The following is a 129,846-nucleotide window of genomic DNA, read 5'->3' on the forward strand; positions in this document are numbered from 1 at the left end:
ACAGAAACAGACTCATAAATAGAACAAACTAGTAGTTGCCAGAGGAGGGATAGGTAAATTAGGTGAAAGGGATTAAGAGGTACAAACTTTCAGTTATAAAATAAAAAGCCTTGGGGGTGACAAGTACAGCACAGGGAATATAGTCAAGAGGATTGTAATAACTTTGTATGGTGACAGATGGTAACTATGCTTACTGTGGTGAACGTTTGATAATGCATATAATTGTGGAATTGCTATGTTATACATCAGAAACTAATATAACATTATATGTCAACTATACTTCAATTAAAAACAAATACATAAAAGGGAGAAATTTGCTGGTTGGAAAAAAAAGCCTTGGTCAGACCCCTAGGTTTGAGTGCCTGACCCACCACTACTGCTACCCGTGGGCAAGTGTGTAAATTCGTGCTGTTGCCTCCCTTTTCTCATGACTGGTTATAACCGTACCTACTTCACTGAGTGGTTGTGAGGATTGACTGAGATTATGCATCTAACATATTTAGAAGAAAGCCTGACACATGTTAAGGGCTCTAGAATGTTATCAGTAGGTTCCAGATTTGATCTCTTTTAAATGAAATACTCTACATATCTAAGTGGAGCTTCATTACATCAGAGATAATCTAAGGGATGATAATTTTATACTCTTCCTGCTACGGGTCTCTGTTACTGCATTCAAATGTTAATTTGTGTTAGGGGGGAGGGGAAGCTGAACTTCAGGTGTTAGAAGTTAAAGATAACTGGAGATCAGAGATACATACCTTGTCTCCCTAACAGTACAGATCTAGGAATTTGGGGAGTGCAATCACGGTGGCCTCTTTGAACTAGTATAATTAAATTGGGGCTGGGGGGGTGGGGGAAGGTTAACAGAGCTGCAGATGAACTTTATGAACCAAGAGAGTTAAAGCCTTGCACACTCTGACGATTTCTTTCTCCCTTGTTTCTGGCTTTACTCTTTCACTTCTCTGTTGACTGGCTCTCTGCTTCCGAGGCCATATGGTCAGAAATACTACTCCCAACAATTCTAAGTTTCTATGTTAGTGCTTCAGTCATTAGCGCAACAGAATGAATCAATTCTGATTCCAGTTCCAGTTCTACCCATCCCCCCAGATCCATAGATTGAATTAACTCATGTGACCCTCTTTGGTGAGTATTCTTCCCACCCTGGTCCCATCAGCTGTGACTCTCTAGTAAAAGTGTCCCCTGGGAATGCTCCACACAATGTGTGCTTGCAGGGAAGTGAGAAGGCCCAGAAAGGAGGGGCTAGGAGTTAACCCAGAGGGTGTCCACTAAATGTTGGTTTATAAATCTCTGTTGGGACAGAGAAACTAGAAGTGCTAGAAACTGCAGGTAATAAAGCCAGTTCAGAGGAAATGACGAGAACTCTGAAATAACAATATAACCAAAATGTTGTTAAGTTAGGACTGATAACTTTATACCTTAATTCTGTCCACAAAACTGATGTGGATAGATAAATGGCTTGATTTACAGAATTTTATTTTATCAAATAATTTTTTGGGGGGATACACCCATTAGTAAAGAAAAATGGCATGCATAGCTGTGGTTTATGTCAAATCACATTCACATTCGACTGTTCTTAAAATCAGTATTTATGAATTATTAATATAGCATTTAAAACTGAATCTTTCAAGAGACTATACTCCTTGTAGCTGATATTCAGCAAATTATTTTTTTAATAGATTTAATTTATCCTACAACCACTGACTGTGGGATTTAGAAAACCTAAAATAAGATGTATGTTTACCACAGTCAAAGATGAATGTCTATTCTCATCATATAAGATCTAAAATAAATATAAAGTTCCCTGTCCCGGTAATCAGATTAAATAACAAAGTATGTTCCCCGCCCCCCCCAAACTCCCCTTCTCACTCCCTGCTTCTCCCTCTGCCAACCCATAGGTACCCAATGTTCTCTTGTGCCTCCTGGGGGCTGTTGGGATTTCCTAGAAAACCAGTTTACAGAGTTGTTGTTGAAAATATATGTTTCCTTCATTTTCAAAAGTTAGGTTTTATTTCAAATCACAGAAAAATAGAAATTAACAAAAGCCACTTATTTATTCACCACTTACATTTAACAAGCATTAACGTTTTACAGTTTTGCTTGAGAATTTTATTTTCTAAACTGATATAAAATTTACATGCAGAGAAATGCACATATCTGAAGCCTAACGTTGAATGAGGTTTGGTAAATACTTATTTCCATCAAAGCCACACTGCTATGAAGAGACAGTGTTTTCCCATTACTCTAGAAAGATCTGTTATGCCCCTTCCTAATTAATGACTGTCCTAGACCCCCAGAGGTAATTCTGATTTCTATCAGTGTCATTAGTTGTTCTAGAATTCTGTATAGTTGAAATCTTACTATAAGGATTCTATGGCTTAGAATAATGTTTTTGTGATTCTTCCATATTTGTCATGCATTAATAGAATATTCCTTAAACAAATTGCAAGTAGTATTTCATTGTAGAAATATTCCAATGTTTGTTTGTTTGCTTATATTTTATTGGAGGGAGGGAGAAAGACAGAATGAAAGATGAGAGACCAGAGAGAAAGAATCTTTTTTTTTTTTGAATTTTTAACGTTTATTTATTATTGAGAGACAGAGAAAGACAGAACATGAGCATGGGAGAGGCAGAGAGGGGGAGACACAGCATCTGAAGCAGGCTCCAGGCTCCGAGCTGTCAGCACAGAGCCCGACACGGGGCTCAAACTCAAACTGTGAGATCATGACCTGAGCCGAAGTCAGATGCTCAACTGACTGAGCCACCCAGGCACCCCCAAAGAGAGAGAGAATATTAAGCAGGCTCCATACTCAGAATGGAGCCCTATGTGAGGCTCAATTCCATGACTCTGGGATCACTATTTGTGCCGAAATCACGAGTTGGACACTCAACCGATTTAGCCACCCAGGCGCGCCTCCCAGAGTTTGTTTATTCATTCTCCTATTGGTGAACATTTAGGTTGTTTTAGTTTTTAGCAATTATGAATAAAGCTACCATGAACATTCTTGTACGTTACTTTTTGTGGGCATGTTCTTTCATTTCTCTGGGTAGAATTCCTAGAAAAATGTCTGGATTATATATTTGTAACATGATAGGAAACTCATAGTTTCCATCCATAGTTGATGAACTGGTTTATAATCTGACCAGTAATATGCGAGAGCTCGAGTTGTTTTGCATCTCCACCAAGGTAAGGTGGCTATCGATTTTTAAACCTTTACAATTGTAGCCTTTCAGTGTATGTATAATGGAATCTCACTATGGTTTTCATTTGGATTTCCCTAATGTGTTATTTTGAGTAACTTTTCATGTGCTTATTGGCATTTTTACATCTTCCTTTGTGAAGGTTTATTCCTGTCTTTGCCCATTTTTTTGGATTGTTACCATTTGTTTATTTTTGTGTATTTATTTATTTTATTTAAGTATAATTAACATATGATGTTACATTAGTTTTAGGTGTACTATATAATGATTCAGTAATTCTATACATTACTCAGTGCTCATCACGATAATGTACTCTTAATTCCCTTTATCTATTTTACTCATCCTCACCCGCCTCCCCTGTGGCAACGACCAGTTGGTTCTCTGCATTTATGAGTCTGGTTTTTTTTGTTGTTATTTTGTCTCTTTTTTGTTTGTTTATTTTGTTTCTTAAACTCCACATATGAGTGAAATCATATGGTATTTGTCTTTCTCTGACTTATTTCACTTAACATTTTACCATCTAGGCCCATCCATGTTGTCTCAAATGGCAAGAATGAATTGTTTTTATAACTGAATAATATTACATTATATATATGTACATATATATATATATATATATTTATTTATACACACACACACACACACACACACACATATAGTATGCTTTCTTATCCATTCATCTATTGGGTTGCTTCCCTGTCTTGACTGTTTTAAATAATGCTGCAATAAGCATCAGTTCATATATCTTTTCAAATTAGTGTTTTTGTTTTCTTAGGGTAAATGCCCACTAGTGGAATTACTGGGTCATATGGTAATTCTGTTTTTAACTTTTTGAGGAATCTCCATACTGTTTTCCACAGTGGCTGCACCAGTTTGCATTCCCACTAACAGTGCACAAGTGTTCCTTTTTCTCCACATCCTTGCAGCACTTGTTATTTCTTGTCATTTTGATTCTAGCCATTTTGACTGGTGTGAGATGGTATCTCATTGTGGCTTTGATTTGCATTTCCCTGATGATCAGTGATGTTGAGCATCTTTTCATGTGTTTGTTGGCTACCTGCATGTTTTCTTTGGAAAAATGTCTCTTCAGGTCCTCTGCCCATTTTTTAATTGGACTATTTGCTTGTTTGCTTGTTTGTTTTTTGGTGTTGAGTTGTATGCATTGTTTATACATTTTGGATATTAACCCCTTATAGATCTATCATTTGAAAATATCTTTTTCCCATTCTGTAGGTTGCCTTTTCATTTTGTTGATGCTTTCCTTTGATGTGCAGAAGATTTTTAGTTTGGTGTAATACCAATAGTTTAATTTTTTCTTTTGTTTCCCTTGCCTGAAAAGACATCTAGAAAAATGTTTCTATGGCTCATGTCAAAGAAATTACTGTCTGTTTCCTTTTGGCATTTTATGACTTCAGGTCTCACATTAGGTCTTGAGTCCATTTTGAGTTTATTTTTGTATTTGGTGTAAGAAAGGGGTCCAGTTTCATTCTTCCACATGTAGCTGTCCAGTTTTACCAGCACCATTTGTTGAAGTGATTGTCTTTTCTCCATTGTATTTTCTTGCCTCCTTTTTCATAGTAATTGACCATAAAATCATGGGCTTATTTCTAGGCTCTCTATTCTGTTGATCTATGTGTCTATTTCTGTACCAATACCATATCATTTTGATTACCACAGCTTTGTAGTATATTTTGAATGTAGGATTGTGATATCTCCAGCTTTGTTCTTTCTAAAGATTGCTTTGGCTCTTTGAGGTTTTTTTATGGTTCTGTAAAAGTTTTAGTGTCATTTTTCCTAGTCCTTTGAAAAAGTTGGTATTTTGATAGGGATTGTATTAAATCTGTAGATTGCTTTGGGTAGTATCACATTTTAACAATATCGATTCTTGCAATCCATAAGCCCATTTACTTTTAATTGCATTGTTCTCTTTTTAATATTGAATTATAGCTGCTATGTATTTATTTTTATATTCTGGAAACCAGAATTTTTTTTTAATTTTTTTTTCAACGTTTTTATTTATTTTTGGGACAGAGAGAGACAGAGCATAAACGGGGAAGAGGCAGAGAGAGAGGGAGACACAGAATCGGAAACAGGCTCCAGGCTCCAATCCATCCGCCCAGAGCCTGACGCAGGGCTTGAACTCACGGACTGAGAGATCGTGACCTGGCTGAAGTCGGACGCTTAACTGACTGCGCCACCCAGGCGCCCCCAGAATTTTGTAATATAAAGATAGGAAGGAAAAAGCAAAAGCGTTTCTGTTTTCAGATGATAGAATTATTTACGTAGAAATTCTTGTAGCAACACTGGAAATTATGCAGTCTAAATTTTTGATATTTTTATTTTTCAGGATTTTTTTTTGATGTTGCTAGGTTCTTTGCATTTCCACATGAGTTTTTTTAATTTAATTTTTAAAATTATTTATTTATTTTGAGATAGAGAGGGAGAGGGGCAGAAAGAGAGGGGAGGAGAGAACTCCAAGCAGGCTCTGCACTGTTAGTGCCTGTTAGTGTGGAACTCCATGTGGGGTTTGATCTCACAAACCATGAGACTATGACCCAAGCTCAAATCAAGAGTTGGACGCTTAACTGACTGAGCTACCCAGGCACCCCTCCAAGTTTTAGAGTCAGCTTGTCAGTTTCCTCAAAAAAGCCTGCTGGGATTTTAATTGCTACTGCATTGATTTTACAAATTAATTTAAAAAGAATTTATATCTTAATAAGTAATAGTGATTTTTCCAATTCACAAATATTATATATCTCTTCATATAGTTGATCTTTAAAGTTTCTCTCAGTAATATTTTGCAGTTTTCAATATAAAGATCTTGTACATCTTTCATTAAATTTATCTCCAGTATTTTACTTTTTTTGATGCTATTATCAATCATAGTTTGTAGATTTCATTTTCTATTTGTTTGTTGCTTGTAAATAGAAATGCAATCAAATTTTATAATTGACATTGTATCCTGTGATCTTGTTGAATTCATCTATTAATTCTCATAGTTGTTTTCCTAAATTCCCTGCAAACTACTATGTGAACAATTGTATCATCTGAAAATAGAAAGAGTTTTAATTCTTCCTTTCTGATCTTTATATATTTTATTTTATTTTTTTGCCTTATTGCATTGTTTGTGTCCAACATAATGTTGAATGAAGTGATGAACTCAGACATCCTTGCTTTGCACCTTATCTTAGGGAGAAATGATTTATCGTTAAGTATGATGTTAAATGTAGGTTTTTTTATAAATGTCTTTTATTACTTTGAGGAAGTTTCCTTGTATTCCTACTTTAATGAGAGTTTCTATCAAAAGCAGGTTTTGAATTGTGTTTAATTCTTTTTTCTGCATATGTTGATATGATCATGTACATTTTCTTTTGCTTCTTTTGTATGTTAATTTGGTGACTTAGATTGGTTAATTAATAGTATTGCTTCACCAACACCTATTTTCATGGGATAAACTTGATTTTGTCATCATATGTTGTCCTTCTTATGTATTTCTGTGTTTGCAAATTTTTAAAAGGATTTTTATATCTATATTATGAGGGTTATTTATACTGATCTTCAACTTCCTTTCATGTTATTCTTCAGTTTTTATATTGGTTTAGACTGGTTGGTTTGGTAAAAATTTTGGGGGTATGTCCTGTCATCATGTATTTTTTTAAGTTAATGTAAGATTGGTTCTATTTCTTCCTGAAATATTTAAAAGCGTTCACCAGTGAAGGCACCTGAACCTCAAGTTTTCTTTCTAGGAATGATTTAAACTATAAACTCAATTTCTTTAATGTATGGGGAGATACTTGGATTTTATATTTCTTCTTACATCAGTCTTGATAATATCCTTCAAGAATCTTACTCATTTTATTTAAGTTGTCACATTTATTGATATCATGTTCATAATATCTCCTGACTATTTTTTCAATGTCTAGAGGCTGTGTAGTAAGTTTGTTCATCATTCATGATATGGATAATCTGTGTATTCTTTGTGTTAAAAATTTGTGTTTTGATCATTTGGATTAGGCTTTTATTAATTTTATTAGTCTTTTTAAATAATTTGCTTTAGATTGTACTGTTTTTCTCTATTGTTTGTTTTCTATTATTGATTTCTGCTCTATTCTTTATTTTTTTCTATTTACTTGGGATTTAGTTTACTCTTCATTATTATTTTTAGCTTTTTATGGTTATAGTTTAGAACATTATTTGTTACCTTTTTTATTTCCTAATATTAGCATTTAAACCATAAAATTTTCTCTAAAGCTCTCCTTTAGTTAAGTTCCAAGCGTTTTGACATGATCAGATAACTTTATTTCTTCCCATGGTGTAGTCTGAGCTCTATGGGAAGAGAGACCCTGTCTTACTTAGTATATCCTCAGCACCTACTGCAGCACGTGATAGTAATACTCAATAACTCTTATAATAACTCTTATAATAAGAATATTTCTTTGCCGCTTACTTACCTTATTCTCTGCTAACAGGATCCTTCTGATAGTTGCTTTGCCAAGGAGCCATTTTATTCTTCAGTAGCATATAAAGTCCTCTGTATGCACTGAAAGCCTAGGTTACTTCTAGCTCATGTCCTGTCAGTTATTCAGGACATTCTCATTCTACCTTTGCACTGTTAATCATAGCAGATAAGATACCCAAGATCCCTTTCTAATCTTTGATAAAAAAAAAAAAAAAACAAAACATAAGAAAACACCCAGAACTGTATAAATTAAAAATAAAAGGCAAATCTGAATTTAAACAGGTTTATCTCATTGATGTTTTTTTCCCTCAAAACCTATGCCTTTTGTTCCTACTTCAGAGTACTCATTAAACCACCTCCTCATGATATAAACATTTGTCCACCATAGTTAACACACTTATTTCCACACTGCAGGACACGACTTACCTCTCTGAAAAAGTGGAGCCAAGAAATACATTACTCTTCTTTGGGATTTGTTTGCCTTAAGAACAATCGATAGAAACAATGGAATCTCAACATTACGTGACTAATGTTTTAACATTTTCTGAAGTCTCATGTTGCCTTACTTTGTAATCTGTTGCTTTAGACAAGTTCAACTTTATCATGCTAGATCATGAACTACATAGAAATGTGTATACAACAGGTTTCTTATTTTCTAGAGATACATGAGACATCTGTGGCCTCCTAAGCATCAGCAAACAAAGGCGCCATGGCAGTTTTATTATGAGGACCCCAAACAGATCCTCTTGTTTTCCATTTAAGTCAATTGCACATTTTCCTGTCAGAACTGCTAGACATAACAGGCTTGGCAAGTTTATCTAAAAACCCATTTAAACTAATTTGTGATGGAGATTGGAGACACTTCCGTTGCCTGACAGCTGCTCTGTAGTCAATCATGATGGCAGAAGTAAATTAATCCCATGGCTTTCTCTCTAGAGAAACCTTTATGCAAACAATCTTGTCAAAGAGAAATGTGACGGCTCTCAGTAATATTAAAGAGAGGTTGAAGCAGGTTTTCTTTAAGGTACACAAAACTAGCTTTGATTTCTACATTTGACTGCCAGCCTCGCCCTCAGAAGCCCTTCTTGAATTGCTGAATCATGTAGCTCTTAACAGGATGGAATCTGGAACATGTCCTCATACAGTACTTGGGGGAAGATAATGCCAATGGTTTATGAAAGACGCTCTTGAAGATTTGTGTGCAAAACATAATTTTGGGAAACGTAGGCAACTGAGGTTTAAAATTGTTTAAACCAAGTGATTCTGTTATATGAATGAACATGTTTGATGATGCACTGGTTCTCCCGGAGAATAGGAGAGAGCTCAAAATATACATGTCAGGCCATCCTGATACGGAAAGAGTTTCTTCTCCTCCTTTACCTCCTCCACCTCCTCCTCCTCCTTCTTTTATGGATAGCTTTCCACTGTTCTGTGACAGCTTTTGGAAGATCTTTTGGAGGTAGAAAAAATAAAAGCTAGAGTAGTTTACAAATGTACTGAGTTTTCACTAAGTAAAAGAAATAATCAATTCTGAAAATGACACAGAAACCTTTGGTTCTTTTTTTTTTTTTAAGATTTTATTTTTAAGTAATTTCTACACCCAACAGGAGGCTTGAATTTACAACCCCCCATGATCAAGAGTTGCATGCTCCACTGACCAAGCCAGTTAGGCACCCCCCAACGTCTTTGGTTCTTAAAGAACACTTTAAAAAAAATAATCCCTGTCTTTTTCCTTCTGGTAGGTTTTATGTGAAGATAGAAGAAATTTCAGATTCAGTGCACCATGGTCTGAATTCCAGGGATATAGCTTAATGAGCTCCAAACTGAAATATTTCTTCCTGTGATCCTAATTACAAACAGAAAATGAAATAGAGGTGTTTAAATGCTTCACCCTGCAGGATAATAATAGCGTATGTTTGCAGTTTTCTCATGTTATTCTTGCCCCAACCTGTGAGGTAGGCAAGGCAGGAATTAGCATCCCCAGTTTTCTTTGGAGGGCATGGTAAGGTGAGTTGCTTAAAGTCATATGATTAATGAGTGACAAAAGCAACAGTCTCACCGAGAGTTGTGTATTTTATCTCTCCTGAACTTCAGTTATTTCTTTCTCTACACCTTCGCCCCACCCCTCCCCGCTCCAGACATTTCCTTTTTTCCTCCTAGGAAATGAACAGGTCCACATGTTCACTGAAGATGTTATAAAACATCTGGACTAAATGGATTATATATGGATATAATATGTGAATAATTGGGAATTATTACATTACCAAAAAGTGATCATAAAACGTTTGCAACTATTGTTACTAATAAGCTGTGTTCGCACATGAGAATACTTACAGTTTAACTGGTTTAAAATGAGATTATCCAGCTAATTTATTAAAAATTGACGTATGAAAATATGAGGGCACTATGCTAAGTGAAATAGGTCATAGAAAGACAAATACTCTATGATCTCCTTTACATGTGGAATTTAAAATAAAAATTTCAAACAGAAAAAGAGATCAGACTGGGATACAGGGGGAGAGGGAATTGGAGGAAAGTGGTCAAAGATACAAACCTCCAGTTATAAGTTAAATAAGTGCTGGGGATGTAGTGTACAACACAATGACTATAGTTAACACAGCTGTATGGTATATTTGAAAGTTCTCATCACAAGGGTAACATCCTAAGAGTTCTCATCATGAGGGAAAAAACATTTCTTTTTTTGTATGTGTGTTTATATGAGATGATGGATGTTATCTACACTTATGGTAATCATTTCACAATATATGTAAGTCATTATGCTGTGTACCTTAAACTTATACAGTGCTGTATGTCAATTATATCTCAATAAAATTAGAGAAAAATTTAAAAAATGATATATGCAAGGCAAGAGGTTTGAGAATTTTAAAAATAGATAATTACTGTTGAGTTTCCCATTTTGAAATTTGTAGACATGTTGATAATATCACGATAGCTACTTTCTAAGAATATATTTTAATATAGGTGGGTATGTTAGGCTAAATAATGCTCTCCCCTTCACCAGAAAGATATCTAGGTCTTAATCCATGGCACCTGTGAGGATATTACCTTCCATGGAAAAAAGGATATTGCAAATGTGATTAAGCTAAGGATCTTGAGATGGGGAGTTTATTTTGGAATATCCAAGCTGGCCCAATGTAATCACAAGGGTCCTTATAAAAGGTAGGCAATCGGGTCACAGTTAGTGAGATGTGATGGGAGAAGTGAGAGGTTTGAGCCCCTTGAGGAAGAGCCATGAGGTAAGCCAGGGGAGGAATGTAGGTGGCATTTGGAAGTTGAAAGAGGGAAGGAAACAGATTCTCCCTTAAAACCTCTAGAAGGAACATAGACCTGTAGACACCTTAATTTTAGACTTCTGATCTCTAGTACTATAAGATCATTGTTTCGTATTGTTATAAGCCTCTAACTCCAGGGTAATTTGTTACAGCAGCAACAGGAAAGTAAAACAGTGGGAATTTATCTTAGTGTTTTCTCCTTTGATTTAGAGCATCTTAGCCAAGCAAAAGAATATCTATTTTAGGGGCACCTGGGTGGCTCAGTTGGTTAAGCCTCCAACTCTTGGGTTTGGTTTAGGTCATGATCTCACAGTTGGTGGGATTGAGCCCTGTGTTGGGCTCTGTGCTGAGAGCACGAAGCCTGCTTAGCATTCTCTTTCTTCCTCTCTCTCTGTCCCTCCCCAGCTCATGCTGTCTCTCTCTCTATCTCTGAAAATAAATAAATAAACTTTACAAAAGGATATCTATTTTATTAAAGACAACATACTCTTTAATTAGATTGTTTCATATAGATTTGTAACATCTGAATTACATGCTCATTTTCAATTTTTGTTTAATTGAAATGAATCTTTTCAAAGGAACATTTCATTTTCATTGGAGGAAAGTAGGCCCCCTGAGCAAACATTATTCAGAAGTGGATTTATTTTTTTAAAGGAAATGATTTATTATGTTTTCTTGTTATGAAAATAATATTTATGCTGTGAACACTCCAGGAAATAAAAAGGTATAAATAAGAAAGTTAAAGTTGTCTGCAATCCTGCCATAGCTTTGAGATGTTCTGATGTCAATGTGATTATCTCGTGGAATTTTCCCTGAAAGGCATATGTGTTTGTCCAGTTGTTCATCAGAATATGAGGGCTCCAGAAGTGTGCTCTGGACCAGAGGGCAAGTTTGGGAAATGAGAAAAGTAACATTAATGAATGTCAAGGATCTGTGTGATGTTTAGCCTGGTAGAAAAGCCTCAAGTTGTCCTCGTGAGCCATGGGCTCAGACAGAGGACTCTGACAAGGAGCCCTGAGGATACAGCTAGGCTTATGCCCTCTCTGTGTAGCCACAGATAATGCTGCTCAGAAACACTGCCCTTTCCTCCCTTTGCCCCAGATCCTTCCATAAAGTTTAGGTGAAATGTATGGGCTGGTCTCTGTTTTAGGGAATTAATTGAAATTCTGCCCTTGGGATGGAGTCATAGAGGTAAGCACATTTTTCATCTCCCCAGAAGTTTGGGTGTTACTAGCAGTCCAAGGAAGAGTCACTAGTGTTCAGTGGCTTCTAATGCTGTGAAATTCTCTCTTGCTGCTGCAGAAGCACCAAGTTCCCTCACCAACGAAGCACCAGTGAAGCACTGTAAAGTCTCTCCTTACACATACTTACCTGCCAGGGGAACAGTCCCCAGAGTCCTCTTGATATGAACTTCAGGGACTGTCCAGCATTAGAAAGGCCCCCTGTTTGCTCAACATAAGATCACAGAGGCGAATACAATAAGGGAATGACTGGATGCCACCTGGACCCCAGTATCCAAATTAGAGACCCAAATTACATCCTTTCTTGAATTTTCTGCTGTGACATTACACAAGACTATCTCTTTCCTCTGCTCCTTCACCCAGGAGACAGAGGCAGAAGGGAGTCTGATAAATACCTTGTCTTCCATCTCATCAGGGGAGCAGTGCATGTGTGGTAGGTGGTCCAGAGATACTTGCCAGCCCCCCAGGTGTACCCTGTCTAACCCATACTTGTGGTGGCCAGAAGCTGAGGAGGCAGCAGCAAAGTGATCCAGTGAAGCTGGAGGTGAAGAACATGAGGCACCTGTTTCTAGAACATGTGAGACAGCATCGTGAAGGTTTAGAAGTAGCTGGAGTTCATGGTGAGTGGGGATGAACTTCTGACAGGTTGGTAGTAGCTCGAGCACATTCATTTGGCACCGTGTGTATGTGATAGAATCTGGAAGTTGGGGAGCTCGCTTTTGATACGAGCTGTCATCCAAAAGAGTTGTCATCCAAAAGAGCAGCAGTGGGAAATCCTTGTGTCATGTACAGCTCAAAGTTTAGAGGCAGCAAGAAGAAACCTTCTGGGATAACGTGTGTAGCTGTCTAGGGTTCACTCTGCACCATATCAGTCTTTCATGTACATGATATTCCCTGGAGCCTTACAGTGCAGCTGCCCTGTCATCTGACTTCTGTGTATTCAGGTATTTGAAGTTCAGTGTTGTATAATAATTAATTTGCTTAGGGTTGTCTGACATTAGCTGTCACATACTTCAGTATTAAAACCCTCAGGTGTTTGCCATAGTCTTAAAAGACGTTTGATGTCAATCTGTTTAAAGTTGAGTCATCTGTGGAAGTGTGTGTGTGTGTGTGTGTGTGTGTGTGTGTGTGTGTGTTACAGCACGATTAGCTGTGTTTGAGGGAAGTTCTGTTTCCTAGGATTCAAACAAAGATAAAAGGATAATAAATGCATGTATAATCTGCAGGGTTGTCTCAATCCTCTTGCCTTCAACAAGGACCAGGCCCAAAAGTTAACAATCAGAATGTGCTAACTATGGCTCTTTTGGGGATGAGTGCAATAAGTGGTTTTATGACCCCAATTTTTGTTAGAAAATTAAAGCATGACTTTTAAATATTTCTTTTGGAAAATACACATTGGGTTTTCGTGACTATTAAAGTTTTTGGATGTAGATAACATCTTGCATTTTACATTTTGCACTCAATCATTGATTTAGAAAGGACTGATAGTACAAATCATCCAAAATGTAAGCTATTTCAAAATAGGCTTATATTTGGTGATGGAATGCAAAGTAGCAGCTCTGTGTACTTGTTCTAAGACAGTAAGTTAACTCATTCAGAAGCTGGGCTGTGAAGACCTGCAGGTGTCGGACATAATCTGCTTTCCTCCTTTTCACCAAATGCCTCGTGCTGTGTTGCACCTGGTAGAGAATGGGCAACACCGACTCTTCATGGGATGGAGAACATCGTATTGATGAGAAAGGCCAAACCACCACGGCCTAGTTTTGGGTCTAAGAATGGCCATTCTTTGTCAGCCTAAGTTATTTCTGCCATAAGTTACTCCCCAAAGCAATGCAAATAACTAGTTGAGTTAAAAAAGAAGTGGACACAGCTTCATCTTGGCTCCCTGGTTCTCCAACAATATCCACCTAAAGTTTCTTCCATGTGACTCACGTAGAATGGGGAAGTCTCCAAGTCAGAGCAGCTCAGAGCAGGAGCATACTGCTTTTATAGCAGGAGGCTGAGGATGTCTCATCATGGCATTTATGCATCTACCTACTACCGTGTGAAAGATTCCTGGCTGGGCACTAGTCCTGAATTCTTAGTCTTATTGATTGTGTCTATTAAAAAGATAATTCCAGTGGTTCTGTCTCTACCCTTTTGGGCACAGGATTTATCTGCAAGTCTTCACTGCTTGCTGTTGTTTTTTTTTTCTTTTTTATTGAGGTATAGTTGACATACAGTATGTTAGTTTCAGGTGTAAAACACAATGATTCAATATTTTTATGTATTGCACATTGATCAGCACAATAAGTCTGGTTAACATCTGTCACCCTGCATAGTTACAGAATTTTTTCTTTAGGATGACAACTTTTAAGATCTATTCTCTTAGTAACTTTGAAATACACAATTCTGTATTATTTACTACAGTGGCTCCATTGTCTCTTATTTTGGACTCTATTTAACACAAGTGAAAACTATTTCCAATCAGCCTGCAAAGCAATACAAGCTAAACTCAGTATTGTTTGCCACTAACTCTTTGCTCCAGATTGTGGTTATCCTCCGTATCTATTTTTCCCTTCTTTCTGAGATATGGCTGACTAACTTCAGCCTTGTGACTGGGTGTAGTTATGTAAGTTCTCACTAATAGGATATGAGCCTCACCAAAGACTCAGGTACCCAAGAATCTGGACCCTTGATAATGTAACTGAGCCAGTATTCCAATCAATCTGGTAGGGGTCTTGGTCTCCTGCTGTGTTGAAGAGAATACAGGGCCTCACTGCTGGAGCAGTTGGAACAAGGATTACTTGCAGCTGGAAGCATGCAAATGAATACTGAGGCCAACTAGTTCATCTCCCAGCTTCTTGTCAGGATGTCCCCCGGAGGAAAAGTGACTGATTTATACCTTCTCAGGACTTACAAGATTAACTCTTTTGCCAAGTGTATTTTTAATTTAGCCTGTCTCCTTCCTGCTGTTGTTTAAGCACATATTTTATTGTCCTGTCAGTGGAGAAAAACTCCAGGTGATATACTGAGTATTGTTTGGCAAATCTTCCCAGCCACTTCTATTCCAGTATTAATTAATCTCTAGAACTTTAAGGCTTTCTTGATAGAGCTTATTTTACAACCCCTTAAATTGGATCCAAAGCAGCTAATTACATTCTAGACTAATTGATCTCTTTTTCTTTCTTAAATTGTTTTATACTTTAAAACTTTGAGCATAAGCTTCAAAAACTTGAGAGTGAATAGTTATTCTAATATGTCTTCTCAAATCTACACCTGCCCTAAGTTAGGAAAGTCCCTTCCAGCTCTTAGAAGCAACCCTCTGGAGACACTTCCAGCTTCTACCTTCTACCTGGTCGCAAAGCCAATGTCACATGTCTTAGATTTTTGTCACTTCTAGGGAACGAATACTGTTGTGTTACTGGTTTCTGAGTAACAAATGATATACAGCTTATTGGCTTAAAAAAACAATAATTCATTTGACTCACAAATCTCTGATGTGGGCATAGTTTGGTAGGACTAGCTGACCTGTGCTGTAAGTGCTAAGTGGTATAGGTGAGTATCTCAATTTTTAAGATAACTTACTCATCTCATCTGCCACATTGGTGCTGGCTAATGACTGGCAGCGCAGCCAATGATGGTGGCTGGGGGTGATTCCTTTCTAGAATGGCTTTTCCCTGTAGCTACTTGAGCTCTTGCACAGTGTGGTAGCAGTATTCCAAGAACAAGTGCTCTAAGAGAGAAGAGGAAGCTATCAATCTCTTAAACACAGCATTACTTCTACTGTATTCTATTGATCAAGCAGGTACAGTTTGTCCAATTCAAAAGGGCCAGATGCAACAGAAGCAACAAAGAACTCACAACCATTATTACCAAGGAGAGGGTATTAGTTTTATCTAGATTTTAAAAACAAGAAAATAGGAACACATGAAAGTCAATTTCTTTAAATTCAAATGGCTTGTAAGTGGTGTATCTATAAGATTTTAATGTAGGCAGTATGGTTACACAGTACTAGCTCTTTACAAGTATACGTTTATGAGAAAATTTGACAAAGGAAAGCCTTTTACAACTGACCACTATGACTAAGTTGACCAATCAAGGGCTGAAGGGAACCAAGTCTCAGTGTACAAATATAGGAAAGCACTCCAATTAATCAGTAAAGACTTTCAGTCTGGTGTTATAACAGATTTTAACAATTTAAATTTTCATAATTATTAAACAAATTTTGCTTTAATAAATTTAAAATTTAACAAATTTTAACGAACTTTAAATTCCCATTATTTTTATTTTGCTTGAACCTGGTAAGAGAGAAAAAGTTAACTTTTCAGTCAACATAATTTCTGACAGGCTATTCTGCTGGGTTAGCCAAAGTACTGAAGCCAGTTTACCATGGACATTTTCTAATTTAGCAAAATTAATTTCTAAACCAAATGAATAGTTTAAACTACCAAATACTTTTTTTGGCTTAAATACTTTTTTTTTCAATTGAAAAATCAAAGAGGAAATCTATTTGCATGAATGAGACAAATAAAAGGCAAAGCATCTGATATAAATAAAAGAGGAAAATGGTAAGAATTTCTAACCAGTTGAATGGAACAGGATGCTGTTTGGAGGTAGTGTGGTGAGCTTGAGAAGGATAAAGGAGAAAGGGAAGATTTGAGATGATTTCCAGAGAAAATAGAAAAGGGAAGTTATATAGCAGTTCTAGTTTAGAAGGTCCTACCCATCCCTATTTTTAACATGAAGTCTTCTAGAAAGTATACATATGTATGCATGCAAATGTATATGTACATGCATTTATTATGTTATGATATATTCAAAATGATAAATAATTTTGTGTTCACTGTGGTAAATATTAAAAGATGGTCCACTTTTATTTTCTTCTAGATATGTATCCAGTTGTATCAGTATGATTGATTAAACAATTCATCATTTTCTCATTTAATTGAAATATCATATGGACCATCTGCTACTTCTCATGTAAAAACAAAAACCCTGCAGGCCAAGTGCACCCCACACGCAGGCCTGACTCTGTGCCTGGAGTCTGCAATCTCTGGTGTACACCTTGGATGTTTGCCTACTAAATGCTCATGTTTTCAGCTAGTTGAGCACGGTCCCAGGCTCCACAGCTTGACTGTGCCCTCACCACTTTGCACTTTGGTCTGGATGCCATAAGCCTTTTAAGGATTGTGCCACAGCTACACAGAGCCTAGCAGAAGCTCTGAAGTACCCCATTAATCCAGGAAAGACCTACTGTTTAAAATGGAGTGTTCTTGTTTGTAGACTCTTGGTTAGGTGTCTAGGATGAGGTGAGAGTTTGAAGGTGGATTTCGTTATTCCCCTTGCTCTTGAATAGGCAGGTTTGGGTATGTGGGCATCCTTTGGAGTAGTCCTGACTAATGGATAGGAGTGGTTGGAGTCCATAGGAAATGATTAAAGGAAGAGAGCTGCTTTTATTTTATGAGATCACGATAACAGAGATCATGACTGGTACATGGAGGAAGTCTTTGTATTTCCGTTATCTTGGGCAAATATCAATTTTAATCGACCTGACTTAAGAGAATTATGCTTTTTGTTGTTGCTGTTATTTATTACTTTTTCTACTCTCTGCTGAAAGTGGAAAAAATCACAAATTTTGAACCCTTTTGGTATTACCAATTTATAAGAAATGAGAATTCCATCAATTTCCTTTATTTTTGACATCAAATAACATTTTGGCAGAGATGCATTTTTTACTTTGTCTAGGGCAATCTGTTTCCTAAGAAGTTTATCAGTGAATCTTGGGCCCAACTGGGAAGGATTTACTACTATTTCTTATTGGAATTTGACAGTTGAAAAGTGTTAGTTATTTTAAAGGACACTATGAACCAAGAAATGTAAGTATAATCTTAGTATGTGCTTATCGTTGCTTGGTGTCAGAACAAGGATGGTTTGACATCATTTTGCATGTTGTTTTCAGTTGTAGGCATTTTATCTGAAGAAGAATGATGGAGAATGTTGGAGTAAAATGACTGGTATGATAGAAAGTTTGTAAACTTCAAATCTTTTTGTACAAAAGATTTGTAAGCCTAAAGAGAAGTGAATTTTATTTGAAGAACAATGATAGAATTTGGGGGTGTTTTCCTTGAAAAAGAGTTGTGGAATAATGTGAGGGCTTTCTTTAAACATTTAAAAATAAACAATATAGAAAAAGAATAATGCTTATTCTCCGTAGTTCCAGAAGAGAGTCTCACACTTAAACATTTTTAGGCGGCATATTTCAACTCAATAAACATACATGAGGCATAGTCCAGTGGCTAGGAAGATGGACTCTGGAAGCTGACTGTTGGGGTTTACATGCCTGCTGTATCACCTGAGTCCCAATTATTATGACTTTTAAAGTGACATGATGTTACTTACCTCATTAAACCTTTATTCAAATAAAATAGTTATGCATGCTAAACTCTTAGTACAGTTCATACAGTAAATTCAAAATAGATATTATCTTTAATAATAACTGCCTTTTTTAACACTTTTTGTATCACCCAATTTGTATTGGTCTATCATGTATTTCATTTATGTAGAGAAATTTCCTCTGTGTCCTACTTGCCAAAAACCTCAACAGAACAATCCATAAAATGTCTCCATGTCCTGACCTCCAATTTTTCCTTCCACCAACTGGTGTTCCCACTACTCCACTGACCCTGCTCTGACCAATGTCAAACTACCAAGTATAATAAACTCCAGTTTTCAATATTACAATATTTTGTATTACAAAATATAAGTTATTGCCTTATAACACTCCTTTGACAAGTTCTTTTCTTCTTCTTGACTATATCTCTCTCTCCTTGTTCTCTCATTTCTATATAAACAGTATCCTTTGTAGACTCATCTTCATCTTTCTACTCATTAAATATTGGTGTTTCTTAGTGTTGGCCCTTTGCATCTTATCCAGGTGAGAGCTGATGGCTTACAAATTTGAATCCACAGTTTAAAAGTAGATACATCTTCTTCCTGAGTATCTCTACTTGGATGTCTTAGAGTTGTCTGAAACTCAACAATTGACCCCAAATCTCAACTTTATTCTGCATTACCACTTTTAGTAAATGGCAATTAAGCTAGCTCCTGGGAATTATTTTCCATTTATTTCTTCATCCAATGGTTAACAAAGTACTATCAATCCAATTTCATTAATATGAAGAGAAATCTTCATACATCTTGGAGAAATCTTCTCACGTCTACTACTCCTTCCTTCATTCAGCTTTCATTTTGTTTTTTTCTGGACCAATGCAGTAGTCTTCGACCTGGTCTTCAATCCACTGCTTGCATGGCTGCCAGAGTGGCCAGTTGCCTGTCCATACAGTCAGGTAGAAAGACAATGGAACCTGGCCTCTAAAAGGGATGACCATAGGGGACATGGTGCTAAGGAAATCACGATGGGAATTTGAGGGTGCATTAAGTAGGACATGTCAAATCCCATCAAAAGAATTCCTTTGCAGGTTTTGAAGGTGATAAATTGGCAAGAAGATATCCCCATGTGCTCCACTGAAATGGCCACCTGGGTCCATAAAATGAGTAGACCTGGGGGCAGTGCAGCAATGCAGAGATGGGCTAAGTCTAGACATGTTAAACATGTATCCTCTGAGGCACACAATGCCATTAAGAGCTATTCCATCTGCCTTATTTGTCTCAAAAGAGACAGAAACTGCAGATGGCTATGTGGCAGATTCCCTGGTGGGAAACCCCTAAACAGAGCCGGCAAGTGAGACTGATGCTGGTATCCCTGGGGGTCTACAAATGGGTCCTGAAAGGGATAGACACTGACTCTAGACTAGGTTTTACTACCTGGTGGGTAGATGCACGTGCTTAGAGTACTTTTAAAAAACCAGAACAGAAGATACTCCACCAATTTGGATGGTTGACTATCATTTCTTCAGAAAGAATTCATTTTATAGCCAATAACATCCAATAATGGACAGACCGATATCATCCTCACCCTACTAGATTGATAGAGAATTAGAATAGTGATTAAAAAATTGGTTGTGTAAAGCAGGAGTGATGATAAAAGCATGAAAGGCTGGCTTACACGACTTCACAAGTGTGTGCTCACATGCAGCATGAACATGAATGGGACTAAAGGAGTGTCCCCATGATATAGAGTTCTTGCTTTTTCTGGTGGATCTGGGGAAGAGGGAGTGAGAAAGGTGCTGGTATTCTTTTTTTGTCTATGTTATCTCATGTTTTTTTCTTTCTTGGTGCAGTGGTCAAGATTAGGTTTGTAAGTGCAAGGACTGGAATCGGGGATGATTCCCAAACGAGAAACTCTATGTTTTTGACCTTTATGTATGACAGAATTCCTAAGGGGCTGATGGACAAGGTCTCCAGCTGAAGCAAGGTGGAGGGTGAGCACAAGGATGGCATCTACCAGTTTCCATGCCCAGATAGCACCATAGCAGCCCCTTAGTATGTGTCAAATCAGATGCTTATCCTTAGAGCCAAGGCTCCAAGATAAGTAAATGGGCCTCTCCCAAGTCTGGCACCCTTGGATCATCTGCTTATGCTCTGGGACCTACAAAAGGTGAGTCTGAGGGTACAAGCCCTTTAAGAGTTATTTCTCAGGTCTCTGTAGTCTTGTGGATCTCGTGGCCAGGAACCCCATTGTTTTTCAAAGCTGAATGTTTTGGGGGGCTTATTTCTCAGGTTCATTTCTAAAGGGGGGGATGCCTGATGAGGGGTTTGAACCCTTCAGTTTCCAGGGAGAAGTTCTGGGTTTTGAGTTCTGTCTCTGTCACTGGGCCAGGGGTGGGGTTTTTGGTGAGACTGATTGTGCACCAGCTTGTCCTACTGACTTCAGTATGGACCTTCATTTAGCCTCAGTACACTAAAGCCATTTAACCTCTTTTTAATATTTTTTTCAGAGGGAATTGTTTTGTGTGTAGCCCTACACTTCGTGTGTTCCTGGGAAGTGAATTCACTTTTTATGTCACCATCTTGAACAGGAACCTAACCATAGTTTTGTGGCTGTGTGTGTGATTAGAACCAGTGTGTTTTAGAAATTCTTACTGTGTTAAGCTGTTGAGACCTAGTGATATTTATTCCTTTATTACAAATGTTTATCAACTATCTACTGTAGGCTAGGGAGTTCTCTAGCTGCTGTAGGGACAGGGAACCATGTACATTAACCAATGGAATTTACATTCTAAAGGGGAAAGAGTCAATAAACATATTTTCAAGTAGTGGCAGGTACATGTTTCCAAGAGACATAAGGCAAGGCAATAGAAAAGAGAGTGATAGGGTGTTGTTTTCCATTGGGAGACCAGGGCATTCTTTGAGGAAGTGGCATGTGAAAAGAAACTTGAACAAAGGAGAAGGAAACGGGAGAAAAACCAAAGAGGAGGCAGTTGCCATGGCCCTGGTAGAAAAACCAAGGACACTGCTGGTGTGTTGGCAGATGCATTGTTGTGAGGACAGAGAGGACTTCAAGACAGGTTTACAGCGAGGCAAAAAAAAGTACTTATAAATATTCTACTGGTAGCATTTACCTCAATTTTCTCATTTCATGCCAACTGCAAATTTCACAAGGGGCAGAGATGGGAAGAATTTTACAAGCAAATCACAGAATTTAAAATGAAAAACACATCTTCAACATAGTAGGAAAAACCAAATCCCTAGGGCTCTAAGGACTGCTGAAAAAGAAACTGTCAAATTTCCAGACATCCCCAACAAATGGAGGCAGTCTGTCACGTCATCATCAAAACACTTAATGAGGAAGAACTGTGTAAAAGATGGAGACGCTTCCAGCCATGTAAACTGCCTCTACTAATGGTTACATTAATTATTTAGTAGAAGAATATAGCTTGCAGTTACCTTACAATTTGTGATATGAACTATGTAAGAAAAAAAAAAAAGATAGGGTAATAGACTTTATGGTGCTAACCCCAGCAAACGATAGCAGAGTTCTCAAAATTTTTTTGCAATAATTACACATTTTACTCAGAGTATTGCTTTATATATATCAGGCTTGCATATAAATTCCTGTGATGTTAAAATCCTGTGTGTCCAAAAGGACCCCATACCATTTTCTTTACCCCCTGCTTAATGTAATGAATAACTGAGAGCCTATACATGCTCGCACATAAACAGCTTAGACATTTTCAAGGAATGGTGAAACGTAATGAAAATGTTTAATGAGTTTAGTTCATTACCTACCAGGATAGAAGGACACATGAAACTCAATCGGTGCCCAAATAGTAATCAGGGTTTTGCTGTGGTTTTTTTTTTTTTTTGTTTGTTTGTTTGTTCGTTTAATTCTCCAATTCTAGACTATATATATAAATGTGAGATACAAAAGAGGTAGCTAGCAACAGGACAAACCTTTGAAAAGCCATAAAGCAAATACTTCAAAGAAAATATGTTTTCCCTGCAACACTGCACAGAGCTTAGCTGGCATGTTGTCAGCAAACAAAAAGAAATTCAGTGTTATCATTTATGACAGAGCACACCACATAATAAAGAGGATTTGGTCTGAATAAAGAGATGGTCCTAAAATGCTTAAGACCATTTGCAGCATCACTCAAGGTCCTGAGCTGCCTTGTGGGCGGTTCTTCTCCAGCAACTATCTGTTGCCAGCCCCTGAGATAAGAGACAAGGCCTACTGGTGTTATTAAAAGCTGAGTGAATGAAGGAAAAATAGGAAATCTCATTAAATGCTGCCAGCGGCTTCAACTCATTCTGAACATCCCTATATAACAGCCAATAATCCAATAATGATACTGTTTCCAATAATATACTTAAATATATCTCACTACAAATAATTGTGTCCTGAGACTCCATAAATGTGTTGCATGGTGAAATCTTTTTTAGTTCAAACATCTTCATTTTAATGATATTTCATAAAACTTGACTATTAGGTAAAATAAACCAGTACTGTAAGCAACTGTGCATAACCACACAAAATACCTACAATGGTCATTTTTCTTTTTTAAAATCTATCAACTGTCCTCTTATAGCTACTGTCACTGTTGGTAAACTAAGCTTTACTTACTTGTCCTGACTCACCTGGGTTTACCTTGTCCCTCACAAAGTTTTCTTTGAGATTTGCTTTCTTGGCCTCATTCTTCTCCTAAACACCCCCAATACTTACATGTCAGTTTTTGAATTTGGTGTTTTGCTGGTTAGAACTATTATATCAAATAAGCTTAGACTCTTTGGTCCCATTTATTTATTATATTATTTTTAAAAAGTTATTTATTTTTAAAATTTATTTATTTATTTTGAGGGAGAGAGAGAAAGCTCTAGCAGATGAGAGGCAGAGGGAGAGTGAGAGAGAGAATCCCAAACAGTCTCTACACTGACAGTGAGCCTGATGTGGGGTTTGAACCCCCAAACCACGAGATCATGACCTGAGCTGAAGTCAGATGCTTAACTGAGTGAGACACCCAGGTACCTCTTTATTTTTTTTATTTTAGAAAGAGAGAGACCTCAAGTAGGTAAGAGGAATGGCGTGGGGTAGGGTGGAGGAAAGAGAGAGAGAGAGAGAGGGAGGGAGAGAAAGAGAGAGAGAGAGAATCCCAAGCAGGTTCTAGGCTCAGTGCAGAGCCTAATGTGGACCTCAATCCCACAACCCTGGGATCATGACCTGAGTGAAAATCAAGGGTTGGATGCTCAACTGACTGAGCCATCCAGGTCTTCCTCTTCGACCCCTGTAATGCTCTCCCAACACCCACTGTCTAAAATATGTTTCCACTTTTTTCTTCTTAATTTCTCAGAGAGACATCTTGCAAGAAAATGTTAACACAGTGAAAAATGTAAATGATGTCAACTGTGAACAATAGTAACCAGCAATCCATGTAATGGGCTGTCAGTATTTGAATTGAGCTTATAATGCAAGCCCAATGTTGGGTTATACCAATCAGGGGAGAAGTATATGAAAAATCCAGATGTTAGCCCCACATATAAAGAGATAAAAATTTTGATCATGTAACACATGATGAGGAAAGGATAGGCAGTTCTATTGGTAGGAAAACTTACCATCTTATAATAAGGGAGAAATTTAGGGTGAACAGTATGTTGTGAGAGATTCTGCTCTACCATGAAGCAGAATGATTACATCTAGACAAAAGTGATTCACAAAGCAAAAAATGTCTTTGTCCACAGGGGGCCTGTAATTAAGGCATAGTTTCTGATGAGAACAATGACTGAGATCATATGGGAAGGAAAATGTTATGTATATCAAAAGGAAATCTTTGAGCCCATGAGCTCAAGGGCAACTGCCAGGTCCTGCCTGTCGACTCTCCCACAAACCTGACCTACCAAAGCTAAGGTAAATCAAGTTTGTGTAGCTCCCTGATGCTCCCCAGAGTGCTCTTCTGCCATCAATACACAAAGAAACCCTATAGGAGCAAGTGCCAGAGCATCTACGTGTGATCATATTTTGCTCTTTTATAAGTAGATCGACAATGTTATTTATTACTCACAAGAGGACATTTTTAAGAGTGAGAGGGGGAATTAGGATGATAGCAGGCCATAAATTGTACAAACCAGAACATTTGTTAACCTGATATTTGAGACCCTAGAATTTCTGGTTTCTAAAATCCCATTTTTTCTAGGTCCTTATACATGTTATCCATAAAAAAATTTACCAATAATATGATGGTACAAGTTTAGACATATTTTCAAAGTCATAAAATTGTGTACCTTAGTTGCATGCATTAATTATGTGCAGTGTTTTGCCAATCGTAAGTTTTACCCATGGCTTCTGGGGGCTCCATGCTAGTGTGGGTTGCTAAGGAGAAGCTAGGCATCCTACCTTTCACAGGAGGGTTAAAATGGGTGAGGAGTGCTACAGGTTGGTAGCTATCAATCATGACTGCCCCAATTACCCAGGGAACTTTTGAAAACTTTCCAGCCCAACAAAATCAGAATGTCTGTGGTTGAGGTGCCAGCCTAACCACCCCACGTGATTGGGAAGCACATATTGAGGGTTGAGAAGCAATTCATTGACCTTGCTATTAAGGTGTGGTCCATAGACCAGAAGCATCAACATCACCTGGGAGCTGACGGAAATGTAGAATCTCATTGTCTTGGACCTACTGAATGTGATTTTGCATTTTAACAAGATTCCCAGGAGATTACTATGTACTGTAAAGTTTGAGGAGCTCTGAACTAAAAAACAATTTAATTGGTAAGCCTTAATAAGATGTTTTGATTTTATCCTGATGGCAATAGGGAGAAAACAAAACAAAACAAAACAAAACAAAACAAAAAACAAAATTAAGCCAGTATATGCTAAACAAATATAGGGTAAATCTATGTTGATCCTCAAATCTTTAATTATAGCCTATAGCCAGTGTTACTGAAAGTGTGGTCCCTGTTGAAAGACAAACTGTTATAGGTTCATGACAATATAAGTAAAGAAACTGAGAGTAAGAAGTTAGAAATTTTCTAACTTCTAATTGACAGAGTCATTTTATTTTTATTTGGGTTTGTATTTTGTATGCTTTTTTTTAACTTTTCCTACTTACTCATTTTTTCATGTTTCCTAGTTATTTATTTTTTTTTGTTCATGATGGAATGGAAATTTAAAAAACTTTGTCACAGACAGTCTAAGAAGCACTGGTCAAGAGCTGTTCTTCCTATAGTTTCAAGGAATCTTCAAATTGGACATCAATGGAGTATTACTCAGCCATAAAAAGAATGAAATCTTGCCATTTGCGACTACATGGATGGAGCTAGAGAGTATGATGCTAAGCAAAATAAGTCAGAGAAAGACACATATTATATGATTTCATTCATATGTGGAATTTAAGAATAAAATAAATGAGTAAAAGGTAGAAGAGAGAGAGGGGCAAACCAAGAAACAGACTCTTTACTATCGAAAACAAACTGATGGTTACCAGGTGAGTGGGGGGATGGGTGAAATAGGTGATGGGAATTAAGGGGTGCACTTGTTGTGATGAGCACCAGGTGATGTATGGAAGTGTTGTATCACTATACTGTATACTAAAACTGATACTACACTATAAAGTAACTAACTGGAATTTAAATAAAAACTTAAAACAAAACAACAAATTGGACATCAAAATGGAACTTGTTATGTACAGACCTGAATGGGTCCATCCTCTTGAGTTATTGCCCAGTTTAGAGTACCTGCCAACCACACAATCTCCTAAACGAAAAACCCAGATGCCCACAGTGATTCCTCCCCTCCTCTATCTTCTCCCTCATACTCAATCTACCTAAAAAATTCTCCATTCTCCCCACCTTTCCTTGCATGGTCTCACTTCATGCCCTCACATTCTCCCTCCTGAATCATTGCTATGGACTGCTTGTTGGATACCTGCCTCTAGCTCTTACTCCATCCCCCCAAATCCATTTCTCAAAGTTCAGCAGGTCAAGTGTGTGATTCCAGAATTGGCTGTGTCATTGCACTTTTTATTTTTTTTTTTATTTAAATTCAAGTTAGTTAGAATATAGTGTAGCAAAACTAGAATTTAGTGATTATCACTTACATATAACACCCAGTACTCAACAAAAGTGCCCTCCTTAATGCCCTTCACCCATTTAGCCCATCCCTCCACCCACCTCCCCACCAGCAACCCTGTTCTCTGCTTTAAGAGTCCCTCATGGGGCGCCTTATGACTCATGGCTCAGTCAGTTAAGTGTCTGACTTTGGCTCAGGTCATAAACTCGCTATTTGTGAGTTTGAGCCCCGCATCAGGCTCTGTGCTGACAGCTTGGAGCCTGCTTCAGATTCTATGTCTCCCTCTCTCTCTGCCCCTCCCCTGCTCATGCTCTGTCTCTCTCTGTCTCTCAAAAATAAATAAATGTTAAAAAAAAAACTAAAAAAAAAGAGCTTCTCATGGTTTGCCTCCCTCTCTGTTTTTATCTTATTTTATTTTTTCTTCCTTTTCCATATGTTCATCTATTTTGTTTTTTATAGTCCATATAAGTGAAATCATTTGGTATTTGTTTTCCACTGACTGTTTTATTTCACTTAGCCTAACATACTCTAGTATCATCCACGTTGTTGCAAATGACAAGATTTCATTCTTTTTGATCACTGAATAATATACCAAATATTCTTTATCCATTCATCAGTTATGGATATTTGGCATCTTTCCATAATTTGGCTATTATAGATAGAGCTTCTATAAACATTGGGGTGCATGTGCCCCTCAGAATCAGCATTGTTTCCTTTGGATAAACACCTAGTAGTGCAATTGCGTGTTGTAGGGTAGTTCTATTTTTAACTTTTTGGGGAAACTCAACACTGTTTTCCAGAGTGGCTATAGCAGTTTGCATTCCCACCAACAGTGCAAAAGTGTTCTCCTTTCTCCACATCCTTGCCAACATCTCTTGTTTCCTAGGTTGTTAATTTTAGCCAATCTGATAGATATGAGGTGGTGTCTCATTGTGGTTTTGATTTGCATTTCCCTGATGATGAGTGATATTGAGCATCATTTCATGTGTCTCTTAGCCACATGACTTCTTTGGAAAAGCATCTATTCATGTTCATGTCTTTTGCCCATTTCTTCACTGGGTTATATTTTGGGGTGGGGGTTGAGTTTGGTAAGTTCCGTATAGATTTTAGATACTAACCTTTTATCCACTATGTCATTTGCAAATGTCTTCTTCCATTCTGCCTTTTAGATTTGTTGATTGTTTCCTTCACTGTGCAGAAGACTTTTGTCTTGATGAAATCCCAATAATTCATTTTTGCTTTTGTTTCCCTTGCCTCCAGAGACATGTCTAGTAAGAAGTTGCTGCAGCCAAAGTCAAAGAGGTTGCTTCCTGTTTTCTCCTCTAGGATTTTGGTGGTTTCCTGTCTTATATTTAGGTCATTCATCTATTTTTAATTTTGTATATGGTGTAAGAAAGTGGTTCATTCTTCTGCATGTCACTGTCCAGTTTTCCTAGCACCATTTGTTGAAGAGACTGCCTTTTTTCCATTGGATATTCTTACCTGCTTTGCCAAAGATTAGTTGGCCAAACATTTTGGGGTCCATTTCTGGGTTCTCTATTCTGTTCCATTGATCTATGTGTCTGTATTTGTGCCCTTACAATCACTGTCTTGATCATTATAGCTTTGTAGTACAGTTTGAAGTCCAGAATTGTGATGCCTCCAGATTTTGTTTTCTTCTTCAATATTACTTTGGCTATTGGGGGGTCTTTCTGGTTCCATATAAATTTTACAATTGTTTGTTATAGCTCTGTGAAAAATACTGATATTATTTTGAGGGCAATTGCATTGAATGTTTAGATTCCTTTGGATAGTATCGACATTTTAACAATATTTGTTCTTCCAATCCATGAGCATTGAATGTTTTCCATTTCTTTGTCTCTTCTTCAGGTTCTTTTATAAGCGTTCTATAATTTTCATTGCACAGATCTTTTACCTCTTTGATTAGGTTTATTCCTACGTATTTTATAGTTTTTGGCACAAATGTAAATGGGATAAATTTCTTGATTTCTCTTTCTACTGCTTCATCATTGGTGTATAGAAATGCAACTGATTTCTGTACATTGATTTTATATTCTGCGACTTTGCTGAGTTAATGTATCAGTTCTGGAAATTTTTTGGTGGAGTCTTTTGGGTTGTCCACATAGAGTATCATGTTGTCTGCAAAGAGTGGAAGTTTGACTTTTTCCTTGCCAATTTGAATGCCTTTTATTTCTTTCTCTCTTTCTTTCATTCTTTTTTCGTCTGATTGCTGAAGCTGGGAGTTCCAGTATAATGTTAAATAATAATGGTGAAAGTGGACATCCCTGTTGTCTTCCTGACAGTAGAGGGAAAGTTTTCAGTTTTTCCCTATATTAACTATGGGGCTTGCATGTATGGCCCTTATAATGTTGAGATATGTTCCTTCTATCCCTACTTTCTTGAGGGTTTTTATCAAGAAAGGATGCTGTATTTTGTCAAATGCTTTTTCTTCATTTACTGAGAGGATCATGTGGTTCTTAGGCTTTCTTTTATTAGTGCGGTGTATCATGTTGATTGATTTGCAGGTATTGAACCACCCTGCATCCCAGGAATAAGTTCCACTTGAGCACAGTGAATAATGCTTTTAATGTATTGTTGGATTCGATTTGCTAGTATCTACTTGAGAATTTTCACATACAATTTCATTAGGGGAATTGGTCTATAATTGTCCTTTTAGGGGTCTTTGACTGGTTTTGGAATCAAGGTAATGCTAGCCTCATAGAATGAGTTTGGAAGTTTGACTTTCCCTTCTAAAATCCACAATTCAGAGATCCCCAAGGCTCAGACCCATGCTGATCCTCTGGGAGAAGGGTCTCGACAAGCAATGGCCAAGTGCCAATTTTCCCCAAAAAACACTTGTGTGACCACACAGAGACAGAGACTCAGAGTTTATGGTAAATCACAGCACACAGCAGGTGCCAGGGTTTGCTTGCCCTCAGTCGATATCTTTGTTCCTATACCAGTAAACTTGGCAGCTCTCTGTGGCCCACTGGGGCTTTTGCCTTGGGAGAGGTCATATTGTCTCTATCAAATACACTCCAAGCAGGAATACCTCTTCTCCCCTTGCCGCACAGGAGCCTCTCAGACAGCGCTGCTGCCCACTCCCGGGGATTGGGGATTCGTCCTTCTTCCTTACTGGAGCACTGCCAGGCACTGAGCTCTGAAACTCAGACTCTGCCTTCTGCTGTTTATTATAAAAAACTGGCAGAGGGGCACCTGGGTGGCTCAGTTGGTTGAGCGTCTGACTTCAGCTCGGGTCATGATCTCACAGTCTGTGAGTTCGAGCCCTACGTCGGGCTCTGTGCTGGCAGCTCAGGGCCCGGGGCCTGTTTCAGATTCTGTGTCTCCCTCTCTCTCTGACCCTCCCCCGTTCATGCTTTCTCTCTGTCTCAAAAATAAATAAACGTTAAAAAAATTAAAAAAAAAAACTGGTGGTATTGAAACCCTTTCCTTTTCCCCCCTCTATGGTTTTGGGGAACAGATTTCTTGTCTAGTCACCTGTGAGTGTTTTCACTCCTTCTCTCTTTCTTTCGCTCCAGCTACTTTCAGGGGGAGTATTTTCTTGCATGATCCCAACACTCTGCACTCTCTCCCCCTTTGTCTTTCTCTCTCCATCCTCTCTCCACGGAAACAACTCCCTACCCTCCCTGGCACCGTGGCTTTTCTCTCCCCCAATTCACCTTTCTGCACTGTATACCTGCCAAGATATCTCAGTCAAATTGTGCAGATTGTTGTGTTAATCCTCAGATCAATTTCCAAGGTGTTCAATAGGGTTTGATTTTGATCTAGCTGTGTTTCGGGGATGAGATAAGCTCAGAGTCTCCACATACTCCAATATCTTAACTCCTTCATGTACTCTTGAAATGGCTTTGGTGAACACCCAGCCTTATGTTACAGAAGCCAAGTTCCATAATGTGATACAGAAGCCCCTGTACACACATCAATGCTTTAGCCTCTGCTTACTTCATTCTTTGCTTAACCAGTGGACAGTACGAAACTGCAGACACTCTTGTGTGTGAGACTTTTACTTTTCCTGGGCCTCTGGCTGACCTCATCTCATCTCTTCATATCTTAAGATGCACCTCTAAATATGGGAGTGCTATTATGTGTTTGAGATCCTGGTTTCAATTCTTTTGGATAAATGCACAGAAGTGGGATTGAAGGATCATAGGTAGTTCTATTTTTTAACTTTTTGTGGAACTTCCGTATTGTTTTCCTTAGTAGTTGCACCATTTTACAACCCTACAGGCAGTGTGCAAATGTTTCAGTTTATCCACATTCTCACCAACACCTGCTGCCTCCCTTTTCTATATTAATTATCCTGACAGATATGAGGTGATATCTCATTATAGTTTTGATTTGAATTTCCCTAATGATTAGTGACAGTGAGCATTTTTTCCCCACATACTTGTTTGCCATTTGTAGTATCATTCACAACAGCCACGTGGAAACAAATAATGTCCATAGATAGATGAATGGATAGAGAAAAGGTGATTCATACATACCTTGGAATTCAGCCTTTTAATAAAAGGAAATTTTTGCAATATGTGACAACATTAGTGAACGTTGAAGACATGCCAAGTGAAATGAGCCAGTCATAGAAAGACAAATACTGCATGATTCCACTTATATGAGCTATGTATTCCTTTTCTTCACTCTGGAAAGGTGGGTGGTGATTTTTCTTTAAATGCCCCCCCCCCCAAATATAATGATTGTTTATATGTATGTATGTATGTGTGTGTGTGTGTGTATATATACATATATATACACACACATATATATATACATTAAAAAAATTTTTTTAACGTTTTATTTATTTTTGAGACAGAGAGAGACAGAGCATGAACGGGGGAGGGGCAGAGAGAGAGGAAGACACAGAATCGGAAGCAGGCTCCAGGCTCTGAGCCATCAGCCCAGAGCCCGACGCGGGGCTCAAACTCACGGACCGCAAGATCGTGACCTGAGCTGAAGTCGGACACTTAACCGACTGAGCCACCCAGGCGCCCCTATATATGCATTTTTTAAAGCATGTGTAAAGGCTGAGCCATTTTATGGCTTCCTGTGTGTTCTAGTAGAATATATGTGTTTCTATTTATCTATTTTATATTTCTAAGAAAGAAACCAAATGTCTCTTCCTTGTTTTGTTTAGAAAGGCACAAAAAGTCAGGGTGGGGTACAAGGTTCAGTGAGAAGGAAATCTCCACGCAGTTTCCACACAAGACAGGGAATTTTGTCAGATAAGGTCTAAACTAGAAGTTCTTCTTTCTGTCAATTGTATTGTCAAAATTCACAGATAAAGCGAGAGTCACTAAATCTGAGATTCAAGGCACAAAGCATGAGCAGAAGCTACTTGGCTGCATCCACCTCCTAACCGAAGGGCATGATATTAATAGAAGATTGACTACTAGATTCGACACCTGAAAGTTAATAGGATAGAGAAAGGGAAGTGTTACTTGTGATGAAAGGGTGCAGCACAACATGCCCATGAGTTCTTGGGCCATCATTCAAGACATGTGAGCTTCCTCACTTAGGAAGAGTATGCTTTCCGGCTCTCCTCTCCTTTCTTATTTATAAAAGGATAACTGCTGTTTACTGACTATGTCAATAGAAGGAAAGTGAAATGAACTAGGGATTCAACAAGTAAACTTAGCTGTCATCAAGGAGTCTGCAGGGAGATGGGAAACCACAGGAACACTTGCGAATTAGAGGCGCAGGGTTAGGAGAGGCAGAAAAAATGCAGATTAAAAGAGTCAAATCAGGTATTTCATCCCATGTAATTTTTCTAAAGATCAATTCTTTGTTTGAAAATGTAGCTTTCAATTCAATAAGTATATTTTTAGTGCCAAAGCCTGCTAAATCCATGTGTAATACTGAAGAAATGTAGCACCGTATAACTGCAATCAAAGGAGCTTACAGCAACATTTCTCTTGTATGTGATCAGTGCTGTTCAAAAGTTATACAATAAATATTACCTGTGGATGCTGGAGAGGGCAAAGAAACCACTAGTGTTAAGAGCTTTAGTTGGTAAAATATTTGTGAAGCAAGACTAACAGTAGATGTTGAAAGCTTGAAAAATTTGTGTTTTTCTGTGTTTTCTGTTTCCTGCTCAACATCGCCAATGATTAGGACAGTGCAAGTGAGTGCACATAAAGACCACAATGAGATACTACCTCACACCCACTAGGTTGGCTGTGGTCTCTGCCTGCTAGGGCTGCTGTAACAAAATACTACATGCTAGGTGGTTAAACAACAGAAATATATTTCTCACCATTCTGAAGGCTAGAAATTCAAGACAAGGTGTTGGCCATTTGGTTTCTTCTTAGGCCTTTCTCCTTTGCTTGCAGATGGTTGCTTTCTTAGTGTGTCTTCACATGGCCTTTCCTCTGTGTGTGCATGGAAATAGAAAGATCTCTGTACTTTCTCCTCTTCTTTCAAGGACATTAGTCCTACAGGATTAGGACTCTACCCTCATGACCTCCTTAGTTATAACTTTAGTTATATCCTTCAAGTCCCCCCCACACACTTCAAAACAGTCACATTGGGAGGTAAGTCTTTAATATATGAATTTGTTGGAGGTGAGGGGTGACACATAATTCAATTTATAACAATCTCATTGTTTACAATAGCTGCACATTAGAAATAATCCAAATACCCACCAATAGGAATTTGATAGGTCCTATTTAATTTGATCCCAAAGTTAATAGGAAATTAACTAAATACATTCCTATATGTTCATACAATGGAATGTCTATGTATATATATACGTGTATATATATACATGTATATATCTACATACATATATATTAACAAGGAAAGATACCATGATATAGTGAGATGAAAAAAGACATGTTTCAATGCAACATATATAGTATGATCTCATTTTATAAATAAAGAAAAATGCGTACACAAATACATTTTTAAATTTCTTTCCCTTTCTCTGTACCTATATATGATCATCCTGAAACACCATAAAGTAAAGCTAGGGATAAATTTACTGTATGGTGGACTATGATTGATTTATCATTTTTATCTTAAATTATGTTACTGCCTACGTATTTATATACGAACGTATTTTATTCACATATTCCCCCCCAAAAGTTTTCATTTTTTAAAAAAATACTACCGGGGCGCCTGGGTGGCGCAGTCGGTTAAGTGTCCGACTTCAGCCAGGTCACGATCTCGCGGTCCGTGAGTTCGAGCCCCGCGTCGGGCTCTGGGCTGATGGCTCAGAGCCTGGAGCCTGTTTCCGATTCTGTGTCTCCCTCTCTCTCTGCCCCTCCCCCGTTCATGCTCTGTCTCTCTCTGTCCCAAAAATAAATAAACGTTGAAAAAAAAAATTTAAAAAAAAAATAAAAAAATACTACCATTGAAACTGTGATTTCCAAAGAAATTACAATCTTCAAGGCTTAAAAGGTAATCCAAAATAAAGAGTCTAAGGAATCTACTGGTTATTTTCCAGTAACCTCTTAGGTTGGTACCAAAACCCAGAGGCTATGAATTTTGACTCAGTTCCTACCACTGAGTTTTCTACACATACATGTTTCCTGCATTTTTTTTAATGCAGGAGGTATTCTTCAGAAAATCTTACCCTTAATGCTGAGAAAATGATTACTCTTGTGCCTGCTGTTAGATAAATGGCACAATCCTGACCCTGCAGTAAACTGGCATTCTGTGGGCTTCCCCAGCTCCTTGAAAATCTGGCATGCTGTAGAACAGCTCTTTTTGCGTCCAAGTAGTGCTGGAACAGATTGTCTCCTCCCTCGTAAAGCCAGCTGACATGTGATTCCCTGCTGGCAGCCACCCAGTCCTACCTGCCAGCAGGTGGCACTGAATGGAGGACTTCTGAAGGCCTCTTAGTCCCCAGGGCTGAAAGATTTAACCTAAAAGCAGAGTGGGAGCCAGCTTTCAAAGGACAGTGTGGTGGGAGGAGTGAGGGATTGCTTGGAATGGTGTCTTCAGGATCCTGTCCACAGCTCCACCCCAAGATCTAAGTCAGTGTTCTGCCTCTGGCTGCCTTGTTCCTGGCTGTGTGTCCCACTGGCCTGGTTCTCTGGCCTTCCAGAGGTTCTGTGAGCTACCTAAGAGCCTATAACATGTCCCTTTCTGCCTGAACTTGAGGGAAACAATTCTGTGATCTGGCACTAAAAATCCTGACTGAATCAATGTTCTTTGCTCATCTTTGAGTAATTCACTGGGTGTGAAATTCTGGGTTCGAGTATATTTTCCCTCAGACTTTTATTTTTATTATTCCATTTTCTTCTTGCAACTTCTATCTCTGCTTCTCATTCCCTGGTAAATCTGTTTCTTTTCTCTGGAAGTTTTGTGAGTTTTTTCCTTATCCTAAGTGTTCTGAAGTGTGTCTTTCATTTATAGGTATGAATTGATGTTGTTTTTCCCTGTGTCCTATTGAGTACTCATACTGAGCCCATTCAGTGTGATATTTACTGCAGAGAAATTCTTCTCTGTAGTCCACTGTATATTGCCTTCCATCCATTCCCTCTGGTGTCTTCTCGATCTCCTATGTGACTGATACCATAACTTCTTGACCTATCCCACATATTTTAAGAAGTTCTTTCATTCTCTTTATGACTTTATTTAGTAACCACATATGAAGCCCTATCTCTGTGCCTCTCAAACTTCCATGTGCATAGAAGTCACCTGGGGATCTTAGTGTAAATGAAGATTCTGGTTCATATTGTGCGGTGGTGCCTGAGCATCTGTATTGCTAACGGGTTCCTGGAGGTGCTGGTGCAGCTGGTCTGCAGCCCGTACCTTGTAGAGCAACGTCTGCGGCCACATGCCAGGCATTGCAGGTACAGAAATGTGCACTGAGATAGGGACTGGACAGTCAGCCGGCGTGGGGAGCTTCCTCCTTCACTCACTAGCCAAATGACCTTGGGAAGGCTCAGCTAATCTCTTTGAGAATGGTTTTCCCTCTACAAAATAAAGATCTTTGTCCCCATGTGTCAGATTTCCTGCAGTGATTAAGTGTGATAGTTAGCCTGCACACACCACAGGGGGCATGAGGTGGAAAAAGGACACCCGTGGGCTTCTGCTGTCAGGGGTGGGCTTTAATGATGCCAGACAGAAAGTGCCCTGGTAGCTAGGTGTTTGCCCAGTGGGGAGGGATCTATTCTCAGCTTGACCTCAGCCATGAAGTTGGTTCTTTGAGTTGAAGGGATTAGAACTAAACACCCACACCTGTTTCACCCCCACACAGCTACAATCCCCACCCATTGGATAGAAACAAGCACACTCAATTTCAATAAAGACAACCTTCTGGGTCAGCCACACAGATATAGCAAATCATTCTGTGATTTATGGAGTATATTGAAAGAACAGATTTCTGTTAAAAACATAAAGGCAATATTTCAAGTGGAAATTGTGAAAAGTCATGAGCAGAGAGTGAGGCTAAGACCCTGGTATAGGGAACAAACCTTGCCCTAAAACCATTGACAGGTATGGTAGCTCTGAGCAGAGGGAATGAAAAAGGAAGAAAGGAAATCAACCTTGACTGAATAGCTATTTCATGCCAGGAATTCTGCAAATATTATCCTGGGGTCCACTGTGATAATACGGGGTCCACCATGGCTGGAAATGAAAAGAACTGAGTAAACCACACAGAGGATAAATAGCCACAAGGCATCAAAATGTGAGGATAAATTGGCCCACAGAAATGTTAAAAATTTTCCCCAATATTGAAAATACGGATTTGTGTTTGGTTAGAATCTTGCTGTTTATACAAGCAACATTTAGTTACAATTTTGGTGTTAAGAGGCCAATTTAATTATCCGGCTAAAGACTTAGTAATGACATTTTTAAAAACAGTTTGAATAAACTTTGTTAACCAAATACAAAAAGGAAAAGAAATGCCCAAAATCACTAGAATCTTGAAAGTAGAAAAGTGAACTCCACTCGATTGTGCATAATTTTCTATAAAACAAAAGAACTTTCCCGCAAGAATTGCTATGTCATTTCTCCTGGTGGGTAGGCTACAAGAAAGAGACCCCTTTCTATTTCTTTCAAGGCTCAACTTTTCTAAGTAGATTGTGATATTGTGATTTATAATAAGAAATATTTATTTGGTCTTAGTCCAAGTTTCCTGGCTCACAGCTCCTAAAAGCCTTGGAATTTCCTGGGATGGAGAGCAACACAGGTGTCTTTCATTATGTTAATGAGGTGAGTTTTGGACCCCACCTAAGGGTAGGTGTTGTTTGCTAGGAGAACCAACCATGTGATTGGTCCCACCCCCTGATTCTGGGGGCATGGGGAGGGGCTGGAGACTGAGTTCAGTCCTCAATGGTCAAAGGTTTAATCAATCATGCCTGTGTAACAAAACCTCCATAAAAACCGAAAACGAGGGTTTTAGGAAAGCTTTGGTGATCTCGCGCGTGTGCTGGAGCATGATGTCCTGGAGATGGCATGGAAATGAAATTCCGTGCCCTTTTCCCATGCCTTGCCCCATGCAAATCAGCGGTTTCTGAGCTTTATCTTTTTTTTTTTTTTTTAAATTTTTTTTAACGTTTTTATTTATTTTTGGGACAGAGAGAGACAGAGCATGAACGAGGGAGGGGCAGAGAGAGAGGGAGACACAGAATCGGAAGCAGGCTCCAGGCTCTGAGCCATCAGCCCAGAGCCCGACGCGGGGCTCGAACTCCCGGACCGCGAGATCGTGACCTGGCTGAAGTCGGACGCTTAACCGACTGCGCCACCCAGGCGCCCCTGTCCTTTTATAATACATCCGTAATTGAGTAAGTAAAATGTTTCTCTGAGTTCTCTGAGCTGCTCTAGCAAATTAATCGAAACTAAGGAGTGGGTTGTGAGCTCTTTGATTTATAGCCGGTCTGGTCAGAAGTAAAGATCAGGGCCTGGATTTGGGACTCGCATCTGAAGTCCAAGAAATGACATTTGGGAACCTCCAATTTGTAGCAAGTTGGTCAGAAGCTCGGGTAACAACACGGGTTGTGACTAGCGTCTGAAGTGGGGGATGGGTATTATTGCAGGACTGAATCCTTAAGCTGTGGAACCTGATGTTACCTCCGGGTAGAGAGTGTCAGAATTGAGTTGAATTGTAGGACACCCAGCTGGTGTCCAGAACATTGCTTGTTGACATGGTGAATCTTTCTCAGATCCACCCCTGAGATTGGGTCCAGGAATCCAAAGTAATATTCTTACCATATGGGTCTCTCCTTTAATGCTCTGGCATTCCCTGTCACCTGTATTCTACTTTATTTTCTCCATGGCAATTTTTGCCAACCATTGTATTATATTTCCTTATTTTTGTTTTTATTGTCTCTCTCCCCTCATTTGGATGTATGATCAGTGAGGGCAAGTTTTGTCTTTTTTTTTTTTTTTTTTTTTGCCACTTCCTACCATTCAGAGCCTAGAATGGTGCTCAGTACACGGTGTTTCCCATAATTTTCACTGAATTGGTAGAGAAATACTTATCACTGCCTGTATTTGGGGAATACTTGTATCACCTCTTCTTCTGTTTGAGAGGTTTTGGATTGCTCACTAACCAAGTGCCCTTCTCAGGCTATCAGCGTTGTCTGTAATTTCCTCTTGATGTAGTATATAAATATAGTTTGCCAGCAGTTATATTACCTAAGCAATTGGGGGATGCTAGGACTAAGTCTTCCCATTTGGCAAAATAATAGTCTCATTACACCTGCCTTTGGATTGACCACTGACGTTTTGTTCCAGTGTTTTCAAATTTTTCTAACAAGCTTAGGGTGGAAGATAAAAGCTTCTCATGTGTTTTTTTGTTTTTGTTCTTCACAGCCTTCTAATACAGTGTTTCAGAAGATGTATAGTGATAATCCAATTAGATAAACATTTGTTCCAATATTTTTACCCAGAGGCCTCTGAAACACATTTTCCCCCCTCACTATCTACTTTATTAGCTTCAACAATTGAGGCTGAATATCTAATCAGAAAGACAACGATCAGTTCTCTGTGCTTCCTAGTTGGTGTTTGATGTTTTCCGAAGGCCAGATGAGCCGCACACATTTTGCTCATTATCTGGTAAGCACCCACCACTGCAGACAGAAACGGGGCTGCTTTTTCCAGCTGCAGAAACCTTTCTTTTCAGTCCATTAAACTTAACTTGTTTAGCAATAGCTAAAACAAGATAATTCTTATTTGTTATTTCTTTGGCATTTCCAAAGTTAAGTCTTACATTAACAACAATGAGCCAAAGGGTTTCAAAGTTTTTTGTCTTTATTTTTTTAATTTTGGAGGATAGGGGGTTTTAGGCAGGAAAAAAGATTGATTCCGAATGACCACTATTTAGAATTATTTTTTCTTTTATTTATACTGAAGGGCTCTTGTTCACAATTGCTTTTTAAAATATTTATTATTCGTTTAAAAAGTTCAGTATACTTACCATATGTTATATTAGTTTCGAGTGTACAATACAGTGGTTCAACAATTCTTCACATTACTCAGTGCTCATGACAAATGTACTCTTTGTCCCATTTGCCTGTTTCACCCATCACCTCCACTCTCCTTCCCTCCCCTCTGGTAACTATCTGTTCTCTTTAGTGAAGAGCCTGTTTTTGGTTGGTCTGTAACTGATTTTTAAGTTGGCTTTACAAATGCATGATTAAGAGGAAATGAGGTTCATACTGTACTCAAAAATCTTGACTCTCAATTTTCAATCATTTGTAACATTTAAAATAAATGGCTTGATCAAAACCACACTGATATATCACCTCACGCCAGTTAGAGTGGCTAAAATGAACAAATCAGGAGACTATAGATGCTGGAGAGGAGGTGGAGAAACGGGAACCCTCTTGCACTGTTGGTGGGAATGCAAAGTGGTGCAGCCCCTCTGGAAAACAGTGTGGAGGTTCCTCAAAAAATTAAAAATAGATATACCCTAGGGCCCAGCAATAGCACTGATAGGAATTTACCCAAAGGATACAGGAGCGCTGATGCATAGGGGCACTTGTATCCCAATGTTTATAGCAGCACTCTCAACAATAGCCAAATTATAGAAAGAGCCTAAATGTCCATCAACTGATGAATGGATAAAGAAGTTGTGGTTTATATACACAATGGAATACTACTTGGCAATGAGAAAGAATGAAATATGGCCCTTTGTAGCAACGTGGATGGAACTGGAGAGTGTGATGCTAAGTGAAATAAGTCATACAGAGAAAGACAGATACCATATGTTTTCACTCTTATGTGGATCCTGAGAAACTCAACAGAAGACCATGGGGGAGGGGAAGGGAAGAAAAACAGCTAGAGAGGGAGGGAGCCAAACCATAAGAGACTCTTAAAAACAGAATAAACTGAGGGTTGATGGGGGGTGGGAGGGAGGGGAGAGTGGGTGATGGGCATTGAGGAGGGCACTGGGTGTTGTATGGAAACCAATTTGACAAGAAATTTCATATTAAAAAAAATAAAGTAAATATCAAAAAAATTAAATGGCTTGAAGACCATTTTTAAACCATAATTAAGAAATATTTTGTGAATATGTGTGTGTACTGTGATTTCTCACTAATTTTTGCCATTACTGAGTTGTGAAAAATTAAAGACAGCAATGAGAAAATCATACAAGGGTGCCTGGGTGGCTCAGTTGGTTAAGTGTCCAACTCTTGATTTCGGCTTAGGTCATGATGTCACAGTTGATGATTTCAAGCCCTGCATAGTGCTCTGAGTTGACAGTGTGGATCCTGCTTGGGATTCTCTTTCTCCTTCTGTCTGTCTGCCTCTCCCTTGCTCATGCCCTTTCTCTCTCTTTCTCTCAAAATTAAATGAACAAACATTTAAAAAAAATCATAAAGACACAATCTTGCATAGTGTCTTGTGTTACATATGCACCATTACTTAAACTTTCATTATTTATATTCTTTGTCATTGCTTCCATGTTTTTAACTACAAATGTGCTAAATATCCTTATATCCTTGCACACATGCTTTATATCTTTTTGCACATGCACTATACATTTTCTGTCTCCCTCTATCCTCTCTGTCTGTAGACTTGACGATTATTTCTCAGAAGTTGACATACTGGGTCAAAGGATATGTTTATTTTTAATTAAAAAGATAGTGTCTCCATTGCCCTTCAGTGACTAGAATCAATTAATATTTTCCTAAGATTAAAAAAAAAATCTTTTTTTTTTCCTCATATTTAATAAGATTATGTATTGCCAAACTTTATTTTCTCCATCTTTGGGTCATTGTTTTAAGTGGCATATCTTTGACTATGAATGTTGATGGGAATCTTTTTGCTAAGTTCAAAAGTCATTTATTTTCCTTCTCTGTTCCAGCCCTGCTCATTTGTCCTACCAGAAAGTAAAATGGAACCTTTAACCAAGGCTTTTGATCCTTCCTTAGTAAAAGAGATCCTGTAGTAAAACAGATCCTATGAAATATGCAGGAACTGATTATTATCAGTGGTAGGAACTCTTCTTAATACTTACATACCCAAAGGACTGTGCTGATGCATGGCATTGTAGTCTAAAGTGAGATAATGTACCAATTTATTGCCACATCTGCTTTGATTATGGATCCATAATTAGATTTAAATGTTTCTGGCCAGCAATTGCTGATTTTTGAAAGCCACTATGGTGCTAATTGAAGGGAATTGTGTCAAATAACTGTTTATTTATTCTTAAATTTTAGAGAGAGAGAGAGAATCCTAAGCAAGCTTCACACTCAGCTGGAGCCAGACAAGGGGCTTGATCCCAGGATCCCATGACCTGAGCCAAAGTCAAGAATCAGATACTCAACTGCCTGAGCTACCCAGGTGCCCCTCAAAGTCTTCTCTAGTTTTTTTTTTTTTTTAATCACTGGTCAAACATTGCCATAATCCTTAATGCATAATATAAAGTGCGTTATATCATGATTACTACCAGGCATGGCCTCACTTGATCATTTTTTTTTTTTTTACTCCATTATAGGACACCTTTTAATTTGATTTTCCTATAGATTGTTACATATAGATATTAGAATAGGCATGCACACAAAAATTAACTCTTGTGGGGTGCCTGGGTGACTCAGTTAATCCTCTAACTTTGGTTCAGTCATAATCTCATGGTTGCTGGGTTTGAGCCCCGTGCTAACAGCTTGAAGCCTGGAGCCTGTTTTGGATTCTGTGTCTCCCTCTCTCACTATCTCTCTCTCTCTCTCTCTCTCTCTCTCTCTCTCTCTCAAAAAATAAATAAACATAAAAAAATTAAAAATATTTCAAGTGTCTTTTATACAATTGCAGATCAAAATTCTGTACTTAATGACTCCTATGTCCAGGATAGTTTTTGTTGATTTTTTTTTTTTTTTTTATTTTTATAAATAACTTTTCCCATAGGTGGTAAGGTAGTGCCATGAGAAGAAAAGGCTAGTAGCCCTTTGGCAAAGATAATAAGAAGTGATACACATGAAAAAAAAAAATTCCCCAGCAGACAAATCTAAGTGAGTGAACCTTTTATGAAGATAAATTTTGGAAGGGTATGGTTATATGTCAGCTGTCAGACTAGCAGCTGGAGGGTCCCTGGGGACGTGGTTTGACAGAGTCTTCACTCCGATCACTGTTTATGAAAGACTGGGCTGTGAGCCTATGCCTTTCCATAAGCTGTTCACTTTCTCCTCCATGTTACTTTCCAGACTTACTGGCTGACTCCGATTTTGAAATTCATGTTACTTTTCCAGGAAATCAAAACATTATTTTCTATAGGGAATGAATTTTAAATGATTTATTAATGTATGTGCTTGGTTGTTGACAGTCCCCCTCTATTGTTCCAAAGTGAGTTATGGGGATTTAGGAAGCACTCTGAATTGTAACTTTATACTGTTCTATTTCTGCTTTAAAGCAAATAGCATTTCACTTGGCTGTTATTGATACCATAAAATAATATAGTCAGGTTCCTTTTCTATCCCGGAACAAGGGCTTCTAGAAATTTGCAATTGTTCTGTTCTTAATCAGCTTCCCTACCTCATTTGCCATTTTCTCAGCTCCCTCTTATAACTGGCATATTCTCAGTGGTCACTCCCCTGTGATGTTAGGCTTTGTCACTACTGTTTTTATTTCTTCCACTTCTTTTAGGGTTCTGTCTATGTCAACAGTGTGCCTTCTGAAGAGTGTAGGTTAACATACTTCTGGAAAGTTAAATTAAAATGAAATGTATTCATGATGGAATACTAACAACTTTCACCTTTAGATGAATTGTTTCTTAACTCTGCTGGCCTCCTTGTACTTGATCTGCTATGTGATCTTAACCACTCTTTGCCCATAAACCTTGCAGTTCACTAATTACTTTGTTAATTTATTCATCCAACAAGAATTCATTATTCTTATTATGTGCTGGGCTTCATTCCAGGCAAGGAGAAAAACCAATGATGACCTGGCCTCTCCTGTGTGTGAGAAAGGGTAAAAAACTACACCCCCCCCCCCAACACACACCTAAAAAGATATATAGTATCAAGTGCCATAAAATAAAAAAAAAAAAAAAAAACTAAAAAAGGGCAGGAGGATAAAAATGACAAGGATAGTCAAGGAAGGTGGCATTTGAGCACACACCTGTGTAAAGTGAGAGAGTGGCCAGGCCTACATGGAAGTAAAGAATGTCCCCGGTGGAAGTAAGAGAAAAGGCACAGCTTTGAGAAAAGGGTGGTTTTAACAGAACATTGGGACCCAGCTTCAGCACTCCCATGTGACACTGTCCTCAATAGCATGAGATGGGGGTGAGCATGCCCAGGAGAGAGCAAAGAGCAAAGAGTGAGGTGGCAGAGGCCATTGTAAAAGCATCTCTGTCTGAGATTCAAAAATAATAGTAATAAATTTTGGAGGAATAAAATCTAGAAAGCTCTCTTTACTGAAAGGTTAAAACTATTGAAGGCATTAAATTAACCACACGGCATCAACAGAACTGTCATTTAAAAATCATATGTACTAGATAACTGAATCCAATATTAAAAGATGAAAGGTTGCTCAAATTTGCTAGTTGTCAAGGAAATGGAAATGAGAGAGATTGATGTTTTATTATAGCTTGATGGGGACTTTTCTTTTTTAAATGACGTATAGTTGACACACAAGTTTACATTAGTTTCAGGTGTACAACATAGTGATTTGACAGGTCTATACATGTGCTGTGTTCACCACAAGTGTAGATACCATCTCTCCCCATAGAACACTGTTACAATGTCATTGACTAGATTTCCTATGCTGTACCTTTTATCCTGCTGACTTATTCAGACTTATTCATTCCATAACTAGAAGCATATACCTCCCACTTCCCTTCACCCATTTTGCCCATCTTCCTTCTCTCTCCCATCTCTGGTAACCACCAGTTGGTTCTTTGTATTTATTGGTCTGTTAATAATATTTTATTTTTTATTTTTTTAGATTTCACATAGAAATGAAATCATACTATATTTGTCTTATTTCACTTAGCTTTATACTCTCTAGGTCCATCCCTATTGTTGTAAATGGCAAGATCTCCTTTTCTATGACTGAGTACTATTCCATTGTGTGTGTGTGTGTGTGTGTGTATAATGTATATAAATGTGTATGTGTATATATATAATGTATATAAATGTGTGTGTGTATATATATATAATGTATATAAATGTGTGTGTGTGTGTATATATACACACACACCATATTATCATTATTCATTCATCTATAGATAGACAGGGGTTGCTTCCATATCTTGGCTACTGTAAATAATGCTACAATAAAATAGAGTGCATATATCCTGAATTAGTACTTTTTCTCTGTGTAAATATCTAGTAGTGGAATTACCAGGTTGTATGGTATTTCTATTTTTTAAAAATGTTTATTCATTTTGAGAGAGAGAGTGAGAGAATGTATGTGTGTGAGAGTGGGGGAGGGGCAGAGAGGGAGGGAGAGAATCCGAAGCAGGCTCTGGGCTGTCAGTGCAGACCCTGGTGTAGGGCTCAATCTCACAAACTGTGAGATCATGACCTCAGCTGAAATCAAGAGTCAACAGTTGGGCACTTAACCAACTGAGCCACCAGGCACTTGTCATATTTCTATTTTTAATTTTTGAGGACTCTCTAGTGTTTATCATCCTGACTGAACCAATTTATATTCCCACCAACAGTGCATGAAGGTTCCTTTTTCTCCCCTCCTCACCAACACTTGTTATTTTTTGAGTCTAGCCATTTTGACCAGTGTTAAGGTGATAATCTCATTGTGGTTTCAATTTGAATTTTCCTGATGATTAGTTGTATTGAGCATATTTTCATGTGTCTGTTACCCATCTGGATGTCTGCTTTGGAAAAGTGTCTTTTCATGCCTTTTGTGCATTTTAATCATACTATTATTATTTGGTTTTGAGTTGTATAAGTTATTTATATATTTTCAACATTAACCCCTTATTGAATATAACATTTGCAAATATCTTCACCCATTCAATAGGCTGTCTTGTTTTCTTGAGAATTTCCTTCTCTGCGCCAAAGCTTTTTATTTTGGTATAGTCTCAAAAGTTCATTTTTGCTTTTGTTTACCTTGCCTCAGGAGGCCTATCTAGAAAAATGTTATTAAGGTCAGTGTCAAGGAAATTACTACCTATGTTTTAGGAGTCTCATGATTACAGGTCTCACATTTAGGTCTTTAATCCATTTTGAGTTTCTTTTTGTGGATGATGTAAGGAAGTGGTCCAGTTTCATTCTTTTGCATGTAGCTTTCCAGTTTCCTTAATACCATGTACTGAAGAGACGGTCTTTCCCCCATTGTATCTTCTTGCCTCCTTGGTCCTAGATCAATTGATCCTATAAGTGTGGGGTTTTTTGGGGGGGGGGGGGGCTCTGTTTCATTGACTTATGGGTGTGTTTTTGTGCCAGTACCATGTTATTTTGATTGCCACAACTTTATAGTGTATCTTGAAATCTGGGATTGTGACCCCCTCTAACTTTGTTCTTTCTCAAGATTTCTTGGGCTATTTGAGGTCTTTTATGTTTACATACAAATTATTCTGTGAAAAATGCTGTTGGTATTTTTATAGAGATGGTATTCAATCTGTAGATTTCTTTGGGTAGTATGGACATTTTATCTATATTCGTTCTTCCAGGCCATGAGCATTGAATATCTTCCTATTTGTGTCATCTTCAGTGAATGTTGTTTTGGTTTTCAGAATGTAGGTTTTTTTGTTTCCTTGGTTTATTTTTAGGTATTTTATTTTTGGTGGTGAAATTGTAAATGGAATTGTTTTCTTTCTCTTTCTGCTATTTTGTATATAGACACAACTGATTTTTGTGTATTATACTGCAACTTTACTGACTTCATTTATTATTTCTAATAATTTTTTGTGGAGTCTTTAGTATTTTCTATGGGTTTGGGTCTTGTCATAACTCAAATTGTGACCAAAAAATGGTGAGATTTGCCTTAGGTGTTGATGAAATTTGGGAGGAGGCAAAGGCCATTTTACTTGTTTGAAAACAGTAATACATAAAAAAAGGAAACCGATTTCTATTGTATCTACTAAATTCAGCCCATTTTTCTCTTTCTCTCTTCCTTCCCCTGTTTGCATCATACTTAGAAGACTATATGATCAAGAAGAAAAATATGGCAGGACCCACATCAGATTGTTAAATCAGGCTGCTTTAGCAGGGAGATACTATGGAGTAAGGTGGAAAGGGGAAGGGAAGGTCATCTGGAAAAAAAAAAACACCTGCAATAATAGAAAGCATGACTGCATTTAAACATTTTGTATGTACTTAGTATCTTTGGAGAGTAATGGACACTGATGTGAACTGTACTTTGAAGTGTGTGTTGGCTTTTCTTTGGAGTATGTTCGGAGTTTAACGACAGAAATCACTAGGTACTTAGAAGAAGCAAATATGGAATATAGACCAGTCATGTTCATGTTTGTGTTTGCAGGACATAAACTGGAGTTGCAACATAAAACCTGAAGTTAGTAATTTGACACTGCATATCTAGACACATAAAAAAGAATTATCTGGGTGATTGAAACATGTTTTCATCTAGATTCAATTGTCATGAACAATATGGAATATAAGGAGACTGAAAATGAGTTTTCCATCAAGTACTTGAGGCTAGCTGCATATTTTGAGGGGTATCATATATGAAGTTTAAGGGTTCCCTTCTTAATTATATTGCGGCAAACAGCTATTTCAGAAAATGTTTTAACTCCTAGCTGCACTGGCAGTAATTTACACATCCCTTTCTGATTTTGTGAATGTGCGCATCTTAATTTGGAAACAATGTGTGACCTCCTACCTTGTTTGATAGGTTTGGTCTTTTATTAGTAGACATAAGGAGAAAGGCACAGGGAGGGATTTGCCTTCCAACTGAGGGGGCAGTTAGTGTTGCACTCTGTTCGAGAGTGTCTTATTATCCTCTGCTGGTGCTCTTTTAATTGACTGGACACCAACAGGTCATTTGTCCACAATGATGAATGTGGTGGCCTCAGCAGACTTTTAAAGTTAAGGTTTGTGTCTCTTGAACTTTCTCCACTAGAGTTATTAAAAAAAAAAAAAAAAAGATTGAGGAACAGGCAATAGAGCAGTAAAAGTGTTTGGATATTCACTGAAATATATATATATATTTTAACCCACCTATGAGCAGCAAATGATGCAAATTAAAAAGTACACTTGAGTAGAATGAAAATGATTTCCATGTTTATGTTTGTCGGCAACGTATTTACAAATAACCCATATGAAAATGTAAAAAAGCATATTACATCTTCACATGCCATCTGTATTAACTGAATAAAGCTAGTGACATTATTTTCAAATCTGTAATTGTACATAGACATCTTGTGCATTAAAAAAGAAATGTACATAATTTAAAATAAATTACATTACACGATTTACAAAGTAATATTAACAAAAACTTCTTAGACAGCTGCCTCCTTATTTAAACAAAATAAATATTCAGGTAATTAAATTAACAAAAAAACACTTAGGGGATTATAATTTATATAAAGACATATTGCAAATTTAATAAAGTTATATTTTACAATGACAGATACTGATCTCTTCAAATCTCTGTGCTACAAATAGGCAGGAAAAAGTACCAGAGAGGGGATCTTAATGTTTACTTTTTAAAAACAAACACACATAGATTGCTGAAAAATAGTTGTGAAAATTTCATTGAAGTTTCAAAGTAGATGCTCTAGAAACTATTGCTTTTAAGAAAAAAAAGTCTACGAAACACAAGACTGACAGTTTTACATTCTAAATAGACTAGAGATTTTGATTGCTGAAAACATGACTGCCACAAACTAAAAGTTTTTGTATACTGCTCGTTTTCAGATCTGGCTGGGTAGAAGCATGAAAACATAAAACTACGTTAACTCTATCCACTTAGCATGTTTTACTCAATAAAGTAGACATAACCATTTTCAGTGTCCCTGCTAGACAGAGAATTACCATCATCACACTGCAAAACATCCTTTTTATGAAGAGTCATGCTTGCTAGGCCCACACTCCAGTTTAAGAGGCCGAAATCCTCTTCTGTAGTCAGGGCTACCTGAAGATGGGACCAGGTGGGACAGGCAGATGTTGTATTCTCACATGTAAACTAGACCTAAGAAAGCTCACTTGCTGACAAGATTCTTCACAAATTCTTTCCCGTAAGGCTCTCCCTTTCAACACCTTCGGACTTGGTGGGAAATAGAACAAGAAACACGTTTGAATTTGGCAATACTTTTTTACACATACATCTCAGATGATTTTGGAAGCATGATTCTTACAAATCTATTCAAACTCCCACTAAGCCCAAGAAGGGGCTCTCCTTTCTGTAAGGTACAGGCCTGCCTTCCTCTCTTAACAGGGTGGGACATGAGCACAGAGGTGAGGAGGAGGGAGAGATAACTGGGTCATACTTAAGAGGATAGAAATTGACATTTTTACAGTATTTTTTTTTTTTTTTGAGGGGGGTATGTCTTCTACATCTTACATTTTGTTTGAATCAAGATGTTCACACTCTAAGTGACACTTGGACTGTAATAGGTAAGAAATAGCTTCACCTTTTCCCCCCTTACTTAACACTTTGAGCATGCATTGGTAGATGGCAGTTCTGAGAAGAGTAGACAACATTGTTGTTAAGAGAGCAGAGAGACACCAGAGAAAATGATCATAAAGGAGCAATGGGGACAGAGATTTAGAGGAGGTTACTGAGAGATATTACTTCCTGTAAGAAGTTCTGCATATGTGGCTTTATCTTGGAATGTCCAGGAACTTAACAGTGTTCTGATTAAGCCACAATGAGCATTGCCACCTGCCTGAGGGCAAAGGAGGGTTACAGCAAAAGCCTAACAGCATGGCCTGAGACATGGACATTACACAAGGTAAAAATCTCACACTAGAGACAAATCGAGTAAAGGGTGATTTAAGTAACTTCTTCACTCATTAAACATAATTCTTTTTTTGAATGTCTTCCATACAAAAGTCATGACTAATTGTTTTACAGTGTCTAGCAGAGTATCTTACATGTGATAATTCAAGAAGTATTTGTTTTGTCATAAGTGATTTGTGCTTTGTTATAATTAAGAACATGCTTTTATGCACTCCTTTCTAAATTAGCTTGAAGCTACACTATAGTGTCTTCAAAAAGGCTTTCAAATAAGAATTCTGGTCTATATCCTAGATGAGATAGTGATAAAGAAGCAAATCACCCTCTAAAGAGAGATCAGTTGTGCCAATTTTGTGTGGTTTCTATTGAAACAATCCAACAAAATAGTATAATACTGTGTCATTCTTTTTTTTTCTTTTTTTTTTTAAACCAAACAGACCTTCATGTTTATAGAGCCGTAGTTCTAAATCTTTTGTGGGCTCACAGGTCATTTTGGTAAGGCAAAAGTGTCAACGGACCAGTTACTAGTATATCCCCCTCCTGAACTGCTAGATTGAACAGGAGGAATAAAATATTTATAACATTCCAGTAACGTACTTCATTCATTATTGCCTCATGCCAGGAACAAAACTAAGGCTATTTTCATGTTGTAAACATGAATATAGTAACCTTCATTTGTCCAAAATAGCCAGCTGGCTACATGTCCTGCCTTCCATCTTTGTAACAAGAGGCCACCCAGTATTTATCCTAACAGTGAACTTCCAATACGTTCCCTAGTGTTAGGTCACATTGAACCCAGTCTCCTTCATATACATAGTGTTGTAAAATGTAACTAATTTAAGAATAAAATAATGTATTTTCATGAAATTAATTTTGATCAGTTCATTAATTCTTAATATATGGGTTACACGATACCGATCTGCCTTCTGAATTAGTGACCTTTTACAATATCAGAAGTATAGCTTTTGTGCAATGCTATTTTATTCTATTCAGTAACTTCAAAGTTAGTAGGTGCTGCATGCGTTTTATAAGGCTGTTAGCTAAATTCTTCAAGTAACTGCAGATTATTTCTCAACCATTTTGTACAAATGGAGTTCATTTTATTCAAAGAGATCAACTTGAGGATTATCTGGAAGACCCCTGAGTGCATACACTGACGATCACAGTTTTAGAACAATCATATGATTTTTATTCCTTCTCTTCAATAAGACAGATGCAATGGAATTTGTTTTTATGAGTTTCTTTGTTTAAATCTTTGATTTAAAGTAAAATTCTCATCTTTGTGACCACCTATTTGCTTTTAAATGATTTGCTTTGCCTAATACAGTGAATGTTTAATAAGGAATTAGTGCTTTATACATTTAATTCTTAGTGAAATAGGTAGAAATTTGTTAATTTTTGAGGCAACAACATCTGATAATCTGATGTTTTTTGTAATCTTTGCAAATAATCCAATGAACAGCAGGGGGAGCTCAAACTCTACTATGAATGTAAAACACCTAGTCTAAACCACTTTTATAGCAACACAGCTATGTTTAAGATAAAATAGCTTATTATACTATTTTTAAAAGACCTGAAAACCTAATGTCCTCCCCTCTACAAAATGTTGTTGCAGTAAATGTTGCCTGAAAAATGGAATTGCTTTTTAATGGCACCTTTTGAATTTTCTTTTCACACACAAGAAGTCTACCAAATCAGATAGATAGTACTTCACTGTGCCTTTCCCAGGGCTACTTCTGTGAAAAATACAACTACTTCCAAAACAGTGAAAAAGTTGAATGACTCCTTTTCACTTTTGAAATTAAACAGTTCTCATATTCTAAGGTAAATGAATGAAAACAAAAGATGACACAAGAGGTAAGCACTGAAAAAACTTCTAGACCAGTGGTCAGCAAACCACAACCTGCAAATGAATGTGACCTGATGACTGTCTTTATAATGGGAGGTTTACTGGGAAACTGCCGTGTTCATTCTTCTATGTACTGTGTATTGTCTACACCTGCATTCTTCTGATGACAGAATTGAGAAGCTGTGACAAAGACCTGGCTGAAAATTTCTATCTGGGCCTTGACAGAAAATTTTGCGACCCTTGGTCTAGATATTTAACAAAGCCCTGGGCAAAACACTTATTCTCTCTTGAAAATTTTAGCTTTTGAAATCATACAAAGACTCCTTCAAATTTTAGTAGTAAGAAAGACACAACCATGGATACATTTGACATGAAACGAAGAATGTGAATCGGGAAAAAGAAGAGTCAACACACAATTTTGATTCCTTTTAGTTACAAAAATTATCAAGACCTTATTTTCTCCATCTGCTCAAAATTAAAAAGACAACCAGCTCCTTTTTTTCTTTTCTTTTCTTTTTTTAACAAAGATAACAAATATAAAAATCTAGTCATAAACAGCCTTCAAAGTACAATTAAAAACCAACTAGAGAGATCCATCTTTTGAAAGGTTAATGAGTTCGGGATTTGAACATTTAAATCCCTGCCATGTGGTTGATTTCGCAATGGCTGCAGCAATGAGGAAGAGTGTATACAGCAGATGTAATAGCGAATTCCATCCTGTTGCCATCCAAACTGAACTTTGTACTCTTTAGAATGCAAGAACTTGCAAATGTCTCCATGACACTCTGAGCACATATGTCTTCATCCCATATGAAAAGAGGCAGTTTCTATGGCAATACTGGTTAAGTGCCTATCATGCTGCACTAATATAGTGCAAAAATGTGCCTTCCATATAGCAAAAGAGATGCAGGCAACCAGTTTGAAAATTAGGGAAAGTAGAAATATATTAACACAAGCAAATAAGTTTTCCAGACAATAACCACTATAAAATACTGAACTTGAGGACTTTTTTTTTTTTTCTCTAAGATCCTAGTACATGTCCAGCATTCGTATTTTGGAGAAAGACACGAACTAATTCTTAGAAGAAAGTCTTTGCCTCTGAAATGCAGGTTAATGAAAGCTATCATCAACGACCAAGATGCTGAATTTACTCAATGGGTTTTCTCCGCTTAGAGCTTATCTTTTATTCGCTTATCTTTTATTCACCATTAAAATTGCTTATTAACAAGTACATAGTCTGATGTAGTAATGTGTATCATTCAATTGCGTATACATGTTGTTATGCTTCACTATAGTATTGTAGAGATCTTGGTATAAACTCTTCATGCTAAAATGTTGTTACGGGTTAACACTGCCGACAGAGGCTTGGATCAGGCATCCTAACTGAACAATTCCACAACCATATTTTAGAGATGAATGTGAATTGTCAGTTGATAGATTTCAGAAAAGATCACAGAAAACTTAGAATGCAGCATGTATTCAACTAAAACTCCTAGAATTCTCAGGGCTGTTTTTTTTTTTTGTTTGTTTTTGTTTTTTTGTAAGTGGTACTGTCTTAATATCTCCAATGGCACTGTGATTTTCACTCCTTTCTTTGATGCTCTTTTAAAAAGTTACATTGCATTTTAATTCACACAGTATGAAGAGCTTTGTGGCTTCTGGATGTCTACTGCAAAGTCAGAAATCTGAAACTGGTTGTTGCCAGGGTAAGTTATATTTTACATGTCTGCGTCTCCATCATAGGCTAAGGTTAAAGGTTTCAGTCGGTTGTTTTGCCTTCTTTGGGGTTTCTTTGGCTTTTTGCTGTAAACAACACAATAGGAGAAAGAATCATTTGTAAATTTTACTGTTTCAAATGACAAACTTTGAAATGTATTGATAAAGTTGCTAATTGCCTGTATGACCTAAATTCAATCTTAGAATTGGATACTCTGGTATCTTTGAATTTCTTAGGTATGGTCTGAATAAAATTGAAAAAGAACTCCTCCCGTATTTTATTATCTTATAAAAGTGAATTATCAAATGGTATTCCTCTGGTACTAACAATGGAAATACTGTAGTATAGTCATTTATATTTGAGCAGAAATCTTCATAAATAATACATAATTTATAATATATGTTTAAAAAGGTAGTTGAATCGGATTAGGTATGACCATAATCTCTTCCTCCAGTGGTAACTGAGGATCAGTCTGGAGTTCACCGTAAGCATATGAAGCAGTATTCTCTTGCAGAACCAAGAACACACTTAAGATGACCTGGCGCAGCTCTGGCTCATTTTCAGATTTCAAACGGCTCAGATTTGGTAGGTTTTAGACCAACTATGACAGAAGCCATTTTTATTTAGAATTGCAGACGAACACTCAATGTGGAATACTTATTTGATATAGTTTGCTGTTCCTGTGTTATGGTCAACCGACAGTATTTTTGCTGAAATAGATTGTTGTGCCCCCTTAGATTGTGAAATAGTTACTCACCAAGCTAGATAAATCATGGAGACAATAAAGATGAGTAACACAAATGCCCCAGCTGCTACACCGTAAACCCAGGTCTTTAGTCTCCCATCTAAGAAGAATGGATATCAGTCATTAATTTACATTAGTTTGGTGTGTGATTTTATATATATATATATATGTGTATATATATATATATATATGAGACAGTCTTTAACTATGACCAATGACCAGCCACATATGACCACATTGTTTCAAAACAAAATGAATTATTGCTTAGGCACAGTTAATGATGAATGCAACGCTGCTACTATGAGTTAGATGCTGCTTCATTAAAGGTAAATTATCAATGAGACTTGAAAGGCAAAGAAATAATGTTTTCAATTAAATTTGTGTTCAGATTTCAAGTTTATATGCCTAAATTTTTGCTGCTGCTTAACTAAATTTTAGTTCAAATGAAATATGTGTGTAATGCTAAATAAACATTTTGTTCTGATTTTCACTCTAAGAATGGCAATTACAAGAAGAAAAATAATGCAATTTCAAGAAAGTCCAATAGTTTAGGGTTGATGTAGACAGGTATTTGAACATAAATTTTGTCACTTTAGCCTTTTTTTTCCTACATGAATTGAAAGTGAATCTATTCAACATTTTTTTTAGAATTAATCTTTTATCTAATTTACACTTACACTGTATTTTAAGGTTCATTTGACAACATCATTTGCGAAAATAGCCAAGTTTGATTATAACATATAACTTTTTAACTCTGAATAATTTTTTTCTAACTTTTCTATTATGTGGAATTAGGCAAGACAGGAACTTCCCTAATTTGGTTTTCTGGTCTTATTTTCTTTGAACTTCTTAGTTTTGTGCTGAGAATAAACTTCAACTAGAAGATAGTATTAATAACCTTACCTAACTTAATCTGAAACTCACATCAACATATATTTTCTGTTGCATACATAAAATTAAAGGTGCTATTGGTGCAAAAATTATAGATTGGGCAAATGGACTTCAGAGACACTCTGGTTTATTTAATATTTGGAAGGCATCAAAAACAAATGTTTTTTCTACCTGAAGCTGGATCAACCCAGGGGGTCCATTAGTTGGAAACAATCTGTTAATATTCTAAATAGCCTTCTTTTCAATTCTAAAGACTTAAAAAATTAGACACTGGTTTAAAATCTGCCCTGAGAGTTCTTCAACAAATAATCTTTGAGTTCCTCAAAAACCAAGAACAATGCCTAAGTGTACTTTTTAAGAACACAAACCTTTTTAATATACTAAAATACTCACTTTAGGGAAGCTATATATTAAACTTAAAACACTCTTTTTAAAAACCAGTTTTGATTTGAGGAGATCTGCATGGATTCTTATTCAAGGTCACAATTGCTAACAGCCATTTGCTGGTCCACGATCTTGAATACTGAGAGAAGAGTTTCCCGTGTTTGCAAAGACAAGTCAGCTTTGCAAAATATATTGTATTTCAGCTAAGAACCTTACCAAGGCAGGGATAATGTGGTTAAATCACAGTATTTGAGCTACCTCACTCCAAAACTGAAAATACTTAAAATCCTAATAATGATTCTCCAGTAAGGGAAAGTGTTTTGACTTAATACATTCCAAAGAGAGATGTGCTAGCTATGAGGATTCTTTCTTTTCTCATGTTTCTAACAAGTATAAGGTAGACTGCACCTGGCTTTGCCTGGAGATTTCCTTTGGTCACTAACTAGCAATTCCTCTTGGTGTAAGAGACACCATCATGATCTTACCTACCATATAGCCTTCATAGCACAATTTTCAGTACCAGCGTTAGTTCTAGGAATAAGCATATAGTTGATTTCAACTGGGGAGAGAAAGTATGCAGAGTAGGGATAGCATTTTATTAGACCTACAAGCTTTTGCCCGTATTGGCTTCAAGTCCATTACTAGACACATTAAGAATGTCTGTTTAATATGACAGGGGTCTGGTCAGTCTTCAAATTTAGATCATCCCATCTAGACAGGAAGGCTCCATCCCTGCCCTTCTGTATCTGATGCTAGTACAGGTTCTGATTATTTCAGTTTATCAAACGGAAGAGCTGATAGAAATTGGGCTGGCCACCAAGTGCCCCTTGGCACAGCACTGCATTACTGATGTTCCTATTTTAGGTTCAAATTATTACCCGTCTGTGGTCAAATGAAAAATTCTTGAATGTCTTTACAGTTTTATTTGTTTCAGTTCTGAATGACAATACACTTTTTTCCTCATTAATATTTTCACTGTTAGATTTCTTTATTCAATATGATCGTAATTATACTTGTAAATGTAGGTCTGAGATCAAAATAACTAATACCCTAATTTTTTTTTCCATAGAAGAAAGTCATTTCTCTGAACTTTGAGCATGAGTGCTTTTTTTATAATAGTACAAACATAATATATGGCAGTATCAGAATAAATGAGTACAGATGAAATAATTAATAGCTCATATGAAAATGCTTGCTCATTCTTTTAATCCTTTGACATGGTTAAATGTATAAGTAAGAGATTCTACATCAACACTGTCTAGTCACTTCACCTGGCCCAAATGGCTGTAGAAACCAGGTCCTTCCCCGTCCTGTTGGGTTATTGGAGGATGGGGTTGGATGTACTGCGCGACTCGTTTTCACATCTCCTCTTTTGTCCTCCACAGTGGGTATCACCACCACGGGGATAAGTGTGCATTGCTCAAGTGTACCATTAGAAGACATGACTTCAGTGTATCCTTCTTCACAACTGCATGTCCTCATCTGCAGGAGAACAAGAGGATTTCTACACATATAAGGTGATCTTTGAAAGCATGACAGATAGGACTTGAAGAGAAGGCTTTCAAGAAGTATTGTTTTGGAAGTTTACCACATGTAGTTTCTGTCTTAACTACATAAAAAAGGACATACATTTTTTACTGTACACAAATTATTCTAACAGAAACAAGTACGTTCAGAATTATTTACATTGATAAACAGAGAGGTCCAGAAATTAAGTTGCAGGCCTCAAGACGTGCGTTTTGGGGGGGGAAATGGACTGTACAAGAGTCAGTGGGGGGAGAAATAATGAAGCTAGTTTATTTATCCTAATGAATTCACACATACCTCACTACAGTAAGAGTGGGGTTGACTACACGGTGGGTTACAAGACCTGTCAGCATCAGGCTGGCGCACCACCAAGCAGCCCCCTGCAGAACAGAAAATCATACATTGACAAGCAGCATCTCTTGCAATGATAGAAATACACAATTGTATAGACGTGTCTTTGAATCCTGAACCACTTTGGGATTTTTCTGAGAGCAACTGATTGTGAGATAGTTGGTTAACCTTGACCACTTTATACAGGAACTTGAGGCTCTTCTTTTTTATTTTTCTTAACATTTACTTATTTAAAAAAAAATTTTTTTTAACGTTTATTTATTTTTGAGACAGAGAGAGACAGAGCATGAATGGGGGAGGGTCAGAGAGAGAGGGAGACACAGAATCTGAAACAGGCTCCAGGCTCTGAGCTGTCAGCACAGAGCCCGACGCGGGGCTCGAACTCACGGACCGTGAGATTGTGACCTAAGCTGAATCTGGTGCTCAACCAACTGAGCCACCCAGGCGCCCCAACATTTACTTATTTTTTGAGAGAGAGCGTGAGCAGGGGAAGCACAAAGAGAGAGGGAGTTACAGATTCTGAAGCAGGTTCCAGGCTCTGAGCTGTCAGCACAGAGCCCAACGTGGGGCTCAAATTCAAGAACTGTGAGATCATGACTTGAGCTGAAGTTGGATGCTTAACTGACTGAGCCACCCAGGCGCCCCAGAGACTCTTGTTCTTCTTCAGAACAGATGGCACAGAGCCTGGAACTCAGCAGGTGCTCAGTAAGTGCTTGTTTTTTAGTTGCTAATTTGAAAACACTAATTGCACAAGGGCTATTTCTATCCTAGAACCCCCTGTTGGCCCAGTTTAACATTACAAAACAGATTTAATTTTCCTTCAAAGTTAACTTTTTTCTTGGCTATTCAAAGAAATAGTTGTCACATTCTTTGAGATGTCTCTTTAATTTACGTGACTACCACATACATGTTCTTTAATAATGCGTATTTCTTTGAGAAAATTTACAATTCCTGCTAATTCAGGAGTTGTGGGGGTAGAGGAAAGAAAACACTTGTAGCTACTAGGAGGTATATTTATGTTATTGTTTAAACTTGACATGGCAGCGCTGTTTTTTCTTCCTTCTCTTTCTTCTTTTCAAGTAAAGTGTGCCTGCATAAATTGTTAAAAGTGAGGTTTTAAGGGGCGCCTGGGTGGCGCAGTTGGTTAAGCGTCCGACTTCAGCCAGGTCACGATCTCGCGGTCCGTGAGTTCGAGCCCCGCGTCGGGCTCTGGGCTGAGGGCTCAGAGCCTGGAGCCTGCTTCCGATTCTGTGACTCCCTCTCTCTCTGCCCCTCCCCCGTTCATGCTCTGTCTCTCTCTGTCCCAAAAATAAATAAACGTTGAAAAAAAAAAAATTTATATGTAAAAAAAAAAAAAAAAAGTGAGGTTTTAAGATGGGAACAGATGTCCTAGAGAAACCATATTGCTGATATGGAAGGAACTTAGAGTTTCAAACCATACTTGCTCACTTGAACAGAATTTTAGGAAAGCAAAGTTTTTTCCTTTATTTATGGAACTGATCATCCCCTGGGATTTAATCAAAGATAACTATTGTTAATTCTTTGCCTTATCTCTCAATAATGTAAATACACTATTCATCAAAAAAAAAAATTTGTGATGGGAAAGCAGTTAGTCATTGCAAGGCAATTGCAGTTAAATGTCCATGTTTGAGTTATTATCATTAAACACATGAAGAAAAAGGAAAATAACATCTTGATTTCTAATAAGGACAACTTCATAAGACAGAAGCAGGGGGTCAAGGTAGGTAATATACTTCACATGCTTGTCTATTTCTCATAAAGAAATCTTACCACTCCTAAAAGATGGCAGAAGAATGCATACAGAGTTTATCACAAATCATTTACATGTTGGCTTTTTGGTATCAAAGAGTATTAGAAAGAAATACATGGAATAGTTTAACGAATTAAAAAGAAGGTGAACATATGATTTCTACAGTAAGTCTTTTAAAATTTGACTTACCTTGACATTGGGGACTATCCCCAATTTTAGTGAGAAAAGAGCTTTTTTTTTATTTTATTATTTTTTTTTAATTTTTTTTCAACGTTTATTTATTTTTGGGACAGAGAGAGACAGAGCGTGAACAGGGGAGGGGCAGAGAGAGAGAGGGAGACACAGAATCGGAAACAGGCTCCAGGCTCTGAGCCATCAGCCCAGAGCCCGACGCGAGGCTCGAACCCACGGACCGCGAGATCGTGACCTGGCTGAAGTCGGATGCTCAACCGACTGCGCCACCCAGGCGCCCCGAAAAGAGCTTTTAATATGTAGAAGAACAGGCTAACAAATACTATTTGCATCCATGTTTGGAAAAAAGCCCTGAGAAGTAATAGGACCCTCTGGGGAAGCTGCAACAGCCCCTCTGAATAGTTTAAAGAATGCAGACCTTCATTTTCAACACTTGAGTCGAATGCACCACCTCTATAAATGCCTTCAAATTTAGAAAATCTATGCTTCCCTTCCCAGGACTCTTTCTCCCCATATGCCTCTTAACAGTGGTGTGGTTGGAACCTTTTCTGCCTAATACTGAGAGAGAGCAAAGAGTTTCCTGGCAGGGGTCTCTTCTTTGTTATATATGTGTCCACTGGGGGTTGCTATTATCAATGGTTTCTTGATACAGATTTGTCATGTATAAAATCTTATCTTCACAAAAACATAATTTGATATCCTGTTCCAGCTTTCATAGGGAGGAAATAAGTAATTACGTTTAAATAAATGCAGGTAATTTAAAATTTAATATAAAAATTGATGCTTTCCAAAAAGCATATTGATTCCTGTTCCTGTTATCTTGATGTATATATTACAGCTAAATTTATAAATGGACATTACTCACAGACACCCAAATGCACATTACTTTCTCTCTCTGCCAGAGGGTCAAAACGATGGCAGTACATCAGCAGGTTCCCCTAAGCAGTTAACTGTCAAACTCATGCTACTGCTGCACTATGAAGATCTCTATAGATTAGACTTACACAAATAAATTGTTGAAGGAGAGATCTTAGATCTTTGGGTCATATGTTTAAGGTTGAGGTTCTGGCTCCAACCTTGTTTTTTTTTTCCTAGGAAATTTGCAAGGTGGTTCAGTACATACCTGGAGCCAAGTTTCTTGCTACTTCATAGGGACATTAAGATCCCTTGCATTTACTGAGTTTAGATAAGGAGACTTGAAGTAATTGCAGATTAGAGAAGCTCTTTGGGGGTATATTTGGGTCAAGGGACATTTCAGAAAGATTTTTCATTTGGATTTCTTCTTTGAGTATAGAATTTTTGAGTGGAGACAGAGTGGGTTAGCTGCCCAGATAGTCTGGGCTTGAGATTTGCCAACAGATTTTACCTATTAATGAATAGAAAACTAAAACATAGATTTCTGAATTATCTAAGTATCAAGGTACTTAGATTTGTAAAACCATACTCCCTTTGTAATACTTCTGGTCTGCATGTATATGGTCTCTAAGATCCAGAAACAAAATATATATCTATATCTTTAGTAGGTGGTAAGTTATTCACATATAAAAATTGTTAGAAAAGATAATCTGAGAATTATGATAATTTATTGGAATTAGACTATTTTAACCAAACTCATGCAGCAATGTCTAAAATGGCTAGATGAGGGAGAATTTAATTGAAACATTAAAAAATAGTCATTGGTCACCAGTTATATATAGCCTAGTTACTGAATTCGAAACATGTTTTGGATACCTTGAGTATCTTTGTCTCCTTAATTGTTTAACCAACTGCATGTGTGTTACAGGAAGACTTTCAAAAACCAAAGAAATTTGGAGGTTTACCTGTTACGTTTATACCATCTGACCTTTGACACCAGACTGTTCGGGAAGAACCTTTCCAAGCACTGGCCATCCATTTGTATTCATAACACTGTCCATCTGCAGGGACACAATTAACATGAACAGAAGCATTCTGCTGTCTAGAAGGGCAATCGTGGGGAAAGTATATTAGGAAAATATTTATAAACAACTGAAAAGTGGTGAATCCATCTCAAAAATGATTCGAATGTTACTGTCCTAAAATTACCATAGAAATGTTATAAAATTCTCGATACATTGCTAAATCCCAACTAATGTTTTATGTCCACTGTCATATCTGATGTGAACTTGGATTTTTAATATAACGTAACGTTCAAAGTATTATAAAATATCAAATTTACATACAGGGGCAAATAATAACAAAAAATGTTCAATTACTTATGCAGTTTTAACAAATACTACCATTTAGACATGTTTGCTTTAGTTTTGTCTGCTGGGGAGTGAAAAATAAGATGAACGTGATGTCCTATTATTAGGTCCTCTTCCTGTTGTGATATTCCTCCATATCTATCCAGCAAAAGCCACTATTTTAAAGTAGATACATGGATTCCTTTGCCATGTTTTTTATTCTTTTAATATAATACGTTATATGAGGTATGTATATATCCATAAAATACAGCACATCTGGTCCTCAAACAACATGGAGGTTAGGGGCATGTACCCCTATGCAGTCTAAAGTCTGTGTAGAACTTTGACTCCCCAAAATTTAACTATAAACAGCCTACTGCTGACCGGAAGCCTTACTGATAGTTAACACATACTTTGTATTATATATGTTATGTACTATGTGCTTAAAATAAAACCAGAAGGAAGAGAAAGTATAGTTATTGCATTTCTATTAACAAAATCCACATGTAAGTAGACCTGCAGGATTCAAACCATGTTGTTCAAAGGTCAACTGGATTATTAAAAATTCTAAAAGCATACTGTATGTGTCAATCTGAAACATTCAGTATTGTAGAAGAACTATTTCTATGCGATTTTTTTATAATGTAGCTCTGGTCTTATTTAACTGCTATATAAAATTCCACTGTACTAAATGCCAGAGTTTTTTGTTTGTTTGTTTTTAGCTATTTCTTCTCTGGATGGCCTTTTAGGTTCTTTTCAATTTTTGCTATTAGTACAATGCCTCAGTGGTCCACCTTCTGCAAGTCTCCATGTGCTTCTTTAGAGTAAACATCGAGAAGAGAAATTGCTGTATATCACCATATGGATGGCTGCAACCTTCCTAAATATAACTTTTTTTTTCCCTCCCCAAAACAACAATCCACACACCCACCAGCAGTGAATAAGTGTTATCATTGCTTAAGCCTTTAATAACATTGATAATTGCCAGATTTAAAACTTCTGGTTTGTCTGGTGGGTGTGGAAGCTGTATTGTCATTCAAAAATTTTTAATGTTTACTTACTTTTGTGTGTGTGTGTGAGAGACAGACAGAGTGTGAGCAGGGGAGGGCAGAGAGAGGAAGACACAGAATCCGAAGCAGGGTCCAGGCTATGAGCTGTCAGCACAGAGCCAGACAGGAGGCTCAAACTAGTGAACTGCGAGATCATCACCTGAGCTAAAGTCGGATGCTCAACTGACTGAGCCAGCCAGGTGCCCCTATATTGTCATTTTAAATTGTAGTTCTCTAATTACTAAAGCTATTAAAGAGTAACAATGTTTTGGGGGCATTTAGACTTCCTTTTATGAGAATTGCTTCTTTATATCTTGTGGCCATTTTTTTATCCTACTGAAATCTGTGCCTTTTCTTATTGAATTGTGGGAAAAATTTATTCTAGGATAGCAGTTCTCAAAGTATCCTGTAGAGAACCTGGGAGACTTTGACATTCTCCCAGGTGCGTGTGTGTGTGTGTGTGTGTACTTTTTCAAGTACACATTCATGTGACTAGAGCTGGGTTTTCTTCATATACATAAACCAAAATAAGACTGCAACAGATTGAATGCAGAAGTAGAGAATCCACCTGTCTTCCTTTAAGCCAGATATTAGAGATTTGCAAAAATGTAAAACAAGACCATACTTGTGAAAGTTACTGTTTTTGTTTTGCAAAATAATTATTTTTCAGCAAGTATGTTATTTACGGTTACACAACATTGGTTTATGATTATTTTAAATCTTTTCATTTTTAATACAAACTTTTATGTATCTAAAATTCACAAAAGAAAATTTGGATCAGTCGTTGTAGATACTAATCCTTGGAAATTAACTGCCCTCACAAATATATTTTCTAAGTCTGTAATTTCTTTCTTAGCCTTGTTTATGATCATTTACTATGTAGAAGATTGAAATTTTAATTTAAAATAATTTTTCTACCTTCCCATTTTTGTTCTTTTTGCGTCCTATGTAGGAAATTATTCCCTACCTTGAGTTTATAATGATATTCTCCTATATTTTCTTTTAAATGTTGTATAGTTCTATTTCACTTTCAGGTCTATAATTTATCTAAAACACAATTTTATGTATGGTGTGAGATAAAGATAATTTTAAAAACATTACACGGGTAACAAGTTATTGCAACATTATTTACCCACCTACTACCCTACTGATTTTCATTTCTGTCATGTATCCATATATGACAATTTTTTCCTGAGATTCTTTCATTAGTTTAATTGCTTTATTGTTGACTTGTCACTCTTTAAATTATTAATGCTGTAGAATAAATTTTGAAAAAAGCCATGTAAGTCCCCTAATCTCTCCCACTTTTTCCTTCTTGAAATTCTGGGATCTTATTGGTCTTCGACCTCTTTGTATTAATTTTTGGGTCAATATCTCATAACACATTAAAAATCTGTTCAAATTGCCAGGGTGCTTGGGTGGCTCAGTCAGTTAAGCCTCCCCACTTTGGTTCAAAAATGATACCATGGTTCATGAATTCAAGCCCCAGGTGGGGCTGTGCTGACAGCTCAGAGCCTGGAGCCTGCTTTGGATTCTTTGTTCCCCCTCCCTCTCTTTGCCCTTCCCTCACTGTGCCTTGTCACTCAAAAATAAATAAATACTAAAAAAACAAATCTGTTCACATTAGGAAATGCTCAGCACGGTGAGTGTAGTTATCATCTGTCACAATACAAAGTTATTAAAATCTTACTATATTCCCTCTTATCCCTCTGACTTCTTTACGTTGTAACTGGAAATTTGTAACTCTTAATCTCCTTCACCTATCACTTACCTGGCAACTACTAGTTTGCTCCCTGTATTTATGAATCTGTATCTGTTTTCTTGTTTTGTTCATTCGTTTTGTTTTCTAGGTTCCACATATGAGAGTAATCATATGGTATTTATCTTTGTCTGACTTTCTTTAATTATACCCTCTAGGTTCACCCACACTGTCTCAAAAGGCAAGATCATATTCTTTTGTATGGCTGAGTAATGGAATATTGCACACACACACGTGTGTGTGTGTGTGTGTATTATACCATATATTTATCCATTCATTTACTGATGGACATTTAGCTTGTTTTGCTCTTGTAAATAATGCTGCAATAAACATGGGGTGCATAGGTCTTTTTGAGTTAGTGTTTTTCTTTTATTTGGGTAAGTACCCAGAAGTGGAATTACTGGGTTATGGTAATTTTAATTTTTTGAGTAACCAACATACTGTTGACCACACTAACTGTACCAATTTACATTCCCATCAAGGATGCATGAGAGTTCCTATTCTCCACATCTTTGCCAACATTTATTTCTTAGCCATTCTGACTGGTGTGAGGAGATACCTCATTGTGGTTTGGGTTTACATTTCCCTGATGATTTGTTGAGCATCTTTTCATGTTGGCTATCTATCTGTGTCTCTTTCTTGGGGGGAAAAATGTCTATTCAGGTCCTTGCACATTTTTTAGATTGTTTTTGGTGTTTTGTATAACTTCTTTATATATTCTGGATATTAACCCCTTTTTGGATTTATGATTTGCAAATATCTTCTCCCATTCAATAGGTTCCTTTGTTGTTTTGTTGACAGCTTCTTTCTCTGTGCAAAAGCTTTTCATTTTAGTGTAGTCCCAATAGTTTATTTTTGCTTTTGTTTCTCTTTCTGGACATCTAGAAAAATGTTGCTAAGGCCAATGTCAAATTACTGCCTACTTTTATTCTAGGAGTTTTATGGTTTTATGTATATGTCTTTAACCCATTTGAGTTTATTTTTGTATGTGGTATAAGAAAGTGGTCCAGTTTTATTCTTTTGTATGTAGCTGTGCAGTTTTACCGGTACCATTTATTGAAGAAACTGTCTTTTCCCTATTGTATCTTCTTGCCTCTTGTGTACCAGATTAATTGATCATGTAAGTATGGGCTCTCTATTCAGTTCCATTGATATAGGTGTCTAATTTTGTGCCAGTTCCACATGTTTTTGATTACTATAGCTTTGTAGTATAGTTTGAAATCTGAGATTATGCTGCTTCCAGCTTTGTTGCTCTTTCTCAGGATTGCTTTGGCTATTCAGGGTCTTTGTGATTCCATATAAATCTTAGGAGTATTTGTTCTAGTTCAGTGTAAAATACCATTGGTACTTTGATAGGGATTATATTTACTCAGTAGATTGCTTTGGGTAGTATGAACATTTTAACAATATTTTCCTAATCCATGAGCATGATAGATGTTTTTATTTATTTGTGTAGTCTTCAATGTCTCATAAATGCCTTATTGTTTTTAGTGTACAGGTTTTCACTTCCTTGGTTAAGTTTCTTCCTAGGTATTTTGTTCTTTTTGGTGCAATTATAAGTGGAGTTTTTTTTTTCTTTCTTCTACTTTGTAATTAGTGTATAGAAATGCAACAGGTGTCTACATATCATATCGATTTTGTATCCTGCAACTTAACTGAATTCATTTATTGTAATAGTTTTTTGGGGGAGGGTTTTCTATGTATAATACCACATCATCTGCAAGCAGTGACAGTTTTATTTCTTCCTTACCAACTTGCATGCTTTTCTTTTTATTGTATGATTGCAACATCTAGGATTTTGAGTACTACACTGACTAAAAGTGGTAAGAATGGATAACATCCTTGTTGTACTTCTGTTCTTGATGGTGAAACAACTAAGAGCTTGTCTGAGGATGATGTTAGCTGTGGGTTTGTCATCAATGGCCTTTGTTGAGACTCACTTTGTTGAGTTTTCATCATGAATGGGTGTTGTATTTTGTCAAATACCTTTTCTTTATTGAGATGATCATGATTTTTTTCTATTTTGTTTGTTAAAATTTTTAAGGTGAAAATCATAGTAATGTGCCCAATTATTTCTTTGCTTTCAACTATTAAGCTTCGGATGACACTTGGGCTGGAACCTTCTTTACCAGGTTGGCAATAGTGAGCATCCTTGCTTTGTTAGCAATTGCAAGGGAATGTCTCTAATGTTTTCCCTGATATTATCATGTATGCTGTTAGTTTTTGTAGATATCATTTATTAGGTGATTTCCTTCTAGTTCAAGTTAAATTGGAAGTTTTCATTGTGAATTAAGGTTGCATTCTACAAACATTGTTTCAACACATTTAAAAATCCTATGACTTTTTTTCTGTTGGTATGACTTACATCATGATTAATTATGGTATTAAGGATTTGGTTAGATAGTAATCTTTTATGATTTTGACATCTGTTTTCATTGGTGTCATTGGTGACATTATTGACTAATTTTACTGCTACACTCTCATGGAGCAGGGAGGATTTTCCTTATCTTTTTTTCCCACACAATTTTTTTTTAAGATTTCATATAAAATGGAGTTGTTTATTCCTTTAAGTTTTGGTAAAACTCCATATAAAGTACCAAAACTGAAACAGGAATAAATAGACAATTTGAACAGAGCCATACCCAATAAAGAAATCAAATTAGTAATCAAAAATCACCCAAAAAACAAGAGTCCAGGGCCAGATGGCTTTCCAGGGGAATTCTACCAAACATTTAAGGAAGAGTTAATACCTATTCTCTTGAAGCTGTTCCAAAAAATAGAAATGGAAGGAAAACCTCCAAACGCTTTCTATGAGACCAGCATTACCTTGATTCCAAAACCAGAGACCCCACTAAAAAGGAAAACTATAGACCAATTTCCCTGATGAACATGGATGCAAAAATCCCCAATAAGATATTAGCCAATCAGATCCAACAATACATTAGAACAATTATTCACCATGACCAAAGGGGATTTACCTGGGATGCAGGGCTGGTTAAAAGAAAGGACAAGAACCATATGATCCTCTCAATAGATGCAGAGAAAGAATTTGACAAAATACAGCATCCTTTCTTAATAAAAACCCTCAAGAAAGCAGGGATAGAAGGATCATACCTCAAGATCATAAAAGCCATACATGAAAGACCCAATGCTAATATCATCCTCAATGGGGAAAAACTGAGAGCTTTTCCCCTAAGGTCAGGAACAAGACAGGGATGTCCACTCTCACCACTGTTATTCAACATAGTATTGGAGGTCTTAGCCTCAGCAATCAGACAACACAAACCAAAGGCATCTAAATTGGCCAGGAGGAGGTCAAACTTTCACTCTTCGCAGATGACATGATACTCTATATGGAAAACCCAAAATATTCCACCAAAAAACTACTAGAATTGATTCATGAATTCAGCAAAGTTGCAGGATATAAAATCAATGCACAGAAATCGGTTGCATTCCTATGCACCAACAATGAAGCAACAGAAAGAGAAATCAAAGAATCGATCCCATTTACAATTGCACCAAAAACCATAAAATACCTAGGAATAAATCTAACCAAAGAGGTGAAAAATCTATACACTGAAAACTATAGAAAGCTTATGAAAGAAACTGAAGAAGACACAAAGAAATGGAAAAAGATTCCATGCTCCTGCATAGGAAGAACAAATATTGTTAAAATATCGATACTACCCAAAGCAATCTACATATTCAATGCAATCCCTATCACAATAATATGAGCATTCTTCACAGAGCTATAACAAACAATCCTAAAATGTGTATGGAACCAGAAATGACTCCGCATAGCCAAAGAGATCTTGAAAAAGAAAACCAAAGCAGGAGGCATCACAATCCCACATGTCAAGCTGTATTACAAAGCTGTAATCATCAAGACAGTATGGTACTGGCACAAGAGCGGACACTCAGATCAATGGAACAGGATAGAGAACCCAGAAATGGACCCACAGTGTATGGCCAACTAATCTTTGACAAAGCAGGAAAGAATATCCAATGGAATAAAGACAGTCTCTTCAGCAAGTGGTGCTGGGAAAACTGAACAGCGACATGCAGAAGAATAAACCTGGACCACTTTCTTACACCATACACAAAAATAAACTCAAAATGGGTGAAAGACCTCAATGTAAGACAGGAAGCCATCAAAATCCTCATGAAGAAAGCAGCCAAAAACCTCTTTGACCTTGGCCTCAGCAACTTCTTACTCAACACATCTCCGGAGGCAAGAGAAACAAAAGCAAAAATGAACTATTGGGACCTCATCAAAATTAAAAGCTTCTGCATAGCAAAGGAAACAATCAGCAAAACTAAAAGGCAACTGACAGAATGGGAGAAGATATTTGCAAACGACATATCAGATAAAGGGTTGGTATCCAAAATCTATAAAGAACTTCTCAAACTCCACACCCAAAAAACAATAATCCAGTGAAGAAATGGGCAAAAGACATGAATAGACATTTCTCCAAAGAGGACATGCAGATGGCCAACCGACACATGAAAAAATGCTCAACATCACTCATCATCAGGGAGATACAAATTAAAACCACAAAGAGATACCACCTCAGGCTAGTCAGAATAACTATAATGGCTAAAATAAACAACTCAGGCAACAAGAGATGTCGGCAAGGATGTGGAGAAAAGGGATCTCTTTTGCACTGCTGGTGGGAATGCACTCTGGAAAGCAGTATGGAGATTCCTCAAAAAATTAAAAATGGAACTATCCTATTAACCAGAAATTGCCCTACTAGGTATTTATCCGAAGGATACAGGTATGCTGTTTCAAAGAGGCACATGCACCCCAATGTTTATAGCATGGCTATCAACAATAGCCAAAGTATGGAAAGAGCCCAAATGTCCATCAATGGATGAATGGATAAAGATGTGGTACACACACACACACACACACACACACACACACACACACACACACTGGAGTATTACTCGGCAATCAAAAAGAATGAAATCTTGCCATTTGCAACTATGTGGATGGAACTAGAGGGTACTATGCTAAGTGAAATTAGGGAAAGACAAATATCGTATGACTTCACTCATGAGGACTGCAAGATACAAAACAGATGAACATAAGGGAAGGGAAGCAAAAATAATATAAAAACAGGGTGGGGGACAAAATGTAAGAGACCCTTAAATATGGAGAACAAACACAGGGCTACTGGAGGGGTTGTGGGAGGGGGAATCAGCTAAAAGGGTAAGGGGCATTAAGAATCTACTCCTGAAATCATTGTTGCATGACATGCTAACTTGGATGTAAATTTTAAAAAATTAAATAAAAATACAAAAAAAAAGTTTGGTAAAACTCAAAGCCATTTATGTTTTAGTTTGTTTCATGTATAAGTAAATATTTGATACACTTGAGTTTCTAATAGTTACATAATCCATAGTTTAGATTCTGTATCATTCTTGATAAATTATAAAATTTAGATTATCTTGAAGTTTCTATATTTATTAGGAAAATTTATTGATAATTTTTATTTTTTTAAGTTTATCCATTTTGGGGGGGGGGCAGAGAGAAGGAGAGACAGAATCCCAAGTAGGCTCTACACCATCAGTGCACAGCCCTACGTAGGGCTTGAATTCACGAGCCCCGGAGATCATGACCTGAGCCAAGATCAAGAATCAGACGCTTAACTGACTGAGCCAGCGAGGCACCTCTAGTCATAATTTTTAAAACTCTACTCTATATGATGTAGTAGTTATTTTGCTCTTTTTTCCTGATTTTTTTCCATGAGGTGGTCTATTTAGTTAGTTTGGTCAACTATTGGTTGTTGATTATTTTGTTTGTTTTCTATCTCACTGAATTTATATTTATCTGTATTAGTTACATTTTACTTGAGTTTAATGCTTAGCTCATTTTAATCTTTTCTACTCCCCTATTTAGGCATTTCAGGCTTTAAGTTTTCTTGTAAGTACTTTTGTGCTAAATCCCACATACCATTTGATGTGTAATGCTCTAGAAGTGTCGTTTCCAGTTTTTACTGCTGTGTGCATGGTGACATTTCTTTCGCAATTGCTGTGTTACTGATTTCTAATTTTATTTCGTTGTCATTTGGGGGTGAACAAATTTTTCCTTGGGTCTGTTTCATTTATTGTAACCCCTGGCTTTTCTCTACTTCATTACCTACACCCTCCTAGGACGTAGGGAATGGTTCATCTGTTTGGTAAATTAGGGAAGATTCAACTGACAAGGTGCATAATTATACCTAATTCTTGGGTTAAGTCATCTAGCCCATTTGGCTTTTATTCTAAGCCTTCTTCACTAACATTCCAAGCTTTTGTCTCCAACTTTTCAGTAAAAAAAAGTAGTATTTTGGCTCCCATTTGCTATTAATTGTGATACTCTTTAATTGTTTCCAAAGACAAGCAGGAAGGAGAGGACCTATGTTCTACACTAGATATAAAGTCTTTTGTTTTCACTTAGACTGCCTCTGTGTTCCCAAAGTATGACATTTTAATGCTCTGTTGTTTTTGAAAATGTCATGTACTGTTTATATTGGGTGCATGGCTCTATATGTGTGTATACATTCACATATAGACACATAAACATGTATGTTCATGTGTTATGTCATATTAGTTCTTACCAATACTTTATCAATTTATAAGAATATAATAAAAATCTCTCATTTTGATGCGGATTTGTAGTTTTTCTTTGTTTCCTTTAACTTAAATAAAGGATATTGTTAGAGTCATACATGATCAGGATTGTCTGAGTGTCCAAATAATGTGCTCTTAATTATCTGGGCCTTCTGTAGCTAATAAAACTGTGAACCATTTTTTACATTTTTTATCTAATTTTTGAAGGGTGAGAGATTTTTCTTCCTGTAACTTTTTAGAACTCAGAATCCTACTCTTAATTCTCAGTCTTAAGAGATCTTAGCAAATTTACTTATTGAACAGAAAATTCTATATCTTACGCTTTTGTCTCTTAAAACTAAATTGAAAAGATTTCATGAATTGCAGCACTCACCATCACATGATTTTGTTTCTAACATTTGCTCTGGGCATAGATGTTGATTTTCCAGTTCTTGTATGATCACAGCTCTGGAACGGACCTGTATTCCACCAAAGCCTAGGTCCTCACCATTCACGCAGGTTATCTGACACAGGCTCCACGAAGACCAGTCCTTCAGATAACAGTCACCTGTAAAACACCGGTTGGTAGTTCATACACATACCCATAAATAGCAGCCGTCCAGCTAGTAATTATATTTCTTCACCTCACTGGGAAATGTTTTTTGGTATGCTAGTCATACATGATATTTATAGGATTTAGATAAGTATTTAATTTTGGCAAGTTTATATGTGGTTTACAAGTGTATATTAATGTTAGTTTTGGAGTGGATGTTGATGAATAGAAACTACAGCTTCCAGGATCTTGTGTCTTATGATTCACCTCCTCTTAAGAGACAACAAACAGTTGATTAAAACCTACCACCACTCCAGGGACGCCTGCGTGGCTCAGTCGGTTAAGGATCTGACTCTAGATTTTGGTTCAGGTCATGATCTCAGGGTGGTTGGTGAGTTTGAGTCCCGGGTCAAGCCCTGCACTGTTAGTGAGAAGCCTGCTTGGGATTCTCCCTCTCTCTCTCTGCCCTTCTCCCTCTTTCTCTTTTGTGCATGTGCTCTCCCTCTCAAAATAAACTTTATATATTAAAAAACAAAACAAAAAAAAAACCTACCACCATTCTTGACATTATGGTGAAGAGGTTTATAAAGCACTTGGTAGTACCAATGAAAATCTAAATATACATGAAATTTGTCTTGTAGATATGCATAATTTCAAAAACACTTGAACTCCAAGGCTGAGAAAACTGGCATTTATACTTTAGTTTTTCCTATTTCTTGCCAGAGGTGTGAGGTGAGACGTCAATTGAGCAGCAGCTGCAGTAGTAGTAATAATCCTTGTGACTTTATCTGACCTACATCTTCAATCGAATTATTTTTTCAATTATTTATTGAAGAAGAATATGCATGAAAAATGATCACATATTATAAATGTTCAAATTTTCACAGTCTGATTTTATAACTTTGCGGCCAATGCCCAAATCAAGCAACAGGACATTCTCAGAATTTCAGAAACGTTTCTTGTGTGACATATGGAATCGTACCATCTGTATGTGTAAAAAATACTTCACTCATTTATGTTTGCAGGATCCACATGTATTTATGTAGTTTCACTGTGATCGTTAGTGCTGTATTTTACTCCATTATATGACTGTATCATAAGTTAGATACCATTCTTTTGATGGGCAGGTGGAGAGTTATACATTATTTCTATAATGAATACTGCTATTGTGAACATCTTAGTGTGAGTCTTTGAACTTATATATGCATTTCTACTGGGTGTATACTTAGGAGTGGAATTGCTGGGCCCTGGTGTATCCTGCGTTCAACATCTTCAACCATTTGGAGAACAAGGAGGATTTGATGAAATATACCTTTCCTGTATACCCATCCATTCTTCAGGACTGACTGGTGATACTGTACACAGGCTATAGTAAATTATGATAGACACGAATCCACAGGGATTCTTATCATTTTAATTATTCCAGCCATACCATATGCATAATTCATATTGCCTTATATTATGCTGAAGATGCCTAATATTAGCACAAATTTGCCTGGAGATCTGATTAATGAAAACATGTCTTGTGTTATAATTAAGAAATCTTGGCCAGACGTGAATAACTGGCTAATAGGTATATGTATAACAGTAAAGTGGAGTGATTTTTGTAGACCTTTATTATAGTATGTCATTAATAGTCAATGTCATCCTGAAGTGCAGAAAATTCTACTAAATTTTAGAAGTGTTAAGGAAAAAGAAACTACAAAGCATGTTTAAATACTTTGGGGTTACTCAGTTTTTAAATACATAGGAAAAACTATTGAAATTTTAAATAGTCCTCTCAAGATAAAGGTACTGTAACTACACCCCAGTGATTGCAAACTACATGGAAATAAAACATATCTTTTTTTTTTTTTTTTTTTACTGGTAGGCTTTATCTCTGTGATTATATCACTTGACATAGTGTATTTTACAACAAAACTCAATAAATCTTTTAATATTTGTCTGTGAATTATATAATTGTCACCCCGAAAGAATCCATGTCAGGCTTTAAAGGCTGAATAACAGCAAATGACAGTGAGACATTGGGCTTGTACTAAACATACTTTTATGTTTTGACCATATAAACCATTATAATAATAAACCACACTATGCCTGCAAAAGATAGGACAAGTATATAAAATGCACTTCCTCCTTCAGTATTTTACTTACTTTAAAGCTTATTAGCTCATATGTTGCTAGTTTTCAAAACCCATTATTGGAGAAAACTGGCAACTGGGATGAAGAGATGGTAACTTAGAAGAGCAGCCTCCTTATGGGTTTGTAATTAATTTAATTAGAATAGTGTGTTTGTTCTGTTTTATGTTATTGTGGGATCTTGTTTTCCTTTGGGTAACTTAGGACAAATTTCAATCTTGTGTTTATTTATGTTACTATTAGATTAGCACCAGTCTCTTCCATTAGAAGGTAAACTCAATGAGGACAGGGTATATATGTCTCTCAATGTATTGAGCCCTGTGCCTAGCCCCCAGTAACACCTGATAATAATAATAAAATGAGTGGGTGATTGTGCTGTAGGAAGTATAAGAAAACAAGTAGACAAACTCCACAGGAAAGCAGACACGAATTCCTGGCAAGGCTGCTAGTGCTGCTCCGTGTTGTGGTTATCATGATAATCCTATTATGGTGCTGGAGATTTGGCTCTGGAATAGATAGGCCTTCCAACTTTTAGTTCTGGTGCCTTTTGACTATGTGGCCATTTAGCACATCAAAGCCCAAAGGTTCAGTCCTTGGCTCTGCCCAGAGCCCTTACCTGCTGCCACAGCCTCAACCTTGGTCAGCTGTGAAGCAAAATGATTTTACTGAATTGTATGTGAGAATGTGGATTGCAATCAGGCCAGTTTTTTGTGGGGTGGGGGGAGGGCAGGAAACGGAGTAGGGGAATTGCTGGGTCAGGAATAGTTTATTATTAGCAGGTGCAGGAATGTCTAAGAAGCAACACTTAATCGAGGTCTTGAACGTAAGATTTTTAAAAAGATCTTTCTTCATTTGAAGCAGATGAAACTATAAGTACGTACAAAGGCTGTTGTTACGGTTGTGAGGAATGCCCTCAAAATCTAGCATATAGTTCAAAATATCAGGGATTATTTTACTTTACTGCTCTGTTTTAATTTTATTCAGTTCATCTTAATAAACTATAGAAAGTGCCAATATTATCATCTCAAATAATTTACTTAAGAATGAATAAACTGATGAGAGAATGAGCAACCCATATAGTAAGCTTTTTACAGCATTTAGAGACCTCAATCCATTAAAATAAACTTTTGAAAATATGTCCTCCATCTTTAAAATTTCCTTAAACCATAACTTTTTTATTTAGGTAGTCTATTTTTGTCTCCAGTCAAAATTTGTTTGCCAAATCCTTATTTTTATTTTTTGGGGATCTTATTCAAAATAACACATTCCTTAAAGAGATCAATTTTTTTCTTCTCATAATTATAAGCAAAGTGGAGAATAAAAACTTTCCACTGAGGGTGAAATACAGGCCATTTACTTCCAGTCTTATTTCTCTCTCGTCTACTAATAAATTGTTGCCCCCATCTTTCTCAAAGCCTTAGGCTCATGCTTGATGTTGAGCTTATTTTGATCTTCTGTCTACCCTACAGTTCTCTGCACCAAGCCCAACTTCCTGAATATTAGCTTATCTTGTCTTCCAATTATTTCTAAACTATTTGATATACTATTTGATATTTGATATATTCCAATATTAGCTTATCTTGTCTTCCAATTATTTCTAAACTATTTGATATACGATATTTGCTTTCCACATTTTACTGCATGAACCCATGTGTCCAACTCTGAATTGTGGTAATTTCTTTCAATATTTTCTTCCATAATATTTTTTTCTCACTCTCGAATGATTTTGCTGGGGAAAGGATTTTAGGCTCATGACTATTTTCCATCACACTGTGCATATATTCCATTGTCTTCGGACTTTCATTGTAACTAAGAAGAATTTTTTATGATTCTAACTGATTGCCTTCCAGTTGTAAGTACTCTTTTTTTTTCTTTCTGCATGCTTTACTAGTTCTCTAGTTTTCTACATTTTGTGTTTTAACTACAGTGTATCTAGGTGTGATTTTGTTTTTGATTCTTTTCAGGACTCAAAGTAAGTTTTCATTAATTATAGGACTTAAATCTTTTGTTAGCCATTTGTGTTAAAACCCTGCTTCTCTCTCTCCTGGAAATCCTAAATAGATACAAATTCCCTTTCATACGTTCCCTGTCAAGCAGGAGCCTAAGGCCTTAACTGCCCTCCTCTGCGGGTGTTAGAACCCCAGGGTGACAGCAGAGGCCACACGGGAGACCTGGACTTCACCCTGAGTTGGCAGTAACAAGGCAGTAACCCCTGCATCCACGCTACGTATCCAGTTGTTGACACAGATACTACTGAATGAGAAGACTTGCTGACATGCCTTAACTTAGACTAGCAAGTGCAACCTCTTCTCTATCCTAGGTCTAGTAAGAAATGACCAAACTATGAATAACATTTTGTTATTGTTACCTGGGCAAGGCTGGGTGCAGGTCTCCTCGAGAACCATTTTTTTATTACCCTCTATAACGGGTTCAATGTCAGTACAGAATTCTTCATCCACCACTTTGCCGAAATCATCACCTGACCCATCACTCACTACACAAGAAATGTTCCTCGTTCTGGTCCCTTCACCACACTGGGCATCCTAGAACGCAGGAAGAAATAACTAATTAGGAAAAGAAAAATAATTCATTAGCAAGCTCATCACTTACAGTCATCTTCTGCACCATTGATCTTGATTTATGAGCAGTTAAAGAAGCATTTGAAACCCTAGAGAAGAAGTCCTGTAGGAAACTAGCCATAAAGTATACAATGAACAATTTATTTTTTTTTTTGTAGCCGAAGACAGGCAAATAAATTTTCATTAAAATGAATCTGTCTCCAAATGATTTTAAACACACAGGACAGGGACTGCTGGTTATCAAAACTAATTAAACAGTTAGGAAATAGCAAGGCACCTAAAATCTTTAAGAGGAAACATGTCATCTGTAAGTTCTGAAAAATATTTCTGAAACTAAATCTCTGCAGATAAAGAACACACCTCTCTCTCTGTCTCTCTCTGTCTCTCACTCTGTCTCTGTCTCTCTGTCTCTCTGTCTCTCTGTCTCTCTCTCTCTCTCTCTATATATATATATATTTTTTTTTTTAAAGAGAGAGTGAATGTGAAGAGGGGCAAAGCGAGAGAGAGAGAGAATCCTAAGCAGGTTCTGCACTCAGAGGGAAGTCAGACACAGGGCTCTTCTGTATGACCCTGGGATCATGACCTGAGCTGAAATCAAGAGTCGGATGCTCAAATGACTGAGCCACCAAGGTGGCCCCCCCACACCTTTTTTAAGTAGGCTCCATGCTCCATGGAGCCCAATGAGGGGCTTGAACTCATGACCCTGAGATCAAGACCTGATCTGAGATCAAGAGACAGATGCTTAATTGCCTGAGCCATCCAGGCGCCCCTCTATACAACTTCTTGAGATTTGATTACCTGTACTTGGCATAGAGACCACTGGCCATATTGCCATTGATAACAGGGCTTCACTGGGCAAGGCTTAGACTGTTCCATCAGGGCAGGGCATGGTCGTCCATCACCCTGAAAGGGCTGAGTCACTGTTCGTCTTCGGATCATTTTTCCTTTAAGAGATACAAAGTGATGCAAAGTGATATATTTGTGTAAGCATCTATCTTGAAAGAAGGCATCACAGACATTTCTCCTGAGGAGATCCAAGGGACAAGTCTCAGATATTTTGAAAGGAAAGACACTGATTCAACCTTTATGAAAATTATCTGGTAAGCATTAAAGCAAGAGTGATATTTCATATTCCTTGACTATTAATCTAATGCTAATGAAGGTACAAACAAACCTGTGAGGCCACATGTTTGAGAGCATTCTGACCAAGGAGACCAGTCAGAAAGCTGACAGTTGATAGGACATTCCACCATGCAGGATGTGTTCATCTGCCAGTTCTTCTCCAGGCCAAGCTGAAAGGAAAGAGGTAGATCTGTTTTACTGACCTGGAAGGATGGCATGATGTGTCTTATTATTAGAGGGAGGATGGGAGGAAGAAAAAAAAATAGTAGTGGGGAGGAGAGGAGAGGAAGAATAAGCAAGATGCATAATAAAACAAAATGGTATCTGGAGGACAAACACCCAAACTTAAAACTATAAAGTTGTTCAACCCACGAGAGTGGGAACAAAGGGCACAGGATGAACAGAGGAGTCCATTTACTCCATATGCATTGCTGAACTTTCAAATTAAAAAAAAAAAGTTTTTAAATTTTAGCTAATGCTATCATATTTTTAAGTTAGTTATGTTTTTTAATTTTTTTAAATGTTTATTTATATTTTGAGAGAGAGACAGACAGACAGAGGGCAAGAGGGGGAGTGGCAGAGAGAGAGGGAGACACAGAATCCAAAGCAGACTCCAGGCTCTGAGCTGTCAGCACAGAGCCTGATGTGGGGCTAGATCTCATGGATCATGAGATCATAACCTGAGCTGAAGTCAGAGGCTTAACTGACTGAGCCACCCAGGCACCCCTTAAGTTTACTTATTTTGAGAGAGAGAGCATATATAATTGGGGGAGAGGCAGAGAGAGAGGGAGAGAGGGAGAGAGAGAGAGAGAGGGAGGGAGGGAGGGAGGGAGGGAGGGAGGGAGAGAGAGAGAGAGAGAGAGAGAGAATCCCAAGCAGGCTCCATGCTGTCAGTGTGGAGCCCTCCGTGGGGCTCTAGCTCACAGACTGTGAGATCATAACCTGAGTTGAAACCAAGTCAGACTGTTAACTGAGCTACGCTTGACCTCCTAAATTCAAAAAATATTTTTTTTTTTGAGATAGACAGCTAGTTGGGGAGGGGCTGAGGTAGAAGGAGAGAGAGAATCTTGAGCAGCCTCCATGCCCAGCACAGAGCCCAGTGCAGGGCTTGATCTTGAGCCACTCAGGCATTCCCGTTGTTGAAGTTTTTAAATAAGGAATGAAAAAAAAGTAGATTTAGTCTCCAAATTGGTTTACTTTCCCTAAAGGAGTAACGAGATAGGTGTAAGCATGATTGCTTCCCATTAGTTAAAAACCAAGAATATCACCAATATCTAGATTTATAATTGTATCTTTGGGATATTATTTCTTTTTATGTGTCATGTTAAAACTGAAAAACAAAAGGTTTAAAAGACAAATTATCACTCAAAAACTAATAATATAACATTGAAATAATATTCAATAATAGTTAAGTATGTGATCTCTCTCAAAAGGAAATATGGGTTGCCAGAATTTTTTGATTACAAATATTTTATACGCATTTATTTTTTACAAAGATTTTCTTTTCTAAAACTGATCTCAGCAGCTAAGTGAGGTATAATTTACTTATTTTGGTTAGCCTCTCATTAGATTCTGATACTGTGACATTTTATTAGCATTGAGTTCCTTCCTTGTTTAAGCATCCTGCTTTTAAAATATGAGATTTCAAACTCATCTACTTTTTATATGCAAACAGTTAAAAAGCCCAAGGTACAAAGTAGCATGAAAATAGAAGTGCTTAAGAGCTTGTTAGGAGACTACAGGTTTTGTTTTGTTTTTAATCCTTGGGATTTTTAAAGTGGTTTTTAAAATTTTTGCATGAAAGAGAAGTTTATAGTGTCTATGGTATATAGTAAAAGATGGCCAAAGAAATGTTATATTGTGGTTCAAGTATAGCTCTCAGCTCTAAGTTGTCCACTGAGAGAGGATCAGATCAGTGACTGTATGGTACACATCTCTCCAGGCATTCCTATTACATTCTTCACCAGTAATACTTGACAAAGCTGAGGATTTGGTATGAACATTTTTACCATATCACTTAATTAAGGTCTCAAAAAGTCACTTAAATCATGGGAGGTTGGAGAAAGGAGACTTAAGGCAATTATATGCTAATAAGGATGTGTAACATTTAAGGCAGATAATAGTTTCATGGAGAGAGGGTTTGAATCACAGAATTCAGCTACTATGACTTATTTCACTGCAGAGTTGAAAAGGATGTCTGTTTATAGATCTTTCTGGTATCCAGTGGTAAGACATTTTAACAGTCTACTATGGTTTTTTCTTACATTTATTGTTCCTCTTTTTTTCTTCTTCTCTTACTCTCTCATCTATCTAAACATATGTATCTAACTAAATGAAAAGAAACCTGTTCAGGGATCAAAGAAGAGGAAAGGAGAAAGCAATTACTAGCATTGGATGAATAAATGTCTGAAAAACATCAAAGAAAAAAATGCTATATAAATGCTAGATAGGTTTAACCCTAATTGTCCCCTTTGCTGTGGGGGAATGGCATTATTTCTTTCTGGTTCTTAGGGAAACAGCAAGAGTTAGCTACTGCTGTTGTTCTGAATGCAGGGTTTGCACATGAATTAGTAGGTAGGCAATCAATCCATTATTTAAAAAGATAGCCAGCTTTTCTCAGGGATATTAGTTAATACTACCGCATCCACGGGGATGCATAAACAGGATAGGAGTTGTTTATTCCAATTCCTGTTGAGAGTAGCACTGTACTTCCTAAAGACAGTGATTACTACAATGTTATGATTTGAATCCCTAATTGTTACCACAGTATTCAAAAAATGTAACATTAATGCATAAAAGTAAATTTATCTAGGCTCCTGGATAATTAAAATAACAGTTATTTCTCAAGGTTTTACTCACATTTCATTTAAGAAATAAAGGACTCTATTTATACCTCTGTCCTGTAGTCACTTATTTTTTAATTGGTTTTGTATGATTTGGAGTTAGCTTTCACAAAGCTCTCAGCTATTTAATGTATATTTCATTCTGATCCAGGAGGACATTTACATGTACGTTTGCAAAAAAGGAGATATATTAATCAACTGGAAGTAGATGAAAGCTCTCCAGCCAGCATATGACTATAGTAATGTTCATTAATACTAATGTTATTTTTTATAATGGTTACATTACTTTGATGTTACTAGTTTCAAAACCAAATTAATTCAGGTATAAAATTTATAACTAAAGTATGAATACACTAAATTATGTAATAAGATGGTAGTGGAAGGAATTTACTAACTAAACAACTTGTTTTCAGAATATTTAGCAACTCCATTCCCATGGACAGATATAAGGAAGTTGTTAGGTCTACATGATAAAGATATCAAATGGATTGATATTATCTCCATCTGGAGTTTTCTCTTAGTAGCTGGAATAATTTACCATGGGCTTATATAGCCCCCAAGATGTGTAGGTAGAAGTCATGGTCACCATGTCTGCTGAACCCTAATGAGGTCATAAGCTCCTCTCTATGTGTTCAAGATCTATTGAGGCTCCTGTTTATCTTGGTTCATGTTTAACGCAGTGGGGTTTAGATGCAGGAGGAGTTAAAACCTGTCAGGAATGTGGGGACCCTTTTGGTATGGAAGTCGGACAAAATAATTACAACATGAAGTGTAGCTTCAGGAAGAGAAAGGCCAACAACTATGTTTCCTCACATTTCATATGGTCATACCTAGAAATGAGGACATTACTTTTATAAATTGGAAAATTAACAGTTACAATTCTCTGCACCTCAAAGATATAATGGCAGACTTCATTCCTTTGTTTGAATTTCAAGCTCTCTCTTACCCAGACCTGAGTACTTAGACTCTCACAGCTGGATATTAGATCCTAATATCAAAATCTGCTACCAAACCACATGCGATCAATGTTTAGCAACAGAGAGAATAAATGATGGCTCTTGGCAGGTGTCCCAGGCAACACAAAATTCACATGAAATTACAAAAGATGATGAGTAGTCTGATTAAGATTTATTGCCTTTATTCACCTTGATTACTTATTGTTCCCCAAGCATTTCTTTCCAAATAGGCTAATTAGCATACCTTTGGGCTCCAAGCAGAACAAAATACAGGAAATTATGTGTAGAAATCAGTAGTTGGACAGTGTTTCTTTTCAAGAGGGTGCTTAACAGCCTCTGAGTAGTATAGAAAACCATCTGCTGGCAATGAGCTGCACTGAGCACAGGTCACTTGGCTCAGCATGAATTGAAATTATTAGGGAAGAATTTACTCACAAAGATATAACACAGTATCCCCTCACCTCTTCACAATATTTCAGGTCAACCGACTTGCCATCACTTCGAACACAATCCAACATCCTTGTTTTAATGCCATTTCCACAAACTGCCTTCTCACTGAGCTGACACGTGCTCCAGTCTGAAAGGAAGGGAGCCCATCAGAACAGAAGGCTATGTATGAAACAGATTTCAAATGAAACTCTGATGACCTGAATCCCATATTTAATTCACAACTGCTTCCTAAGCCCCACAATCAATCATCCCACATGCAGAGCATATGGGTCCCGGCTTTGAACATATCAAGAGTCAAATGGAATTGCTGGGGTTGCACATAGCTATGGGGATTATTCTTGAAGGCAGATGTCTACCTGACAATCTTGACAGCTAGCCTTTTGGTGACAGTGTGAAACTGGCTTTGGCCTGCAGATCGAATGTCACTTAAAAACGTTTTTTTCCTAATAAAAGTAGAAATTTAAATTTTAACATTATTTCAAACAAAACACTATTTCACTTACTGTCCATACTTAGAATGTTTTAAAATATACACTTATTTATTTCAAAATCACTTTGGCCATATCTATTTAATTCTTTTATTTCATGTCTTTTGCAAAGTAATTCTTTCAATCTTTCTTTCCAGGGTAGCATAGCATGTCCCAGAGAACTGTGACTTCTTTGTATCATCAAAGGAAATGGAAGAGAAAAACCTAAGGAGACAAAAAGCCAATCTGACTGCTGTGTGTTAGTGCACAATGTTTAGAGTTTGTTTCAGTGGGAAAATTACTTGGGAAAAATTCCAAAATAAGCTTCAGTGTTGCCTTACATCATATAAATCAATGCATTCTCTTCTTTCTTAGAATTTGAGCCTTTATGGTATGAGAGGAGGGTTATGGGAAAAAATGAAGTCATAATAAGTCTTTTCTTCTGAAAAAAACATTCATCCTTTTTCATCTGTACTTTGATAATGCTGAAATGTTTGTCTCTTCTTCATACGGTTTTTTGGTAGCTTAAGATTGCTGACATTTTTACATCAGACTCATCATGCTTATAAACTGCCCCCACACCAAGAACTTTGTCCCAGTATGTTATAGGTATTAAACATCTTCTGAAGAAGAAAGACATCTTTCAATAAACCTGATCCTTATGGGAAAGATATGTATCTTTTATTTGCACCTTCCCAAAGTGAGAGGATGTCTTCAATAGGATCATTTAGGCTATTCACAATCTACCTTAAGGGCTCAATGTTTGTGTGATATTTTCATTCTCTATCCTGATGTTTACTGAGAAATAGATAAATATTTCTGTCATTAAATAAAGAATTATCTCTGGGAAAGTAAGAAGCATGTCCAAAAGGGACCCAGATGGAGAGGAACAATACTTACGGGAATACTGCTGAGATGAAAGGCACAGGATTTGGCCTTTAACTCTGTGATGAGATGACTACGCACATACCTGTTACATTATAATCATAGTGGAAGCAGTTTTTGTTTAGGTTACAAGGTTCCTTTTCAACGGCATTAGGGCAGGCTCTTCCTTCATCAGCAGGTTGTCTGATGGGATCAGCTGACCTTTGCCGGAAACTGCTTTGATTGCAAGGCTGACAAAGAATAATACAACTCCTCAGAATGGTGAATCCCCAGGCACACAAGAGCTAATATATGAGGGAGAGCACTGGAACAGGAGTTAGAATTTTTGGGCCATTCTCATTACACCTCAGTGTCGCCATCTATAAAATCAAGTGTTAGATGAGTTTCCGATGTCCCCTCTAGCTATAAGATGCTTAAGAGTCTGTGTGTCAAATACCAATCAATACATCCCATCACACATATGTAAACACACACATATGATCATATTAATTATTGTAGATCACTAATACAGAATTTGTAAACAATCTATCTAACATAGTTTCTTGGACCTGAAAAACCATTTTAAGGGTGATTTTAACATATTAGTTATTATAGATCATGAATACAGAAATCTATCTGTCATCTATCTATCTATCTATCTATCTATCTATCCGTCCATCCATCCATCCATCCATCCATCTAAGTTTCTTAGACCTGAAAGACCATTTTAAGGGTGGCTTTAAATAACTAGTTTTAGTGACCTTTCTTTTCCTAATGGGCACATATACATGCCCACAAACACAATTCAGCAGTTAAAAAAGACTAGCTTGCCATTCTGTTACTGGCACAGTCTTGTTCTGAAAACATCTGGTTTCTAAGAACAGGAACTTCAGATATGATGCTATGGAATTAGAACAGAAAATCATTTGCATACCCTTATTAAAGAGCTGATTCTTTGTCGCTATTTAACCTGTATCCAAGTCCACCGGCAGCCCTGTTTTGCCCCTGCTCTATTAGTTGGCTGTTAATCAGCACCTTTAATAATGTTAACCCTGAGATAGAAAATTAATCTCACTTTGAAAACACGCATCGTAAATTCTTTAAAACTGTCTTATGTTGTATTTCAGCAAATTAATTCCACATTAGATGTATTCTTCCCGTGTTTTTGATGCCATTTTGAAACGTACAGCTTTGCAGAGGTGCCTGCGCTAAGCCACATTTCCTACATGCTCAGCCAGTTCTGTTTCAAATGACTCTTCCCAGGGTCCTGTGGAAGAGCCCCTACGGGCTGTTGAAATCTAGAAGCTTTGTGTGATTTGAAAGTCTCAGCTGGCTTTCCAGGCCCACAGAGACATGGAGTCAGTGTGTGGAAAGAGATTCACTGACACACAGCTTCCTTCTTTCGATTCCCTTTCTTGCCAGGATCTTCTGCGTTTCAGTGTCAATACCCTGCTGCAGTATCCCCACTGTGTGAAAGATTATTCCAACAATTTAAATAAAATGGATTGGGCAAAAAGCAAGGGATGACAATAACCTGACACCATTAAAGTACCTTTACTAGAGCTTCATTCTTTTTCCCTTTACCTGGAAGGAATCATTATCACCATGGCAGTTTTTAACATGCTGTGTAGTTATAAACTAATCTGAAGGTATTTTGTGCGGGTCTAGGAGGATGGCAGAAGGCATAAAGGTTGCAAGAAGTTGAGCTGTTCTAGTGTGAGACAAAACACTGCTGACTTTAAATGGCATAATCATAGAATGAAGTAGCCAAGAAAACACCCTTGCTTTCATAAGCAATTTGGTTTAGTAATTATTATTTTCTTAGTAATAGCTCTGAAGCTTTCATGGTAAAAAACTGGGTAAACTCTATATTGATAAATGGTTCATCATCTTACCAAAGTGCATCGGGTCCAAGGACCCCATTCAGATATCACACAATCCTCAGGACACGGTAATTTGCACTCTCTGGAGCCCAGGGGCATCTCTTCTGGATCACAGAGGTAATCTTCTACATGGTCAGAAGGGCCATCCGCTGTATTCTGCATGCATCTACAAGAAAACATATACCTATTCAGTGAAAGAACCAGGACAATTAGAACAATGGCCAACCCATAGGACAGATGGTTCTTCCTAAGACATCATTTAGGTGTTGGAAGGTGGGAAAGTTTGCATTTTATAAATTGAATTCTCCAAACATGAAGACATGAAAGGATCTCTGCCTCCCATAAATACGTGCAGAGCTTCAGTATGATATAAAATCCACACTTGACTGTGTCATCATAATCTTTTATAATTATAGCCACTGTGTGTATTATAAACTCGGTATACAGTCTTCCTCTGAGAGGAGAGGGCCTTTTACACTCATATATGATGTAGCACCTAATGGGGAATGGTCCACAGAGATTCACAGAGGGGTTGTAATTTTGGAATATAATGCACTTTTTTCTTCAGAAGAAAATGGTATAGTCCATAGAGAAGGTAGATTTTTATATGATGAAAGATGAGGCATCCTGAACTTTCCTAGTGAGAGGTTTCATTAGGTATTTTCAAAAATAACTGATGGCACTTATCAAGTTGTTTTGTAATTTTAGCCTCCTATATGCTGATAACTTTAAAAGAAAGCCAGAAGTGAAAACAATTATAGTAGTAATAATAATAGCACACACTCTGTAAATGTGGTTGTTTCAGGGCGCCTGGGTGGCTCAGTCGGTTAAGCGTCCGACTTCAGCCAGGTCACGATCTCGCGGTCCGGGAGTTCGAGCCCCGCGTCAGGCTCTGGGCTGATGGCTCAGAGCCTGGAGCCTGTTTCCGATTCTGTGTCTCCCTCTCTCTCTGCCCCTCCCCCGTTCATGCTCTGTCTCTCTCTGTCCCAAAAATAAATAAACGTTGAAAAAAAAAAATTAAAAAAAAAAATAAAAATAAATGTGGTTGTTTCAATCTTCCTGTATCTTCACCTTTTTTAGGGTTAGTTTTCTTTTTAACAGAACCAATTCAAACATTTTATTATGTTTCACTGTTTTGTAAACAGTCGTGGTAGTCTTGTTTACTCATCTCTTGAGGAGCTAATTAACGTGGCTAGTATCAGACTTGACTTTTACAGACGTTAATAATCTCCCCAAGCACTGTTCTAGTAGACGAGAAAAACTTGATCCCTCATCTATAACTCAGAGAGGGTCAGTCAGCTTAATAGGTTGGGGAAGAGAATGCATTGCTGGAACTAAAAAGGCAGGCTTGAGTTCTTCAGCCTCTCAAACCCATTGCAGTGTTTTACACTGTTGGTTAAATTACGTTATCAATTATACCTGGAATTTCACCTTACCCAGGGATTTACAATCAGTGGGGACATGGCATTTTCACAAACCTACTCTGCAGAAACGCCTTTCTATCCAGTACTGCCCAATTTAAGAGAAATGTCGTTTTCCTGTGGGATGCATTTAATGGCTGGAAAACGGCTATTGGTCATGTCTTAGTTGGATTTTTGGTCTGAAAATATGCCCATACAATACCACCTACGCATCTTTTTTTTTTTTTTTTTGGTATATCGGATAAAAATAGAAAACCACCACAAAAACATGCAAAGGTAGATATTTGATTTCATCACTGAAGAAGAAATTATACATTTCTTTGGGAGAATTTTAGTTTCCCAGGAAAAAGTTCTATCTTCAATGGCACTGAAAAATGTTCTGTTGACAGGAGCTTTGAGAGGACATGAAGCGGAGTTTAATGCTCGAAAGTTGGATTTGCTGCTAAGAAAAGATTGAATTCATGGTGGGCACTGACACAGCGAACAAGGATTAACTTGCAAAATTACCTATTGATCCAGAGTTAAGGACAGATGTTCAATACTCGATTAAGTACTTATATACATAAAACTACATTTTCACAGGCTTTTCTTCTTTAATTTTTTATTACATAGGTAATTTATTCAGTTTAGGAAAGTCAGAAGAAAAAAAATCACATGAGTCTATCACTCAGAGAAAAGCATTCTTAACAGACTCACAAAATAGGAACAAACTTGACTATTTTGTGCCATTTAAGAAAAAATTTAAAAATACATTATGGATGTAACTTTTAGTGACTATATTCAAATAGCCTCATTTCAAGGTGCCACAATTGCTAAAAAGACCTTTATTGTTGACATTCAGATTCTTTATGTTTTACTTACTTCATTTGGTATTAACCAGCTTTTAAAATCACTCTAGAGTACAGACTAAATATTTGGATCAAGTTTTAAGCACAACGGAAGGCACCTTGAGTGCATTTGCTTTATTCACATTCTTGGCCTTTCTCCTTTCCACAGGAGACGGAATTATGATGTGAGAAAACTGAACTGTATTAGAAATAACATCATGCAGAACCAAGCTGAAGGCAAAGGATGGAGCCAGAGGCCCACCACGGCTGTGACAATAAGGGGCTACATTGCAGAGAATTCAAAAGCAACCATGAAAGTAACCACATCTGTTGCTTTTTATTATTATTAATTTTAATTGCCACCATGTGCTGGCAATTCTAAATATAATGTCCACGAGCAAGTATCCCTTCTGACCATGGAAAATCACTTCGGCCACTTAGTGTATGCTATGCCATACCATCCTAAAAGAGAAAGAATGGGATTGGATAAATTGGAATATGCTGTCTCGCAGACTCATCTATCCTGAAATGTTGCCCAATGCTTGCATATAAGCAGTACATTTTGACCTTAATTATTAGCAGAGGATAAGGTTAGAGAGGTTTACTACTCAAGTCAGTAACAAAAAGAAACATTATGTGATCAGAGATCATAATCAATACTGACCTATTTTCTCTATTTACATTAAAGATGTTTACTAAAAACATAAATTGATCTCAAAAGTTACTTTGATTAAGAGGTATTTGGAAATGGTGAGAATATGTATTTATCAACCAAGAAAAAGCAACATGTACACAGATAGTTGAAGGGAAAGCTGAAAGAATAGTTTCTTTTTTTTAATTAAAAACATTTGTTTTTAGAGAGAAAGAGAGCATAAGTCAGGAGAGGGGCAGAGGGAGAGGGAGAATCTTAAGCAGGCTCCATGCTCAGCGCAGAGCCCAACACAGGGCTCCATCCCATGACCCTGGGATCATGACCTGAGCTGAAAGCAAGAGTCGGAGGCTCAACCGATTGAGTCACTGAGGTGTGCCACTTGTTCTTTATTACGCTTTTTCTTTTTTTTTTCAACGTTTATTTATTTTTGGGACAGAGAGAGACAGAGCATGAACGGGGGAGGGGCAGAGAGAGGGAGACACAGAATCAGAAACAGGCTCCAGGCTCTGAGCCATCAGCCCAGAGCCCGACGCGGGGCTCGAACTCACGGACCGCAAGATCGTGACCTGGCTGAAGTCGGACGCTTAACCGACTGCGCCACCCAGGCGCCCCTACGCTTTTTCTTACTAAAAGCACAACTTGATCAAAAAAACTTTTATAAGGAAAGTATTTTTAAATTTGAAGGAGAAATTTTAAATTTGGAAGGGAATGGTGGAAAATGGAATCTCTGTCTTTTCCTTACATTTCCCTCTCATATTACCTCACAGGCCCTCTTCCACCTTTATTAAGTTCCTGAGAAAAATACCTTGAGAGTTCAGAGGGCTTGGGAAAAACAGATAGAAATTATTATTCCTGGAAGCAAAGTTACACATAGTGTGCCAAAGTTTTATTATACGAATGCTAATTTGCTCTACTTTTCTGTTGAGAAATATCAATCTTATTCATGAAAAGTTAGATCATGGGTGACAGTGGCCTTCCTCATAACATAAGTAGTCAAGTTCTGGATGTTTTTACATTTGTCTATACTGTGTGTAACTCAGAAGGGTTGGAAGAAACTGGTATAAAAAGTGATAAAACAGGGCACCTAGGTGGCTCAGTTGGTTGAGCGTCCAACTTCAACTCGGGTCATCATCTCACGGTTTGTGGGTTCGAGCCCCGCATCGGGATCTGTGCTGACAGCTCAGAGCCTGGAGCTTGCTTCAGATTCCCTGTCTCCCTCTCGCTCTGCCCTTCCCCCTCTCACTCACTCTCTCTCGCTCTCAAAAATAAACATTAAAAAAATTCAGTATAGAAAAAAAGAGTGACAAGAGACTGTGGATTGAATGCCAATTCTGTCACTTTTCTAGATGTGTGTTTTAGGTAAATCACTTAGTAATTCTGAGTCTACTCTACAAAGTGGAGATAATAAAACCAAATACACTTGTTTGGTAGGGTTCTAGAACCCCTAAGAGGCATATGCAGATACTGTAGGGGCAGCTTAATGAGTATAAAACTTGTATTAAGCATTAGGGAATTTGTATGAATATGACAGGATCTCAGTTTGGAGAAAATGATGGAGTTTAATAAAAATGACAGACCAGTAAATGGATCCTTTCAAAACAAAGAGGGGTATACGGGGTACTATAGGGCAACACCGCTCAATAGAACTTTCTGTGATGATGGAAATACTCTATATCTCTGCAGTCTGACAGAACAGCTGTTAGCCACCTCTGGCTATTGAGCACTTGAAATGTGTCTAGTGTGGCTGAGGAAATGCACTCTTAATTTAATTGTAACTAGTTTAAATGTATTTTTTAAAGTTTATTTATTTATTTTGAGAGAGACAGAGAGGGAGACAGGGAACGGGAAGGATAGAGAGGAGAGGAATCCCAAGCAGGCTCAGTACTGTCAGTGCAGAGCTCAATGTGGGGCTCAAACTCACAAACTGTGAGATCATGACCTGAGGCGAAACCAAGAGTCTGTCGCTTAATTGACTGATCCACCCAGGTGCCCCTTAATCAGTTTAAATTTAAAGTGAAATAGGGGTACCTGGGTGGTTCAGTCAGTTGAGCGTCTGACTTCAGCCCAGGTCATGATCTCAAGCCCTGTGTGGGGCTCTGTGCTGATGGCTCAGAGCCTGGAGCCTGCTTCAGATTCTGTGTCTCCCTCTCTCTCTGTCCCTCCCTTACTCTGTCTCCCAAAAATAAATAAACATTAAAAAAATTTAAAGTTAAATAGCCACATATGGCTAGTGGCTACCCTACTGGGCAGTGCGGCCAGAGAAGGCTTCCTGGAGGAGAAGAGAATATTCAAAACTTAGCCAGTTTTATGTAAAGGAGCAAGGATTTATAATAGATTATCGTTAAAAAGCAGTAAGAAGTGTTTTTGGCCTTCAAGAAAAAAGTATTGGGGTTGAGAAAATCTGCATGAGTTCAGCTTGTATTCAATGTGAACCTTTCTTTTCACAGGAGCACCTTGAAGTGAGGCTCCTGATGTCAGAAGACCCAGTGTGACAAACTGTTGCTTGAAGCAGATCCCCTTAGAGTTTTCCATGCACTCAGATTCCCTAGAAATAAAACTAAAGACAGTTTTAGTCAGGAGACTGGGGAGGAGTGAGAGTGGCACACGTGAGATCGGTAGGAGATTGCACGTTCCTTGTCCACGTAACCAGGCTTGGCCTTACCTCACTTTTCGGGTTTGCACACCCTCTCCACAGTTATCTCGCATGTTGACAAAGGTCACTTTGCAGATGCTCCATGGCTCTGTGACCCATACGTACTGGTTGCACTGACTGTGGCAAGGAACGACCTCATACACCTGAAACACACACAATGAATTCTCAGGGATTTCTCCTCAGGGAACCTGATGAGGATATGTGGGGACACTTCACATCACAACAATCATTACATTCTTTTCACTCCTCTCCTTTCTTGTTCATCATTCTAAACTAGGAATATAGGAAATCTGAGAGTTAGAGTAGTGATGGGCAGGGCTAGCGGTGCTGTGTTCTCTTGATCCGGTTTGACATCACAGGTGCAGATTTGATCAGGTGGAGCACATGAGACCCATTACACACTGTCCCATACTGACCCACACCACACAGCACTGTGATTTCATGGGCCATCTGTCTTGTTCACAGGCCTGTGTGTCTCCAATGCTTAGGCCAGAGTGCTCAGATGTTAGGCATTCCACAGAGGTTTGCTGAATAGATGAATGAATGAATAGATGAATTAATAAAGTAAATAAGCATATAAAACTAGTTGTTTTTTTTTAATATGACTTGGCCTGTTTTTCAAATAAATGTATGTAATAATAAGAATTTATACTCTTTTTTTGCATTCCATATGTGAAACTGAGTTAAACGGTAAAAAATAAGGAAATACGCCTCTTTAAAACTAACCCTCAATCATTCAGGGCTTGGAAGCAAGGTCTGAAATTGGTCTCGTATTATACAGCTACAGCCCAAAGCAGGGAGAGCCACATAACACAAAGCAAACTTGTCTGTCCTCCGGTGTCCATGAAGGCTGAAAGCCCCACATTTAGGGTGGGGTGTTGGTCTCAGGATTTTAGAACAATGGACCAATTTTGCTCTTTTCTCAAGGAGAACAATGACTAAATCAAGGAAATAAATAAACCATAATCTACTGCAACACAGCTGACTCAACTGTTAAAGAAAAATGTCTTTTAAAATGATTTCAAAATCTATGGTCATTCAACTCTATTTCCTATTTCACAACACACACACACACACACACACACACACACACACGTACATGTTTGTTTTTTTGTAACTACTTAATTCCAGAAAAATCCAGAAAATATAGATATAAATAGCCCCTTGGAGCTATTCTTTTGTGCAAATTTCAGTGAGTGAGTAAAGGAGACCCATTCCAAGTGAGAATAAATCATATGCGCTGTTGGCATAAGAATCCACAATTACTGTTATAAATGATCACCTTCACATTGGGTACTGTATTTAAATGGGACTAAATACTACCAGGTAAAACATTACCCTACAACTTGTGGGGAAGGAAAACACTGAAAGAGAAATGCCATTTTTCCTAATCTTTCAATGGTTTTCATTTTAATCTCCTACACTGGACTGAATACAAATCAGTTCAGAGCAACTTCCTGCCGCCCATCCTCAGCCTACCTGCACCTTTACCCCTCCCTCCAAGAAGCATGACATCGTTAACAAGAGGTGTCCTTGCCTTTTCAAGGCTGGTGAAGTGAAACTTGTTCCCCCCACTCCTGTATCTCAGGCCCTGATATTAAAATGAGAAAACACAGGTAGCAAGCTAGAAGGACAGAGAGAGAGAGAGAGAGAGAAACAGATGCAAAACAAAAATTGTATGGAAAATGTGCTATTTTCTCCCTGTAAAAACAAAAGACAACAGCAGAAAAAGAAATCCATTCTCTGAAGTCAGGAGTGAAAAAGAAAACAAGCAGCACTCTACCACGAATCAGGAGGTTTAAAAATTCTTACCTGTGCCTGGAGTAGTGTTCAACAGGAATGAGGAAAAGAAAGAAAAAAAAATAAGGAAAAAATGTCAGTATATTGAGCAAAAAAATTCATGTTCTAAGTTTTAAATATTATGTTATCCACACATAAAAGTCTACTTTTCTTTTTTGGTAAATGATTAGAATATTTTTATTAAGCCCTAAAAGAGAAAAAGCAACTCCTAATTATTGTTGAAAGTGAAGATACACAAATGAGTATTGCAAACAGCACAGTCAAGGTAAAGATTAGATGAACAGGATGAAGAAATCTTAAGAAACTGACTAGACCTAAAAATACATATCATGCGGGATTGATAAATGACTGCAAATATTTTGTGATCCAAATTGGGAATGAAATCTATCCATAGATTGATTGATTAATCTATTGATTTTAATCAATCCATCTACATTTAATCAATCCATCTACAAGGAAATGAGAATTTGCTTCCTCAATTAGAAAGTGGAAAATCAAAGACCATTTTCAAGTCAATGGACCACTGATTATTTTATTGAGGAATGTAGAATTATAGCAAAAAATCCATGTGACTTATAATTTTCAAAATTAACACAAACCTTGGCATATTCTTTACTAACATGTTGCTGATAAATCCTAGAAAATTCCATTTTTTTAAATGTAGGACATTTATACTCAAATAGTCAGCAATCTAGTATTTCCCATTTTAGCTGGAATTTTTCAGTTGTTAATGTTGTAATTTACACCAGTAAGCTGATTAACAAGTATGCAAATGTCACCATCAAAATTAAATTTTATCAGAGTTGGAGAGTGACAGAGACATGATTTAGGTAAAAGAATTTTCATAGCGAAGACAACTTGGCAGAAGGTCTTGAACCTTTAAAAATTTACTAGTAAAAAGATGCTAAGGCAAGCATGGCTTATTTTATTGAAGGGCTGACTGGCTGCACACACACACACACACACACACACACACACACACACACACACTTTGAACCTATGTGCATATGTCAAATTTCTCTTTATTAGAATCATGGATCAAAAGTTATTAAAATTTAAATTTACCATTGAAAATTTAAGATTTCAAAACTTGTAAAAAATATTCTTTTGCATTATAAACCTTACATTTCAGTTATTCTGTTTCATTAGGGTCAGGTAACTGAATTTTCTTCTTTGCAAATATTCACTCTGGCAGGGAAACTCAATTACCAGTAGATGGCAGCAGTGCAGTGTATTATTTGCCTTTGGATGCCTTTAAGGGAACGTGCAGCAAATTCACCCAAGGGAAAAACCAACATTTTTTTCAGAGCAGTACTTCCTGTAGCATGTAATTCTCCATTTTGTTCATCTTTAATTTCTTTATTCAAAATTTATTTTCTCTAGGGTGTACATTTATTTTTACTTCATCATTATTATTTTTGAAGATCTAATTGGCTTTATTATCTGATTCATGAATTGGGCAGCATTCCATTTAGCAAGTTGAAGGGAGCACCCTATAGTATACCTTTATTATCATTAATAATTTAAGTTAATTTAGGAAGTAAAGTACGTGTATTGGAAAGCAGTGTGTTTGGAGATTAAAATTAGATGGTCTGTGTATGCGTGAAACCTATCTACATATTTAAGGTTGTCATATATATGACTTAGTTCATTTGACTCTGACAATATAAATTCATACCTTAATATCTACATATACTATATTAAATTTATTCTTTTTTAACTCACATGTAGGTCAAACAAGATAATAACTGCCTACATCTTATATTACATTTGAATTTGTCACCATTCCCTCTATTAGCCTTTTTACTTCATATCTCCAGTAGAACACAAGTAACAACTATGAACAGCAGACAACGAAGTGAGCATACAAAATCAAATAAAGTTCCAGATAAAATTGAACAGGTCAATGACTAAATTGGTAGGTAACATAGTAACACTGACTTTGAGGTCATCTTTATATTTCTTTTTTTCTTAACATACTTTATATCAAACAAATTTAAATGAACATCCAAAACCTATTTCCTAGTTTTAGACCCAACCCATATACTTGCTTTCATTTTAAGTAGTTGGTAATTGAGATATCTTTTCTGACATTCTAGGGAAGTATAATAATGAGACAATCTTGCTCTCAGCACACAGCTAGATACAATTTTATGATATTATCTTAAAGGTAGGTGTCGTTTTAATTTCCATTTAATTATATTCATATGCATATACATGCTGGGTACTAAATGTGATGCAAAGATGATATATCTGATTTGGTATTTTAATAGCATACATACATTAACTCAGGCATTCTAAAGGTAAAATGGGTCAAATTTCTTATTTGAAAGGGGCTATTATTTACTCTTCTCCATTTGAAGAAAAAAATAGATCACAGTGATTGTAAACAATATGCAGTGTTCTCAATATAAGAATCAATGGGAGAAAATACCTGGTTGACATGGTCCAATTTAGGGCAAGGCCTCCCTCCATTATATGGTTTTTCACGCAACCATTTAGACCGAACCTTCACACCGCTCCCACAGGACTTGCTGCACCGTGACCAGTTGGACCACTCACTAAGCTTGCAGTCAGAGGGACAAGGGATGATGCAAGCCTCTTCGATGTAACCTAAATGGAAGAAAATGAGATGAGAGCCATCTCCTCCACATGTCACTTGCACACTACCACCCACCATGCTAGCTCACTTAGAAGGTCCAAGTTCGACTTGACAGCAACATGCAAATGCAAAGATGTCTCCGTCGTTAGGGACTCAAATTAAATTCTGCAGGAAAATGACACACACGTACAGAGACTCTGTTAAAATAACAGCTGAGCAGCTGCCATATGATCTGCTTAGGATTCATGCTCACCATACCTCAACATTTCTGACTTTCTGACAGCTCGTGTTTAATTGACAATAACCTGTCTGCTGTTATATCATTCTCATGCTGTCAGAATGATACATTAAAAAAATTATAACGGTTTTCTATAAAATGCTCTCTGTTAATGTCACGCAAGTTCAAGTTTTTGAGTCCATGCAATGTTCTTCCTCAAGAAGAAAGCCAGAGCCTCTCAATCAATATCTGAAAGGGAGCGTTTAACTTAGCACCTTATGCTTTCCCTTCTTTGAAAATCAAATCCGGAGAAGGAGAGTGAAGAATGTTAAATAAATAATGTCTCATATTTTTATAGTGCTGTCAATTTCAAAACAACTTTACATCTTGTTTTCATTTGATTGTCTCAAAAATCTTATAAATGTATCGGGCAGGTAGGTATTGATTTTCTACTGGATAGATATTCTAACAAATGCAGAAAGGTAATTGACAAGTGTGGGGGCACACAGTAAGAGATGGGGTCTAGTCCATTACTCGCTCCATCAAATCACACAGCCAATTAACTTAATCATCTACAGATGTGATTTGAGAAATGGGTGCATTTTCCTGGAACAGTCTCTTATTACCAGCTTGGCATTTCACAGTATCAATTTATCACTAGTATTCTCCAGGCCAAAATGTGGAGAAAGCAAAATTTCCCTTGGTCGAGAGTCAAATGCATGGCTGTTCTGTGTAATACTCTGATGTGCAGAGGGATTGTTCTTGTAACATTTTACATCAACTTCAAGGATTTGATTTTGAAAATGATAATATAAACAACTTGTACAAGGGAACTCTAGGTAGGTTTATACATTTTTTTTTATGGAGAAAATTCACATACCATAAAAGTCAGCTCACGTTTTGGATTTTAATATATTCAGTGGGTCATACAACTGTCACGACTATCTAATTTTAGAACATTTTCATCACCACGAAGAGAAACCCTATACCCGTTAGCAGCCATCTCCTATTTTCCTTTCCCTCGACACCCTGGCTACCACTCATCTATTTTCTATCCCTAAGAATGCACCAATTCTGGACATCTCATAAAATGAAATCAAACATTATGTGGTCTTTCTGATTGGCTTATTTCACTTAGTATAGTGTTTTCAGGGTTCCTCTAGGTTATAGCATATGTTAGTACGTCGTTCCTTTTTGTGACTGAATAATGATCCATTGTATAGATATATTTTGCTTATCCATTCGTCAGTTGATTGATATTTTAGTTATTTTCCTATTTTGTATATTATGGATAATGCTATGAACATTTGTGTATAAATTTCTGTTTGAACATGTTTTTAATTCTCATGGGTGTATATCTACAAGTGGAATGCTGGCTCATATGGTAACTCTATATTTAACTTTTTGAGGCAATTGTCAAACTGCTTTCCAAAAGTGTACCATTTTATAATACCACTAGCAAGGTATGCGTGTTCCAAATTCTACATTTGTCAAAACTTGTGTTTTTAATTTTAGGGTCCTTTGAAGAATGAAATTTTAAATGTCAATGAGTCTAATTTACCTATTTTTTTCTTTGGTTGTTGGGCTCTGAGGTCACATCTAGAAAACTACTACCTAATCTGAGGTAATAAAGATTTACACCTAGGTTTTCTTCTAAGAGTTTTATAGTTTTAGCTCTCATATTTAGGAATACGGTTCACTTAATTTTTGTATATGTTACGAAAAGCTGTGTGTGGCGGGGGGTCCAACTTCATTCTTTTATATGTGGTTATCATGTTATTCCAGGCCCATTTGTTGAAAAGGCTATTTTTTCTACATTGAATTATTTTGGTACCCTTGTTGAAAATCAATTGACCATAAATATAAGGGTTTATATCTCAATTCTAAATGCCATTCTATTGATCTCTATGCCAATACCACACTGTCTTGATTACTGTAACTTTGTTTTGAAGTTTTGAAGTCAGAATGCGTGAGTCCTCCTCCTTTGCTCTTATTTTTTAAAATAGTTTCAGCTTTTGGGCGCTTTGCATTTCCATATGCATCTTAGAATCAGCTTGTCAAGTCTTACCCAAAATGGCAGCTAAGTTTTTGATGGGAATTATGCTGAACAGCTTGATCAATTTGGGAGTATTGCCATCTTAATAATCCAGATACATGGAATTTCTTTCCATTTATTTAGGTCTTTCATTTCTTTCACTGATGGTTTCTAATTTTTAGTGTACACATCTTAACACTTCATTTGTTAAATTTATTCCTAAGTGTTTCATTCTTTTTATTGTAGGTAGAGTTAAAAGAGAACCTTTCATTATAGCGAAACAAGACCACCTAAAAACCAGTATGATAAATTTCATCTAGAAGCTTGTAACCAAAGTTACAGTTGAGACAGTGTTAAAAAGCTAGCCAGTTACTACACAGTATTTCCTAGCTTTATCACAAATTATGTGGAACACATGCTAAAATTGCAGGTTTCCAGCAATCCCCCACATTATGATACAGTTCAGTTGGGATAGGGTCTCACTTTTAGAAATTTAATGTATTTTCTTGCGTTTACTCACCATTGTTTTTTTATTGAAATCCTTTTATCAAGGTAATTGTGGATTCACATACAATTGCAAGAAATATGAGAAATAATATCAAGAGGTCCCTTGTCTACTTTTCCTAGTTACTTACAACAGTAACTATAGTATAATTTCAACCAAGATACTGAGACTGATACAATCCATTGAGCTTATCTAAGTTTCACCAGTCATCCTTGTACTCATTTATAAATGTGTGAGTGTGTGGGACTGAAATTAGGGAATGCTGTTGTAAGACAAGTCAGAACCAGTTGAATCTGGAGGAGAGGCAGATTTGTACACATCTTTCTACATACAGTCCCTGTATTTTTGCCAAAGTTACACATTAGCTGTTTTAAACTTAGTCTCCATACACAAATGTGCATCTTTTGTACAATTTCAAAAGTACGAAGTTCATTGAACACACACATGTATCCAGAAACCTCTTTGGTGCTCCCTTCCAATCACTATCCCTTCTCACATGGCAGCTACCCTAATTTCTCACAATGCAGAATTGTACTTTTTTTTTAATTTTTTTTTTCAACGTTTTTTTTTATTTATTTTTGGGACAGAGAGAGACAGAGCATGAACAGGCGAGGGGCAGAGAGAGAGGGAGACACAGAATCGGAAACAGGCTCCAGGCTCTGAGCCATCAGCCCAGAGCCCGACGCGGGGCTCGAACTCACGGACCGTGAGATCGTGACCTGGTTGAAGTCGGACGCTTAACCGACTGCGCCACCCAGGCGCCCCCAGAATTGTACTTTTAAAAAATGTTACGTAAATGGAGTCATACAGTGAATAACCATGTGTGCAAGCTTTCTTTCATTCTATAATGTGGCATGAGATTGATCCATATTTTTGCATGTTGTTGAAGGCTATTTATTTATTTTTTAATGTTTATTTATTTTTGAGACAGAGACAGAGCATGACTGGGGGAGGGGCAGAGAGAGAGGGAGACACAGAATCTGAAGCAGTCTCCAGGCTCTGAGCTGTCAGCACAGAGCCTGACGCAGGGCTTGAACTCACAGACTGAGATCATGACCTGAGCCGAAGTCGGAAGCTCAACCGACTGAGCCACCCAGGCGCCCCATAAGGCTATTCATTTTAATTGATATATAATATTCTATTGTGTTTATAATATTATGGCTTATTCGTACATTCTAATGATGGTGAGTGGATATTTTTTAAAAATATAATTTATTATCAAATTGGTTTCCATACAACACCCAGTGCTCATCCCAACAAGTGCCCTCCTCCATGCCCATCACCCACTTTCCCTTCTTCCCCACCCCCAACAACCCTCACTTTGTTCTCAGTCCTTAAGAGTCTCTTATGGTTTGCCTCTCTCCTTCTAACTTTTCTTCCCCCCCCTTCCCCTCCCCATGGTCTTCTGTTAAGTTTCTCAAGATCCACATATGAATGAAAACATATGGTATCTTTCTCTACCTGACTTATTTCACTTAGCATAATACCCTCCAGTTCCATCCACATTGCTGCAAATGGCCAGATTTCATTCTTTCTCATTGCCAAGTAGTATTCCATTGTATATATAAACTACATCTTATTTATCTATTCGTCAGTTGATGGACATTTAGGCTCTTTCCATAATTTGGCTACTGTTGAAAGTGCTGCTATAAACATTGGCATATATGTGCCCCTGTGCATCAGCACTCCTGTATCCCTTGGGAAAATTCCTAGCAGGGCTATTGCTGGGTCATAGGGTAGTTCTATCTTTAATTTTTTGAGGCAGAAGACATGAATGGATGTTTTTCAATGTGCAGCTATTGTTAACAAGATTGCTATGAGCCTTCTAGAATATGTCTTTTTGTGAACATATGTATTTTGGGGGGGACTATTCCTAGGAGAGAATTTGATGCATCAGAAGTACCACCTAATTGTAAGTAAAGTATAAAAAAAATCTTTTTAAAGATAGGATCACAAATTTGGCATGAAGAGCAGGGTGCAATGAAAGAATTTTCAGAAGTGTAGGAATTAGTCTCAGCTAGCCTTCAAGAGGGCAGATGAGGCAGCTGGGGCTTTGTCAGCTGTGAAACACTAAAGACAGAAAAAAGACACCAATGCTAAGTTTTGAATGTACTTCTGATACTGAAAAAGGCATCTGGACTATTGATAATGATATAGAGGAAAGTTTAATAAAAAATGAAAGTACCTTATGACAGTGTTTACCAAAATTTTGAAAAGTGTAACTATTCTTCAAATAGATTGCAGTGTCTACTTAAATCTTTGACTTTGATTATGGTTTGAGGTAGGGAAACAAGCCCATCTCACTATTTTGAACTGAAACAAATTTTAAATCTCATTCTGCCTTTCATATAGCATAGCTTAGAAATTAAATTTATCTAAACCAGTAGGAGATGCTTAAAAATGGAACTCTCAAAAGGGCCAGTAATAATTCATTTTATATTTCAAAGTAATAGGTTATGAAATAAAATCAAACTGTAGAAATGCCTAAAGTCATTTCCAAATCAATGGTATTCTGTGACCAAATTGTTTAATGCTTGTAAAAGCACAATTTTTTTAAAATACCAAATATTTCTAAATGTTATCAATAGCTTTGGCAAAGCATGCTAGTATTTCAAAGGTAATAAATTATTTTATACTTTTAAAGTTTTTATTTAAGTTTCAGTTAATTAACATACAATCTAATATTGATTCAGGTATAAAATACAGTGATTCAACACTTCCATACAATACCCAGTGCTCAACACAAGTGCCCTCCTTAATCCCCACCAGCAATTTAACCTATCTCCCTACTGGTAACCATCAGTTTGTTCTCTATAGTTAAGGGTCTGCTTCTTGGTTTGCCTCTCTTTTTTCCCCCTATACTCATTCATAATTTGGCTATTGTAAATAATGTTGCTATAAACATTGGGGTGCATGTATCCCTGTGAATTCGTATTTTTGTATTCCTTGTGTAAACACATAGTAGTGCAACTGCTGGATTTTACAGTTCTATTTTTCACTTTTTTGAGGAACCTCCATACTGTTTTCCAGAGTGGCTGCACCAGTTTGCATTCCCACCAACAAGGCAAGAGGATTCTTTTTTTTCGCCATATCCTCACCAATACTTGTTGGTTTGTTGTGTTGTTGATTTTAGCGATTCTGACAGGTGTGAGGTAATATCTTATTATAGTTTTGATCTGTATTTCCCTGATGATCAGTGATGTTGAGCATCTTCTCATGTGTCTGTTGGTCATCTGTATGTCTTCTTTGGAAAAATGTCTATTCACATCTCCTGTCCATTTTTAACTGGATTATTCATTTTTTAGGTGTTGAGTTTGATAAGTTTTTATAGATTTTGGATACTAACCCTTTATCAGATATGCCATTTGCAAATATCTTCTCTCATTCCACAGGTTGCCTTTTAGAATTGTTGTTTCCTTCACTGTACAGAAGCTTTTTATTTTGGTGTAGTTCCAATAGTTTATTTTTGCTTTTGTTTCCCTTGTCTCAGGAGACATATCCATAAAGACGTTGCTATGGCTGATGTCAAAGAAATAGCTGCCTATGTTTTCCTTGAAGATTTTTATGGTTTTATGTCTCACATTTATGTTTTTAATCCACTTTGAATTTATTTTTGTGTATGGTATAAGAAAATGGTCCAGTTTTCCCAATGCCATTTGTTGAAAAGGCAAAAGGGGCGCCTGGCATCTTGGGGCGCCTGGGTGGCTCAGTCGGTTAAGTGCCCGACTTCGGCTCAGGTCATGATCTCACGGTCCGTGAGTTCGAGCCCCGCGTTGGACTCTGTGCTGACAGCTCAGAGGCTGGAGCCCGTTTCAGATTCTGTGTCTCCCTCTCTCTCTGCCCCTCCCCTATTCATGCTCTGTCTCTGTCTCAAAAATAAACATTAAAAAAAATAATAAAGAAAAGACTGTCTTTTTCCCATTGGATATTCTTTCCTGCTTTGTTGAAGATTAGTTGACCATATAGTTGTAGGTTCATTTCTGGGTTTTCTTTTCTGTTCCATTGATTTATGTGTCTGTTTTTGTACCAGTACCATACTGCTTTGATCACTAAAGCTGTGTAATATAACTTGAAATCTGGTTTTGTGATGCCTCCAGATTTGATTTTCAAGATTGCTTTGGCTATTCAGGGTCTATTGTGGTTCCATACAAGTTTTAGGATTGTTTGTTCTAGCTCTGTGACAAATGTTGATGCTATTTTGATAGGGATTTCATTGAATGAGTAGATTGCTTTGGGTAGTATAGACATTTTAATAATATTTGTTCCTCCAATCCATGAGCACGGACTGTTTTTTCACTGCTTTGTGTCCTCATGAATTCCTTTCATTGGTGTTTTATATTTTTCAGAGTATAGGTCTTTAACTTCTTTGGTTAGGTTTATTCCTAGGTATCATGTTGTTTTTGGTGCACTTGTAAATGGGAATGATTCCTTAATTTTTCTCTCTTCTGCTTCATTATTGGTGTACAGAAATGCAACAGATTTCTGTACATTAATTTTGTATCCTGCGACTTTACTGAATTCTTGTATCAGTTCTAGCAATTTTTGGTGGAGTCTTTCTGGTTTTCTATATAGAGTACCATGTCATCTGCAAATAGTGTAAGTTTTACGTCTTCCTTACTGATCTGGATGCTTTTTATTTATTTTTGTTGTCTGATTGCTATGGTTAAGATTTCCAGTACTATGTTAAGTAACAGTGAGGAGAGTGGACATCCCCAGTGTTCCTGACTGTAGACAAAAAGCTCTCAGTTTTTCCCCATTTAGGATGATATTACCTGTGGGTTTTTCATATATGGCCTTTATTATATTATGTTCCCTGTATCCCAACTTTGTTGAGAGTTTTTATCATGAATGGATGTTGTTCTTTGTCAAATGCTTTTTCTGCATCTATCGAGAGAATCATATGGCTTTTATCCTTTCTTTTATTAATGTAGTATATAATGCTGAGTGTTGAATTTGGCTTACTGGTCTGGTATTGAGAATTTCTGCATCCCTGTTCATCAGGGATATTGGCTTACTGTTCTCTTTTTTAGTGGAGTCTTTATCTGGTTTTGGTATCAGGGTAATGTTGACCTCAAAGAAGGAGTCTGGAAGTTTTCCTTCCTTTTCTGTTTTTGGGAATAGTTTGAAAAGAAAAGGTATCAACTCTTCTTTAAATGTCTGGAAGAATTTGCCTGTGAGTCCATGCTCCTGGACTTTGTTTATTGGGAGTTTTTTGGTTACTGATTCAATTATTTGGCTGGTTATTGGTATGTTCAAGTTTTCTATTTCTTCCTGTTTTCATTTTGGCTGTTCATATATTTCTAGGAATTTATCCATTTATTCAAGGTTGTCCAATCCGTTGGCATATAATTTTTCATAGCATTTTGTATAATTATTTGTATTTCTGTGGCATTGTTAGTTATCTTCTCTCAATTGTGATTTTATTGACTTGGGTACTTTCTCTTTTTGATAAGTTTTTCCTTTTTGATACAGGTGTATCAATTTTAGTAAGTTTTTTCAAAGACCCACTCCTAGTTTCATTAATCTGTTCTATTGTTTTGTTGTTATTGTTGTTATTTTTATCATTTAATTCTACTCTAATATTTATTATTTCCTTCCTTCTGCTTGGTTTAGGCTTTGTGTTTGTTCTTTTTCTAACCCTTTTAAGTATAAGGTTAGGTTGTTTATTTGAGATTTTTCTTGCTTCTTAAGGTAGGTCTGTACTACTATATACTTCCCTGTTAGGACCACTTTTGCTGCATCCCAAAGGCTTTGGACCATTGTGTTTTCATTTTCATTTGTTTACATGTATTTTTAAAAATTTCTTCTTTTATTTCCTGGTTGACCCATTCATTGTTTAGTAGAACATTGTTTAACCTCCATATATTTGTGGTATTTCAGATTTTTTTTTTCTTGGGTGGACTTCTACCCACTCACGGTAGGTAGAAGGTGCTGTGGTCAGAAAACGTGCATGGTATGACATCAATCTTTTTGTATTTGTTAAGGCTTGCTTTGTAAACTAATCAGATATTAGTATATCTGTATATTAGTATATACAGATATCTGATCTGTTCTAGAGAATGACCTATGTGAACTTGAAAAGAATGTGTATTCTGCTGTTTTAGATGGAATTTTCTGAAAACATCTGTTAAGTTCATGTGGTCCAGTGTGTCATTCGAAGCCACTGTCTTCCTGTTTATGTTTAGATGATATGTCCATTGATGTAATGGGATGGTAAAGTGTGCTACTATCAGTGTATTATTATCAATGAGTTACTTTATGTTTGTAGTTGTTTTATATATTTGGGTGCTATCATGTCAGGGGCATAAATATTTATGATTGTTAGATATGATTCTCAGACTGTCCCCTTTATTATGATATAGTACCCTTCTTTATTTCTTGTTATAAAGGTAATAAATTATTGAAATATTTCGAGAAGACTTGCATTTACCCACCTTCAAAATGACTACAAAAGTAAACTTTTAACCTTTTGTTATTTAGTACTCAGAGTTGAAAAGAGAATCACATGATTGTTCATGTCACTACTTCACAAAGTAACAGATAAATGGAAATTCTTTCTTTCCATTTTATCTGTTGAAGTATTATGGCATTAGTGAGACTTAACATGTATGACTTCTGACTGATTCACATTGTATTATGAAGTAAGCAGATATAAAACTTTTATGTCTGATCTTCCAATAGCATATTCTAGAAAACATCTCCCAAATAAAATTCAACCTATTAAATTGTTAACAGATATAAATTAGGCATTGACATAAAGACAAAACTGCAAAAGACTATAATGCCTAGCATTCCATTTTTATTTTCTAGTATGAAACAACACTCAATAATTGCCTGTCATGTTTATCTAGCACAATTAAAATCCTTAATGCTACTAGTAAATTGCTAGATAAGCATTCCCTTGCCTTCTCTGCTAAGATCATTTTTGAGGGCAATTAACACCAAACAATCATAGGGGATGGAAAGACAGAAACATTTGATGCATTTTAAGACTAAATAAACTGATAGCATCTTGTAGCAATTTATGCCTTCTGAGGAATGCTAGAATAAAATAAATGACTTCACAATTATGGTATTAAAGCTTTCAGCACTTCAACACTGCATTTGACACATGGAAAATCAAACTCCTGACTTTTGATCATATTTTTTGTATCCTATATCTGTTCTGATTGCTCTTTCAGACTGAAATAAATACAAAACACCAGCAGGCTTAAAGTGGCAGCCGTAGGACATATTGCCTTTGAGATATATCCAATCACCTCTTTCATTTGAATTATGAATGAGCAGATAAAATAGCTTTCAACAACCTTCACAATTACTATATTGTGTTGCTGAAAGGTGTACTGCTGATAAAGAATTCCCTTTAAAAGCACATGGAAGATACTGGTTGGGTTTGATTTACAGTTGTGTGAATGAGCAACTCTGGCACTCTAAAACTTCTGAATCAATCTCAAAAGCAACCTCAAAAATCTCTGCGACTTTAATGTATATTATATGTACATGATTGCAGTTAGGAATGAGAAAAAATTAGCTAGGACTTTATTATCCTTGTGGGTTTAAAAATATTGAAAAAATCATTGAAAGTTCTCAAATAACATTCTTTTGCAATTATATATTGAGGACTGATAACTCAGTAACATGGAAAAACCAAATTATTGTCTATAGCCAAACTCCCCTAATCAAATGTTCCATTCAAGCTCATACATCCAGTAGATGTAAAGTTATAAATCTACATTGGGTAATTAAAATTTTCATGATGAAGTGTTCAGGAAAATTTATATAACTACAATGGAATGCTCCTTTAATTTTATTTGTATTTACTTATATACATATGAAGGCCTATGTCTTCATATCTGCTAGGTGCTTATAGATTTTCTCAGGAAGTTTTAACATCAGTGTTAATAGTTGTGGGGTTCTGTTGCTGTTTTTATTCTGATACTGGGAGTTACCCAATGACTAGGCACATTCAGATTCATTTAGGTACAGCTACACACAAGTTTTTTATCAAGACCATTTCTTATTGCCAACTCTAAAGCTTTCTGCTGTATAATAAGGGATGTGGCTGTTCTTTGTCTTTGATTCCTGGGAGGTAGCCTTCAAGTCCTGACATTTTCTGAATCTTTCTTATTCATGGTGGCTTCTTGGAACTATAGGTGAGTTTATGTTAAAGAGATGACTCAGGACGTGGTGCTGGTTACACCACAAAGACAAAACAAGTTTAGAGAGTCAGGGTTTTAAGCCACATGATATCCACCCAATCTCTTGGTGGGTAGATTGAGCTTAACCATGTGCCAAAGAATTGATTAATCATGCCTACAGTATTAAGCCCCAATAAAAACTCTGGGTACAAAACTCACATGAGCTTTCTGGCAGATAAGTACACACTGATGTGTAGACAGGGTGGTGCCTCCTGGCTTCTTGGGGAGAGAACATGGAAGCCTTATGACTGGGACCCTCCCAGAGCTTGCCTATGTGTCTCTTATTATGGCTACTTCTGATCTATATCATTTTGCTATAATAAAACTCTACTTATAAGTCCAGTTGACCCTGAACAGCATGGGAGGTAGGGATGGTGACTCCCAGTGCAGTTGAAAATACTTGTATAATGTTGACTTCCCCAAAACTTAACTACTAATAGCCTACTATTGACTAGAAGTCTTACAGATAACATAAACAGTTGATTAACACACATTTTGTACCCTGTGTATATTATATTGTATATTCTTACAATAAAGTAAGCTAAACAAAGGAAAATTCTAAGAAAATCATAAGGAAGAAAAATATGCTTACAGTACTATATTTATCGAAACAAATCTGTGTATAAGTGGACCCACACAGTTAAACTCATGTTGCTCAAAGGTCAACCATATAGTGCTTTCCCTAAGTTCTCTGAGCTGTTCCAGTAGAACCCGGGGGGTTGTAGGAACCTCCAAAATTGTAGCCAGCTTGTCAGTAGTAACCGGGGGGCCCTGAACTTGCAGCTGATGTCTGAAATGAGAGCAGTCTTGTGAAGGACTAAGCCTTTAACTGGAGGAGTTGGGCCCAACTCCAAGTAGTTGGTGCCAGAATTTCATTGTACTTTCAGACATACATTCTATTTAAAAAGTAAATAAACTTATTTATATAAGAACCTGTACCTATAGTTTACCTATTCAACCAAAATAAAAGCCTTGGGAATAATTATATGCATTAAAGCATTTATGGACCTTCTCCACAGATTTAACATTTCTAATTTTAACTAATACTGTATTAAAAGTGAGAGATAAGCATTAAAAAGCTCACTTTTGGAATAAGGCTTTGTCAGCGACATAAACATATTTGATGAAGTGTTGAGATCATGAAGTAATGAGAAATAAATTAACTCTGAAACTTATTAGATGATTTATTTTTAATGTGATCCAATGCAGGGCATTTTTCTTCCAACAAATGAAAACTATATACTACCAGAGAAGTAGTTCCAAAGGACGATCTTTTAAACATTAGTTTGTTGGATTCTAATAAGTGTTAAACAGAATTTTAACAAAAAAACATTTCAGTGGTCAAGTTGAAAATTGCTGCATTTAAATTAAACAGTTCTCTTTACCCTGGGTTTTCCTTTTTTGCTGATATGAACTGTGAATCTCTAGGAGAAAGCCACAGATACTGCATTTCTATCCTGACTTTCTTCTATAGCATCTCACTGAACCAGTAAGAGATAGATAATCCAGATAGGTTATAATTATAACGCATTAAACTTGGATTCATGTTTTGAGCTGTACTGAGTTTTAATATGTAAAAAGTGGGACATTCCAGGTCCATTTCCAGATACAGAAAAAAAGCAAAAGTGAATAAACAACAACAACAAAAAAATCAAATCTCCTGAACTTAAAAAAATTGTTTTTTCTTAACTTATATTTACTTTAAAGTTTTAAAGCTTAAAAGGTCAAGCTTACGGCAAAGGGAGGAGAAACTGTTATGTGAATAAATATTTTAAGGGCTTTTTTATGGCAGTTTAAAAACCATAAGAAGAATCAACTTTGTTTTTATCCAAATGAACTAAAATTTCTTGTAAGAGCTAAATTGGATTTCAGAGCAACTATGAAGAAATGGGATAAATAGGGAGAGTAACTGTAAGTAAAGATTTTTCTTCAAAATTTAAATTTAAAATCCCCATAAATGTTTTCATGTGTTTTCAGGTAGTTTTCTGAGCCCACAGATAATTATAATAATTATTATTATTATATTATTAATATATTATTATATATATATATTATTATAGTTATTATATATAATCTGATATATATATATCTTATGAACTTATGAAAAATTCCTTGTGCATAAACCTTGTTCACTATATGACTATTTTTATGATGCTTTCAAGTCGTAAAAGACCTACATCGTAGGAATGAGACTAAACTCAATTAATGGGATACGGAACTTTAAAACTATTTTGGATTTGTAGGGCTTTACTAAAACAACAAGAATCTTTATGCGGATTCACACAGGTCATTCAGTATCTTTATGAATTATGAAACCTTATAACATAAGGAATGAACAGCTCTACAGTTAAATCAATAAAACTGCCACAGATATCGGCAAGATTACCACTTTAATCATTTTGTTGAAGACTAATGTTATGACTTCTCTAATGCATTAGGAGAACAAGGGGTCAGAGGCCTAGAGAAAGGGTGTGGAGTAAAATATAATGGCAGAAGTTGTTGATTAAGGCAAAGATCAAAATTCCTTTTTTAAAAGTATTGCAAATAATGAACTATTTTTGGCAGCTAAATTTATTTTAAGCAGAGCATTTTCTTTCCAAAACGCTGAAAAGAAAGCCCAATAAGTGTATGGAATTTATTGGAGGCGATGTTTGACAGCGTGGCCTGAGGGACTCCATGAAGCCCAGTTTGAAAACCATGTTATGAGGTAATAGATGAGTTGAGGTCTCTGGGACATGGAACCCAGAGAACTAAATAACACCAGATGTTTTGCTGTCACACATGACATGAATGGTAGCTGCAGGAAATTTTCCAGTGAAAGTCTCTCCTTCAACACTTCCACAGTCCTCCTTCAGGGAGCCTGGTGGAGAAGGACGCTGGTATCCACACCTTATTTAAATTTGACCCTAGGCAATCACTTTATTTTTGTACTCAGTATCCACAGTAGCCCTTTCCTTCTTCCCCTGGCTCTTTCAAACTTGCAACTATTACCTCAGGAAAAGTCTGTCCCTCAAACCCTGCCTCTCTTTTACATTTAAAAGGAAAAAGATCTCCATTGAGAATGATAACTGTGAAAGTAATACTAGCAGTACCTGTACGGTCAAATGAAAGAATTCTGATATGAATTAGACACTAAATAAATACGACCAACGAAAAAAGCTTTTCAGAGAACTTAGCACTCCATTTCAGCTTGTTTAAAGGACCCTATTTATTGCCTTTTATGCCTGGTTTAATTAAACATGCTCTTCCTCAAATCATCCACCATGATACGAAAAAAATTCTCATTAAATTTTGTTTCTTTAAAATTAACCTCTAATTTTGAACTTACATAACGTTCTAATAGAATCCCATTGCAAAAGTAATCCATTCTAGTTATATTATGGTTGACTGCTTATGTAGGTTATCCTTAGAATCTACTTTCCCCATATTCATAATCATTTTTTATCAGATATACCCTGAGTTCCACACAATGTCTTAGAAGTACATGCTCTTGAACTAAAATTTATTTGTACATTGAGTACTGGCAATGATCAAATTGCCAATATGTGTTCCACAGAGGGTCCTATAGACTCATTTGGTTTTCAAAATCATACCTAAGTAGACATTCACTTTATGAAGAGCCATCCTTATAAATTGACAGATAGATAGATAGATAGATAGATAGATAGATAGATAGATAAATCTCCTAATGTTCTCTTCCCCACAACTGGTAATCAAGTGAACTATCACATGGGAGGTGTGGGTTGTTTTGCTCAATGCAAACAATCTTACAAAGATTTAGGCTCACATTGCTACCAAACCTTGGAAGGGTCTGCATGATCCAGTAAAGTAATCCTTGAACTTGAAACGTGTAAGGCACCTGGCTGGCTCAGTTGGTAGAGCATGATACTCTTAATCCTGGGGTTGTGAATTTATGTCCTAAGATGGGTGTAGAGCTTACTTTTTTAAAAAATAAAAAAGTAAAATAAAAAATGGTAAATTAAAAAAATGTGTAGTAGAGCTCCCTGGGGATCCTGTCAAAATGCAGATTCTGACTCAGTAGGTCTGTAATGTGGGTTGAATTTCTGAATTTCCAATGGTTTCTCTGTGAGGTCTACGCTGCTGGTCTGTAGACCACATTTTGAGCAGCAAAGGATTAGATGCCAGTTGGCAAATGACAGCCCAGGTTGACAGCCTGTTTTTGAATTTAATTTTTTTTAATGTTTATTTATTTTTGAGACAGAGAGAGACAGAGCATGAACAGGGGAGGGGCAGAGAGAGAGGGAGACACAATCTGAAACAGGCTCCAGGCTCTGAGCTGTCAGCACAGAGTCCGACACGGGGCTCGAACTCACGGACTGTGAGATCGTGACCTGAGCCGAAGTCGGACGCTTAACCGACCAAGCCACCCAGGTGCCCCTGACAGCCTGTTTTTGTACATAAAGTTTTACTGGAACAGAGTCATGCCATGCACTCATGGCATTCACTCACATACTGTCTATGGCTGCTTTCATGCTATAACTGCAGAGTTGAATACTTGTGTCAGAGACATTTTGGTCCACAAAGCCTAAAATAGTTGCTATCTGGAGCTTTAGGAAAACATTTGGTGATAAGGTAACTTAACCTAACAGCTTATTGTTAAGTTTCTTCATAGTTTCTACATGTTATCAAGTATTTGATAGGTATTTATAGCAATATATTACTTTTACGCAATAGGAGAGCAACATATATTAAATGTCCTGGGCTGAGAAAGAACAATCAGATCAGATGTGCCTTTCTGTTAACTTGATATTAAGAGATGATAAAACATCACAAATGTAATTGAGTTTTAGAATATGTATTGGTAGTACACTATGGCTTAAACTGCCTATGAGATACAGCAAAGATAAACTTTCTGAAGGTAAAGACTGAAGCGAAGCGTCTGGAAAGAATAATGTAGCTCTTAGAGCTCAAGATTTGAACACCTGGCATTTTAATATTTTATCCAATTCACCTTCAAAGTATCCCTTCCACATAACTCAAATAGAAATGCTGTTTCTACTTTTCAAGGAAAAATATGAGTTTTAGAAACAAAGAGAGTTCAATAAACATTCCACACTACCAATTAAAGTTGTAAACAAGGGCTGGGAAAATGTAAGTTGCTACAATTACTAATATAAACCAGGAGGTGAAGGTGTTGTCCAAATCTAGTGTTGCACAAATCAGGCAACTCTTGATAAGCTTTGAATGGAAATAAAGAGATTTTAATATTGATATCACAGGGCTAATTCAGTAGAATAGGTATGTGATTATTATTTCTTCTCTTATTTAGTAGGTAGATAGAAGCACAAATATTTGATGAATACCACATAGAAAGTTTGTGGCATGTATCCCTCTTATTCTAAAGATCTTAGCTATTCTCAAAAATCTGTTTGATTATTTCCCAGAAATGTGACACAGAGGGAAGAATACTGTCCGGAAAAAAGAAACAACTGAAGCCTGACTGTAGATCAACTACAACTGCAAAAATTCTCTCTAGTTCACTCATTCGTCCACTCTACAAATATTGAGCCCTTACTGTTCCAGGGGGTTGGGATACATCAGTGAATAAAACAGTCTATGATACCCTCATCAATCTCCATTCTTGTTCAGGAGATACAACATAAATAAACACAACAAGTAAATTATATAATATGGTTATACAATGATACACACTTTAGAAATACAAAATGTAGAACAGGATAAGGGGTTTGGGGAAAGAGGAGTATGGTTGAGGGGCCCATGATAAAACTCTATCATTTACATATAAATGGAAGTCATGTATACATGCATTTTACATAAGTTAGTTTATCTTTAAGGTTCTTTAAAATATTAAGACTAAGTAATATAATGATGTTTAAAAGTTCCAGAAATTCTAACTCTTGTTCTGTGAAACTTTAAGTGATTAACTTGAGAAGTGCCTGGTACTATGTAGTCACTCAAATTTCTAATGAACCAATCAGTTAAGATATTTTTTAAAATTTTTATTGATTTATGTTTGAGAGAGAGAGAGAGGCAGAGAGGGAAAGAGAGAGAGGAAGAAGAGAGAGAGGGAGCGGGAGAGCGGCAGAGAGAGAGGGGTACAGAGGATCCCAAGCAGGATCCCTGTGGACAACAGAGAGAACCTGATACAGGGCTTCAATCCACAGACCGCAAAATCATGACCTGAGCTGAAGGCAGACGCTTAACCAAGACTGAGCCACCCGGGCACCGCCCCCCACCCCTGATCAATTAAAATTATCAAGAGTGTTCTGGCAGTGAATAGAAAATGTATGATTTGGTTTTCGAATGATTTAAAATCTCAGGGCGCCTGGATGCTCAGTCGATTAAGTGTCTGACTCTTGATTTCAGCTCAGGTCATGATCTCATGGTTTGTGAGTTTGAGCCCCACATTGGGCTCTGTGCTGACAATGCTGAGCTTATTTGGGATTCTCTCTCCCTTTCTCTCTTCCCCTCCCACGTGCATGTGTGCTCTCTGCTCTTTCCCTTTCTCTATTAAAATAAATAAATTTAAAAAAATCTGTTGCTACATTGACACCATCTAAGATTTCACACAAAAAATAAATATACATATTTCATATCATGCTCTTAGGACAAATGCCCTCAAACATATTGGTATATCACTAGGAGTTATATCTCATAGCATGTATCAGATGGGTTAATATTTATGTGACTCCCAAGGTATACACTAAGATCTGATTTTTGAATATGGTTATGAGACAGTCAGGGACCTTGGGAACAAGCCCATGTGCACCTGGGACACTCCCTGCGGCATGTGACAGTTTTCTTGCAGAGCAAGCAGGGACCAAGGAGAAAGCCCAGATTGGTTTAAACTCACCTGAGATGGAATAGCCCCCAAATTCAACCTTCTTTCAGCTTTTCCACTCTTCTTAATGTGAAAAAAACTTGCCCAGAGGTGGAGACTTAACTTGCAAATGAAACACACAATGTACAAAGAAGCAAGTTCTGTCAACTGCACCTGCGTGTCTGCTTTCCTGGGATTCGTGGCCCCTACATGGTTAAGTATATTACTGCTTTCCCACCTCAACTCCTTTAAAACTTTCCCTGGCTGTTGTTCTGAGACCTTTGCATGTCTGACACCTTCAGAGATTGTGTCTCCCCTTTGGCTGCAGCTGCTGCCCCAATAAATCCATGCCTGTGCCTTTAAATTTTGGGTCCAGCCTTGTTTCTACCGTCGCTGGGTCCAAGAACCCAACCAAGCCTGGTATAACAGGTCTATCATTTTTCAGTACAAAGTTTGCTACTGCAAAGACTTCCAGACATAAAAGAACTGTGCCTTAAGGTTATTAAGACATTAAAAAATGGTGACCACATGGGAAATGGCCTACAATAATATAATTAAACTGGGGAAAGTCAAACTGTTTTATCAGTATAACTGATAACATGCTCCACAGATGGACAGCACAGATAAAACAGAAATGCCCCCAGGCCACTATTGAACAGGAGATTAGTGTCTTTGCACTGCATACATGTGGGGGTCAATTCTATGTTTAAACTGAAGGCAGAAAGAGACTTTTTCTTGAAAGCCATTTTTCTACCATCCATCTAGAAAGCCAGTTTAGCTGCGAGAAGGCAGTGGTCACAGAGACTATAATTTAGAGTGTGCCTCAAAAAGAACACCAAAGTTAGAGTATTCCACCAACACCATCAGAACAGATTGAACATACAGAAGCAAAGTAGTAATTTGCAAAGAAATCAGGCGACAGAGATTCAATTTTCCTGGACTTCACTTTGAGTAAATATATTGGTAAATACTAAAGTATCCCACTGGACATCTATCACAGATCAGGTTTAATGAGAAAGACATGATGTTGGACGGACACAAGGAACTAAACTGGAGCCTTTTACTTAGTTAAGGGTCTTAGATTCTCCCACAATCCCCATGAAGTTCAGTGTTGTCCAGAATCTTTTTCCTATATGTGCTTTCCTTCTAGAATACAGTACTACATTCTTCATGCTTTGAATTGACAACGATGCTAAGGTAGGAAGTCTATTGCCTTTGGACAATTTCTATTATTTTTGTACCTGTACTTTTTTAAGTGATCATTTCTGTGAGATTCATAAGATATGAATTCATAAGGTTTTTTTCTAAAAATTAGGTCAACTGTTAACTGGCTTACTGACACTCTCCTGCATCTAATTAACAGATCTGGATAAAAGTGAGAATATACAAAAGTCATTCTGAAAACTCAAAGGTTATGTTAAAAACAAATGATTATCTTGGTGATTCACTAGGCATGATAATTTAAAGTGTGAGCAAACACTTATAAGCTACATTCCAGGAGAAATGTATTTTTAAAAGTTGTCTTCAATTTTACATTTTAATGACTAATTATGATCTTTTACATTATCATATCATCTCAGAATGGCCAGTGCATTTACATTTTTCCTGGTATCTAATTTACAGTACCTATGTTACTGACACAGAGAATAAAATATTCAGTCACTCTTACACATGTCTCTCAAAGTGTACCTATTATAAATAATAAATTCTTTTTTCTTTTGCAGTTGTTTTTCTAAATGCATTGAATATATTAAGGTTAGGGATGCATTAACCTGAGTACATTAACCTAAAAAATACTTATGCCTAGGGCTTCAGTGTTACGGAGTCTTTGGACCAATTATCACTAGACTTTGGTAAATGAAGGAGGAATTATCAGATCAGATGGAAAATAAAAGGAAACAGTTTTTGGAAACTTCTCTGTGGGGAGAAGTTTAAGAGATTCCAATAAATGTGTCACCAATGATACTCTGATGGAATGGAGATGGTCCTATTAGATCATGTTGTTTTCTAAACCATATAATAAAACTGGAAGAGTGCTGTTCTAATAGAAGCTATTTCAGCAGGGTTGGAAGGTAACTGCCTTGTCCCTATCTCCTAGCAACTCCTCTTTCTCAGGTCACCTCCACGAAGAAAGTGGGAGGATCATTGTCCAGTGTTTGCAAATATATGGCATCTGTGATTCAGGCTGACCCACTGTAAACTAGTCTCAGTCCAATATAAAAAGACAGATGTATTAAAATAAAGGAATAATGGAGAAATATTGCTCAAGGACTACTATATTAAGACTTAGAACCAAAGAATTTACTACATACTCTGGTCAAAGATGGCCACTCTTCACAACATTTGGCAACTCAAGTATTATCACTGTGTTTGATTTAGAAAACTAAAGTGGGCACAGTTAATTAAGAGTGGGTGCATTTTTCTTTTTTTCTTTTCTGTCCCCCCCCCCGCACCCCCCACTTTTTGGCTAATTTCAACACAATGAGGAATAAACAACAGCAATTTGAGTTTTCACTAATTATGGGTTTCAGTCTTTCTCCTCTGCCACTTAATGACATTTCAGGCATATTGTAAATTTCTCCAGTTTGGTTATTAGAAGCCTGTCTAGTTTATAACTTTGTCAGAATAAATTCAAATCTCCTCTCTTCCTCCCTCTTTTTCCACACACAGACTTGTGGTGGGTCATTGGGCCTATTCAAGGACTCGTGATCAGTACCAAGAGAGGTTTTTGGCACTGTAAGGCTTCCTTGACACCAACTTTAGGGATTTAGTTGCCAACTTCTGGACAACAAGACAAATGCCTTTGAATGTCCTGTTACACGTAAATAATATACATACAGCATGGTGCCCCCCAAATATTCCATTTACAGTACACTTCTGTAAACCTTTATGTCCCTCCATTCTCATCCATGTTCATTTTACCTCCACCCCCCCAAGACAGACAACAAACATGTAACACCAAAGAAAAATTGGATTACCATGACTGTTACATCTGGACGTTTCCACAAGCCTGCCATTTTGGTCGTAGCATGCCATTGCTTGGTAACGATATCCTTGACCACATTCCTTGATATCTCCTTGTGCTTTCATTCCCAGCAACACTTCCACTTTCCCCTCTGGTAAAATGCAGTCTGACCAGTTCCCCACAGGCTGTGCATTATACTTGTCACAAGGGCAATACTGAGTCTCAATCAGGGGGTACAAATGAGAATTTTTACATTTTTCCTTCTTTTTACTTTTTCCTGTGAGGAAATTTAAGTTGGAAAATATCATTATTAATTTCAAGCATCCCTAATTTTCCTCCTTCCCTAAAGTTCCTTTCTCCATTTTTAACCATATTCAACAGTAGCCTATTAATGAAAGCTATTTTCTCACTCCACAGTGCTTGCTCTGTAGCCTGTTATTAGTCCTGAGTGCTTTGCATAGTAAATTTTTTCTTATTTTCTCATTTCAAAATAGCCATTTCGCAAAAGGCATTAACTGTTGTGCTGAATTTTATACTCTTTGATTAAAATCCTTTCAAATGCTCATGTGCTTTCAGTGAAAGTAATTGCATAAATCACTCCTTTATGTTATGTGCCAAAATATGAAATGGAGAGAGAGTCACTGCACTGGACTGCACAGCTTTTCTGTTAATTCCAAATAGATACTATGGTTATGTAGGATTACAATTCAGAAAATGAGATTTTGATATTTACTTTTCTAGTCATTACCTTGCATCTTTCATTATTACTGAAGAGTAATCATTTTCGCATACTTGGTGATCACTGTAGTAAATAATATTCAATAATATTCACAGTGAAGATATTTAGTGTCAGAATAAAAATACTAGAAATGGTTTGCATGTAAATCTAAATAAATTCCCTTTTAAAATAAAAAAAATATGAGCTTGAGAAATGGCATATTATTTTAACATAATCACATTTCTATTAAATATTTATTACATTATGTCATATATCATATGACATATCACATCATATATCACATCATATATCATAATACTATTTAATTATATCACACATAATTGCTTATGTCATACATACATTTATCTCTAACTTTCATAAGGAGTCTTATGTAGTTTTCAACAGTCTTCATTAGGACAGGTAGTTCACTTTATAACTTTTAAAATCTGAACAGTTTACTGGCACCAATATTTTCAGGTTTCTTTTTGCCACTGACAGTATTTTGGAATGCACCAGGTTTAGCTCAGTATGATAGCTCCTGTTCTTCCTCATTATATTACTGCTTTTTGTCATTGTGACTGCCTTTTAAGATGCAGTTTTCAGATACAGAATTAATGTCATATTCCTCTTCTAGGATAAGAAAGATAATCAGGCTGACAGTGAGAATGGGTAAAGAAAACGAAGTGGCAACCTTTCCTTTTGTTCTCCAAGCACTTCACAATCTGTAGGCAATCCACCAAAAGTACCGTTTAAACCAAAAAAATAATCTCCCTATTTATAGGAAGACAGTTCAATTTTCAAGGTTACCTTTTCTTTCCACTAAAAGTACACAGCATGTCTGTCACTGCCAACTTACATTAAAATATACACACGAATCCACTGGCATATTAAGTATCCGTATTCCAGCAGTAAGGCACAGCCACGCATTTTCCAAATACATTGTCAGAACTCTCTTGGTCTAACTTTTAATGTGTTTTCTAACTTAACACATGTTGGCTTTTGCATCCCAATTATTCTTACCAACAATAGCACGCTTTCTGGTCCTAACTGCACCACAGTCTCCATTGCATGAGGAAAACTTGGACCAGCTGGTAAACTGACAGTCATCTTGGCAGGGGATCTGGCAGGCTTGGGTGAGAGCTGGCACGGGTCCCGCATACCAGAGGCATTCATGGATGCCAGCCTGTCCTCCATCTTGCTTTCGACAAGTAATAGCTAAAGGAAAAGCATAAAGCTGTTTAAAATAAGTCTGAATATGTTTAATTATCCTACAATTTAAGAGTTAACCTGACATTTCCTCATGCAGTCAGAGGAATCCTCTTTTAATTCTGGTAGTGGTGTTTCTAATAATCACAGTAGACATTAAATTGATCCTTTAGGTTTTTTGTTGTTATTGTTGCTGTTGTTGTTGTTTAAATAACAGCCCTCAGTGGTTTCTGTGACACAAAAAAGCATGTGTGTGTGTGTGCACGCACACACACACACACACAGACATTTAGCAGTCTTTATTAGATGCTATTAAGGATTTCGAGTCCTTATATTTAGAACTTAATTATTTAAGAGACAAATGGGTCCTGATAATAGTTTACATTAAACACAGGCTATTCACAGAGGTACAGGGAGACACCATGTAACTCCAATAATTGTTTTTATATCATTGGTATCTCTAGGATTTCTATATAGAAGGGTCTTAGTGGCAGCAAATTGGAAGGTTTGGATGAGGAGTGGATGCTTATGGAACTCATCCTGTAGCTGCATTTGCATGGAAATCATGTACTTTTACGACACTGGAAGTTTGCTGGGATGGCTCTGGAGTGGTTAATAGGGAGAGGGGGCAGTGTCCCAGTCCCTCATCTCCTCAGTCTACAAGTTCTTCACATGCATGAATATCAACCACGGATTCAAAAATAAAACAAAAACTTTCGGCAATCTTAATCTCTCAAGTCATAACTGACATTTCTACAATTACATATATGCCCTAAAAATGGTCAAATAATTTTAATTCATATGTATTATTTCCTCCAAGGTACTGTCCTACTGGATTTTTAAAATCACATCATATTTTATTGTTTATTGAACATAGCTGTAAAATAGCTTTAAGGTATCAAGTTCTTAAGGAAAAAGACCAAGTGATGTTTTAAAGTCCCCTTTTCTCGGGGCGCCTGGGTGGCGCAGTCGGTTAAGCGTCCGACTTCAGCCAGGTCACGATCTCACGGTCCGTGAGTTCGAGCCCCGCGTCAGGCTCTGGGCTGATGGCTCAGAGCCTGGAGCCTGTTTCCGATTCTGTGTCTCCCTCTCTCTCTGCCCCTCCCCCGTTCATGCTCTGTCTCTCTCTGTCCCAAAAATAAATAAACGTTGAAAAAATTAAAAAAAAAAAGTCCCCTTTCTCTGTCATTTTCTCCCACTGGTTTTAAAAATATTTTATTCATTTATTGAGGAAGTAGACAAAACATTTAGATGGTCCTACAGGTGACCTCCTTGAACTAGCTTACATGGCCCCAAACTGATTTGGTGGCCCTTTCGGGTTTATGGATTAGGCTGGAACTTGATCTCTGCCCTGCTCAGGACTCTATTCATCATGAAACTAAGGTAAATAAGCCTGACATTTTGACCCTAAATTATAGTTAGGGCATAGAGCGTCCCAGGTTCGACAACACCCTCCAAATCTGTATTGTGAAACTTAACACCTAGTAGTGTGATGGCGTGTCTACAAGGATAGAACGGTTAGCAAGGGAAGACTTTCTCTGTGCAAGTGAATACAAGTTGTTACAACTGGTGCAGGAAAATTTACATAATTGTTCAAAAGTAGGTGAGCACTCATCTATTTCTTAGCATAGATACCTCTTCATGTAATGTGCACAGCACTGAAAGGGCCAATTTGTACGAAGAGGACAGGGGTCCCTGAACTTTAAATACATGAAAACTTGGTAGAGTAAACAGTAGTGGCAGTTATGAAAGTTATGTGACAGGAGAAGGCAACAAGTGCCCCTAAGAGACTCTCACCAATGAGGCGAGGAGTTGTCTGGTGCTCTGTGTTTATCATACTGGCCTCAGCAGTTCTCAAGTCAGGCTGAAGATTATAATCACCTGGATAGCTTCTGAGAAATGTCCATGCCCTTCCCAAACTCAAACATTCTGATTAATTGGTTGAGGATAGGGTCCTGGGCATGAGCATCTTTTTATCTTAAAAAAAAAAAACATTAATGTTTATTTCTTTTTGAAGGGCAGGGGAGGAGTAGAGAGAGAGGGAGACACAGAATCTGAAGCAGGCTCTAGTTTCTGAACTGTCAGCACAGAGCTCGATGTGGGGCTTGAACTTACGAGCTGTGAGATCATGACCTGAGCCAAAGTTACATGCTTAACCAATTGAGTCGCCCAGGTGCCCCATGAGCATCTTTTTAAAAGCTCCTTGATGATTCAAATATGCAGTGGATCAAGACTGCCATTCTAGCAGGTGATGTATTTCCATGTGTGTCAGAAACACCCAGAATACTATAAACGTTGAAGATTCTCAGATTCATCCCAGAGGTCCTGAATGAGATTTCTTTGTATGGGGTCAAGGAACATGTATTTTTTTTTTTTTCTCCAGGTCGCTTGGATGTTTCTTCTGCATATTTAAATTTAAGACCCACTAGCTTGAGTAGTAAAGGCACAAGGAAAGGGTCTGGCTGAGATTTGGGGCTAAGACTGAAAGTGCTTTGGTACTCAATCACCCTGGTACTGTGCCAAGGTTGGGAAACAATGGCCTAGCATGAGCAAAAGAACTAAGGGAGTGGAGTTCAAGGACACTTGCACAAGGAGTGAACCAAAACAGCATCTACAGAGTTTGGAAGAATGTTATCTGTGGATTGGCACTAGAGGAGTCCCCATGAAGTGGTATATTAATGATGTGACTTTGTAGTTTGCTGCCACATGGATGCAGAGTTGATTCCTTAAATGCTGTAAACTTAGTAATCTCTGACAGTTTGTTCCAACGATGCTTAAGAGGAAGGACTGACAAAGAGGATGATAATAGACATTTTACTTATCAGGATATGCAGGAATCTCAAGAATGATTAATTTGGAACATAAGAGATTTGGCCATATCAGAACTCTAAGCTGGAAAGAGGTTCACACTGTTTATGATAAAAGAAAATTACAAAACTAAATTTGGATTCTTTGAAATAACACGACTTTTATCTACTTACCCAATTTGACCCTCTGAAACAAAGACTTGAATAAAAATCTTTTGAGAAACTAAATTGCCTTAGGTTCTCCATTAAGCATCTCCTTCTAAAGTTCTCCCGAAATTTTATTTCAGAATTGCTCTATTATCACCAAAAAAGTACCCCTCAAATAAAACCATTACCAACACAACTCCAGAAACAAACTAGTTTTTGTGCAGATCTACACTATTTGCATAAATCTGAAGTCCTTTTCCCCATATACCTTAATTATTTCAATCAGTTGAAAAGAAAAAAAAATGTAAAATTTCCATATCTGTTCTCAGAAACCCATTCAGCATTCTGCTTCCCTTATCTGAGATTTTAGACAGTGTAATTTGAATGAATTACTCATGTAATGTTATCTAAACAAGTAGCAACAGCAATATTTGTACAATATATTGAAAATTTATCATACATCTCAACTTGCTTCTATTCTAACTTAGAGGAAACACAACAATTCAAGCACAGAAATGCAATCTGAAATGAACTTCCTGCTATTAGGGTGAGGAAAATACAAGTGTTTGGAAAGGAAACCATCTGGTCTCTCAGTTTTATAAACCTTAAAACTCATTTCTAAGATATTGAAACCAGGGTGGTTTTAACTGTAGAAAAAGATGTATCACATTAAACATGGTTTCCTAGCATACCAGGAAGCTACATACACCCAGACAGTTGTATCCGAATTTACAGGTGTAGGGTGTGTATCTTGTGTATAATGATTATGCAAGTTCTCCTTTGGGCTGAGGTCTTTTGTTAGCAAAGATGGGCCAAAGTCCATGCTAATTCACCATGAAAGCTTCTCAGTGAGTTCAGTAAATATAAAAATGATTATTTTAAGGTAAAATTCTATATTTAACTCTATGTTGATTATACCCATTTATTTTATTTATAATTTATTTTCTTTATATGAAGCACAGCAATTTTTACTTAAGTGTCATGGACAGGCTGCTTCCAGCAGGCTGAAAGCCTGGGAGACATCTGTGTGCCTGCCTTAGGCCAGGCAAGCTCAGCCCATCAGTAATGAGGGAGTGATGGAAAGGTAAGTAAGAGTTTCTTCAACAAATAAATGCTCTGGAAAAAGGAGCTAGAACTGTTAGATTAAAAGCAATTCAACAACCAAATGCAAGGTGGAGACCTTTATGAACCCTGGTTTGAACAAACTGTGAACATTTTTAGGACAATGGGGGAAAAATCAGACATGGCCTTAATATAGATGATATTAAAAAACTATTGTTAACTTTGTTTAGTGTTACAATAATACTATTGTTATGTTAAAAATGATTTATGGATGATCGATATCTTATCTGGGAGTTGCTATAAAATATTCCAGCAAAATCTTTGTAAGTGCGTGAGAAATGGCAGATGACCAAGAATGGCAACATGTTAGAAACTACTGAAGTGGAGTGAGTGAAGACTACACTAGCAGTGCTCATTATATTTAGTCTTACTATTTTTGTGTCTCTTTGAAACTTCTCATAAATTTAAATAAAAAAATTAATCAGTTGAATAAGTAAAGTCAATTTTAGAATGTTTTCATGTAGGCTGAATTTTGAGCCATGCTTTAAAGAGGAGAATAATCAAGGTTCCTGGAATGAAAGGGAATACATAACATTGGTTTGAGCTAAAAGGACACGGATATCTGTGTTATGCATATATGACTATGTAAATGGGATGTTACCGATGCAGCTGTGAATAAATCTAATAGAATTCTGAATGTAGTTGCTCATCTTCATTTCGTTGAAGAGGAATGAAACTCCCTTATTATTCAGGATGCACAAAATAAAAAGGAGTTCTCTTGGTCTGTGGATTACCCTTCAGCAGGCAAGACCATGTCATTTCATTTGAATCATCAGAGTGAAATAAATTACTAGATCTAAAATGTGCACATAGAAGTTCATTACAGGAAACAGAAGAAGATCAATGCCCTGGTGCAGTGAAAGCTGCTGGATTATATGTAAACAAAGAGTTCAAGGAGCTATGAGATGTTATTTCGTAAATTGAGTAATATTAACATAGTTTACCTCACAACAGCGGCATCTGGGCAGCATTAGAGACAGAACGTGTTCAGCTGATTGAATGATTAGAAGAGTGATTTTTTTTTCTATAGTGTTAATGAAAAAAAAATGGCCAAAGTGAGAACGAATCATGTAGAAATGAAAAAGAAAAAGCTTAATGTGAGTGAAAGCTGGTTACCGAGAGACCTAATTGTGCTTAGAAATAAGACCAAACCCATAAATAATGCAAGAGGGCTCCAGTTGTTTACTAGGTGGCTGTAATGATCCTGGGCTTTCTCTGTGTAGAAGAGAGTTTCACTGACAAGTCTGCCAAAATATTTTCTAATTACAACTCGTGAATAGAACTCCAGCAGAATGGAAAGAAATGTACTTTTTTTGGTATTGATCCCAAATAGTTACCAATGATTCCTCTGTCTCATTGAGGCTAATAATACATGTGAATGTATGTGAAAGTCCTTGAATGAGGACTTACTCGAAGTAATAATCAGCTCCCAATGGAGTAGGTCAGGAGAGGGACCTGAGAGGGGCTAACTAACTGCATCGCAACAAATGCAGCACTGAGCAACCATTGTAGACACATCATAGTATCAAGCTTATTTTATGAGCTATTTAAAAAAAATACACATGCTAATAATAATTTTATGATGGGGCTCTTGCAGAGATATAAAACAAAACCCAAATCCCCAAATCAACTAGGATGCTAATATTCATAAGAAATTAAAGCAAAGCATTTAAATATAGAAATAATTCTAGAATTAAAAAAAATAGTTTTGTAAATAAAAAGCACTCTAAGTGTATAAAAATATTGGGTGGTAACTAATATGTATATCAACCAGAAATAGATTTTTTAAATCATATCTCCGCAAAATTTCTTTTAAAAAAAAGTGTATTTATTTATTTTGAGAGAGAGTATGCATGTAGGAGGGGCACAGAGAGGGAGACAGCAGGAATCACAAGCAGGCTCTGCATTGTGAGCTTGGGGAGCCCAATGTGGGCCTTGAATTCATGAACCTGTGACATCATGACCTGAGACAAAATTAAGAGTTGGACATTTAACTGACTGAGCAGCCCAGGCACCCCATCTGCAAAATATCTTTAAAGCAAGTTCCTTTGCTCTTTGAATTAGGTTGAGCTTTCCTTTTTCCTACCTAGTTCTTTTTCCACTTTCATTCTGTTTTTTCTCATTGCATAACAATCTCTGAAAATCAAGACATTAATGTGTAATGTAATCTGAGATAAATTAACCCAGATATTCTGGGCCTAACCTTGATAACGCCTCTAATATGTAATCTTTTAAAAAGAATAAAGTGGGCCAGAGTTGAAGTAAAGGGGTAATGCCCAGGGCATCAATATAGCTTAAGCCACTTGATTTAAGCACAATATTTAGCATATTTGTTCATAAAAAATAACTTCATTAGACTTTAGTTAAATACTTACATTTCACATTCTACAAAATCATTTAGATTTAATTCTGGTAGAGGGAGAATTAGAACTTCCTCCCCCACCCCACCCTGATTTTCCCTTTATAAACTTTTTAAGCAACAGATGATTCAGGACCAGGAGGGTCTCTGCCATATAAGGCATATTACTAAAGAGTTTTTTTTTTTTTTGTGATCCATTTGAGAATACATCTGGAATCCTACTGGCTTCCACATAAAGGGAGTGACATCAGATCTTAGTGACAGATCAACATTATAATGAACATTCCTTGGCAGGCAAGGATGCAGAGGGGGTGGGGGATTAGGATAGGCAGGCTCAACCCTGGGAATTATTAACCATATTTCCATCTAACCATAGTTCCATAGGAAGTACACTTGGTAGGAGACAGCATGAAGATCAACAAGGAGTTTGAACAAGAGCAAATCTGAGGTTATTTTTTATGAAATCTCAGCATCTAACCTATGATACATTTGCATCATACTCTTGGTATAAATGTGTCATAAGATAATAAACACTGGAATAATACATATGCATTTTAAATAGTACTAATTAACATATCCCCTTAGGGCAGTTTAGAGAAAAAAATAAATTGTTCAAAATTGTCATTATTATGAGCCGTGTATTTAATTTTGAATGCAAGTCTAATAGTAACTCTAGCTACAGCTATTATGGCTACGTTTCAATGATATAGTCACTGACCAACTGGTAAAAGTTAGCCTTCTAAAGGTCATCCAAATGGCCAACATACGAGTAGAGAGAAGAAAGTAAAAGTTACTGTTCTATTAAATGTTTATACACAAGTGACTCAAATAGTATAAAGCAAGGATAAGCTGTCTATTCACTTAAAGATTAGAATGTGAACATAATTTCATGTTACTTCTATTTTCTATATTGACAATATTATAGGAAAGATGTCCATTTCAAAGGCCCTCTAATTTCCCTATAACATTTAAGAATGATTTAATTTGTAAGGTAGACAAATATGGTCTATTCCTCCTTCAAAATATCTCTTTCTCCTCTATTTCTCATACCATGAGATAAAATTTCTTGGATTTCATCATTCCCAATATTTAAAGCTTTGCTAAAATTCATCACTACGTCTAATTTCCTATTGCAAAAATATTCCTTCTTCCTCTCCTCAGCCCTCTCCTGATATTCAAATCCTCCTGAGTGTGGCCCTTGGCCTCTAACTCATTCATAGGAACAATAGATAAACTGCTCAATGCACTATTCCCCACAAATACAGATTTTATTTCATGCCTTTTTTTTTTGCTTATGTCATCCTAGATTCAAATGTCATTTCCTCTGTCACTATACCCTATCAGTGTTTACCTCTTTTTATGTTTTCTTACTTCTTTAGTGGTTATTGTGTATACACATTATTAATGTATTACTAATATGCTTAGAACCAAAATCACATATACCCTTAGTATATTTCCCATCATTAAGAAATAAACACAAAATATTTATCATATACTTTTATTCTCTTGACAGCCTGGGCCCACTACCACATAGGCAACAAGCAACATGTAGCAGGTACTCAACAAACACTAGTTTTATGAAAGAATAAATTGCACTGAACGATATTCAGGAAGTTTGAACTGGCTTTTAGGGACTGGTGTTAACCTGTTTTCACAGCTTTGTGAGACAGCTATATCAACAAACTGACACTTGTGTACAGTGGGATAGACATTTTATTTAAAGACAATGCCCTTCATTATTGCTGTGGACTTAACAAGTGTCCTCCAGAAATTCATATGTTGAGGCCCCACTCCCCAATGTGATAGCACTTGGAGACGTAGCTTTGGGGAAATAATTAGGCATAAATGAGGTCTGGGTCCATATGATGAGATTAGTGCCATTGTAAGGAAAGACCAGAGAGCTTGCTCTCTCCCTCTGTCATGTGAGGACATAGCAAGAAAATGATCGTCTCCAAGTTAGAAAGAGAGACCTCACCAGGAGGTGAATGGGCTAGCAACTTGATTTTGTACTTTCCAGCCTGCAGACTGTGAGATATAAATTTTTATGTTTAAGCCACCCAGTCTATGGTGTTTTGTTACAGCAGCCTAGGAAGACTGAAACACAAAGTTTTAAGCATTTATTTTATAGGGGATTTCTAATGTTTTTATAGATACACTTGATAAACAAAGGCAAATATTCTGTTCGTAACAGAGTAGCAAATTCAATTTAGAGAAGACTGGGTGAAAATTATGTGATTGTGGGAATGCTTGATACAAAATTTTCCTTCACCATTATTTCACTTTTCCTTTCAAATGTAATGGGATTGGGTCATAAATAGGCACATAAATTCCAATGTACTTTTCAAATTTTCAGAGCATATCAATTTTCTTTGAAAGCACTTTATGTTCTGATGTAATGGTTCTGAAATATATAGAATGTAGCTTTTGTCAAGACTACATTTATGTGGTTGGAATAGAATTCTCCTATACTCTTCCATCTGTGTCATGCTAAGTCATTTCTGACTAAGGCTGATTTTGACTAATTTGCTTTACAGTGAGTGTTGAAGCTGGGATGGTAAGTAGTTATACTTAGTTACTTGTTCAAGAGACTCTGGGAACATAACTGCTGCCCAAATCTTTTGCAATGCATCAACACAGATAATTCCTACAATGAGAACAACTATGCTATTAATAGCAAAAATGAAACTCTGTCCATAATGGCTGCTTTATTCTTAACAGTTGGCTAAAAGATAGGAGTAGGTGACTGGTACAGAGGAAACCTTGGACGGTTGGCTTGTAAGCTGGCAAAATAGAATTTAGAGTTTTAGTTTTCTACTACTGTGCAAGGTTCAAATCATTGGAGAAAATCTGAATCATAATAGGTGATTTTGTAAGTGTTCTGCTGAGTGGTACATACGAGACACACATTCTTTCCTTTCTATGTATACTTAATAAATTAACTTTTTTAAAAATTTTTTAATGTTTATTTATTTTTGACAGAGAGAGTATGAGCAGAGGAGGGGCAGAGAGAGAGAGAGACAGAGAGACAGAGAGACAGAGAGAGAGAGACAGAGGAAAACACAGAATCTGAAGCAGACTCCAGGCTCCGAGCTGTCAGCACAGAGCCCGACACGGGGCTGGAACTCATAAACTGCAAGATCATGACCTGAGCCAAAGTTGGACATTCAACTGACGAGCCACCCAGGTGCCCCCAGTAAATTAACTATTAATGTCCAGTTATTGGATATGACTGACCATCTAGACAGGGGAATTATGAGGGATTTCTCATTTGTCTTCCATATCTCATGTATAATCTGGTTTTAACTCTTTTTTTTAAAAAAAACCTTTTACTAATACAGTTTTAGAGTCAAGTTTTTATTCCTACCCCCCTACAAAGAATGCTATAATTTCATTCTAAAGGTATTTTACCACTGTGATAGTGTTTAAAGTCTACGACTCTCGTTGTTGAATTGAATGAAAAAACTTCTTCCCAAGTGACCAGAAAAACTTCAGGGATTTTCTGATCTTGAGTAATGACTATACTATTAGAAGTTGTGACTATATTACTGATTACATGGCTTCAGAGTTTAGGTCAGCAAACTTTTTCTGTAAAGGGCTTGCTAGTAAATATTTTTGGCTTTGTGGACCATATGGTTCATGTCACAACTGCTCAACTTTGTCTCATTTCCACGGTAGCAGCCTAGACCACAGATAAAGAAATAGGTGCAGCTGTGTTCCAATAAACCCTTAAATGCCAAAACAAAACAAAACAGCAACAACAAAAACCAGGCCATGGGGTAGATTAGATGCACAGACCATTGATTGCTGACAACTGGTCTAGACCAACAGTTTGATAAAAGCCATGAGATAAAAATTTCTATCTTTAGAATCATAGAGTGGTAAAGTTAGCAATCTCATATTTTAGTTCATATGTTGTCATTTCTAAGCCAAGCAAGGGAACAGTAAGTTGAAGCTAATATCATTAAAGTTCTTTAGGTAAGAAGAAATGCTTAAAGAGGATACAAATGCAAACAGATTAGAGAAACGGAAAATACAATAACCCTTTTACCTTCTGTATATAAAATATTGTAGAAATCTTAGCTTCTCCTTGGGCTTCATCAAATTCTTTTATGGAAATGTCACTCAAATTTCTACTGGCTGTCCTAAGCAATCTCTATAGAGACTTTTGAACATTTTAATACATACTCTGATATTTCCAGTTGGTTCCCCTGCCATCATCTCTAATGCACAATATAAAATATCCATATGATCATATATTTTTTAAGTCTATTCATTTATTTTAAGAGAAAGAGAGAGCAAGCTTGGGGAGGGGAGAGAGAGAGGGAGAGAGAGAATCCTAAGCAGGCTCCATGCTGTCAGTGCAGAGCCTTACCCAGGGCTCAATCTCACGAACCATGAGATCGTTACCTGAGCCGAAATCGAGTTGGATGCTTAACTGACTGAGCCACCCCAGTGCCCCTCCACATGATCATCTTTGACTCATTTATTTCTATCTCTGCTTCTACAGTCTGCCACTAAGTGCTAAAGTTATTTTCCTCTACTGTGTGTTGAAATCTACTTACTTTTGTCCATTCCCACTACTGATTCCAGTCTAAGCCCCTATTGCTTCAGCCTCACATTATACGACAGTGTCCAGCTGGCATCCAGACCCACATGTCTTATCTTTCTAGCTTAGTCTGTACATGCTGACAGATTAAACAGTGCTTTCATCAGGTCCTTGTGTCTACCACTTATTGAACAAGGTCTAAAATACTAAACAAGATTTTGACATTTACAGCCTCCTACAAAATCACCCCAGGTTGTAGCTCACATCTCTGGAGCTTCCACCTACCTACTTTTTCTGTGAACACATTTAATGGTTTTGCTTTTTCTTTCCCCAAATGCTTAGCTTGTATAATTGATCTTATCTCCTCTCCTTTCTATTTATTCTAATGCTATGGTACAAGACAAGTCTCAGCCTTCTTTAGGTCTTTCTTAAGCCCTTTAGTTTCAAATGGCTGCTTTTGCAATGGGTTAAGTTTCAGTCTTTCACCAGTGATACCATTTCCCTAACCAAATGGAAACTCGCTGGCTTAAACATATGCATTCCTTCCTGACACATGTGGCTCTTTCTATACAGTCTTCTGAATTCAATCATGGTTGAATGAATGACCAACTAGAAAGTCTGCTGTACAGGACAGGATGGGGTAGCTTCTCTATCGTCCTTGCTGATTGATGCTAATCCTGACCATACAATTATTTGAATCATCAAAAGACAGCACCAATTGGCATTTAGGTCTCTGATCAGGTAAGAACAAAAAGGAAAATAGCAAGAAACTGATAGGTTGATCACGCAGAGTTCTGAAAACAGCCTTGGCCATCAAAGGAGGAAAATTCTGCCTTTCTGCCACTAGCAAAAGGTATTTCTCTACTCCTAAATCTCCTCATTTCAAGTTTCTGTAGGAATATATGACTCTAACAATCTTTAATCTACCAAGGCAACAAAGAAAAAGGCTATCTTCACATGGAAGTTAAAGGGTTTCTTCTGACTGTATTGATGCAGAAATGATTTGTTACAATGCAACTTTCTCTACCCAGAAATAGAAAAGATCCTGGAAATAGAAAAGATCGTCGATGTAAAGTAAGAAGTCTGACGAGTATACCGAGATTAGAAAACATCATATAAGTATAGGCAGACGAAGAGGCACCAGTAATGGGAAAGCAAGAATGGAACGACCAGAAAGGCAGGAGACAGTAGCACTGAGGAAGCTGAAGGCCCCATTACCCAGGAGGAAGAATGAACAGAGGTTTTCAGATATGGATATGAGATGATTGCCAGTAATCACAGAAAGAACAGTCTTTACGCAGATTGCGTGTCAAAAACCAAAAGGCCCGTGTTAAAATGGTTGCATTTATGCCAACAATGACCTCTGTGCACATTCCCTGGGGCCGTGACCTAGCAGGAAGGGTAAAGAGTTAACACTGAAGGCAGACTTACTATGTACAAAGTGCTATGGGGATCGTTATGCCCTCAGCCTCTGGGGGAGGAAATGAATGAACCACAGTTGTGTACTGGTTAAGGAAGAGTTTGGAACTGGAGCTGTTTTCACACTGGTGCTGCTTTTACCCTACCTTGGATTTCCTCCAGTGGTGTTCTATAGAAATTCATCTGTTTTGCCTAACTTAATTTCACACTTCGATCCTTGCGCATTACGTGTGCATAGATTATAGAATATCAAAAGTGGAAAAACCCTGAAAGATCATTTGGTCCAACCCTCTTTTCTTTTTCTTTTCCTTATTTAAATTAACTGAGACCCAGGAAGGTGAAGGGATGAGCAAGCCTTATCCTGTGTTCGTGAAAGAACGAGACTAAAACTCATGTTTCCTGATTTCCCTACTCAAGTCTGTTATATTATAAACTCTATGTGGGGCCTGAGTTGCATGCAGTTGTATGCCTGACTCAGAAGGAATGAGCAAGGTAGAACAAGAAGGCCTTGTATCACTCAATTTCTTGATGAATGGTTTGAAATGGGGAGAACGACTTTCAATTCTAAATACCTAAGGCTCTATAACTATAACAGAGACAGTTATGTTTGAGCCACTGCTGATGGTGGAGGATAAATAAGGAAAATTAAGCATGTGAAATAAAGTTCTAAAAATCACTAGGTAGTTAGTATTTATAAGCTAAATTTTATGTTTCAAATAAAGATTTCTAAAAGGATGATGATAAAAATAGAAGATTTTATCAAAAAGGAGCTTTTTATCTCAAATTTAAAAAGCAATCCAAGGCGCCTGGGTGGCTCAATCATCCAAGCACCTGACTCTTGATTTCAGCTCAGCTCATGATCTCAACGTTCATGAGTTTAAGCCCTGTGTCTGGCTCTGCAGTGACAGCGTGGAGTCTTCTTGGGATTCTCTCTCTGTCCCTTTTTCTCTGCCCTTCCTTCTAAGTAAAACAAAACAAAACAAAACAAAACAAAACAAAACAAAACAAAACAA

At 37.0% G+C, this 129,846-nt stretch overlaps 1 protein-coding gene across 1 annotated transcript; it reads right to left on the reverse strand.

Annotated features, from left to right (window-relative positions):
• Positions 1–47,243: 47,243 nt before the first annotated feature.
• LOC121026764 (thrombospondin type-1 domain-containing protein 7A) lies at positions 47,244–121,165 on the reverse strand. Its single transcript, XM_040469537.1, has 18 exons — positions 121,111–121,165; positions 116,248–116,442; positions 114,523–114,786; positions 93,620–93,798; positions 91,198–91,203; positions 89,395–89,528; positions 83,845–83,998; positions 82,056–82,200; positions 80,630–80,745; positions 76,422–76,539; positions 76,046–76,191; positions 75,037–75,211; positions 70,374–70,547; positions 60,191–60,286; positions 56,354–56,436; positions 55,801–56,011; positions 53,267–53,354; positions 47,244–52,595 (listed from the first exon to the last, which is right to left on the reverse strand). The coding sequence occupies exons 1-18, from the start codon at positions 121,163–121,165 to the stop codon at positions 52,511–52,513; spliced, it is 2,424 nt and encodes an 807-aa protein (XP_040325471.1). The 3' UTR covers positions 47,244–52,510.
• Positions 121,166–129,846: the final 8,681 nt, after the last annotated feature.

The sequence above is a fragment of the Herpailurus yagouaroundi genome, unplaced genomic scaffold (assembly GCF_014898765.1).
Source record: "Herpailurus yagouaroundi ecotype Mexico unplaced genomic scaffold, PumYag 162436, whole genome shotgun sequence".
Classification (NCBI taxonomy): Eukaryota; Metazoa; Chordata; class Mammalia; order Carnivora; family Felidae; genus Herpailurus; species Herpailurus yagouaroundi.

What these genes read in the sequence shown, in the direction of transcription:
- LOC121026764 (XM_040469537.1), bottom strand. Translation starts at nt 121,165, where the DNA reads ATGAAGATGAGCAACTACATTCAGAATTCTATTAGATTTATTCACAGC. An exon ending in TCAAACATGTGGCCTCACAG is followed by an intron (nt 76,192 to 76,421) that starts GTTTGTTTGTAC and finishes TATCTCTTAAAG; the next exon opens with GAAAAATGATCCGAAGACGA. An exon ending in AGAAACAAAATCATGTGATG is followed by an intron (nt 60,287 to 70,373) that starts GTGAGTGCTGCA and finishes GTGTCCCTGCAG; the next exon opens with ATGGACAGTGTTATGAATAC.